We start from the raw sequence: 144,179 nt of genomic DNA, 5'->3' as shown, positions 1-144,179 counted from the left end.
TGCTATAAACTACATTGTATTAAATTTTTCATTGCCATCCTAGCTAATAAACACCCTTTCTTAGCAAGAGAATATCACACAGAGTTCTAGTTTTTCCTTCACTAGTTTGCTTTTGGAAAGGGAGTCTAAATGCCTTTGAGAATTCTGAAAATAAGTCATATTTTAACGAGTCACCACTTTTTTTTTTTTTTTTTTAATTTTGGAGTAACCACTTTTTTTACTTGCTGGCCAGGCTTGGTGGCTGATGCGTATAATACTAGGACTCTGGGAGGCCAAAACAGGAGGATCACTTGAGCTCAAGAGTTTAAGACCAGCATGAGCAAGAGGGAGACCCCATCTCTAAAAATAGCTGGGTGTTGTAGTGGGTGCCAGTAGTCCCAGCTACTCAGGAGACTGAGGCACGAGAATTGCTTAAACCAGAAGTCTGAAGTTGCTGTGAGCTATAAGGCCATGGCACTCTACCAGGGGTGACAAAGTGAGACTCTCTCCCCACCCCCGCAAAAAAGAAAAATTAGCAAAGCATGGGCCCTGGGTGGCACCTGTGGCTCAGTGGATAGGGCGCTAGCCCCATATACCAAGGGAGGCAGGTTCAAACCCAGCCCCAGCCAACCTGCAACAAAAAAATAGCCTGGCTTTGTGGCGGATGCCTGTAGTCCCAGCTGCTCTGGAGGCTGAGGCAAGAGAATCGCCTAAGCCCAGGAGTTGGAAGTTGCTGTGAGCTGTGTGATGCCACAGCACTCTACCAAGAGCGATAAAGTGAGACTCTGTCTCTACAAAAAAAAAAAAAAAAAGAAACTGGCCCTGATGTTACATAGACAATAAATGTGCATTCTTTCTCAAATTGGTCTGTAACCAAATTTTATTTTCAAAGATGACACTAGCCTCTGCCACTCTCTAAGACCTCGGGTTGAGGGTTAGCCCATATTTCCAATAGAAGAACTTTGTATCTGCTTATATAATCTGATCCTTTAATTAAATATTTGATGAACTGACTTGTTTTGATGTCAAAATTGCATCTTTCACCATTATCCTCAGGGTGCATTGACGTAATATTTTAAGTCCATAAATCACCTGAGTATTTTTAAAAAATATTAAACAAATGTTTTATTATAATTACTATGTTGAACCATGGAGGGGGGGCAGTCCAACCCACTGTCTACATCCTGCCGGTTGAGAAGGGATGGAGTTCTACACACTGGGCCAACTCCTCAATCTACTTCGATGGACTCTGGCCTTGGAATCACTAGCAGAAGTATGTCAGCTGCTTTCAACAGCTATAAGTTCAGAATACCAGCATGTCAGACAATATCATGGAAGCTCTTTAGTCCTCTAGAACTTTACAAACCAGAGTAGGGAAACTTGAATTGTATATATAAAAGGTAAATGTCCAGCCTTGTTAGTTAAACATATTTAGAACTCGGCTAGGCTAACCTCTTATCTCCACAGTTCTTAACTGTGTGACTTTGGACAACTTACTTAACCTCTCTGTGCCTCAGATTTTTCATACATATTATAGGAATAATACAAGTACTTAGCCTATTGAGGTAAAGTGAGCTACAGTGCTTATATTGTACCAAGCACATAAAAGGACTCAATAGATATTTATGGTTTTTTTTTTTTTTTTTGGCAATATTTGGCCAAGGCCAGGTTTGAACCCACCACCTCTGGTATATGGGGCTGGTACCCTACTCATTGAGCCACATGTGCCACCCGATACTTACGGTTTTTAATCATTGGTGTTTTGTTGTTGTTAAAGAGTCTCACTCTCTTGCCCTGGGTAGAATGCCCTGGTATCACAGGTCACAGCAACCTCAAACTCTTGGGCTCAAGCCATCCTCTTGCCTCAGGTTACCCAGTAGCTTGGGACTACAAGCACAACTACAATGCCCAAGGAGTTTTTTATTTTTCATAGAGACAGGATTTCACTCTTGCTCAGGCTGGTCTCTAACTCCTGAGCTGAAGTGATCCATCTGCCTGGGCCTCCCAGTGCTAGGATTACAGGTGTGAGCCCCCTCACCTGACTTCTATAAAATTTTTTTTAAGAATTAGGCAGGGTTGGGGCGGCACCTGTGGCTCAAGGAGTAAGGTGCCAGTCCCATATGCCGGAGGTGGCAGGTTCAAACCTAGCCCCGGCCAAAAACCAAAAAAAAAAAAAAGAATTAGGCAGGGCACAGTGGCTCACACCTGTAATCCCAGAACTTGAGAGGCTAAAGTGGGCGGATTACCTGAGCTCACGAGTTCGAGACCAGCCTGAGCCAGAGCAAGACCTCATCTCTAAAAATAGCCGGCATCATGGTCGGCGCCTGTAGTCCCACCTACTTGGGAGGCTGAGGCATGAGAATTGCTTAAACCCAAGAGTTTGAGAAGGCAGTGCCTGTGGCTTAAAGGAGTAGGGCGCTGGCCCCATATGCCGGAGGTGGCAGGTTCAAACCAAGCCCCCGCCAAAACTGCAAAAAAAAAAAAGTTTGAGGTTGCTGTGAGTTGAGACTCTGCTACAGCACTCTACTGAGGGCAGCAAAGTGAGACTCTGTCTCAAAAAAAGAAAAGAAAAAAAAAGAATTAGCCAGGCAGTGTGGTGAATGTCTGTGGTCTCAAGGCACCAGGGATGTTGAGACAGGAGGATCACTTGAGACCAGGAGTTTGAGGTTTCTGTGAGCTATAATGATGCCCACTGCACTCTAGCCAAGACAACAGAGTGAGACGTTGTCTCAGAAAAAAAAGAAAAAGAAAAAGAAAAAAGTTTTGAAGGGAGAGGACGGCGCCTGTGGGTCAGTTGGTAAGGCGCCGGCCCCATATACCGAGGGTGGCAGGTTCAAACCCGGCCCCGGCTGAACTGCAACCAAAAAATAGCTGGGCGTTGTGGCGGGCGCCTGTAGTCCCAGCTACTTGGGAGGCAAGAGAATCGCTTAAGCCCAGGAGTTGGAGGTTGCTGTGAGCTGTGTGATGCCACGGCACTCTACCGAAGGCGACGAAGTGAGACTCTGTCTCTAAAAAAAAAATAAATAAATAAAATAAAATGATCTATAAATTCAGTTTTTGAGTCCAGAGGGCAGCCAGTTAAGAAAACGTTTAGATGTTGGGCTCAAAACATCTTCGGATGACATGAGAGCAGAACGTGGCGATCTTCCTTTCTATAATAGAGTCACGCCCCACTCAAAACTCTTAAGTAGCCGCCTGTTGGCCACCATGTTAAAGCAACCCTCTCAGTCTAGATTTTTAAAAGTGAAATCTATGTCTTTCATAATAAATGGGAGGGGGATAAAAGTTGTTTTTAAAATACATACAGCAGGCTCGGCACCCTTAGCACAGTGGTTACGGTGCCAGCCATACATAACCAGGCTGGCAGGTTTGAACCTGGCCCAGGTCTGCCAAACAACAATGACAAATGCAACAAAAAAAAGCCAGGTGTTGTGGCAGGCATCTGTACCTGTACTCCCAGCTACTTGGAAGGCTGAGGCAAAAGAATCGCTTAAGCCTAAGAGTTTGAGGCTGCTGTGAGCTGTGACGCCACAGCACTCTACTAAGGGTGACATAGTGAGACTCTGTCTCAAAATAAAAAAAAAAAAAAAAAAATCAGGGCGGCGCCTGTGGCTCAGTGAGTAGGGCGCCAGCCCCAGATGCCGAGGGTGGCGGGTTCAAGCCCAGCCCCGGCCAAACTGCAACCAAAAAATAGCCGGGCGTTGTGGCGGGCGCCTGTAGTCCCAGCTACTCGGGAGGCTGAGGCAAGAGAATCGCTTAAGCCCAAGAGTTAGAGGTTGCTGTGAGCCGTGTGACGCCACGGCACTCTACCCGAGGGCGGTACAGTGAGACTCTGTCTCTACAAAAAAAAAAAAATCAGCACTGAGTATGAGTATGAAGCTAGTCAGTCTTTTTTTTTTTTTTTTGTAGAGACAGAGTTTCACTTTATTGCCCTCGGTAGAGTGCCGTGGCATCACAAAGCTCACAGCAACCTCCAACTCCTGGGTTTAGGCAATTCTCCTGCCTCAGCCTCCCGAGTAGCTGGGACTACAGGCGCCCGCCACAACGCCCGGCTATTTTTTGGTTGCAGTTTGGCCAGGGCTGGGTTTGAACCCGCCACTGTCGGCATATGGGGCGGGTGCCCTGCTCACTGAGCCACAGGCGCCGCCCCAGAAGCTAGTCAGTCTTAACAGAATGTGTTGGTTGATATATCTTTTTTTTGAGACAGTCTCATTATGTTGCCCTCAGTAGAGTGCCATGGCGCCACAGCTCACAACAACCTCAAACTCTTGGGCTTCAGCCATTCTCTTGCCTCAGTCTCCCAAGTAGCTGGGAGTACAGGCGCCCACCACAACGCCCGGCTATTTTTTGGTTGTAGTTGTCATTGTTGTTTGGCAGGCCTGGGCCAGGTTCAAACCCACCAGCCCCTGTGTATGTGGCTGAGCCAGAGCTGCTGAGCTATAGGCGCCGAGCTTCAATACTAATTTTGTAGCAGAGAAAGTCTATGCCATTTATTCATTCCTGTTTCAGCCTCTGTCCTTCATTCATTCCACCTGTAGCAGAATTCAAGGGCTCCCTCTTTTTTTTTTTTTTTTTTTGTGGTTTTTGGCTAGGGCTAGGTTTGAACCTGCCACCTCTGGCATATGGGACCGGCGCTCTACTCCTTGAGCCACAGGCGCCACCCTCAAGGGCTCCCTCTTACCTAAAAATGTTAACTCAAACTGCTTAACCTAATGGCCACCCCCAAGAACCTCTCTGCTCTCTCCCCAGTCTCCGTATTCAGCAGCATTCCCATTGCTCTTCCACACAAGCTCCACATCACCAACATGCACCAGCCTCAGCTGCTTAGGACCCATATGACTTCTGCCTGGTGACAGTTCCGCGTCAGCCTTTTCCTTCTTCGGAGGACTCTCATAGAGTGCTTTTTTTTTTGGAGACAGAGTCTCACTGTGTCGCCCTGGGTAGAGTGCTGTGGCATCACACCTCACAGCAACTTCAAGCTCTTGGGCTTAAGCAATCCTCTTGCCTCAGCCTCCAGAGTAGCTGGGAATACGGGCACCCAACACAACACCCAGCTATTTTTTTGTTGTTGTTGCGGTTTTTGGCTGGGGCTGGGTTTGAACCCGCCACCTCCCGCATATGGGGCTGGCACCCTACTCCTTTGAGCCACAGGTGCTGCCCAGCCTGGCTATTTTTTATTAAGAGACAGGGTCTGGCTCTGTGCAAATAGCACAGTGGTTATGGTGCCAGCCACATACACCCAGGCTGGCAGGTTTAAACCTGGCCTGGGGGCGGCGCCTGTGGCTCAGTCGGTAAGGCGCCGGCCCCATATACCCAGGGTGGCGGGTTCAAACCCGGCCCCGGCCAAACTGCAACCAAAAAATAGCCGGGCATTGTGGCGGGCGCCTGTAGTCCCAGCTACTCGGGAGGCTGAGGCAGGAGAATCGCTTAAGCCCAGGAGCTGGAGGTTGCTGTGAGCTGTGTGAGGCCACGGCACTCTACCGAGGGCCATAAAGTGAGACTCTGTCTCTACAAAAAAAAAAAAAAAAAAAAAAAACCTGGCCTGGGCTAGCTAAACAACGACAGCTGCAACAGAAAATAACTGGGCGTTGTGGTGGGCACCTGTAGTCCCAGCTACTTGGGAGGCTAAGGAAAGAGAATCACTTAAGCCCATGAGTTTGAGGTTGCTGAGAGCTGTGACACCACGACACTCTACCCAGGGTGACATAGTGAGACTCTGTCTCAAAATTAAAAAAAGAAAAAAAAAAGACACAGGGTCTCACTCTTGCTCAGGTTGGTGTCAAACTACTGAGCTCAAGCAATCCTCCTGCCTCTGCCTCCCAGAGTGCTGGGATCACAGACATGAGCCACTGTACCCAGCCTTCTCATGGGGTTCTATTGTTCCTTCACTAGAATCTGGGCTGAACCATGACTACTTTGACCAATAAAGTAGGGAAGAAATAATGCGATGCCTGTTTCAGGCCTAACCTTTAATGGAATTGGCAGCATCTACCTTGGTCTTTTATTTATTTATTTTTTTTTTTTGTAGAGACAGAGTCTCACTATACCGCCCTCGGGTAGAGTGCCGTGGCGTCACACGGCTCACAGCAACCTCTAACTCTTGGGCTTACGCGATTCTCTTGCCTCAGCCTCCCGAGCAGCTGTGACTACAGGCGCCCGCCACAATGCCCGGCTATTTTTTGGTTGCAGTTTGGCCGGGGCTGGGTTTGAACCCGCCACCCTCGGCATATGGGGCCGGCGCCCTACTCACTGAGCCACAGGCGCCGCCCTACCTTGGTCTTTTATAATATCAGTTACCGTGTACAAAGTCTGACTTCCCTTCTCAACAGGCCACATGGAGAAGGTCAGAGTCTACATGGAGAAGGAGAGGAGCAATTTTAGAGCAGCTTTCCAGCTGTCCTCACCAAAGTGACAGGTACATGAGTGAAGTTCTCTTAGAATCTCCATCTTGGAACATCCCAGCCTAAATACCACCCAGCTGAGCCAGTCTGAATTCCTGATCCACAAAATTGAGAAACGTAATAGAATGATTGTTGCTTCAAACCACTATAGTTTGAAGTCATTTGCTACATACAAATAGATAATTGGGATACCTATCACTCCAGCCTACCCTATATTCCCCACCATTAATGGCCCTAAGCCTCTTTTTTTTTTTCTTTTGTTTGAGACAGAGTCTTACTATGTCACCCTCGGTAGAGTGCTGTAGCATCACAACTCACAGCAACCTCAAACTCTTGGGCTTAGGCGATTCTCTTGCCTCAGCCTCCCAAGTAGCTGGGACTACAGGTGCCCATCACAACGCCCGGCTTTTTTTTGTTGTAGTTGTCATTGTTGTTTGGCAGGCCTGGGCTGGGTTCAAACCTGCCAGCTCCAGTATATGTGGCTGGTGCCATAGCCACTGAGCTATAGACACCAAGCCAGCTCTCTCTTTTTTTTCTTTTTTTGCAGTTTTTGGCCGGGGCTGTGTTTGAACCCACCACCTCTGGCATATGGGGCTGGTGTCCTACTCCTTTGAGCCACAGGCGCTGCCCCCCCCCTTTTTTTTTTTTTTTGTAGAGACAGAGTCTCACTGTACCGCCCTCGGGTAGAGTGCCGTGGCGTCACACGACTCACAGCAACCTCTAACTCTTGGGCTTAGCGATTCTCTTGCCTCAGCCTCCGGAGCAGCTGGGACTACAGGCGCCCGCCACAACGCCCGGCTATTTTTTTTGTTGTTGTTGCTGTTGCAGTTTGGCCGGGGCTGGGTTTGAACCCGCCACCCTCGGCATATGGGGCCGGCGCCTTATCGACTGAGCCACAGGCGCCGCCCTGCTGCCCCCCTTTTTTTAAAATGGTTTTATTGAAGAATAATTGGCACACTTGGTTCAGTGCCTGTAGCTCAGTTGGTTAGGGCACCAGCCACATGCACTGGGACTAGTGGGTTCAAACACAGCCTGGGCCTGCTAAACAACAATGACAACAGGGCGGCGCCTGTGGCTCAGTGAGTAGGATGACGGCCCCATATACCAAGGAGAGTAGGTTTGAACCCAGTCCTGGCCAAACTGCAACAACAAAAACAAAAACAACAACAACCAATAGCTAGGCATTGTGGCCGACACCTGTAGTCCCAGCTACTCAGGAGGCTGAGGCAAGAGAATCGCCTAAGCCCAAGAGCTGGAGATTGCTGTGAGCTGTGATACCACCGCACCTACCGAGGGTGATAAAGTGAGACTCTGTCTCAAAAAAAAATAAAAATACTTGGTAAACGGTCTGTGAAGCTAGTGAATGATGCCCCATGATTATATCAATGTACACAGCTGTGATTTAATAAAAAAAATAAAAAAATAAAAATAATTAGCTTACAAAAAATTCACTACATAGGCGGTGCCTGTGGCTCAAGGAGTAGGGCAACAGTCCCATATGCCGGAGGTGGTGGGTTCAAACCCAGCCCGGCCAAAAAAAACAAAAAAAACAAACAACAAAAAAAAATTCACTACATAAATTTAAAGTGTATGGGATGGGTATGGTGGCTTATGCCTGTAATCCTAGCTACTGTCACAAAGCCTAGCAAAAATTTTTTTTTTTTGAGACAGTCTGGGGCAGTGCCTGTAGCTCAGTGGGTAGGGCACTGGCCCCATGTACCGAGGGTGGTACCGGTTCAAACCCAGCCACGGCCAAACTGCAACAAAAAATAGCCAGGTGTTGTGGCTGGTGCCTGTAGTGGACGTTGAGGCAAGAGAATTGCCTAAGTCCAAGAGTTGTGATGCCATGGCACTCTACTCATGACAAAGTGAGACTATGTCTCAAAAAAAAGAGAGTCTGACGCTCACTCTGGGTAGATTATTGTGGTATCATCATAACCACGGCAACCTCAAACTCTTGGGCTCAACCAATCTCTAGCCTCAGCCTCCCAACTGGCTGGGACTACAGGTGCCAGCCACAATGCCTGGCTAGTTTTTTCTATTTTAGTAGAAATGGGGATCTCACTCTTGCTTAGGCTGGTCCGGAACTCCTGATCTCAGGCAATCCACCTGACTGGGCCTCAGAGTGCTAGGATTACAGGGGTGATCCACCACACCAGCTGAGCAAATTTCAAGTATACAAAGAGTACAAACTATAGTTGCCATGTTGTACATTCCATCACAAGAATGTATTCATCCTGCATAACTAGCCGGGCGTTGTGGCAGGCGCTTGTAATCCCAGCTACTTGGGAGGCTGAGGCAAGAGAATTGCTTAAGCCCAAGAGTAAGCTTTGACGCCATAGTACTCTACTGAGGGCTACATAGTGAGACTCTGTCTCAAAAAAAAAAAGGGTGGTGCCTGTGGCTCAAAGGGGTAGAGTGCTGGCCCCATATGCCAGAGGTGGTGGGTTCAAACCCAGCCCCGGCCAAAAACTGCCACACACACACACACACACACACACACACACACAAAAAGGCTTGGTACCTGTGGCTCAAACAGCTAAGGCACCAGTCACATACCCCTGAGCTGGCGGTTTCGAATCCAGCCCAGGCCCGCCAAACAGCAATGACAGCTACAACCAAAGAATCGCTGGGTGTTATGGCGGGTGCCTATAGTCTCAGCTACTTGGGAGGCAGAGCAGGAGAATTGCTTGAGCCCAGGAGTTGAAGGTTGCTGTGAGCTTTGATGTTACAGCACTCTACCCAGAGTGAGAGCTTGAGGCTCTGCCTCAAAAAAAAAAAAAAAAAAAATATATATATATATATACACACACATATATATACAGATAGATAGATAGATATAGTATAATAATATAATAGTAACTGCCGAGCATCTCCCCATTTCCCACACACTTAAGCCCCTCACAACTATCATTCTACTTTCTGCTTCTATGAGGTCAAATTTTTTTTATTTTTGCAGTTTTTGGCCGGGACTGGGTTTGAACCCACCACCACCACCTCCGGAATATGGGGCCTGCGCCCTACTCCTTTGAGCCCCAGGCACTGCCCCTTGAGGTCAAATTTTTTTTTTTTTTTGTAGAGACAAAGTGTCACTTTATGGCCCTCAGGTAGAAGAATGCCATGGCATCACACAGCTCACAGCAACCTCCAACTCCTGGGCTTAAGCGATTCTCTTGCCTCAGCCTCCCGAGTAGCTGGGACTACAGGCGCCCGCCACAACGCCCAGCTGTTTTTTTGGTTGCAGTTCGGCCAGGGCCGGGTTTGAACCTGCCACCCTCGGTATATGGGGCCGGCGCCTTACCGACTGAGCCACAGGCACCGCTCAAGCATTTCCTTCATTTTTAAGACTGAATAGGGTGGCGCCTGTGGCTCAAGGAGTAGGGCGTCAGTCCCATATGCTGGAGGTGGCGGGTTCTAAACCTAGCCCCGGCCAAAAACCAAAAAAAAAAAGACTGAACAATATTCCATTGTATGCATATACCACATTTTCTTTCTTTCTTTTTTTGAGACAGAATCTCAGTTTCTCACCCTCAGTAGAGTACTGTGGCATCATAGCTCATAGCAACCTCAAACTCTTTTTTTTGTTTTTTACAGACAGAGTTTCACTTTATGGCCCTTGGTAGAGTGCGGTGGCCTCACACAGCTCACAGCAACGTCCAACTCCCGGGCTTAAGCGATTCTCTTGCCTCAGCCTCCCGAGTAGCTGGGACTACAGGCGCCCGCCATAATACCCGGCTATTTTTTTTTTTTTTGGTTGCAGTTTGGCCGGGGTCGAGTTTGAACCCGCCACCCTCAGTATATGGGGCCGGCGCCTTACCTCAAACTCTTGAGCTGGCAGGGCGAGGTGGCTCATGCCTATAATTCCAACACTTGGGAGACTGAGGCAGATGGATTGCCTGAGCTCACAGGTTCAAGATCAGCCAGAGCCAGAGGGAGACCTCATCTCTAAAAATATCCGGATATTGGGCGGCACCTGTGACTCAGTGGCACCAGCCCCATATACCAAAGGTGATGGGTTTGAACCTGGCCCTGGCCAAAACTGCAACAACAAATAGCCCTGCACTGTGGTGGGCACCTGAAGTCCTGGCTACCCAGGAGGCTGAAGGAAGAGTATTAACTAAGCCCAGGAGTTGGAGGTTGCTGTGAGCTGTGATATCACAGCACTCTACCAAGGGCGATAAAGTAAGACACTGTCTCTAAAAAAAAAAGGGGCGGCGCCTGTGGCTCAGTGAGTAGGGCGCCGGCCCCACATACCAAGGTTGGCAGGTTCGAACCCAGACCCGGACAAACTGCAACAAAAAAATAGCCAGGTGTTGTGGTGGGTGCCTGTAATCCCAGCTACTTCAGGAGGCTGAAGCAAGAGAATCACCTAAGCCCAAGAGCTGGAGGGTGCTGTGAGCTGTGATGCCAGTGCACTCTACCAAAGGGCGACAAAGTTAGACTCTGTCTCTTAAAAAAAAAAGGAAAAAGATGGGAGGCGCCTGTGGCTCAGCGGGTAGGGCGCCGATCCCATATGCCGGAGGTGGCGGGTTCAAACCCAGCCCCGGCCAAATTAAAAAAAAAGGAAAAAGAAAAGAAAAAAAATTCACGTATTGTGGCAGGCACCTGTAGTTCCAACTACTTGGGAGGCTTAGGCAAGAGAATTGCTTGAGCCCAGGAGTTTGAGGTTGCTGTGAGCTGTGATACCACGGCATTCTACCCAGGGCGAGTAAGATTCTGTCTCAGAAAAAAAAAAAAAAAAAAAACTCTTGGGCTCAAGTGATCCTCTTGCCTCAGCCTCTTGAATAACTGAGACTACAGGTGCTCACCACAACCCCTGCCTAGTTTTAGAGACTCACTTTTGCTCCCTTTTGGGCAAGCTGGTCTTGAACTCTTGAGCTCAGACAATTTACGTGACTTGGCTTCCCAGAACACTGAGATAATAATTTTTTTTTTTTTTTTTTGCAGTTTTGGCAGGGGCTGGGTTTGAACCCGCCACCTCCTGGGTTTGAACCCACCACCTCCTGGGTTTGAACCCGCCACCTCTGGCATATGGGGCTGGCACCCTACTCCTTTGAGCCACAGGCGCTGCCCCACCCAGATAATACTTTTAAAGCAATTATCTCAGGGCGGCGCCTGTGGCTCAGTCGGTAAGGCTCTGGCCCCATATACTGAGGGTGGCGGATTCAAACCCGGCCCTGGCCAAACTGCAACCAAAAAATAGCTGGGCGTTGTGGCGGGCGCCTGTAGTCCCAGCTGCTCGGGAGGCTGAGGCAAGAGAATCGCTTAAGCCCAGGAATTGGAGGTTGCTGTGAGCTGTGTGAGGCCACAGCACTCTACTGAGGGCCATAAAGTGAGACTCTGTCTCTACAAAAAAAAAAAAAAAAAGCAATTATCTCAGAGCCTGATATATGGTCAGAGCTCAGAAAATAGTAGTGATTTGTGTTATTACTAATAATACTTTTTTCCTCTGAACATTTTGATTGCATACAATCTGAAATGCCTTTGTCTTTATCTCCATCCATCTAAACTTACCTATCATTAAAAGGCTGGCTCAAAGAGTCCTCTGCTTTTCCCAGAACCATGGGTCAAAAGTTGTGTTTTTTTTTTTCAGAGACAGAGTCTCACCTTTTCGCCCTCAGTAGAGTGCATCACGGCTCACAGCAACCACCAACTCCTGGCTTAGGCAGTTCTCTTGCCTCAGCCTCCCGAGGCGCCCCCCACAACGCCTGGCTATTTTTTGTTGCAGTTTGGCTGGGGCCAGGTTTAAACCCACCACCCTCGGTATATGGGGCTGGTGCTCTACCCACTGAGCCAGAGGAGCCACCCAAAAGTTGCATTCTTTTTCTTTTTTTTTTTTTTTGTGGTTTTTGGCCGGGGCTGGGTTTGAACCTGCCACCTCCGGCATATGGGACCGGCGCCCTACTCCGTGAGCCACAGGCGCCGCCCATATTTTTCTTCTTATTACCTCACAGCTCCATTGCTGCATATTAGCTGTTACTCTGTTCTAAAAGTTGATAATTTGGCCCAGTGCCTATAGCTTAATGGTTAGGGCACCACCAGCCACATACACTGAGGCAATCGGATTTCAACCTGGCCTGAGCCTGCTAAACAACAATGACAACTGCAACAACAACAAAAATAGCTGGGTGTTGTGGTGAGGGCCTGTAGTCCCAGCTACTTGGAAGGCTGAGGCAAACTCTTGCTTAAGCCCAAGAGTTTAAGATTGCTGTGAACTGTGACGCTATGGCATTCTACCAAGGGCGACATAGTGAGACTGTCTCAAAAAAAAAGTAAATTGATAATTTACATGTTAGGAAAGACTCTGTAGTAGTGATCTTTGCCTTTTGGTAGTGCCATCTGGCCCTACACTGGGAAGGCCCACTTGACATGCTATGGTCAGTGGAACAGTCACAGAAATGATGTAGGCAGAAAGAGCATTTGGATTTTGCCCTCCTGTTGTTCTTGAACCTATGTGATCACCGGGGCTCTCTTGCTGGGGATGACAGACACGTGGCCTGTTACCCCATCACACCAGCCAGAGCTGGCCAGCTATGTGCAGGAGGCCCTGTGGGGACAGACAGCCACCAGCCTGCTTGGCAGCTGCCCGGAGAAGAGAAGCGATTTGCCCAGGATAACATAGCAAGGGGATGAGGCAATAGGTGAATCCACTCAAGTAATACTTAGTGAGAACCTGCCATGCAGCAAGCTTCGGGAATGCAGCAGGGAACAAAACAGTCTCTCCCGGGCCACGCCTGTGGCTCAGTGAGCAGGGCGCCGGCCCCATATACCGAGGGTGGCGGATTCAAACCCAGCCCCGGCTAAACTGCAACAAAAATAGCCAGGCGTTGTGGCGGGCGCCTGTAGTCCCAGCTACTCGGGAGGCTGAGGCAGGAGAATCGCCTAAGCCCAGGAGTTGGAGGTTGCTGTGAGCTGTGTGACGCCACGGCACTCTACCGAGGGCCATAAAGTGAAACTCTGTCTTTACAAAAAAAAAAAATCATAATAAAAATAAAAAAACAGTTGCTCCCGGGCGGCACCTGTGGCTCAGTGAGTAGGGCCCTGGCCCCATATGCCGAGGGTGGCGGGTTCAAACCCAGCCCCGGCCAAACTGCAACAAAAAAAATAGCCGGGCGTTGTGGCGGGCGCCTGTAGTCCCAGCTGCTCAGGAGGCTGAGGCAAGAGAATCGCGTAAGCCCAAGAGTTAGAGGTTGCTGTGAGCCGTGTGACACCACGGCACTCTACCCGAGGGCGGTACAGTGAGACTCTGTCTCTACAAAAAAAAAAAAAAAAAAACAGTTGCTCCCTCAAAGAGGGAGACAGAGGATGCACACACTAACGAATGTGGAGCATGTTGGCTTCTCGTGACTAGGGCTGTGAAGCAAAACCATGCTGGGCAAGGGGACGGAGAGTGACAGAGCTGGGGGTGCTGTTGGATGGAGAGATCAAAGACCTGTCTGAGGAAATGACACCTGAGAGAGACCAAAAAGGTGAGAGGACTAGTCAGGTAGATATCTAGGGGTGAGGAAGAGCAGGCAGAGGGAGCCACACATGACCTAGGAATACCACACTCTGGGGGCAAGTGTTGTTGCCATTGAAAGAATGCAGTGGGGCTGCGCCTGTGGCTCAGTCGGTAAGGCGCCAGCCCCATATACCGAGGGTGGCGGGTTCAAACCCGGCCCCGGCCAAACTGCAACCTAAAAATAGCCGGGCGTTGTGGCGGGCACCTGTAGTCCCAGCTACTCGGGAGGCTGAGGCAAGAGAATCGCTTAAGCCCAGGACTTGGAGGTTGCTGTGAGCTGTGTGAGGCCACGGCACTCTACCAAGGGCCATAAAGTAAGACTCTGTCTCTACAAAAAAAAAAAAAAAAAAAAAAATAAAACAGTACAGGGTTAATATCAAGGGAGTCATATGACCTGATTTATGTTTTTTTTTGAGACAGAGTCTTACTTTGTCATCCTCAGTAGAGTGTTGTGACATCACAGCTCACAGCAATCTCCAACTCTTGGGCTTACGTGAGTCTCTTGCCTCAGACTCCTGAGTAGCTGGGACTATAGGTGCCTGCCAAAACCCCCAGATATTTTTTTTTTTGTAGAGACAGAGTCTCACTTTATGGCCCTTGGTAGAGTGCTGTGGCTTCACACAGCTCACAGCAACCTCCAACTCCTGGGCTTAAGCGATTCTCTTGCCTCAGCCTCCCGAGTAGCTGGGACTACAGGCGCCCGCCACAACGCCCGGCTACTTTTTTTGGTTGCAGTTTGGCCGGGGCCGGGTTTGAACCCACCACCCTCAGTATATGGGGCCGGCGCCCCACTGACTGAGCCACAGGCGCCACCCTTTTTTTTTTTTTTTTTTTTTAATAGAGACAGAGTTTCCCTTTGTCGCCCTCGGTAGAGTGCCCTGGTGTCATAGCAACCTCCAACTACTGGGCTTAAGCAATTCTCTTGCCTCAGCCTCCCAAGTAGCTGGGACTACAGGCGGCCGGCTATTTTTTTGTTGCAGTTTGGCTGGGGCTGGGTTTGAACCCGCCACCCTCGGTATATGGGTCAGCGCCCTACCCACTGAGCCATAGGCATGCTTCCTGATTTATGTTTTTTTTTATTTTTTAAGTTTAAAAATTCTTTATTTGAATTTCAGTGAAAGAACAATATTTCATTATAAAGATTTGCTTCAAAGTATGAAATTGTTATTATTTCTTTCTTTTTTTTTTTTGTAGAGACAGAGTGTCACTTTATGGCCCTTGGTAGAGTGCCATGGCATCATACAGCTCACAGCAACCTCCAACTCCTGGGCTTAAGCGATTCTCTTGCCTCAGCCTCCCGAGTAGCTGGGACTACAGGCGCCCGCCACAACGCCCAGCTATTTTTTGGTTGCAGTTCAGCCGGGGTCGGGTTTGAACCCGCCACCCTCGGTATATGGGGCTGGCGCCTTACCGACTGAGCCACAGGCGCCGCCATATTATTTCTTTAGCTACTATAAACCAACATATACCATTCCCTCCCCCACTCCTTATTTGTAACATGTTCTTAAATTAGCATGGCTACAACCTTGGAAAGAAAATCCTGGTCTGATTTATGTTTTATTAATAAAAGGATCACTCTGGTTACTATGTAGAGAGTAGATGGTGAGAGTACTGAGGAGGGAAAGAGTGGAATCACAGAGGTCCACGGATGCTGATTATGGCTTGGACTAGGTTGTTAACCATGAGGTTGTAAATGGTCAAATTCAAGATGCCATTTTTTATGGACTCTAAAATCCTGTTAATTGTAACATAACACTGTGACTGCACACTGAAACATAGCACCAAATTCTTTGACAATCCTTTGGTGGAGAGGGCAGGGATCCATGTGCCTTGCCCTAAAATCTTAGTGGGCTTGTGACTGCTTCAAGTAATAGAGCACAGTGGAAGAGATGCTATGTGATCTCCAAGGCAAACGTCTGCCTTGCTTACTGGGAGCTATGGACTGAATGTTTGTCTCCCCACCCCAGATTCATGTGTTGAAATCCTCACTCCCGCTGGGCCTGGTGGCTCACTCCAGTAATCCTAGCACTCTGGGAGGCTGAGGCGGGTAGATTGCCTGAACTCACAGGTCGGAGAACAGTCTGAGCCAGAGCCAGACCCCCCTCTCTAAGAAATAGCCAGGCATTGTGGGGGTGTCCACAGTCCTAGCTACTTGGGAGGCCGAGGCAAGAGAATCACTTAAGCCCAAGAGTTTGAGGTTGTTGTGAGCGGTGACACCACAGCACTCTACCAAGTCTGACAAAGCAAGACTGTCTCAAAAAAAGAAAGGAAAGAAAAGAAATCCTTGGGTGGTGTGCCTGTGGCTCGAAGTGGTAAGGCGCTGGCCCCATACGCTGGAGGTGATGGGTTCAAACCCAGTCCCGGACAAAAACTGGAAAAAAAAAAAAAAGAAAGAAAAGAAAAGAAATCCTCATCTTCAATATAATGGTATTAGGAGGTGGGGGGTTTGGGTGTTTTTTTTTTTTTTTTAGAGACAGAGTCTCACTTTTTCACCCATGGTAGAGTGCCGCAGCGTCACACAGCTCACAGCAACCTCCAGCTTTTGGGTTTAGGCGATTCTCTTGCCTCAGTCTCCCAAGTAGCTGGGACTACAGGCGCCTGCCACAACACCTGGCTGTTTTTTGTTGCAGTTTGGCCGGGGCTGGGTTTGAACCCACTCTCGGTACATGGGACCAGTGCCCTACTCACTGAGCCACAGGCACCGCCAGTGGTGGGGGGTTGGAAGTGATTAGGTTATAAAGGTGGAGCCCTCATAAATGAAATTCCCGCCTTTACAAAAAAGACTTCAGAGAGATCCCTTACCCGTTCAGTCATGTGAGGTTACAGGGCCTTTTCCCAAATCTACTGGTGTCTTTTTTTTTGTAGAGACAAGAGTCTCACTTTATGGCCCTCGGTAGAGTGCCGTGGCCTCACACAGCTCACAGCAACCTCCAACTCCTGGGCTTAAGCGATTCTCTTGCCTCAGCCTCCCGAGTAGCTGGGACTACAGGCACCCGCCACAATGCCCGGCTATTTTTTGGTTGCAGTTCAGCCGGGGCTGGGCTTGAACCCGCCACCCTCGGTACATGGGGCCGGCGTCTTACGGACTGAGCCACAGGCGCCGCCCTCTACTGGTGTCTTGATATTAGGCTTGTCCATCTCCAGAACTGAGAAATAAATTTCTTTGATTTTCTTTCTTTCTTTTTTTTTTGAGACAGAGGCTCACTCTGATGCCCTAAGCTAGAGTGCCATGGCCTCAACTTAGCTCAAACTCCTGGGCTAAAAGTTACCCTCCTGCCTCAGCCTCCAAGTAGCTGGGACTATAGGACTCACCACCATGTCAGGTTAATTTTTCTACTTTTAGTAGGGACAGGGTTTTTTTTTTTTTTTTGGAGACAGAGTCTCATTTGTTGCCCTGGGTAGAGTGCTGTGGCGTTATAGCTTACAGCCACCTAAAACTCCTGGGCTTAAGCAATTCTCTTGCTTCAGTCTCCCAAGTAGCTGGGACTACAGGCACCTGCCACAATGCCCGTCTATTTTTAGAGATGAAGTCCTGCTCTGGCTCAGGCTGATCTTGAACCTATGAGCTCAGGCAATCCACCCACCTCTGTCTCCCAAGTACTGGGATTACAGGCATGAGCCACTGGGCCCAGCATAGGGACAGGGTCTTGCTCTTGCTCAGGCAGATCTCGAACTCCTGAGCTCAAGGGATCCTCCTGCCTGTGCCTCCCAGAGTGGTTCTAAGGATTATAGGCGTGAGCCACCATGCCTGGCCATAAATTTCTGTAATTTATAAATTGCCTAGTCTATGGTATCTTTTTAGAGCAGCCTAAACAGACTAAGAAACTGGGACTCTGGCCCTCACAACCACAGGCCATCATAATAGAAAGGCCACGTGGAGTCCACATAGATTAGTTCTGAGAACATGATGCCAGGCACAGTGGCTTATGCCTATAATCATAGTGCTCTGGGAGGCCAAGGAAGGTGGATTGCCTGAGTTCAGGAGTTTGAGACCAGTCTGATCAAGAGCAAGATCCTGTTGCTATTAAAGGTAGAAAAACTAGCCAAGCATTGTAATGGGCACCGGTAGTCTCAGCTACTTGGGAGGCTGAGGAAAGAGGATCCCTGAAAGCCAGAAGTTTGAGATTGCTGTGAGCTATAATGCCACAGCAACTCTAGGCAGAGTCTAGACAAACTAGACTAACAAACAAACAAACAAACCCAAAAAGCAAAACCAGAAGAAAAGGACATGTACTGGTGGATGGATAGATAGATAGGACAGATGGCCAGTAAGCCTCTGGCTATTCAAGTCCTCCCAGCCACTCCCAACCAAGGAGCCAGAGGTGAGTGACTCACCTCTGGATAATTCTAGCCTCCCACTCTTTTTTTTTTTTTGAGACAGAGTCCCACTATGTTGCTCTCAGTAGAGTGCTGTGGCGCCATAGCTCACATCAACCTCAAACTTTGGGCTCAAGTGATTTTCTTTCCCTTTTTTTTTTGCATTTTTGGCCTGGGCTGGGTTTGAACCTGCCACCTCTGGCATATGGGGCCCGCGCCCTACTCCTTTGAGCCACAGGTGCTGCCCTCAAGTGATTCTCTTGCCTCAGCCTCCCAAGTAGCTGGGACTACAGGCGCCCACCACAACGCCTGGCTGGTTTTTTTTTTTTTGTTGCAGTTGTCATTGTTATTTAGCAGGCCAGGGCTGGGTTTGAACTACCACCCTCAGTGTATGTGGCCAGTGCAATGCCGACTGAGCTACGGGCGTGGTCAGTAGTCTCCCACTCTTACAGTTGCCCCAGACATTCAGTCTTCTCAGCTGAGCTTCCAGGCATTGTGGAGCTGAGATGAATCATCCCTGCTGTGCCTTGTCTGAATTCCAGGCCCACATCTGTGAGCAGGGTAAAGGGGTGGTTGTCTTATACAGCTCAGCTTTGGAGTGACTTTTTAAACAGTAATAGATAACAAAAGCACAGAGTATTGTTGCCACCACTAAAAAAAACCACTATTAATTAATTTATTTGAGACAGAGTTTTACTATGTTGCCTTTGGTAGAATGCCGTGGTGTCACAGCTCACAGCAACCTCTGACTCTTGGGTTCAAGTGATTCTCTTACCTCAGCCTCCTGAGCAGCTGGGACTACAGGCGCCCACCACAACTCCAGGCTATTTTTTTGTTGCAGTTGTCATTGTTCTTTAGCAGGCCCAGGCGAGGGTTCGAACCCGCCAGCCTCTGTGTATGTGGCTGGCATTGTAACCACTGTGCTATGGGCGCTGAGCCTTTATTTATTTATTTGAGATAGAGTCTCAGTTTGTGGCCCTGGGTAGAGTGCTCACAGGAACCTTAAACTCCTGCGCTTGAGCAATCCTCTTGCCTCAGTCTACTAAGTAACTGGGACTACAGGTGTGTACCACTACACCCAGATAGTTTCTATCTTCCTTCTTTCTTTCTTTTTTTTTTTGAGACAGAGCCTCAAGCTGTCCCCCTGTGTAGAGTGCTGTGGCATCACTGCTCACAGCAACCTCCAACTCCTGGGCTTAAGCGATTCTCTTGCCTCAGCCTCCCGAGTAGCTGGGACTACAGGCGCCCACCACAATGCCCAGCTATTTTTTGGTTGCAGCCATCATTGTTTGGTGGGCCGGGCTGGATTTGAACCCGCCAGCTCAAGTGTATGTGGCTGGTGCCTTAGCCGTTTGAGCCATAGGCACCGAGCCCCTTTTTTCTTTCTTTCTTCTTCTTCTTTTTTTTTTTTTGAGACAGAGTCTTTCAATGTTGTCCTCGGGGTAGAGTGTTGTGGCATCACAGCTCACAGCAACCTTAAACCCTTGGGCTTAAGTGATTCTCTTGCCTCAGCCTCCCAAGTAGCTGGGACTACAGGTGCCTGCCTCAACGCCCAGCTATTTTTCAGTTGTAGTTGTCATTTTTTGGCAGGCCCAAACTGCCAGCTCTGGTGTATGAGGCTGGCGCCCTAGCCGCTGAAGTATAGGAGCTGAGCTTTCTTCTTTCTTTTCTTCCTTTCCTTTCATTCTTTCCTTCCTTCCCTGTCTCACTTTATTGCCCTCACCCTCAGTAGACAGCTGTGGTGTCATAGCTCACAGCAACCTCAAAATCTTGGGCTCAAGTGATCTTGCTTCAGCCTCACAAGTAGCTGGAGCTACAGGTGCCTGCCACAAAGCCTGGCTATTTTTAGAGATGGGTGTTTCACTCTTGCTTGGGCTAGTTTGGAACTCCTGAACTTAAACAATTCACTTGCCTTGGCCTCCCACAGCACTAGGATCGCAGGTGTGAGCCACTGCGCCCGGCCAAAACACTACCAGTATAATCTTTTGCATCATCAATTTTAAAATCATCCCAAATTCAGGCTTGGCATCCTTTGCTCAGTGGTTAGGGCACTGGCCACATACACAGGGGCTGGCAGGTTCCAACCCAGCACGGGCCTGCCAAACCACAGTGACCACTACAACAAAAAAATAGCCAGGCATTGTGGCAGGCTCCTGTAATCCCAGTTTCATGGCAGGCTGAGAGAAGAGAATCACTTAAGCTCAGGAGTTTCAGGTTGCTGTGAGCTATAACATCACAGCACTCTACCGAGGGCAACATAGTGAGGCTCTGTCTCAAAAAAAAATAATAAAAAATATCCCAATTTCAGAAACTGCCAAATGAAAACCTTGCCTTTTCAAATTGATGAAATACATGATTTAAAAGATCTGAAAGTAGAGCCTGGCTCGGTGCCTGTGGCTCAAGCAGCTAAGGCGCCAGCCACATACACCTGAGCTGGCAGGTTCTAATCCAGCCTGGGCCCCGCCAAACAACAATGGCTGCAACCAAAAAATAGTCAGGCGTTGTGGCAGGCACCTGGGAGGCGGAGGCAGGAGAATCACTTGAGCCCAGGAGTTGGAGGTAGCTGTGAGCTGTGATGCCACAGCACTCTACCCCAGGTGACAGCTTGAGGCTCTTGTCTCAATAAATAAATAAAAGTAGAGTCTGAGGCTCGGCGCCCATAGCATAGTGGTTACAGCGCTAGCCACATACACCAAGGGTGGCAGGTTCAAACCCGGCCTTGGCCAGCTAAACAACAATGAAAACTGCAACAAAAAATAGCCAGGCATTGTGGCGGGCACCTGTAGTCCCAGTTACTTGGGAGGCTGAGGCAAAAGAATCACTTAAGCCCAAGAGTTTGAGGTTGTTGTGAGCTATGATGCCACAGCAGTCTACCCAGGGGGACAGCTTCAGACTCTGTCTCAAAAAAGAAAAGAAAAGAAAAGTAGGGCCTGAGATTTGCTGATGGGGTGGATGAAAGAAAGTCAAGAGGTAGGAATTAGGGTGACTCCAAGGTTTTTGTCTGAGGGGATAGATAAATGGTGGTGCCATTTCCTGAATTACACAACCCTGAAGGATCATTTGGGAAAGAAAAGACTGCCCAATTTTTGTGTAGGACAGAAAAAAGCTCCTGACCCGGTTGCTCCTGGGCCCGGTGTGGTCTCAGATTCATTCCTGGCCCCTCTCCTGTGGACCCCAGGGGGCTGATCCTTGGGCGTGTGCACCTTGAGTTTCCAACTCAGTTGGCTTCCGGCTGGGTTTAGCTAATAAGAAGTTGGCACTGAGGGCGGCGCCTGTGGCTCAGTGAGTGGGGCGCCGGCCCCATATACAGAGGGTGGCGGGTTTAAACCCGGCCCCGGCTGAATTGCAACCCAAAAAATAGCTGGGAGTTGTGGCGGGCGCCTGTAGTCCCTGCTACTCGGGAGACTGAGGCAAGAGAATCGCATAAGCCCAAGAGTTAGAGGTTGCTGTGAGCTGTGTGACACCATGGCACTCTACCCGAGGGTGGTACAGTGAGACTCTGTCTCTACAAAAAAAAAAAAAAAAAAAGAGGTTGGCACTGAATGGAGGGTGCGAAGAAGGAAAAAGAAGTTATTTTTTCTCTCTGCAGGGTGGCAGCTTCAGTTTCCAGCAGTGGTTGCATCTCTTCCATGGCTCCAGATCTGTGTGGTTTCAGTTACTAGCAGGTGACCTCAACCCTTGGATTCTGGTAATGTCACCTCCTCTGTTGACTCTCCAGCCTAGGGGTGGAAGTGGTTTCCTGCTCTAGCTGACCTCTGGATTCCATCATCTATCTCACCGAATCTCCCATTAGATTTCCTCTGTTATAAACATATAAAGTCACTTCTGTTTTCCTGGGTTGCCCCTGGCTGCGGGACTGTAGGCTGAAGGCCTATAGGAAAGCGCGCAGGCTCAGGTGAGAGGCAAATACCTTGCACAACCTCACCTTGTGCAGACTTCCAGGCTCCATGGTGTTTACCAGCCCCTCAACCTTGTGATTTGCTCATTCCTGACCTCTGTGGTCATTCTCTCTGTCATACATGGTTTTCACGTATCCTTTGCAATCTCCTTTTACTTTTTTTTTTTTGTGTAGAAACAGAGTCTCACTGTACCGCCCTTGGTAGAGTGCCGTGGCATCACACGGCTCACAGCAACCTCTAACTCTTGGGCTTACGCGATTCTCCTGCCTCAGCCTCCCAAGCAGCTGGGACCACAGGGGCCCACCACAGCGCCCGGCTATTTTTTTGTTGCAGTTTGGCCGGGGCTGGGTTTGAACCCGCCACCCTCGGCATATGGGGCCGGCGCCCCACTCACTGAGCCACAGGCGCCGCCCCTCTTTTTTTTTTTTTTTTTGTAGAGACAGAGTCTCACTTTATCGCCCTCGGTAGAGTGCCATGGCGTCACACAGCTCACAGCAACCTCCAATTCCTGGGCTTAGGTGATTCTCTCCCCTCAGCCTCCCGTTGCAAACTCCTTTTTCAAATCCCAGCTCAGAAAACCTTGTCTCCTCTAAGGCTTTTGGCAATGACTCAGCCTCCTGCCTGATGCTGTCAGAACCCGCTTTGTTCAGCAGGCACTTGCTGGCACAGTGGCTCACATCTGTAATCCTGGCACTCTGGGCGGCTGAGGCAGGAGGATCCCTTGAGTTCAGGAGTTTCAGACCAGCCTGAGCAAAGGGAGACCCATTTCTACTTATTTTGTTATTTATTTATTTATTTATTGAGACTGAGTCTCACTATGTCGCCCTCAGTAAAACGCCGTGGTGTCACAGCTCCTAGCAACCTCAAACTCATGGGCTCACCCCACTTCTTTTTTTTGCAGTTTTTGGCTGGGGCCAGGTTTGATCCCACCTCCCGTATATGCGGCTGGTGCCTACTCCTTTGAGCCACAGGCGTCGCCCAATGTTTTCTTCATCTTTTTTATTTTTTTGCAGTTTTTGGCTGGGGCTGGGTTTGAACCCGCCACCTCCAGCATATGGGGCTGGCACCCTACCCCTTTGAGCCACAGGTGCTGCCCGCCCAATGTCTTCTTAAATTTATTTAACATTGGGGCGGCGCCTGTGGCTCAGTGAGTAAGGCGCCGGCCCCATATGCCGAGGGTGGCGGGTTCCAACCCAGCCCCGGCCAAACGGCAACAAAAAAATAGCCGGGCGTTGTGGAGGGCGCCTGTTGTCCCAGCTACTCGGGAGGCTGAGGCAGGAGAATCGCCTAAGCCCAGGAGTTGGAGATTGCTGTGAGCCGTGTGACGCCACGGCACTCTACCGAGGGCAAAAGTGAAACTCTGTCTCTACAAAAAAAAAAAAAAAAATTATTTAACGTTATGTATTTTTTTTTTTTTTTGGGACAGAGCCTCAAGCTGTCACCCTGGGTAGAGTGCTGTGACATCACAGCTCACAGCAACCTCCAACTCCTGGGGGTAAGCAATTCTCTTGCCTCAGCCTCCCAAGTAGCTGGGACTACACGTGCCCACCACAATGCCCAGCTATTTTTTGGTTGTAGTTGTCATTGTTGTTTGGCAGGCCCAGGCTGGAGTCGAACCTGACAGCTCTGGTGTATATGGCTGGTGCCCTAGCCGTTGAGCTACAGATGCCGAGCCTATATATTTTTTTAATTTAATTTTGAGATGGAGTCTCACTCTGTTGCTCTGGCTAGAGTGCAGAGGTGTCTTCATAGCTCATGGCAACCTCAAACTCTTGGACTTAGGCAATCGTTCTACCTCAGCCTTGTGAGTAGCTGGGACTACAGGCATGTGCCACAATAGCCAGCAATTTTTTTTTTTTTTTTTGTAGAGACAGAGTCTCACTGTACCACCCTCGGTAGAGTGCCGTGGCGTCACACGGCTCACAGCAACCTCCAACTCCTGGGCTTAAGCGATTCTCCTGCCTCAGCCTCCCGAGTAGCTGGGATTACAGGCGCCCACCACAACGCCCGGCTATTTTTTGGTTGCAGTTTGGCCGGGGCCGGGTTTGAACCCATTGAACCCATCACCCTCGGTATATGGGGCCGGCGCCTTATCGACTGAGCCACAGGCACCGCCCCTAGCCAGCAATTTTTTTCTATTTTTGGTAGACATTTTTTGCTCACTTTTGCTCAGGCTGATCTCAAACTCCCGACCTTGAGTGATCCTAGCTGCCTCAGCCTCCCAGATTGCTAGGATTACAGGCATGAGCCACCAAGCCGAGCCTATATTTTTATTTTTGTTTTCTTTGTATTTTGAAATAATTTCAAATGTAGAGAAAAAACCACAATAATAGTACTAAGAACTCCAATGTACCCTTTACTTTATTTATTTATTTATTTTTAGAGACAGAGTCTCACTTTGTCACCAGTGCCGTGGTGTCACAGCTCACAGCAACCTCCAACTTCTGGGCTTAGGTGTTTCTCTTGCCTCAGCCTCCCTAGTAGCTGGGACTACAGGCGCCCACCACAACGCCCGGCTATTTTTTTTTTTGCAGTTTGGCTGGGCTGAGATCCCACCCTTGGTGGTGCCCTACCCACTGAGCAACAGGCACCGCCTGTACCCTTCACTTTAAAACATTAACATTTTGGAAAAAAACATTAACATTTTGCACAATTTGTATTATTTCCTCTTTCCTTCCCCCACATATTTACATATATATTATTATATATACATATATTTACATTACATGTACATGGTATGTATATATTGAGCACATGTATGTGCATCAGTATGTGTATATATTTATACACACACATACATATCATTTCTTTTTTTTTTTTTTAACTTTATTCAAATTAATGTGAGGATACATTATTTAGGTTACATTGTTCTCACTTCCAGGGCAAAATTCCATTTGTAGAAGAGCCCCTCACCTACGGGCATGTTATACACCCTCACAATGTGCACATTAGGTGAGATCCCGCCTCACGCCCTCCCTCCCTCTGTCATATGTCCTGTCCCCTCCCCTCTCCCGCTTCCCTCTACCACACCGAACTGGACTACAGTAGTGTTTTATTGTTCTTAGGAACATGTTATTGTTTATATATTGATTTCATATTAGTAGGGAGTACACCGGATATTTATTTTTCCATTCTTGTGATACTTAACTAAGAAGAATGTATTTCAACTCCATCTAGGTAAATGTAAAGGATCCATCTAAAGTCCATCTTTTTATTTTATTTTATTTATTATTATTTTTTTTTTTGTAGAGATAGAGTCTCACTTTACCGCCCTCAGTAGAGTGCCGTGGCGTCACATGGCTCACAGCAACCTCCAGGTCTTGGGCTTATGTGATTCTCTTGCCTCAGCCTCCCGGGCAGCTGGGACTATAGGCGCCCGCCACAACGCCCGGCTATTTTTTGGTTGCAGTTTGGCTGGAGCTGGGTTTGAACCCGCCACCCTTGGCATATGGGGCCAGCGCCCTACTCACTGAGCCACAGGTGCCGCCTAAAGTCCATCTTTTTAAATGGCTGAATAATATTCCATGGTATACATATACCACAGTTTGTTGATCCATTCACGGATTGATGAGCACTTAGGTTGCTTCCACGACTTGGCAATTATGAATTGAATTGTAATAAACATTATAGTGCAAATGTCTTTGTGGTAACATGATTTATGTTCTTCTGGGTAGATACCTAGAAATGGGATTGCAGGGTCAAATGGAAGGTCTACATTTATTTATTTATTTATTTATTTAGAGACAGAGCCCCAAGCTGTTGACCTGGGTAGAGTGCTGTGGCACCATAGCTCACAGCAACCTCCAACTCCTGGGCAATTCTCCTGCCTCCGCCTCCCAAGTAGCTAGGGTTACAGGCGCCTGCCACAATGTCTGGCTATTTTTTGGTTGCAGCTGTTACTGTTGTTTGGCAGGCCCAGGCTGGATTAGAACCCACCAGCTCAGGTGTATGTGGCTGGTACCTTAGCCACTTGAGCCACAGGCACCAAGCCTGGAAGGTCTACATTTAGATTTTTGAGGATTCTTCCTACTTCTCTTCAAAAGGGCTGTATTAGTTTACAATCCCACCAGCAGGGTAGAAGTGTTCCCTTCTCTCCACCATTTCTTCTTTTTCTTCTTTTTTTTGAGATAGCGACTTACTTTGTGCCCAGTCCAGAGTGCTGTGGCGCCATCATAGCTTACAGCAAATTCAAACTCCTGGGCTCAAGCAATCCTCTTGCTTCAGCTTCCTCAGTAGCTGGGACTATAGGCACCTGCCACCATGGCCACCATGCCATGCTAATTTTTCTATTTTTGTAGAGATGGGATCGTGCTCTTATTCAGGCTGGCATTATTGTTTTTCTAAACCACTTGGGAGATAGGTTGTGGATATGATGTCCCTCTATTCCTAATCACTTCCTAAGAACAGGACCATTATTTCAAATAGCAAAAGCACAGTTATCAAAATCAGGAAATTTTGTGGATACAATACGATTATTTAATCCACAGATCGTATTTATGGTCCATCAGTTGTCCCAATAATGTCCTTTCTGGGTAAATTTGTCTCTCCCTTCCCAGGATTCAATCCAGGATCACAGGCTGCATTCAGTTTCCTTTAATCTGCAACAGTTCCTCAGCTCTCCTTTCTCTTTCAAGACCCTGATATTTTAAAAGCATCCAGGACAGTTGTTTTGTTTCCTAACAGGTCTAAAAATGACCCCCTAAGATTTTACCTCTCACCACGTTTTTCCAAACTCTCTTCTCCTCCAGACTTAGGGGAGGGACTCCTTGTAGGGGCTTGTAAAACCTTAAATAAACTACATGAACAAATTCCACTTTGACCACTATCTTGTTAAAATTCCTTAAAAACATTAACTCATTGGGCCCAAAGTACCTTAACAAAACCCAGGCTGTACTTCTCCTAGTATCCCTTGTTCCTCAAAGGGTTTTATGTGCTGTTTAATGATTTTTCACAAATAGTGTTTCTTGCCCTTAAAGTTAGATTAATTGAATGTTAATTCATCAGGATCACTCTCTAAAAAAGAAACACTGATGATGCGGATCATAGGGCCACTCAACCTAGTTAAGGCCTTTTCCCAGCAGAGTGGGATCCCGAGGGGTAGAAAATGCAGACATACATCACCCCAAACTCAAAATGAGAAAAGCCCTTTTGCCTTCTCAGCAAAGGAGAACTTGGATGATGTAAGAAAGGAAACCTACCGCTTTTGCTTTCTCTGGTTTGATCTAGTCACCCTCTCCAATTTGATTCTCCCACCCTTGTTTTGGGAATCTAAGAACACATCCCTGTGGCCCAAGCTTCCCATCCCCCAGTTAGCTTCCTTTTCTTCCATTTGTTCCTGATTCTTCCAGAATTTCACTCTCATTAAAAAAAATAATAATAACTTGTTTGGCGCGCGTAGCACAATGGTTACACGGAGGCTGGTGGGTTCAAACCTGGCCCAGGCCAGCTAAAATAACAGTGACAACTGCAACAAATAGCCAGGCATTGTGGCGGGTGCCTATAGTCCCAGCTACTTGGGAAGCTGAGGCAAGAGAATTGCTTAATTCCAAGAGTCTGAGGTTGCTGTGAGCTGTGGCGCCACAGCTATATATGTTTAGTATATATAAAATATGGTTTCTTTTTTTTTTTTTTTTTTTGAGACAGAGCCTCAAGCTGTCACCCTAGGTAGAGTGCTATGGCATCACAGCTCACATCAACCTCCAACTCCTGGGCTCAAGCGATTCTTCTGCCTCAGCCTCCCAAGTAGCTGGGACAACAGGCGCCTGCCACAACATCTGCTATTTTATGGTTACAGCCGTCGTTTTTTTTTTTTTGTAGAGACAGAGTCTCACTTTATGGCCCTCGGTAGAGTGCCGTGGCCTCACACAGCTCACAGCACCCTCCAACTCATGGGCTTAAGCGATTCTCTTGTCTCAGCCCCCCGAGTAGCTGGGACTACAGGCGCCCGCCACAATGCCCGGCTATTTTTTTTTTTGTTTTTTTTGCAGTTTGGCCGGGGCTGGGTTTGAACCCGCCACCCTCGGTATATGGGGCTGGCGCCTTACCGACTGAGCCACAGGCGCCGCCCAGCCGTCATTGTTGTTTGGCGGCCCCGGGCTGGATTCGAACCTGCCAGCTCAGGTATATGTGGCTGGCGCCGAAAATGTGGTTTCTTTTTCTTTTTTTTTTTTTTTAGAGACAGTGTCACTCAACCCTTGGTTGAGTGCCGTAGCGTCACAGCTCACAGCAACCTCAAATTCTTGGGCTTAAGGGATTCTCTTGCCTCAGCCTCCCAAGTAGCTGGGATTACAGGTGCCCACCACAACGCCTGGCTATTTTTTTTTTTTTTTTTTGAGACAGAGCCTCAAGCTGTTGCCCTGGGTAGAGTGCTGTGGCGTCACACAGCTCACAGCAACCTCCAACTCCTGGGCTCAAGTGATTCTCTTGCCTCCACCTCCCAACTAGCTGGAACTACCGGCGCCCGCCACGCCTGGCTATTTTCATTTTTTTTGGCCGGGGCTGGGTTTGAACCCGCCACCTTCGGCATATGGGACCGGCGCTCTACCCCTTTGAGCCACAGGCGCCACCCAACGCCTGGCTATTTTCTTTTCCTTTTTTTTTTTTTGGTTGCAGCTGTCATTTTGTTGTTTGGCGGGCCTGGGCTGGATTCGAACCTGCCAGCTCAGGTGTATATGGATGGCGCCTTAGCTGCTTGAGCCATAGGCGCCAAGCTGCCTGGCTATTTTTTTTATTGTGGTTGTCATTGTTGTTTAGCTGGCCCAGGCTGGGTTCAAACCTGCCTACTTTGGTGTATGTGGCCAGCACCATAACCACTGTACTATAAGCACCGAGCCTCTACTGAAAATTTTGTTTTAAGTAGCCAGGAGTTGTGGTGTATGCCTGTAGTCCCAACTACTCAGGAGGCAGGAGGATCTCTCCAAACCAGGAGTGTGAGGTTTCTGTGAGTTATGACTGGTTTCTATTATTATTTTTTTTTTTTGCAGTTTTTGGTTGGGGCCGGCTTTGAACCTAGCACCTCTGGTATATGGGGCCAGCACTCCACTCCTTTGAGCCACAAGCACCACCCTATGTTGTGTCTCTAAATAAATAAATAAATAAAAATGCTGGGCCAGGCTGGGTGGGTCAGGCCTGTAAAACTAGCACTCTGAGAGGCTGAGGCGGGTGGATCACCTAAATTCACAGGTTCGAGACCAGCCTGAGCCAGAGTGTGACACTGTCTCTAAAAATAGCTGCATGTTGTGGCTGTGGCAGGTGCCTATAGTCCCAAGGTACTCGGGAGGGTGAGGCAAGAGAATTGCTTGAGCCCAAGAGTTTGAGGTTGCTGTGAACTGTGATGCCACAGCATTCTACTGAGGGTGACAAAGTGACATTCTGTCTCAAAAAAAAAAAAAAAAGAGCAACACTATAGGCCATTTAATGAGTAACCTTTGCCCGAGGAAGCACTTTTCTGCCCTGCAAGATGAACATTACCGGGCGGCGCCTGTGGCTCAATGAGTAGGGCTCCAGCCCCATATACCGAGGGTGGTGGGTTCAAACCCAGCCCTGGCCAAACTGCAACAAAAAAATAGCCGGGCGTTGTGGCGGGCGCCTGTAGTCCCAGCTACTGGGGAGGCTGAGGCAAGAGAATCACGTAAGCCCAAGAGCTGGAGGTTGCTGTGAGCTGTGTGATGCCACGGCACTCTACTGAGGGCAGTAAAGTGAGACTCTGTCTCTACAAAAAAAAAAAAAAAAAAAAGATGAGCATTACTGTTATTTCACCAAGTAGAAACTGAGGTTCACAGAAACCAAGTAGCATGCACATAGTCACGCAACTAGGAGTGGTAGAGCTGTGATTTTTTTTTTTTTTTTTGAGACAGAGTCTCAAGCTGCTGCCCTGGGTTTAGTGCTGTGGTGTCATAGCTCACAGCAACCTCCAACACTTGGGCTCAAGTGATCCTCTTCCCTCAGCTTTTCTATTTTTAGTAGAGACAGGGGTCTCATTTTTGCTCAGGCTGGTCTTAAATTCATAAGCTCAAGCAATCCACCTGCCTTGGCCTCCCAGAGTGCTAGGATTATAGGCCTGAGCTACTACACCCAGCCCAGAGCTAAGATTTTAATCCAGGAGTGTAATTCTAATGCCTTTTCCATGATTTGATCCTGCTTCCCTTCCAAGACTGTAGGAGGTTACTGGATTCAGATCTTTACATGACATTAATAGTAGCTTTTTCTTTTTTTTTGTTTGGTTTTTGGCCTGGGGTAGGTTTGAACCCGCCACCTCCAGAATATGGGACAGGCGCCCTACTCCTTGAGCCACAGGCACCACCCCTAATAGTAGCTTTTTCTTTCTTTTTTTTTTTTTTTGTAGAGACAGAGTCTCACTTTATGGCCCTTGGTAGAGTGCTGTGGCGTCACACAGCTCACAGCAACCTCCAACTCATGGGCTTAAGCGATTCTCTTGCCTCAGCCTCCCGAGCAGCTGGGACTACAGGCGCCCGCCACAACGCCCAGCTATTTTTTGGTTGCAGTTTGGCCGGGGCCGGGTTTGAACCCGCCACCCTCGGTATATGGGGCCGGCGCCTTACCGACTGAGCCACAGGCGCCGCCCCAATGGTAGCTTTTTCATTTACATTTACTTAATTTATCTAACTTCCACTGATCCATTTTGAGTTTGAGACCAGCCTGGGCAACATAGTGAAAGTCTGTCTCAAAAAAAAAAAAAAAAAAATTTAAGCAGGGCGAGGCAGCCTGAATTTATAGTTCCAGCTTCTTAGAGGTTACGGTGAGCTATGATCTTATGATCTAAGTTTATCATATTCCAGCCTGGGTGACAGAGCAAGACCCTATCTCTAGAAAAATTTCTAAGATAAACAAATAGGCCAGACATGGTCTCAAGCCTGTAATCCTAGCACTGTGGGAGGCTGATATGGGTGGATCCCTTGAACTCAAGGAGTTCAAGACCAACCTGAGCAAGAGTGAGATCCCATCTCTAAAAATAGCCTGGGGTTGTGGCAGGCGCCTGTAGTCCCAGCTACTTGGGAGGCTGAGGCAAGAGAATTGCTTAAGCCCAAAAGTTTGAGGTTGCTGTGAGCTCTGACGCCATAGCACTTTACCTAGGGCAACAGCTTTTTTTCAAAGGCTGCTCCTAGTTAAAATTCAGGTGGAAAAGTCATCCACTGTGCTACGGACTCTGAGTCAAGCCAGCAATAATTTTTTTTGACCATCTGACTCAGCAAAGTAAATAAAAGTATACTTATCACTGTTAAAAAAACAAAATACCTCAGGCTCGGCCTTGTCCTTGGCTTGGCGCCTGTAGCTCAAGTGGCTAAGGTGCCAGCCACATACACCAGAGCTGTAGGGTTTGAATCCAGCCCAGGCCTGCCAAACAATGACAACTATAACCAAAAAAATAGCCAGGCTTTGTGGTGGGTGCTTGTAGTCCCAGCTACTTGGTAGGTTGAGGCATGAGAATCGCTTAAGCCCACGAGTTGGAGGTTGCTGTGAGCTGTGTGGTGCTATAGCACTCCACCCAGGGCAACAGCTTGAGGCTCTGTATCAAAAAAAAAAACAACCCTGTCCTTGACTTTTAGGTGCTTTACATTAATAGTTGTGGAGATAAGACTTGTTTGGAAGGCCGGTGCGGTGGCTCCCGCCTGTAATCCTAGCACTCTGGAAGGCCCAGGCGGGTGGATTGCTTGAGCTCAGGAGTTGGAGACTAGCCTGAGCAAGAGCAAGACCCGGTGTCTAAAAAACGCTGAATGTTGCGGTGGGTTCCTGTAGTCCCAGCTACTCGGGAGGCTGAGGCAAGAGAATTGCTTAAGCCCAGGAGTTGGAGGTTGCTGTGAGCTGTGTGACACCATGGCGGAAAGGAAAGGAAAAGGAAAGGTAAGGGAAAGGAAAGGAAAATAAAATTATTAAATGAAATAACCGAAATGAGATAAAATGAAAACATTAAATAAAAACAAAGTAAATGAAATAAAAATAAATACATGAAATTGATAAAATAGGGCGGCGCCTGTGGCTCAGTGAGTAGGGCGCCGGCCCCATATGCCGAGGGTGGCGGATTCAAACCCAGCCCCGGCCAAACTGCAACCAAAAAATAGCCGGGCGTTGTGGCGGGCGCCTGTAGTCCCAGCTGCTCGGGAGGCTGAGGCAAGAGAATCGCCTAAGCCCAGGAGTTAGAGGTTGCTGTGAGCCGTGTGACGCCACCGCACTCTACCTGAGGGCGGTACAGTGAGACTCTGTCTCTACAAAAAAAAAAAAAAAAGAAATTGATAAAATAAGCACCAATTGATAAAATAAGCACCGTAATCGCCGAAGGAAACTCAGTGTGAACGCATTTGTTGGGCAAGATTCTGTTCTTCCTCTGTGCCCTATAGATTGTTGGCCACAGCTGCAGCTCGCCTGCAGGATCTGTGGGCCGAGAGCGCGGCGCCCCGGTGCCACCGAGTTCCTAGCTTGTCAACGCGGAGCCCTGTGGGGCAGAAGCGCCCTCTGGGCTTGGCAGGCTCCCCGCCTGTCTCCTCGCCGCGCCCATGTGCTGCCGGTAGGTGGCGCTCTAGGTCCCGCGGGCCACTGCAGATGGGAGTCCGCCCGGTCGCTCCCCTGCTCGCAGCGCCTTTGCTGTGGGACTCTGGGCTGCCACACAACCCTTTGGGTTGAGTGTACCTTCGCTAAAGTGTGCACGAATCACCCTTCCCCCCTGCTACCTGCAGACGTCCATTCTGAGGATGAACCACGTAAAGGTTAAGTATCACATCAAACACAGGGAAGTTGTCACAAGAACGTAAATACGAAACTGTGCGGAGAACGGTGCGTCCAACACCTTGGACATTCCTCGACAGAATAGTCTTGTTTCGTATAAAATAATTTAAAGTGTCAACATCTTTAGTAATTGTGGAATAAAAAAGTATTCACCTGCCTGGCACCTCAGGGAAAGGATATTCATTAGAGAGTAGCTACCTGTGGCTTTAGCAAGGATTAAGTGATGGCAGAGGACCTTTGCAGGCGGGCTCCCCAGGAGTCCCAGAAGTCCCCAGCTCTGCCGGCTGGGGGGAGGGGAGGGTTGGGGGTGGGGAAAAGGGAGAAGGGCTGCTCACATGCAAATGCAGCTGTGACAATCGGGCCAGGCGCCTCTGCGCCTTCGGGAAGCCGAGGCTGGAACAAAGCATTAGCATTTTCTACAAGTGAAAGGCCCGCATTCCTGGGCTGGGAGGCCGCGAGGGTGCCGCCCCCCTCTTCCCATTCACACTCCGGACCACACAGGGCGCCTCTCGCGCCAAATGCACCGAGGTTTGTTTCAGCTTTTCTTCTTACCCGGGCGATGCATACGAAATGTAGATATTTCCCTAAACGCCGGCTTTGACATTTAATGCGATCCTAAGTAGTCTGAAATGTGGATGGGATTAGGAGGAGGCTGGGGGCCCACAGGGACACTTGGGCAAATCCCCCTAAATCCTCCAGGGCAATTGTTTGTTACCACACGGATTCCCACTGCCCCAAATGAGGGGGCTAATGAACTTCGTTGCCTCCTCCCGTGGCAGCCCCACTCCCACCCCAGAGTTGCATTTCTGCCGTGTACTTCTCAGGGAGAAAAGACATGAAATTTCTACACGGGTTTGATTACTATAGGCTGGGACAGCTGCCTTGGAAGATCGAGTTTGACCAGTAACTACAACCCACCCATCCCTGGCTACTATTTAACTTCCACTCCACAGGGCTCAGAGGGTCAAGGATGTTGAGGCCCTGTGAACCTTCGGGTTATGTTAACCTTGAAAGCAGCAGACCCTATGAGACTTTACCAGAATAGAAAGCAGACTTTATTGTTCACCTAGAACAATTCGCAAACTATATAATGCATAGCCTGTCTTCAAAGGTACTCACATTCCAGGAGAAAGAAAATAGTTGAGAAAGAATATGTTACGAAAGACACGTGCTTGAAAATCTGCGGAGTTACTATGGGGCTCAACAAGAAAGTTTACCAGCCCAGAGCATGCTCTCAGTAAGCTCTGTGAAATGGAGAGCTGAATGGTCAGAGGAATCTCCCTGGAGGTTAGGGAGGTGAAGAGGTAGAAGGATTTGCTTTGTTTTTTAGACAGAGTCTCCATTCCATACCGGTATGTGTACAGTGCATGGTAGAGGGCTATGGCATTATAGCTCAGCAACCTCAAACTCTTGGGCTTCAGCAATCTTCTTGCCTCAGCCTCCATGAGTAGCTAGGACTACAAGCCCACACCACAACTCCTGGGTAGTTTTTTCTATTTTTAGTAGACATGGGATCTTGCTTTTGCTCAGGCTGATCTCAAACTCCTGAGCTCAAGCAATCCACCAACCTCGGTGGATTCCAGAGTGCTAGGATTACAGGTGTGAGCCATTGTGCCCAGCAGGCAGGGAGAAAACTCTAGGCAGGAGAGAAGCCTGAAATGAAGCCCTGCAGGTGGGAAATGTTGATGCCTTTTGAGAGATGGTAGAAAATCCAGTTTGGGGAACATACGGGGTCTAAGGAAGGGGTTAATAGTAGGTAAGTAGGGAGGGCAGAAGGATACCTTCAGTTATCCCTAAAGGGCAAGAGTCAGAGCTGTGTCTTAGGAAGTTACAGACTGTGTTGAAGAGGAAAGAATGGGAGAAAGAACCTTATTATCATGAGGCGAGGGCCTAGCCTAGCCAGGTTAAGAATGGAATGGAATACAGGACGCCAGCACTGACTGAGCAACTACTATGAACCAGACACTGGACATATGGAAAGTAGAGGTAATTTACCTAAAGGAGCCTCCCACTTCTGGCTGGGTGTAGTGGCTTGTGCATATAATCCTAGCACACTCTGGGAGGCTGAGGTCTCTACTAAAAATAGAAAAACTTAGGCAAGGGGATCACTTGAGCCTAAGAACTTGAGGTTGCTGTGAGCTATAATGCCACAGCACTCAAGTCAGAGAGCTAGAGTGAGACCCTGTCTCAAAAATAAAAAGAGCCTCCCACTTCCCAAGGTAGCACCCCCGTGCTACCTCCATAATAGCAATATACTAAGTCTTTTAGTATTGATAGGATTATATATACTACTTGTATGGTTCGTTAGCAGAAGTGGCTTTAACCAATGAGGGCAGGAAAAACAGGTGGGAAGAAGCCTTCCTGGCTTCAGGAAGGAGTAGGAGCAGTCTTAGAGGTAGTTACATTTAATTTGCTCAGCTTTGCTGCGAGTGGGCAGTGAAGGTTTCTGAAATTGAGGTACTGGAACATTATTAATCTGAAAACAAGGCATTGCATGTAGTTCATCCTGGTTGGGAAAACACTTCACTGGTGTCCCTTTAGGATGTGCAGGACTATTCTAGTATGTGAAGCAGACACTGTTAGTGACTTCTTTCTCAGGCTTCTCTGCAGCTAAGGACGGCTACATGACATGATTTGACAAAGGGATGTAAGCTGAGGTCTGCTGGCAGTTTCTGAGAAAGCTTTGTTCTTCATAGTCTCCTATCAAGATTAGCTGCCTTTGCCCTTTTCTTGCCTTCAATGCAGATGTGAAACTGGAACATTTTGTGACCACAGGGACAAAATCTCAAAATGCTAAGGATAGTGGCATGGAAAAATAGAGCTTAGCTCCCGATGGCATCACTGGATACTACTATACAAAGGCCGGCAGCTGCCTATATAGCCCTGTCTCAAGGAAGAGAAAAACAATCTTTTTTGAATCAAAGATCAATTGTTTGCTACTTCCAGGCCAAATGTATTCTTTTTTTTTTTTTTCGTAGAGACAGAGTCTCACTGTACCACCCTCGGTAGAGTGCCAGGGCGTCACACGGCTCACAGCAACCTCCAGCTCTTGGGCTTACATGATTCTTTTGCCTCAGCCTCCCGAGCAGCTGGGACTACAGGCGCCCGCCACAACGCCCGGCTATTTTTTTGTTGCAGTTTGGCCGAGGCTGGGTTTGAACCCGCCACCCTCAGTATATGGGGCCGGTGCCCTACTCACTGAGCCACAGGAGCCACCCAGCCAAATGTATTCTTACTGAACGTGGGACCTGCCTTACCCTTCTTAGCTTATTCCTGCTTTCCCATCAACAAATCAGCATGCAGAGAAAAGTTCTTATTTCTTTTCTTTTTTTTTTTTTATTAGAGACAGAGTCTCACTTTATCGTCCTTGGTAGAGTGCCGTGGCTCACAGCTCAGAGTAACCTCCAACTCCTGGGCTTAGGCGATTCTCTTGCCTCAGCCTCCTGAGTAGCTGGGACTACAGGCGCAGCTGTTTTTTGTTGCAGTTCAACCAGGGCAGGGTTTGAACCCACCACCCTTGGTATATGGGGCCGGCGTCCTACTCACTGAGCCATAGGCGCCGCCCAAAAGTTCTTATTTCTTAAGATTTCCTTAAATTTTTTTTTTTTTTTTTTTTGGTTTTTGGCCGGGGCTGGGTTTGAACCCACCACCTCCGGCATATGGGACCAGCGCCCTACTCCTTGAGCCACAGGCGCCGCCCCTTATAAATAGATTTTTTCTTTTTGTAGAGACAGAGTCTCACTGTACCGCCCTCGGGTAGAGTGCCGTGGTGTCACACGGCTCACAGCAACCTCTAACTCCTGGGCTTAGGCGATTCTCTTGCCTCAGCCTCCAGAGCAGCTGGGACTACAGGCGCCCGCCACAACGCCTGCCTATTTTTCTGTTGCAGTTTGACCGGGGCTGGGTCCGAACCCGCCACCCTCGGCATATGGGGCCGGTGCCCTACTCACTGAGCCACAGGTGCCGCCCTATTTTTTTTCTTTTTGAGACAGAGTCCTATGTTGTCCTTAGTAGAGTGCCATCATGTCACAGCTCACAGCAACCTCCAACTCTTGGGCTTAAGCGATTCTCTTGCCTCAGCCTCCCAAGTAGCTGGGACTACAGGCACCCACCACAAGTCTGGCTTTTTGTTGCAGTTGTCGTTGTTTAGCATGCCCAGGCTGGGTTTGAACCCGCCTGCCTCGGTGTATGTGGCCAGTGCCCTAACCACTAAGCAGGTATGTTGTTTTCTTTTTTTTTTTTTTTTTGTAGAGACAGAGTCTCACTTTATGGCCCTCGGTAGAGTGCCGTGGCCTCACACAGCTCACAGCAACCTCCAACTCCTGGGCTCAAGCGATTCTCTTGCCTCAGCCTCCCGAGTAGCTGGGACTACAGGCGCCCGCCACAAGGCCTGGCTATTTTTTGGTTGCAGTTTGGCCGGGGCCGGGCTTGAACCCGCGACCCTCGGTATATGGGGCCGGCGCCCTACTGACTGAGCCACAGGCGCCGCCCAGATATGTTGTTTTCAAGTATAATTACAGGCCTTTTCCTACTCCATACTACTTCTGTACTACCAAGATCACGTGAGTTCCTATCAATTTATAAAGTCTGTGAACTTACTCTCCAGAATCTGCCCAGGCTAAACGACTCTGCTACCATCCTGAAGCATTTGAGTGTTGCTCTTGTTTGTCTGGGGCTTGGGAAGGCAGAGGCTGCAGACTTGGATCTAATAATACCAGTGTAGCTTAAGGGTCCTTTCTTATCTCATCTGGAAGGGCTTCAAGAGGCCCAAGGAAGAAGGTAGGCCACATGGAAAGAATCTACTCTAGAAATCATGTGTAGTTACTGGACTCAGTGAAGTTGAGCTAGAAATTCATAAAAAAAAAAAGAATCTACTCTATGTATAAAACAGCAAGAATCTACTCTATGTACAAAACAGCAATGTGGCAACAGAACACTGAAACCCCTTCTCACATCCATCCATGTTCAAGAGGAGGAAGAAATTCTTCCCTTCTCTGAGTCTGTGGGAATGCCTACTTAAATCACAAATACTTAGTTCCAGCATGATTCCTATCTGAATTACTCTGTTGCTGTCAGGAAAACTCAGAATTTTCCTGACAGCAATAGAATAATTCACATAGAGTTGCAGACAAATCATATGATTATCCTAATACTTGCTCCTCTAATTCTGAAACTGAGGAACCATGTAGATTCAGCTAGTGTGTTACACTTCTCTGAGTTTGGTCTCCAAACTAGGGAACTAAAGAGACCAGAATGCAAAGTATACTCCCAAATGGTAAGCTTTGATGGATTTACCAAATGCCATCTTAACTAGGGATCACCCAGTTTTCTTTCTTTTTTTTTTTTGAGACAAGAGTCTCACTATGTTGCCTTCAGTAGAGTGCTGTAGCGTCACAGCTCACAGCATCCTCAAACTCTTAGGCTTAGGCGATTCTCTTGTCTCAGGCTCCCAAGTAGCTGGGACTACAGGCGCCTGCCACAATGCCCGGTTGTTTTTCAGTTGCAGTTGTTGTTGTTTAGCAGGCCCAGGCTGGGCTGGAATCTGCTAGCCTTGGTGTATGTGTCCAGTGCCCTACTCACTGAGCTATGGGTCCCAAGCCATCACCCAGTTTTCTGAAGTAAGTCTTGTGTTACTTTTTTGCTACTTAAAAGTTAACATACATCGGGTGGCGCCTGTGGCTCAGCGGGTAGGGTGCCGGCCCCATATGCCGAGGGTGGCGGGTTCAAACCCAGCCCCGGCCAAACTGCAACAAAAAAATAGCCGGGCGTTGTGGCAGGCGCCTGTAATCCCAGCTACTTGGGAGGCTGAGTTAAGAGAATCGTCTAGGCCCAAGGATTTGGAGGTTGCTGTGAGCTGTATGAGGCCACGGCACTCTGCTGAGGGCGATAAGGTGAGACTCTGTCTCTACAAAAAAAAAAAAAAGTTAACATACATCTACCCTATTGGGAAATTTTGTCAATGTGAATTCCACAACACATACTTGTCTTTTGGGAAGAAGCTTCCAAATTCTTGTTTGCATTTGCAAAGGGGTGAGCAATGAACTTTACACAGCATGCTAACAGATTCTGGAACCAGTGCTTGTGCCTAAGGGTATAGGAGGGTAAAAAAGCAAATGCACTGAACCCTGTTTGTCTGTATTTGTAATTTTTTTTTTTTGGTAGAGATAGAGTCTCACTTTATCGCCCTCCATAGAGTGCAGTAGCGTCACAGCTCATAGCAACCTCCAACTCCTGGGCCCAGGCGATTCTCTTGCCTCAGCTTCCTGAGTAGCTGGGACTATAGATGCCCGCCATAACACCCGACTATTTTTTTGTTGCAGTTTGGCCAGGGCTGGGCTTGAACCCACCACCCTTGGCATACGGGGCTGGCATCCTACCAACTGAGCCACAGACACCACCCTGTATTTGTAATTTTTAAGCAAATGATTCCTAACCTTTAACACTACCATCAGATGAAACTAACATCCACAGCCACCTAATCTTTGATTAACCAAACAAGAACATACTCTCGGGGAAAAGAATCTCTATTCAGTAAATGGTGCTGAGAACTGGATAACCACATGTAAAAGACTGCAACTGGGGCTTGGTGCCTGTAGCTCAGTGAGTAGGGTGCTAGCCACATACACCCAGGCTCGGGGGTTTGAGCCCGGCCTGGGCTTGCTAAACAACAGTGACAACTCCAACCAAAAAACAGCTGGGCGTAGTGGCGGGCAACTGTAGTCCCAGCTACTCAGGAGGCTGAGACAAGAGAATTGCTTAAGAGCTAGAGTTTGACGTTGCTGTGAGCTGTGGTACTACAGCACTCTACTGAGGGCGACATAGTGCGAGTGTCTCAAAAAAAAAAAAAAAAAGACTGAAACTGAACCCACAGCTTTTGCCACTCACTAAAATGGATTCAAGATGGATAAAAGATCTAAATCTAAAGCATGAAACAATAAAAATCCTTAAAGAAAGTGTGGGGAAAACATTTGAAGTTATCAGCTTGGGGAAAGACTTTATGAAGAAGACTTCAGTGGCAATTGCAACAGCAGCAAAAATAAACAAATGGGACTTAATTTTTCTTTTTTTTTGAGACATAGCCTTACTATGTAGCTCTTGGTAGAGTGCTGTTGTGTCACAGCTCACAGCAACCTCAAACTCCTGGGCTCAAACGATTCTCTTGCCTCAGCTTCCCAAGTAGCTGGGACTATAGGCACCTGATACAATGCCCAGCTATTTATTTTTGTTGTTGCAGTTGTCATTGTTGTTTAGCTGGTCCAGGCTGGGTTCAAACCTGCCAGATTTGGTGCATGTGGCTGGCGCCATAACCACTGTGCTGCGGGGCACTGAGCCTAAATGGGACTTAATTAAACTGAATAGTTTCTGTACAGCTAAGGAGACAACAACCAAAGCAAATAGATAATCACCAGAATGGGAAAAGATATTTGCATATTATGAATCAGACAAAAGCTAAGTAGAATCTATAGAGAACTCAAATTAATCAACATAAAAAGAGCCAACAGTCCTTTCGATGGGCAAGAGAGATGAATAGAACCTTCTCTAAAGAAAGACAAATGGCTAACATATGAAAAAATGCTCATTGTCCCTAACTATCAGAGAAATGCAAATCAAAACCACCCTGAGGTATCACCTAACCCCACTAAGAATGGCCTACATCACAAAATCTCAAAGCTGCAGATGCTGGCAACTGCTGAGAGAGAGGAAACACTCTTACCCTGCTGGTGGGACTGCCAACTAATACACATTTTTGGAAGGCAGTATGGAGAATCCTCAAAGAACTCAAACTAGACCTCTCATTTGATCCTGCAATCTCATTACTGGGCATCTACCCAGAAGAAAAAAAATTCTTTTATCACACGGACATTTGCACTAGACTATCACAGTTTAGTTTACAATTGCCAAAATGTGGAAACAACCCAAATGCCCACCAACCCAGGAATGGATTAACAAGCTGTGGTATATGTATAATATGGAAAATCATTCAGCCACTAAAACAGATGGAGACTTTACATCTTTTGTATTAACCTGGATGGAGGTGGAACACATTCTTCTTAGTAGAGCATCACAAGAATGGAGAAGCAAGAATCCAATGTACTCAATTTTTTTTTTTTTTTTTTGAGACAGAGTCTCAAGCTGTTGCCCTGGTGGCATTACAGCTCACAGCAACCTCAAACTCCAGGGCTTATTGAGCGATGTTCTTGCCTCAGCCTCCCAAGTAGCTGGGACTACAGGAGCCTGCCACAATGCCCGGCTATTTTTTTGTTGTAGTTGTCATTGCTGTTTTAGCTGGCCTGGGCTGGTTTCGAACCCACCACCCTCCATGTATGTGGCCAGAACCCTGCTGACTGAGCTATGGGTACTGCCCCAGTGTACTCAATTTTGATATGAGGACAACCGATGATCTAATACAGGGTGGGGGTGGAGGAATGGGAAAGTGGAGAGAGGGAAGGAGGGAGTGGGGTAGGGTGTCAGATCACAGCGTGTGGCACATCTCTTGGGGGTGGAGCACAATTATAAGACGGACTTTGCCTGACAATTGCAATTGGTCTAACCTGGTTCTTTGTACCCTCAGTGAATCCCCAACAATTAAAAAAAAAACAAAACGGGCTCGGCACCTGTGGCTCAAGCAGCTAAGGAGCCAACTACATATACCTGAGCTGGCGGGTTGGGTTTGAATCCAGGCCAGGACACCAAACAACAATGATGGCTGTGGGGGCGGTGCCTGTGGCTCAAAGGGGTAGGGTGCTGGCCTCATATGCCAGAGGTGGCAGGTTCAAACCCAGCCCCAGCCAGAAACTGCAAAAAAAAGAAAAAAAAAAAAAACAATGACAGCTGTAACCAAAAAATAGCTGGGTGTTGTGGCAGGCACCTGTAGTCCCAGCTATTTGGGAGGTGGAGGCAGGAGAATCGCTTGAGCCTAGGAGTTGGAGGTTGCTGTGAGCTGTGATGCCACAGCACTCTACCCAGGGGGACAGCTTGAGGATCTGTCTCAAAAAAAAAAGCAACCAAAATGAATAAAACGACCATATTCAGGCTTGGCAACCATAGCTCAGTGCATAGCAACCAAAAAATAGCCGACGTTGTGGTGGGCAGTACTCCCAGCTACTTGGGAGGCTGACACAAGAGAATCACTGAAGCCCAAAAGTTTGAGGTTGCTGTGAGCTGTGACTCCAAGGCACTCTATTGAAGGTAACATAATGAGACTGTCTCTTACAAAAAAAAAAAAAAAAAGACCATATTCAAAAACTAAAAATAGGGTGGCGCCTGTGGCTCAGCGGAGTAGGGTGCCAGTCCCATATGCTGGAGGTGGCAGGTTCAAACCCAGCCCCAGCCAAAAACAAAAAAAGAAAAACTAAAAATAATTGTGTGTGGGGAGGGGTATATTAAGTGAATCTACATATGAACAAAGAGATTAAGGTATCTCTAGTAAAAAAAAAAACTTAATAAATCTCATGTGCTAAAATACTGTTGTAATAAAAGACTGTATAGACTTCTGATAAGATCGTGTTTTAATTGCCTATGACATACATCACAGAATGGCTCAAAATTAATAGGCAAAAAATTAAAACAGCTGAAAATGAGTTTGTGAATCCTTAATTTTAAGTAAGCTTCTGGCAAAAATGTTGGGTAGAATTGTCTTGACATTGTGTCTTCAAAAATAACAACCTTCACTGTCTGTTTTTTATTCATTTGGCTATGATACAATTAAAAAGGCAGTAAATACTGCCCTGGGTCTCAGGTAACAGTTTTCCAAAAGTGTAATATCACTTTCTCTGTACAGTGGTAAAAGCTGGCATTTGGATGGGCTGGATTGGGTGGACGGGCTGAAATACTGGCTTCTTTCTCACATCTGTATGTGTTTTCACTGCAGGGAGCAGCTGATTCCTCTTGATGATCTGTAAGGCCAGCTGGGTATTACCTATAAAAACACTTCTCATTAACAACAAAGCACACACCACCACCACACACAAAGCAAGCCATCAGAATTCTGCAAGGGAGGTAAAACATGATCTAGAAGAGCTGTGGTCCACAGCCTTGGCTATCTATTATATACCAGTGCTTCTCAACCTTCCTAATGCTGTGGCTCTTTAGTACAGTTCCTGTGGGTCACGACCCACAGGTTGAGAACTGCTGCTATATACTGTAATCACATAATGCCTCCAGCCCATTCTCCAAAATTCTGATTTAAGTGATGTAGGGTGTGGCCAGGGCAATGGGATTTTTATTTTTTATTATTTTTTTTTTTTGTAGAGACAGAGTCTCACTGTATTGCCCTCGGGTAGAGTGCCATGGCGTCACACGGCTCACAGCAACCTCTAACTCTTGGGCTTACGCGATTCTCTTGCCTCAGCCTCCCGAGCAGCTGGGCCTACAGGCGCGCGCCACAATGCCCGGCTGGCAATGGGATTTTTAAAAGCTTCTCAGTGATTGATTCTAAGGTACAGCCCAGGTCGAGAGCTTGTTACAAGTGGGCTGTAAAGAAGAGATCTAAGACCATTCACTAACGCATATCATGTCTTTAAGGAAGCCAGGCACTGAAAACCATTTCTTTAGCTAGAAAAAAAGAGGAGCCTTGTAAGGGTTCCCATGATCAACAAGGAGGTATAACTTAGATTTCCCTCTTTCTGTGAAAGAGATGGGGTCTTCCTCTGCTGCCCAGGCTAGAGGCCAGTGGCCATTCACAGGCACCGTGATAGCATACTACAGCCTTAAACTCCTGGGTTCAAGTGACCTCCCACCTCAGCCTCCTAAGTAACTGGGACTGCAGGTATGTGCCACTGTATCCAGATGTGACTGAAAACTCATTTAATATTTCTGTCCCTTCTAATTTATCTCATTTACATCTCTTTTTCTACTTCATGCCATCTCATATTAAAAAGCTCATAAGTGGGCGGCGCCTGTGGCTCAAGGAGTAGGGCGCCGGTCCCATGTGCCAGAGGTGGCGGGTTCAAACCCAGCCCCGGTCAAAAACCACCAAAAAAAAAAAAAAAGCTCATAAGCCTTTTAAGCTACATACTGGAGATCATATATGCTCTAGAGGCCAAGACCTGGATTTATATTTAAATACATAATTCTTGGCAAGAACTAGTTTATTGTTTGTTTGTTTGTTTTTTTTTTGTAGAGACAGAGTCTCACTGTACCGCCCTTGGGTAGAGTGCTGGGGTGTCACACGGCTCACAGCAACCTCTAACTCTTCGGCTTACGTGATTCTCTTGCCTCAGCCTCCCGAGCAGCTGGGACTACAGGCGCCCGCCACAACGCCCGGCTATTTTTTGGTTGCAGTTTGGCTGGGGCTGGGTTTGAACCCGCCACCCTTGGCATATGGGGCCGGCGCCCTACTCACTGAGCCACAGGCACCGCCAGAACTAGCTTATTGTAAAAGTCATTAATAACATCTGTGTTCAAAATACTATGGTATATGACTCAAAGTAATAGGAATTCTGACTCATGTTCTCAATTAGAGTCATTTAGCTGGCTAAGAAAAAGATTAGTAAGGATTGATTATAATTGTTAGAAGGTATGATTCTACATTTTCACAGATAAGAGGAAATATGCTTAATTTACAAAGAGGTATTGGTAGGCTACCAAAAACTCTCTAACTACATTTTGGTATAAAATAATTTGATGGGTAAATTCGTGGAAAGCAAAGTTTTGACTTTTAAGAGAGAACAGAGAATCAAAAATCTTGGGTTCTTTGAGGGATAGAAATCTAACTAGAAACAATTACTCACCGTTCTGCAGCTCAAGGTAGACTGCAAGCAAGATGGCTTCAGGGGGTACCTCTTTAGGATGGATCATTGAAGCCGCCTTTGCTCAAAACAGAAAGACAGCCATGAAAAGCCAGCAGCTTAAGATATAATTCCAAGTACATCTGCCAACCAAGGGCAAGGCAGTAAACTTATCCAAGCTGATTCCCACATGACTTCCAGGGCTCACCTACTGTTCTGCTAAGATGTCCCTCAGCTGCCTTTGTCTTAAATCCTACCAGTTAAGCTAGACATAATTTGTTTGTTTTTAGGTAGGGTTACCCTAAGTTGCTCAGGCCAGCCTTAAACTTCTGAGCTTAAGCAATCCTCCTTCAGGCTCCCAAGTACCTGGACTACAAGTACACATAATTGCCCCTGGCTGTGACATGTAGTTTACAGTTAACTGACTCAACATTTTCCCTAGCCTAATCCATAACAAGTTCTTTTTTTTTTTTTTGTAGAGACAGAGTCTCACTTTATGGCCCTCAGTAGAGTGCCGTGGCCTCACACAGCTCACAGCAACCTCCAACTCCTGGGCTTAAGTAATTCTCTTGCTTCAGCCTCCCGAGCAGCTGGGACTACAGGTGCCCGCCACAACGCCCGGCTATTTTTTGGTTGCAGTTTGGCGGGGGCCGGGTTTGAACCCGCCACCCTCGGTATATGGGGCCGGCGCCTTACCGACTGAGCCACAGGCGCCACCCCATAACAAGTTCTTAATAGGAAGACCTCATGCCTATAATCATAACACTTTTTTCACAGCTCACAGCAACCTCAAACTCTTGGGATTAAGTGATTCTCTTGCCTCAGCCTCCCAAGTAGCTGGGACTACAAGCGCCAACCACAATGCTCGGCTGTTTTTGGTAGCAGGTATCATTGTTGTTTAGCAGGCCTGTGCCAGGTTCTAACCTGCCAGTCCTGGTATATGTGGCCGGCGCCCTAACCACTGGACTATGGGCACTGAGCCGTAATCCTAACACTTTGGGAGACTCAGGTGGTGGACTGCTTGAGCTTAGGAGTTCAGGACTAGCCTGAGCTGAGCAAGAGTGAGACTCTGTACTAGACATAGAAAAACTAGCTGGGCGTTGGGCTGGGTGCCTATAGTTCCAGCTGCTTGGGAGCCTGAGGCAAGAGGATCGCTTGAGCTCAGGAGTTTTAGGTTACTGTGAGCTATGATGATGCCACAGCACTCTCTACCCATGGGGACAAAGTAAGACACTGTTTCAAAAAATAAGAAAAGTTCTTAATAGGGAAAAGATTTTCTTCCTTCTTGGTTTTTACGTGCTTGGGTGATCAGACACCCCTAATTCTCCATGTTAGTCATCTGTCCAGCTCTTCACACAGATACAGTTGCATTAACATCAATATTTGCATGCTCAATTGTTGTTCTAAGTAATATCTAAGTATTTCTTTTTCTTTTTTTTTGAGACAGAGCCTCAAGTTGTTGCCCTGGGTAGAGTGCTGTAGCATCACAGCTCACAGCAACCTCCAACTCCTGGGCTCAAGGGATTCTCCTGCCTCCGCCTCCCAGGTAGCTGGGACTACAGGCACCCAAAACGCCTGGCTATGCCACAGACACCAAGCTGTATATCTCAGTATTGTAGGCTGAAAGTTGCCAATGTCAGGAATAAGAATTAAACTTAAATGGTAATACAGAAAAATTGTACCACTTCGCAGGTCTGATGTCCCTATTTTATTTTTGAGACTGAGTCTCACTCTGTTGCCCCAGGGTAGAGTCCCTGTGGCTTCAGCCTCCTTCATAGCAACCTCAAACTCCTGGGTTAGAGCCATCCTTCCTGCCTCCGCTTCCAGAGTAGCTGGGACTACAGGTACCTGCCACAACATCCAGATAATTTTTCCATTTTTAGTAGAGCCAGGGTCTTGCTCCTGCTCAGAATGGTCTCAAAGAGAGCCTCCTGCCTTAGCCTCCCAGAGTCCTAGGATTATAAGCATGAGTCACTAGGCCCGGCCTGATGTCCCTATTCTGAAGGACTAAAACATAATACAGTTTAGTCAAATAAAACCATTTATTAGTTTAGGCAAAATGTTGCCCTTAAATCTGAGTAAGAACCATAGCACCAGCCAGTAAGTTTCTCTCTGATCCAGTCCTGAGGAAAGGAAGCCTGGCTTGCTGTGGTGAAAGGTGCTGAAATGATAGGTTTACTTCCTCGGTGTGGGCCTCTTTGGGTGCAGCCTTTTCCTCATCTTACTATCAACTAGTACTTCCCCTTCTAGTTTCAGCTGCTTATTACTTCCACATTGTTTTACTTTCCCCTTAATCTAATCAGAAAATGTACTTCTACAAATACTCACTGACCAGAGGTGGGTGAGGAGATAAGACAGGGACTTCCCCTGATGATAAATAAGCATGCAAATAACTAAGAGCCAAACCACTTTACCTAAATTGCCACATACTCTGGCATTACCTAAATGCTGGGAAGGAGGCCAGTAAATGTGCTGTGAATATGGAGAAAAACAAAGAAGTTTCTTTTCTTTTTGAGACAGAGTCTCAAGCTGTTGCCCTGGGTAGTGTGCCATGGCTCATAACTCACAACGACCTCCAACTCTTGGGCTCAAATGATCCTCTTGCCTCAGTTTTTTTCTATTTTTATTAGATACAGGGTCTCGCTTTTGCTCAGGCTGGTCTCTAACCCGTCAGCTCAACCTATCCACCTTCCTCGGCCTCCTAGAGTGTTAGGATTACAGGCATGAGCCACAGTTTTTCTTTTCTTTTTTTTTTTTTTTTTGAGACAGAGTCTCAAGCTGTCGCCCTGGGTAGAGTGCTGTAGCATCACCGCTCACAGCAACCTCCAACTCCTGGGCTTAAGCAATTCTCTTGCCTCAGCCTCCCAAGTAGCTGGGACTACAGGTGCCCGCCACAATGCTCGGCTATTTTTTTTTGGTTGCAGCTGTCATTGTTGTTTGGCGGGCCCAGGCTGGATTTGAACCCGCCAGCTCAGGTGTATGTGGCTGGTGTCTTAGCCACTTGAGCCACAGGCACGAGGCAAATTTTTGTTGTTGTTGTTTGGCTGGGGCTGGGTTTGAACCCGCCACCCTCGGTATATGGGGCCGGTGCCCTACCCACTGAGCCACAGGCACCACTCTTTTTTTTTTTTAATTAAAGTAAGATAAATCAAAGTTTCTTTCAAATAAAGAGCTTTGGGGTAAGGGAGGCCTCACTTTGTGTTTGCAGGGTAGATATTTGATAGGCAGAAATGGGGAGAAATGAGATGGAAGGCTGAAGCTTGGATATGGAAGATGTCTGTAGGACCAGAAACTTGAATTAGGTTGCAAGCAGCACAAGGAGAAATCCCAGACTACTGGAGAGTCTCACACAGAGGAGACTTATTTTTCTCCTTACATCACTAAAGTATGACAACTCATTTTAAAAAATTAGAATTTATACCTTTAGGCCTAGCTTTATAAGCAAGCCATATAGGTAAGATCACCTTTACATCATTTTATTTTCCTGGATAGCAAACACAGGTCACTTATTGTTCTTTGCATTGACCACAGTCTGCAGCTTTCTCTAAAATGTAAGATTTCAAGGCAACAACTTTATGAGACTTAATGGCATTTGCTTATAGGCTGTTCAGAATGGCTATGAGGTGGGCAGGCAACCTTGGAAACTCAGAGCCCTTTCTAACTCTTCACATCATTGTTCTGCCTTCCCAGGCAGGGTGGGCCTCCCAATTAACAAAGGTCCAGCCATTGGATTAACCTAAAAACCAAGGGACCAAAACAAAACCTCTTCAGACCCCGAACCAGGCCTGACCCCATCTGTCTCTCCCAGCATGGCAGCAGCCATGGCCACCTGCTGTACGAGAACCTGAGCTGGACTGTACACTGTAACATTAGATCAAAAGCCCTGTTTGCTGCAGTGATTGTGGTCTAGGGGCCTGTGAGAGGGGCTGTTGAATTCGGTGGCCTTTCACTGAGAACAGTGAAACATTTTAGCTCTTCACCAGTTTTACTCATGCACTCAATTCCTAGTTAGTATCAAACACGTTACTCCGGATAGTGTATATCTTAATTTTTCTGATTTTGGATCAGAAATGCTGACCAGATGACATTAAATTAAGTATTACTTGTAGCTAATTTCCACATGGTAAGCCATCAATCATCTTTTCTAAGTACAACAAGATTGCCTACGTAGACAGGAAGTTTTTGGAAGCAATCTTATTTCCAGAGAATAGGTGTAATTTCTTTTTTTTTTGTAGAGACAGAGTCTCACTTTATGGCCCTCGGTAGAGAGCCGTGGCCTCACACAGCTCACAGCAACCTCCAACTCCTGGGCTTAAGCGATTCTCTTGCCTCAGCCTCCCGAGTAGCTGGGACTACAGGCGCCCGCCACAACACCCGGCTATTTTTTGGTTGCAGTTTGGCCGGGGCCGGGTTTGAACCCGCCACCCTCGGTACACGGGGCCGGCGCCTTACTGACTGAGCCACAGGCGCCGCCCTGTAATTTCTATTTTACTCTGCCAAGCATGTGGGATGTGAGTTCTCATGTGTGCTGATGAACTGACACAAACTTTCTGTATTAGAAGTTTTAAAATTCTGCATACTTTGTGACTTTGTAATCATCCTTTTAGGAAGGCGTAGGGTTTATGGAAATAGGATTATAGCCTGTCCACTTATTTACAGTCTTACTGCCATGGCTCAGCAGAGAAGTACTCAACAGAGGTCCGCTGAGTCAATGTCCTTTTGAAGAATTATCCCTTTCTAATTCTGTGAAATCCCTCTGGGCTGCCAATGGCAGTACTAGCTCCCTACTATACGTATGGTTCCAGGCCCACAAGTGATCCAGGGATGGATAACCTAAAGACGTCCAATCGGAATCTTCCTTGAGCAGTAGAATTCAGAGGTTTATTTTTAGTTGTATGTATATTGCAGTAGCTTTCTTTAGTGTGCATGGAGTTTCTCCGATACTGGCCTTCTGAACCCTGAATTTCTGAAAGATATGTAAGTCTTTCTGAAAGGTGTATTTATAATTTTTTTTTGAGACAGGGTCTTGCTCTGTTGCCTAGCTGGAGTGTGGTGGTATCATCATACTTCACAGCAATTGTGGGCTCAAGTGATCCTCCTGCCTTAGCCTTCGGAGTAGCTGGGATTATAGGTGTGCATCACTGTATCTGGCTAATTCTTTCTGTTTTTGATAGAGATGGGGTTTTGCTCTTGCTCAGGCTGGTCTCTACCTCCTGAGTGATCCTCCTGTCTTGACCTCCCAGAGTGCCAAGATTACATGTGTGAGCTACCGTGTCTAGCCATAATTAACTTTTTGATTATAGATTTACATAAGTCAAAATTAAATGTTTACCTTTTTTCTTTTTTTTGCAGTTTTTGGCTGGGACTGGGCCTGAACCTACCACCTCCAGTATATGGGGCTGTGCCCTACTCCTTTGAGCCATAGGCACCGCCCAAAATTAAAAAGCCTAAGAGTATACAGCAAAATGTCTCCCAGTCAAATGTTCCAGCCACATGATTTCACCCTGTCACCCTAACAACTAATGTTAGCAGTTTTTGGGGTGTCCTTTCAGAGATCTTTTATGCATATACAGGAGTATATAAAAACTATTTTTTTTTTTGAGACAGAGTCTCACTATGTTGCTCTTGGTAGAGTGCTGGGGCATCACAGCTCACAGCAACCTCAAACTCTTGGGCTTCAGTGATTCTCTTAGCTCAGCATCCCAAATAGCTGGGACTACGGGTGCCCACCACAACACCTGGCTATTTTTTGTTGTTGTTGTTGATGCAGTTGTCATTGTTGTTTAGCAGGCCCAGGCCCGGTTCAAACCCACCAGCTCGGGTGTATATGGCCGGTGCCCTACCTACTGAGCTATGGGTGCCACCCTATACCAAAACTTTCTATTTTTATTTTTTAGAGACATGGTCTCAGTTTGTCACCCAGGCTGAAGTGCAGAGGTGTGATCACAGTTCACTACTGCCTCCAACTTCTGGGCTCAAGTGATCCTCCTGCATCAGCCTCCCAAGGTTGTGGGATTAAGAAATGGCTTTACACCTTGCTCTCTTCACTTAGACATATGTTCACTTTGATACATATAGTTTACAGCTGCACTGTGTATAACTATATGAATGAACAATTATTTATTTAAGTGGTCTCTTAGATGGCTTTCAATCTTTGCAATTTTTTTTTTTTTGGAGATAGAGTCTCTCTCTGTGCCCTCAGTAGAGTGTCATGGTGTCATAGCTCCTAGCAACCTCAAACTCTTGGGCTAAAGAGATGCTCTTGACTTAGCTTCCTGAGTAGCTGAAATTACAGGTGTCAGACACAACACTTGGGTACTTTAAAAAAAAAATTTTTTTTATTTTTTTTGAGACAGTGTCTCACTGTATCGCCCTTGGTAGAGTGCCATGGCATCACAGCTCACAGCAACCTCAGACTCTTGGGCTTAAGCGATTCTCTAGCCTCAGCCTCCCAAGCAGCGGGGACTACAAGCGCTCACCACAACGCTTTGGTTATTTTTTGTTGCAGTTGTCATTGTTGGTTTGAACCCTGAAGCTGGCCCAGGCTGGCCCAGGCTGGGTTTGAACCCACTAACTTTGGTGTATGTTGGCTGATGCCATAACCACTGTGCTACGGGCACCGAGACAGAGTCTTATTATGTTGCCCTTGGTAGAGTGCTGTGGCGTCACAGCTCACAGCAACCTCAAACTCTTGGGCATAAGCGATTCTCTTGCCTCAGCCTCCCAAGCAGCTGGGATTACAGGCACCAGCCACAACGCCTGGCTATTTTTTTGTTGTTGTCATTGTTGCTTAGCAGGCCCAGGCCGGGTTCCAACCGTCCAGCCCAGGTGTATGTGGTTGGCGCCCTAACTATTAAGCTACAGGCGCCGAGTTAACACTTGGGTAGTTTTTACTATTTGTCATAGAGATGGGGGGTCTTACTTTTTGCTAAGGTTGGTCTCGAACTCCTGAGCTCAGGGGATCCACCCGCCTCTGCCTCCCAGAGGATTATAGGCATGAGCCACTGCACCTGGTCAATCTTTTGGAATTTTAATTATTAAAATCATTAGGAAACCATCCTATTCTTGGGTTGCACTAATGTTCAAGGAATGTGTAGTGAGGGCAGAACTGCTAATGCTTGCAGAACATGCTTGTGTCAAACAGAGCTTTGCTTTACTTTGGTGCGATTTGGGGGGACAAAAATCATTAAGATAGGGCGGCGTCTGTGGCTCCGTGAGCAGGACGCCGGCCCCATATACCGAGGGTGGCGGGTTCAAACCCAGCCCCGGCCAAACTGCAACAGAAAAATAGCCGGGCACTGTGGCGGGCGCCTGTAGTCCCAGCTGCTCGGGAGGCTGAGGCAAGAGAATCGCGTAAGCCCAAGAGTTAGAGGTTGCTGTGAGCTGTGTGACGCCACGGCACTCTACCCGAGGGCGGTACAGTGAGACTCTGTCTCTACAAAAAAAAAACAAAAAAAAAAAAACAAAAATCATTAAGATAAACTCCAAGGGCTGGGCTCAGAGGCTCATACCTTTAATCCTAGCACTCTGGGAGGTCGAGGTGGGTAGACTGCCTGAGCTCAGGAGTTGGAAGACCACCTTAAGTAAGAGTGAGACTCCGTCTCTAAAAACTAGCCGGGCATGGTAGCCTACGCCTGTAGTCCTGGCTACTCAGGAGGTTAAGAGTATTGCTTGAGCTCAAGAGTTTGAAGTTGCTGTGAGTTATGATGCCATGGCACTGTATGGAGGGCAACAAAGTGAGACTGTCTCAAAAACCAAACAAACAGAAAAAGGGCTGGGCACAGCGGCTCATGCCTGTAATCCTAGCACTCTGGGAGGCTGAGGCAGGATTGCTTAAGCTCATGAATTTGAGACCAGCCTGAGTAAGAAGACGACCCCGTCTCTACTAAAAATGAAAAAACTGAGGCAAAAAGATACCTTGAGCCTAAGAGTTCATGGTTGCTGTAAGCTATGATGTCATGGCATTCTATCCAGGGCAACAGAGTGAGACTGTCTCTAAAAAAACAACAACAAAAAAATCCCCAAAATTCTTCACTAAGTATTAGGTCCATTTGAAATGCTGATCAGTTGCTACCCTTGCAGAAAAGCTTTTTAAACCCAGAAAAGTAATTTTTCAACTGTTTAACAAACTGACTAGATGCCTCAAACAAAATAACAAAAATAACCTCAAACTCTTTTCTGGCTGTGGGGGTTTGGCACCTCTGACTGTAGACTCACCTGGTGGAGACACTTTCGGGCTTTGTCATACTCGCTTCGGAGGCAGTAAGCACTGCCAAGGTTGAACAGCATCACGGTCCTGGCAGAGTTGACAGAACTAGGGTAGCACTGAGGGGCTCGCTTCCCAGCTGGGGAAAAAAGAATATAGATCCCGGTGAAGAGGCTGTGCCAAGGGCAAGGGAGAAGCCCAAACTACCGCCTTCGAGGAGCCACTCAGAACAAAGCATAGCAACATTTGTCAGACAAATGAAGGACACAAGATTTAGAGTCTAAAATTTTGGGATGCAGGCCAGACTACTTAAGTATTTACAAAACTTCTAACTTACAGGATTCCATTGCTTCATTTTCACCTTTGTCTGATCCTACAAAAAACATAAAAATGAATTTGAGGGGCAGGACAACAAAGGCTATTTTCTAAAAACTTAACTTTCCTTATAAAATGGAAATATAATAAATACAAGGCAACCTGTCACAATATTCACTTTTCACATAGTGGAGTTTCTATTAAAAGACATCAGATTGCAACCACCCACCACCACCTTAATCGGAAAGCTAATCTCAAATAAAGTGAATGCCACATTAATTACACTTCCTCAAAAATGTAGCCATGATTTAAAACTAACTTTTGAATGCAATATTTTTACTTTCCCTTGGAAATGTTAAGCACTGCAAAGAAAAAAATATAGTATTAGAATCAACATAAATGTCTGCCAGCCTATCAACCTTTTAATAGTGAGAATTTAGACCATGTGATAACCAATTCTGAGGTCTACTTAGTAAATAATTACTATAAAGTTAACTACAGCCAAAAATGCAGAAAGCTGACCTAAAACTTCCTTTTCTTTACAACCATGCCCTTAAATTTCCACACATCCTGAATTACAACTGGAAGGAAGTGAAAATGGTGACTAGTTCTGATCAAATGTGTCCTCATTAACCTTGGTCCTGCTCATTTGAAGAAATCCCTAAGGAGACATCAGTGACATTCTCCGGGTTCAAGTGAGTAATAGCATCGGATATTCTGTCGAGAGAGATGAGTGCTTCTGCAGCATATAAATGGCCCAAAAACCTAAAATAAAAAAACAGATTTCCAAATTGAAAAGTAGGTCATCACAAAAATACCCAATGTATTGGGTATAAAATTGGTTATAATACATTGGGTATAAATCTCTTATATTTCAGGTTCTTTAATTGAAATCTAAGATTATTTAGGTAAAATGATCAATTAAGGGTCACTTAAATTTTATCTCTCTAAAATATCTTAAAATACATATCATAAGGTGGTGCCTGTGACTTAAAGGAGTAGGGTGCCGGCCCCATATGCCGGAGGTGGCAGGTTCAAACCCAGCCTTGGCCAAAAACTGCAAAAAAAAATCATAATTTTTATATAGGTTAAGTAGAACAAAGTATACATATCAGGGTGACATAGTGAGACTCTGTCTCCAAAACAAAACAAAACACGAAATGAGTTAAAAGCGGCAAATTCATGCTGTTCTATTTCATTAGAAAATAATATTAACACAAACAGGTAATAAATCATTTTTAAACTAAGAGAGAGATCCTAGAATGAGTGCCCATGAGAATATGACTGCTCTAGTCTTTGCTGCTATAGGAGTCTATATGAAGCATGGGCATGGTGGCTCACGCCTGTAATCCAAGCACTCTAGGAGGCCGAGGAGGGTAGATTGCTTAAGCTCAAAGGTTTGAGACCAGCCTGAGCAAGACTAAGACCAGTCTCTAAATATAGCCGGGCAATGTGGCAGGCACTTGTAGTCCTTGCTACTGGAGAAGCTGAGACAAGACTGACTGAGCCTGAGAATTTGAGGTTGCTGTGAGCTATGATGGCATGACAATCTACCCAGGGTGAAAAAGTGAGACTCTGTCTCAAACAAAACAATACACCAGTCCACTAGATTTAGGCTGGATCAACCTCACTTCTATTCTAAAGGTTTCCTGCTTTTCACACCATTCTGTTTTATTTCCACTGATGCTACAACAGATGCATATTCTCCTGCTTCTTCCAGTCTTACTTCCAGCCATCTTCTCCATGATCACCTCACTGATTTTTCTAAATTAAAGCAGCCTTAGATATATCCCTGCTCAAAAAGAAATAAAAATATATATATATACACACACACACATATATATATTTTTGGAGACAGAGTCCCAAGCTGTCATCCTGGGTAGAATGCTGTGGTTATAGCTCATAGCCACCTCCAACTCTTGTGCTCAAGGGATCCTCTTGCCTCAGCTGTTTCTGTTTTTTAGAGACGGGAGTCTCACTTCTTGCTCAGGCTGGTCTCGAACTGGTGAGCTCAAGCAATTCACCCACTTCAGCTTCCCAGAGTGTAGGATTACAGCTGTGAGCAACTGTACCTGGTCCCTGATAATTTTTTTTGTATATTGTATTTTTATATATTTTATTTTATATTTGTATTTATATATATATATATTTTTTGAGACTGAGCCTCAAGCTGTCACCCTGAGTAGAATGCAGTGGCATCACATCTCATGGCAACCTCAAACTCCTAGGCTTAAGCAATTCTCTTGCCTCAGCCTCCCAAGTAGCTGAGACTACAGGCACCCACCACAATGCCCAGCCATTTTTTGGTTGTAGTTGTTATTGCTGTTTGGCAGGCCCAGGCTGGATTCGAACTCGCCAGCTCTGGTATGTGTGGCCTTAGCCGCTTGAACTGCAGGCACTGAGCCTCAAAATCTTTTTTTTTAACTTTTTATTGTTGGGGATTCATTGAGGGTACAATAAGCCAGGTTACACTGATTGCATTTGTAGGTAAAGTCCCTCTTGCAATCATGTCTTGCCCCCAGAAGGTGTGAGTCTCAAAATCTTAATGATATTTTCCAGGTGAGGAAAAAACAAACAAAGCTAAACTTTTATAGTTTCAAAGGTCTCCATAATTTGGCCTCACTTAAAACCATATCCATCCAATATTTTCACTCCCCTAAGCCACTGCTTCCCTGTAGTTCTGCCTCCTAGGCCTCAAAGTCTGGCCTAATCACAAGTCAGTATCTAACCCCACCTTTTAAAGGGTCTGCTCAGGTCTCATCTCATCAGCTAGCCTGCCTCAACAGTCTGTCCACATGGATCTTGAGTTATCAAATCTCAGGCTTGTTTCAGTTTGACCATTTCCTGGGATTCTCTCTCTGCTTTTTTTTTTGTTTTTGATACAGGGTTTCACCCTGTAACCTAGACTGGAGTATAGTGGTATGATCACAGTTCACTGCAACCTCTAACTCCTGGGCTCAAGTGTCTTCCTCTTCATTCTGCTGCGTGGGTGGCTAGGACCACACATACATGCCACTGTGCCTGGCTAATTTTTATTTTGCTTTATTTTTTTTTTGAGACAGAGTCTCATTCTGCCACTCTTAGCACCAGAGAACCATGGTATCATTTGTCATAGCAACCTTTGAACTCCTGGGCTCAACTGATCCTCTTGCCTCAGCCTCCTGAGTAGCTGGGACTATAGGCACCTATAACAATGGCTGGCAATTTTTTTTTTTTTTTTAAGAGATGAGGTCTCACTCTTGGTCAGGCTGGTCTCCTGAGCTCAAGTGATTCACCTGCCCAAGCCTCCCAGAGTGCTAGAATTACAGGTGTGAGCCATTGCACCTGGCCATGGCTTTTTTTTTTTTTTTGAGACAGAGTCTGTGTCACCCTGGGTATAGTGCTATGGCATCACAGCTCACAGCAACCTCAAACTCTCGGGCTTAGGTGATTCTCTTGCCTCAGCCTCCTAAGAAGCTGGGACTACAGGTGCCCGCCACAACGCCCAGCTATTTTTTGGTTGTAATTGTCACTGCTGTTTGGCAGGCCCAGGCTGGATTCAAATCCTCCAGCCCTTAGACAATGAGCTACAGGAGCCAAGCCTACCGTGACTAATTTTTTTAAACATTATTTGTAGAGATGAGGTCTCGCCATTTGCCCAAGTTGGCCTAGAACTCCAGGCCTCAAACATTCTCCCATCCTTTTTATCTCTTTATTAAGCACTTTCTTTTTTTTTACTTTTTTTTTTTTTTGTAGAGACAAGAGTCTCACTTTATCACCCTCGGTAGAGTGCCATGGCATCACACAGCTCACAGCAACCTCCAGCTCCTGAGCTTAAGCGATTCTCTTGCCTCAGCCTCCCGAGTAGCTGGGACTACAGGCACCTGCCACAACGCCCAGCTATTTTTTGGTTTGCAGTTCAGTCGGGGCCGGGCTTGAACCCGCCACCCTCGGTATATGGGGCCGGCGCCCTACTGACTGAGCCACAGGTGCCTCCCTATTAAGCAATTTCTTTCTTCTAACTAGTGGGAGCAGCTGCAATGACCTTTTATTTCGCCACCAAATACCCTAACAGAAATGATATTAAAAAAAAATCAGTAACTTCAAATAAATTTTGAAATAAAATATTTCTTAAAGACCAGGCACAGTGGCTCACGCCTGTAATACTAGTACTCTGGAAGGCCAAGGCTGGTGGATTGCCCGAGCTCACAGGTTTGAGACCAGCCTGAGCCAGAACCAGACCTTGTCTCTAAAAATAGCCAGGTATTGTGGTGGGTGCCTGTAGTCCCAGCTACTTGGGAAGCTGAACCAAGAGGTTGAGACCAAGAGTGTGGGGTAGCTGTAACCTATGATGTCACAGTAATCTACCAAGGGAGACAAAGTAAGACTCTGTCTCAAAAAAAAAAAAAAAAAAAGAAAACAAAAAAAAAGGCTGGGCATGGTCCTCACGCCTGTAGTCCCAGCACTGTGGGAGGCCGAGGCAGGTGGATTGCCTGAGCTCGGAGTTTCGAGACCAGTATGAGCAGGAATGAGTGAGCCAGAGTGAAACCCGCCCAAAAAGTCGGGCGTTGTGGTGGGTGTCTGTAATCCCAGATACTTGGGAGTCAAAGGGAAAGAGAATCACTAAAGGAAGAAAAGAAAAAAAAAAAGAAAATAAGAAAAAAAAGAAACTTTAAACGAAGAATGAACAAGCCAGCTGAAATTGAAAGCAAAAAAAAAAAAAAAAAAAAAAATAATAATAGTAAATAAAAAATCTTTTTTCCCTCCAGTTTTTGGCTGGGGCTGGGTTTGAACCTGCCACCTCTGGCATATGGGGCTGGTGCCCTACTCCCTTGAGAAAAAAAAAATTCTTTTTTTTTTTTTTTTTGTAGAGACAGAGTCTCACTTTATGGCCCTGGGTAGAGTGCCGTGGCCCTCACACAGCTCACAGCAACCTCCAACTCCTGGGCTTAGGCAATTCTCTTGCCTCAGCCTCCCGAGTAGCTGGGACTACAGGCGCCCACCACAACGCCCGGCTATTTTTTTGGGTGCAGTTTGGCCGGGTTTGAACCCGCCACCCTCGGTATATGGGGCAGGCGCCTTACCGCCTGAGCCACAGGCGCCGCCCGAAAAAAAAAAAATTCTTAAGAATTCATTAATGCAGTATCTGTAAGCCACTAATCATTATAAAACAAACACACAAGCACACCTTGAAAGAGGTACTTTAATTTGCTTTCTGCAAAACTGATTAAAAAATAATTTTTAATTCTTTTGTAGTTTGTGGGTGTGATAATTGGGTTTTCACACTCCTGTGTGAGATGTGCCTCCCTTAAACATTGTTATGATATTGGCACATTACCTGACATGAACAAAAATTTTTTAATAACCTGGGCAGCGCCTGTGGCACAAAGGAGTGGGGCACCAGCCCCATATGCCAGAGGTGGTGGGTTCAAGCCCAGCCCCAGCCAAAAACTGCAAAAAACCCCCCCAAACCAAAAATTTTTTAATAACCAAAAGAAATGCCTCTATGATACAGAAAGCCTAGAAATCCTTGACTGGGTGCATAAAAAGTAACAAGCTGTGGGGCGAAAGCTGCCTCCGGCATTCAAGGACAGTCAAATGCAGAAAGGCAAACTTACTGGGAAGACAGACTAGTGATGGTGTTAATTAATTAAGAAGCCAGGGCCAGGTGAGGTGGCTCACACATGTAATCCCAGCACCCTGAGAGGCTGAGGCTGTTAGATTGCCTGAGCTCATAGGTTCAAGACCAGCCTGAGCTATAGCGAGACCCCATCTTTAAAAATAGTCGGGTATTATGGCGGTGGCTCTACATGGTGGCTCACACCTGTAATCCTAGAACTCTGGGAGCCCTAGTCGAGTGGATTGCCTGAACTCAGGAGTTTGACACCTGTCTGTGCAAGAGTGAGACTAAAAATAGAAAAAACTGGGCAGCACCTGTGGCTCAGTCGGTAAGGCGCCGGCCCCATATACCGAGGATGGCGGGTTCAAACCAGCCCTGGCTGAACTGCAACCAAAAAATAGCTGGGCATTGTGGCGGGTGCCTGTAGCCCCAGCTACTTGGGAGGCTGAGGCAAGAGAATCACTTAAGCCCAGGAGCTGGAGGTTGCTGTGAGCTGTGTGATGCCACGGCACTCTACCCAGGGCCATAAAGTGAGACTCTGTCTCTACAAAAAAAAAAAAAAAAAAAAGAAAAAACTGGCCAGGTGTCATGGCGGAGGCCTGTAGTCCCAGATGTGTGGGAGGCAAAGCCAAGAGGATTGCTTGAGCTCAATAATTTGGGGTTGCTGTGAGGTATAATGACATCATGGCATTCCACCCAGGATGACAGAGTGAGATCCTTTCTCAAAAAAAAAAAAAAAAAAAAAAAAAATTAAAAAAACAATGTTTAAGATAGAATAATAGATTAGTTAAGAGAATTAAAAAAGAAAATTTTGGCTTGGCGCCTGAAGCACAATGGATACAGAGCTGGCCACATGCACTGAGGCTGGCAGGTTCGAAACTGGCCTGGGCCAGCTAAACAACAATAACATTACACCTGCGGTGCATCTTACAGGGTATATGTGAATCTTACTAATGTGGAATGTAAAGGTCTTAGCAAAATAACTAAGAAAATGCCAGGAAAGCTATGTTAACTAGTGTGAGGAAAATGTGTCAAACGGTCTATGAACCAAGTGTATGGTGCCCCATGATCATACTAATGTACACAGCTATGATTTAATAAAAAAATTAATTAAAAAAATAAACAACAATAACAAATGCAACAAAAAAATAGCCAGGCGTTGTGGTGGGCGCCTGTAGTCTCAGCTACCTGAGAGGCTGAGGCAAGAGAATTGCTTAAGCACAAGAGTTTGCAGTTGCTGTGAGCTGTGACACCACAGCACTCTATCCAGGGTGACAGCCTGAGACTCTGCCTCACAAAAAAAGAAAACAAACCTCCCAAAGAAATGTCAAGTGAAGAATCTTCTTTGAATTACTTGAGAATAATGATCACAATGTCAACCAAAGGATTTTAGAAGCAGCTAAAATTTTGTTTCTTTAAAAAATTAAGAAAAGCCAGGCACAGTGGCTTATAATCTTAGTACTCTGGGAGGCTGAGGCGGGTGGAATGCCTGAGCTCAGGAGTTCGAGAGCAGTCCAAGCAAGAGTGAGACCCTAAAAAAATGAAAAACTAAGGCAAGAGGATTGCTTGAGCCCAAGAGTTTGAGGTTGCTATGAGCTCTGATGCCACAGCACTCTACCAAGGGTGACTCTGTCTCAAAAATAAATAAGGATGGTGCCTGTGGCTCAGTGGATACGGTGCCGGCCACATACATGGGTGGGTTCGAACCCGGCTCGGGCCAGCTAAAACAACAATGACAACTGCAACAACAAAAAAAAAATAGCCAGGCATTGTGGCAGGCACCTATAGTCCCAGCTACTTGGGTGACTGAAGCAAAAGAATCTCTTAAGCCCAAGAGTTTTAGGTTGCTGTGAGCTATGATGCCATAGCACTCTACCCAGGGTGATAGCCTGAGACTGTCTCAAAAATAAAAATAAAAATAAATAAAATAAATAAAAAATTAAGAAAAAGTGCACCACTTTCAAATAGCCATACATACTGCAATCTGAATACAAGCAATAACCTTCCTTTCCTGACTCTGGTTTTTTATGGAGTAGGGCAATGGTAAGAAGGTATGGCACTTTACAGGCAATCCAAAATTGCCTTGAACTGAAACTCAGAATCCCCCCTATAGACTTGGATATTTGACAAAGTTCTCTTGCAGAAGAGCAGGAACTCTGTTATATTTGAAATGTGATGAGGTCTTACATAATTTTTTTTTTTTTTTGAGAGTCTCACTCTGTTGCCCCCGGCTGGAGTGCTGTAGCATCATGGTTCACAGTAAATCTCAAACTCTTGGGCTACAGCAATACTCTTGCCTCACCCTCCTGAGCAGCTGGGACTACAGGCACCTGCCACAATACCCCACTAATTATTTTATTTTTAGTAGAAATTGGGTCTCATTGTTGCTCAGGTTGGTCTCAAACTCCTGAGCTCAGGTAATCTACCCACCTCAGCCTCCCAAAGTTCTAGCATTACAGGCCCAAACCACCTCACCTGGCCTGGATGATTTCTTTTTTATTTTTATTTTTGTAGAGACAGAGTCTCACCTTATCGCCCTTGGTAGAGTGCCATGGCGTCACACAGCTCACAGCAACCTCCAACTCCAGGGTCCCCAGGCGATTCTCCTGCCTCAGCCTCCTGAGTAGCTGGGACCACAGGCACCCGCCAAAACGCCCAGCTATTTTTTTTGTTGCAGTTTGACTGGGGCCGGGTTTGAACCCGCCACACTCGGTATATGGGTCCGGTGCTCTACCTGCTGAGCCACAGGTGCTGCCCTGGATGATTTCTTAATTACTTTTTAAATATGAGGTATACATGGGGAACACTGCCCTTAAAAAGCCTTAATCAATGTTAATTTTAGACGCTTATATAAACTCACCAGTTTTTTTTTTTTGAGACAGAGTCTCACTCTGCCACCTTTTGAATGGTAGAGTGCCATGGCATCAGAGCTCACAGCAACCTCAATCTCTTAGGTGCAAGCAATTCTCTTGTCTCAGACTCCTGAGTAGCTGGGACTACAGCCACCCACCACAACACCCAGCTATTTTTTAGAGATGGGGTCTCGCTCTTGCTTAGGCTGATCTGGAACCTGTAAGCTTAGGCAATCCACCCACCTCAGTTTCTCAAAGTGCTAGAATTATAAGTGTGAGACATCATGGCTGACTCACCAGTTTGTTTTTTTTTAAGGCAAAAAAATGTCAAATATGAATTATTTGTCAGAATGAGACCTTGAAATTCTAAGTGTTGCACATTGTAAATAAAGACCACTATAAAGCAAAAGAGGAAACGGTTACATTTTACAGAGTTTATAAGTATATGCTTACAGGATGAATGAATAAACAACTGTCCTAGTGTTATGTCGAATACTCATGGCTTTGGATAAAATTTTCAGGATCAGCATACACAAAGATTCAAAAATACTGTATTTTACTCAATTGTGAAAAAAGGAAAGATGATGTGCTGTGGAAAATTTTAGCACAATACCAACAATACCAATATGAGATAGTTTAAATAAAACCATCTCATGAAATGGTTAAGAAAAAATTTTTTAAAAAATGCTTATTTATTTATTTTTAGAGACAGAGTCTCACTTTGTCACCCTCGGTAGAATGCTGTGCTCATAGCATTCTTCAGCTCTTGGGCTTAGGCAATTCTCTTGCCTTAGCCTCCCAAGTAGCTGGGACTATAGGAGTCTACCACAACACCTGGCTACTTTTTGGTTGCAGTTGTTTGGCTGGCCTGGGCCAGGTTCGAATCTGCCACCTTCACTGTATGTGGCTGGCGCCATAACCACTGTGCTACGAGCACTGAGCCCACTAAGGAAATTTCTGGGCACCGTGGCTCAAGCCTATAATCCTAGCACTCTAGAAAGCCAAGGTGGGTAGTTTACTTGAGCTCTGGAGTTTGACACCAGCCTTAGTAAGAGTGAGACCCTGTCTCTAGTGAAAACAGAAAAACTAGACAGGCACTATAGCAAGCGCCTGTAGTCCCAGCTACTCAGCAGACTGAGCCAAGAGGATCCCTTGAACTCAAGAGCTTGTGATTGCTGTGAAGTATGATACCATAGCACTCTACCCTGGGTGACTGAGTGAAGACTCTGTTTAAGAACAAAATAGAGGGCGGTGCCTGTGGCTCAAAGGAGTAGGGCACTGGTCCCATATACTGGAGGTGGTGGGTTCAAACCCAGCCCTGACCAAAAACTGCAAAAAAAAAAAGACAGTTTTTTAAATTGCTTTCCCCACCAATTATATTCCACTGGAGGAATAAAAAGAAACATACATACTACAGATGAATTGGAAACCTCAAAACAAACCAGGGATACATAGGACAAGTCACACTTACTTAAGAGATCCTGATAGCTTCGGCTGCTGGAGAAGTTTATCTGCATGGTTCAAAGCCATAAGGTTATCACCCAAAGCCAGAGCCACATAAGCACTGCAAGCAAGGATGGAGCACCTAGAACATAAAAGGGAAGGAACAGAAAACCTCGTTGATGATGGTTATATCTGCTAAATAGGAAGGAATGACCTTCGTAGTTATAGTTGTGACAATCTGGACTGCAGGAAAGAAGAGAGGAAGCCATGGTACTAATTAAGAATAAGAACATAGGCTTGGTGCCAGTGGCTAAAGCGGCTAGGGCGCCAGCCACATACACCTGAGCTGGGGTATTTGAATCCAGCCTGGGCCTGCCAAATAACAATGACGGCTGCAACCAAAAAATAGCCAGGTGTTTTGGCAGGCACCTGTAGTCCCAGCTACTTGGGAGGCGGAGGCAAGAGAATAGCTTGAGCCCAGGAGTGGGAGGTTGCTGTGAGCTATGATACCACAGCACCCTACTCAGGTCGACAACAGCTTGAGGCTCTGTCTCAAAAAAAAGAACACATAAAAATCATTCTGAAGCATAGGTTAGCTATTTACCTAAATAATCTTTGGTTTCCAGTTAACAGTTAACTGACTCATACCCCCAGTGAAATAACCAAATGAAGTTACAATATATTTAGCCTGCAAAAAAATAATATTGGAGTTAATAGTTTAATGAGAACTTACTCTGTAGAACATTTCTTTTTCTCTTTTTTTGTTGCCCTCAGTAGAGTGCTGTGCTGTCATAGCTCACAGCAACCTCTAGCTCTTGGGCTTAGATGATTCTCTTGCCTCAGCCTCCCGAGTAGCTGGGACTATAGGCACTCACCACAAGGCCCAGCTATTTTTTTGTTGCAGTTTGGCCGGGGCTGAGTTCGAACCTGCCACCCTTGGTATATGGGGCTGGCGCCCTACTTACTGAGCCACAGGAGCTGCCCAGAACATTTCTTTTAATATTCTTTTTTAAAAAAATTTTTGGAGAAAGAGTTTCACTCTCTTGTCCTGCATAGAGTGCTGTAGCATCATGGCTCATAGAAACCTCAAACTCTTGGCCTCAAGCAATCCTCTTGCCTCAGTTTTTCATTTTTACTAGAGATGGGGGTCTCACTCTTGATCAGGTTGGTCTGGTACTCATGAGCTTAAGCAATCCTCCTGCCTCAGCCTCCCAGAGTGCTAGGATTACAGGTGTGAGCTACCACACCTGGCCTCTTTTACCATTCCAGAAATAAAGTGTTAGAAGCAGATTTTATTCTCTCTATACATTTGTGATTTTACTAATTAACTTACTAAAGAATCCATTTAGCTTAGCTTACTGTAAAGTTTTCTTGTTTGAGCCAGTTAATTCAATAGTTCTTATTAATAGTATCAAGAAGAGGTAAAAAATTTGTTTACATAGTTACTCTTATTTTAAATGAATATTGAAGAGAAAATTAAGTTAAACATATGTGAAGATAAAATTTAAGTTACATTGATTTTGCTAAGTTAGATTTGAAACCTAAATTTCTATTTGGTTTTCTACTTAATGGCCAAGCTCATTTAAACAGGTCTAACAAAGACTTGATGCTAATAGATCATTTGAATGTTAAACAACTGCTCCATAAAGCAATCTTAAAATAAATGCTTATCAAATAGAAATGAAGTCTGAATGACTGACCACAAATGACCTGACTCAAGATACAGGGTTTTGAGTTACGTTTACAAATTACAAAACACATTTATTTCATTAAGGGCATTCAGGTTGTGATTTTAGTCTAAGGAAAAGTGTAAAGCGCATCATATCACAACAGAGTTTTCTTTCTTTTTTAGCTTTTTCTGAGACAGTCTTACTCTGCTGCCCCAGGCTAGAGCACTGTGGGTCAGCCTAACTCACACAACCTCAAACTCCTGGGCCCAAGAGATTCTCTTGCTTCAGTCTCCTGAGTAGCTGGGTGCTACAGGTGCCTGCCACAACACCTGCTAATTTTTCTATTCTTTTAGTAGTGACAGGGTCTCCCTCTTGCTCAGACTGGTCTAGAACTCCTGAGCTCAAGGGATCCTCCTGCCTTGGCCTCCCAGAGTGCTAGGATTACAAGTGTGAGCCACTGTGCCTGTCCTTATGATAGAGTTTTCCTTTTTTTTTTTTTTGAGACAGTCTTACTTTGTCACCCTTGGTAGAGTGCCGTGGCATCATAGCACGCAGCAACCTCAAACTCTTGGGCTCAAGCAATCCTCTTGCCTCAGCCTTCGGAGTAGTTGGAACTATGAGCTACAGGTGCCCAGCCCCCTAGCTGGCTATTTTTAGAGACCAGGTCCAGCTCTTGCTCAGGGTCATCTCAAACTCTTGAGCTCAGGCAATCCACCTGCCTCAGCCTCCCGGAGTGCTAGAATTGTAGGTGTGACCCACCACAGAGTTTTCTAATGCTGTGAAATCCTGACTAGAAATGGCCCTTCTCATAAAAAGCACAGCTGGGCAAATTCAGACGTATTCTGCTGTTTCCTCTTTAATTGCTCACTCTTGGTTGCTAGAATCTTAGACCTTAATTCCAAACAATCCAGAAAAGGAGACTGGTCCTGGAAAAGGCACAAGAAAATTAAAGTTCATGGGGTCTTAGAGTACTATGGTAGGGCTGAAATAGTGTCTAAGGCAGTTTGTTCAGTCTTTCTAATGGAAAGATTGAAATCTAGGCCAGGTGCAATGGCTCACAGGAAAGAAGAGAGGAAGCCATGGCACTAACTAAGAATTAGAACGTATAAAATCATTCTGAAGGCCCGGCTTAGGCAGGCTTGCTGGGAAAATTACCTAGTCTAGTGTCAATATCCCTAGGTCTCCAGTGCTGGCTTCAGTGGCAAGGCTGCCCTGGTGGCCAAAGTCCCCGGGGAAGCCCTGTCCCTTATGGAACACTCAAGAAACCAGAGGATGTGGCGGGAGCCTGTAATCTCAGCAACTTGGGAGGCTGAGGCAAGAGAATCACTTAAGCCCAAGAGTTTGAGTTTGCTGTGAGCTGTGACACCATGGCATTCTACCAAGGGTGACACAGTGAGACTGCCTCAAAAAAAGAAAAGAAAAAGAAACCAGAGGATACAGGAGGCACTGGCTAGTTATCTCTCATCTTCAGAGGCACATAAGGGTTAAGTATGTGTGGCAAGATTAGGTGACTTAATCTTTTCTTTTGGCTTATTTATAGATTTTTTTTTTTGGTTTTTGGCCGGGGCTAGGTTTGAACCCGCCACCTCCGGCATATGGGACCGGCGCCCTACTCCTTGAGCCACAGGCGCCGCCTATAGTTTTTATTTTAAAATGGAGATGAACATGCATTCACTTAAGTATACTGGATGCCTACTGCATGTTAGGTATATACTGCTTATGAAGAAGAAAAGAGACTTTTAAAGGTCTAGTCTCCACAGGCTCAAGAAGATCCAGCTCAGGGGGGCCTATATAAATGACAGTGACAAAATTTAATATCCATTTTCTTTTTTCGAGACAGACTCTGTAGCCCTGGGTAGAGTGCCATGGCATCATAGTTCACAGCAACCTCAAACTCTTGGGCTCAGAAGATCCTCTTCTCAGCCTCTCAAGTAGCTGGGACTACAGGTGCCCGCCACAACACCCTGCTAATTCTTTACTATTTTTAGTAGTGATGGGGTCTTGCTCTTGCTCAGGCTGCTCTTAAACTCATTGAACTCATGGGATCCACCGGCTTCCCAGAACGCTGGAATTATAGGCACGAACCACTGCGTCCAGCCTTAATACTCGTTTTCATTTGTAACTTTGCCAATGGTTAGGGTAAAACATAAGCTCCTTAAAAGTGGAAGCATGTATCATTTGTTGCTTATGCAAAGATGAGAGCAATTTCTCATCATCTGTAGTAGGTGCTTAATAGGTGCTTGCTAAAGAAGACAGCTTTCGCCAGGTGTCAAGCCTCACACCTGTAATCTGAGCACTCTGGGAGGCCAAGGCAGGTGGATTGCCTGAGTGCACGGATTCCAGACCACCCTGAGCCAGAGAGAGATCCCATCTCTAAAAATAGGCAGGTGTCGTGGCAGGTGCCTGTAGTCCCAGCCACTTGGGAGGCTGAGGCAAGAGAATCACTAAAGCCCAAGAGTTTGAGTTTGCTGTGAGCTATGACGCCACAGCACTCAACTGAGAGTGAAAAATGAGACTGTCTACCCCAGCCAAAAAAGAAAAGACAGCTTTTAACATTTTAAATTTGCTTCTCCAAGCAGCCAGATTCCCACATTTCTTGTTGGTAGGTCATTCTGCTGATGAAGCTGACTCTCTTTTGGCTCCCACATACAGGGGTCTCGTACGAAGTCCTAGAGTTTAGGACAAGCCCCACCTCAGGCAGGCTTGCTGGGAAATGCCTGCCCTGGCCTCTCCTGACAGTAGGTGGGCTATTACTGCTCCAGCTCTCTGTCAAGCCCACTTTGGGTCCAGAAATCAGTCATGTAAGATCTGCAGCAGGATTTTGTTTCCCAGGAAGCCCAAACTATAATTATGTACAAGAATATAAAAATTTGCTTTATTCAACTTTTACCTTTTACTATAAGATACACATTAAATCACCATAGGGTAAAAGATTCTAACAATAAAATAATCATTCTATTAAAAAATAAACATGTGAATACAAAACTTTGGGGTTGTCATTCTGATCAAGGTCGATCAAGATTAAGCAAGTTTCATTGCCTCAAACTCAAGCCAACATTTATGCGCCCCTTCTCTTCGAGCCTTACAATTCACCCCAACTCACCTCTCATCACCCTCGCACTCATCCTCCTTTTCCTCTTAGAAAACAATACTGCACTTGGCATAATTTCTGGAGAAGGCTAACCCTAGAAACACACACAATTCTATCTCACTAAGCCCCTGGAGAATACACTTTACTGTTCACAGTTACTGCTTAAAATACCCCCGCCCCCTCCCTGCCACCTCCTCGAGTCACTGTCCAATCTGCTTTACCAACCCCTCAGTGGATCTGACAGTTCATCAGACTGGAAGAGCTATACCTCAAGGGAAGAGACACTGGCTTCTCCCCCCTGTGGAGGGTCTGACAAAACCCCACACTCCCCTTCACATGCTGCAGGAGCTAGCTCTAGAATGGCTTCAGAATGCCAAGTGTTGGAAAAAGAGAGAAGGAAAACAAAAAGGAGGAGGGAGGAAGAATGGAAGGAAGGAAGGAAATAAAGGAGAAAAACTTTCTTCTTAAAGCAGGAAACAACAAACTATACAAGACTGGGCACGGAAATCTGTCAAGCCACATATTCTGTGAGTTAAATTAATCGAAAAGTATCTGAAATACTTTAGCCCTTGTTAAAAGAGGGGATAAATTCAGTCATCCACCATTTGTCAAAGAAAATAAATTTACAATCTCACAGTGAAAGTTGTTGGAAAAATTGGCTAACCCTCCTCAATAATGTAATTTCTCAAACTGAATATGATACTAGATTTAAAAATTTCAAACAAAAAAAACAAACCCCAAGCCAATGCAATTATCTATGATAATCCAAAAAATATTAAACTTGTCAACTTTTACCTCTTAAGAGAAGTTTAACAGTTCAATTAATTTTTCACTTTGTTTTCTGTAAACATTTTGCTATTTATAATAGTTCTGTGCAAAAACAATCTTATTGACAAACATATCCTAAATCCAACAAAAACAGAAGTTTGGCACAAAGCAGTTAAAGAAGTTTTATTTTATTGTTATTATTTTTTTGTAGAGACAGAGTCTCATTTTATCGCCCTCAGTAGAGTGCAGTTACGTCACAGCTCACAGCAATCTCCAACTCATGGGCTTAGGCAATTCTCTTGCCTCAGCCTCCCTAGTAGCTGGGACTACAGGTGCCCACCACAATGCCCAGCTATTTTTTTGTTGCTGTTCAGCTGAGGCTAGGTTTGAACCCACCACCCTCAGTATATGGGGCTGCACCCTACTTACTGAGCCACAGGTGCCGCCTTATTTTTTTGAGACGGAGTCTCAAGCTGTCACCCTGGGTAGAGTGCCGTGGCCTCATAGGCCACAGCAACCTCAAACTCTTGGGTGTAAGTGATTCTCTTGCTTCAGGCTCCCAAGTAGCTGGGACTGCAGGCGCCTGCCACAACGCCCGGCTATTGTTTTTGGTTGCAGTTGTTATTGTTACTTAGCAGACCTGGGCCAGGTTCGAATGCGCCACCCTACGTGTATGTGGCCAGGGTCCTTGCCGAAAGAGCTACCGGCGCTGCCAGCTAAAGTAGTTTTATCTTCACCAAATCTAGCAACCCAAAAAGCCCAGTCCTACCCCAGGGAGCAAATAAAATGTATAAAGTCATAGAGACTTAGCATTTTATACAATTGCAGACCTTAAGATTACCCAATCCAACTGCTTTATTTGACAGAAGAAAGAGGAAAGCAAGGTCCACAGGGGTTAAATGATTTGTCTAAGGTCAGCAGTGGCTCTGTGGGGTTTCCACAGAGTGGCAGACCAGTGATGAATTGTTTTAACCCTGGCTTGTGATCAATCTGATCACCAGTTCATCTAAACGAGATCCTTGGAGGCAGATGTGAATCATGCCAAGGTGAACACAGACTGACAGTGTGACATGTCACATGGGTAGGTCCTTCTATTGTAGTTTTTTTAGATGAAGTTATAGTAGGACTACACTCAGCCATAAGAGTGAAATGGGGCTGGGTCTTTTGCAAAAGCAATGTAAGATTCAAAAGATTATTAACCATAATCCTGTTTTAGGTACATATATCTGCGGCTAATGTCAACACTGGGCTCAGCGCAAAAGAAATATGATTCTTTAAGCCCACTAAAACTGTCTATAATATTTATGTTATCAACCATTTGTTTGATTCATCTTTTTTTATAAACACTGGACCATAGGAGGTCCCTTTTAACTAAATGGAAAATAATTCACTAAGTGTCACATTAGAGTCTAAAAGAACTAATTAAGATTTTAAAATTTATACTCATGGAAATAACTGGGCTTAATTAAATTTGGTTCAAACATTTCCTCTTATCCATTTTGGGGCCTCCCATAAAAAAAGGCAAATTAAATTAAAATTTTATTTTCAATCCTTTGATTTTATTTTCTGGTACAGATAAATTTCCAATGTTGGCCCCAACATTATTTCCTATCCTTTTCTAGTTCTGTTATACTCTTTCCGAATTCTAGAGCAGCTTTCATTTTATTTATGTATTTTATTTTATTTTTTTGAGACAAAGTCTCACTTGGTCAGCCTGGGTAAAGCGCCATGGTGTCTTAGCTCATAGCAACCTCAAACTCTTGGGTTCAAGTGATCCTCTTGTCTCAGCTTCCCAAGTAACGGGATTATAGGTGCCAACTACAAGGCTTGGCTATTTTTTAGAGACGGTGTATCGTTCTGGCTCAGACTGATCTTGAACCCGTGAGCTCAGGCAATCCACCTGCCTTGGTCTCCCAAGTGCTGGGATTATAGGCATGAACTACCACACCCAACCCCTCCATTTTAATTTTATAAAAGTTTGGCAATGTCACAATCTCACACTGAATAAAAAACTCTGGCTAGTTTTTCTATTTTTAGTAGAGACAGGGTCTTATTCTTGCTCAGGCTGGTCTCAAACTCCTTAGCTCAAGCAATCTACCTGCCTCGGCCTCCCAGAGGGCTAGGATTACAGGCCTGTGTGCCAACTTGCTTACTCTTAAAATCATTTTTAAAAGTAATGTTGTACCATCAAGACTGGTTTCAAAAAGGATTTAAAATAATGACCAAAATAATTCTAAATTTAGTGAATAAGTTTATAGACTTAAGGAAGTCAGCTAACTCCAAGCAGTATTAAAAATAAAAAATCACAATCTGACTCATAATAGTTTAACTGTTGAAAAACAGAGAAAAGTCTGTCTTAAGAGAGAGGTAAATGGCATCTTTTACCAGGGGTCCTCAAACTACAGCCTGCGGGCCATATGTGGCAGTGTGATTGTATTTGTTTTTTTACTTCAAAATAAGATATGTGCAGTGTGCATAGGAATTTGTTCATAGTGTTTTTTTTTAAACTATAGTCTGGCCCTCCAATGGTCTGAGGGACAGTGAACTGGCCCCCTGTTTAAAAAGTTTGAGGACCCCTGTTTACACAATGATCAAGAACTTCTCCTCAGAAAAAACAGAGGCTAAAGCATAGGGCAGTGACATCTTAAGAGAACTTAATTGAAAGAAAAAATAATTAATACTGTGGGAGGCTGAGGTGGGTGGATTGCCTGAGCTCAGAAGTTTAAGAGCAGCTTGAGGAAGAGCCAGACCCTGTCTCTAAAAATAGCCCAGCGTCTGGCTCAGTGTCCATACCCCAGTGAATAGGCGCCAACCACATACACCAAGGCTGGCAGGTTTGAACCTGGCCTGGGCCTGCTAAACAACAATGATAACTATAATCAAAAAATAGCTGGGGGCTCGGCACCTGTGGCTCAAGTGGCTAAGGCGCCAGCCACATATACCTGAGCTGGTGGGTTTGAATCCAGCCCGGGCCCACCAAACAACAATGACGGCTGCAACCAAAAAATAGCTGGGTGTTGTGGCGGGTGCCTATAGTCCCTGTTGAGGCAAGAGAATTGCTTGAGCCCATGAGTTTGAGGTTGCTGTGAGCTGTGATGCCACAACACTCTACCAAGGGTGGCATAGTGAGACTATCTCAAAAAACAACAAAAAAATAGCCTAGCACTGTGCTGTGACGCCACAGCACTCTACTGAGGGTGACATAGTGAGACTCTGTCTCCAAAATAAAACAAAATAAATAAATAAAACCTACCAACCCACAATATTCTATCAATATTTAGTAAAAATATTCTCTTAATACACAGTGGGGGAGTAGAGGAATGAGGGAGCGGGAAGAGGAGGGAGAGGGTTGGGGGGTTCAAGGTGTACGGCACACTTCTTGGGGACAGGACACAATTATAAAAGAGAGTTTACCTAACAAAGGCAATCAGTGTAACCTAAGTTCTTAGCACCCTCAATAAATCCCAAACAATTAAAAAAAAAAAACTTCTCTGAAGAATGAAGATCTAGAAGGCAATTTTAGATTAACCAAACAAACATAAAACAAACTAAGGAAACTGAGAGATGTATGACAAAAAATGCTAAAGGTAGTCAGGCTGAAGAGAAACGATCCCTTATGGAATCCAGAATATCCAAAACTGGTAATTATTTGACTAAACATAAAAGACTACCTTTTTCCTTTTAAATTCTTTAATTTTCACATGACTGTTCAAATTAGAAATAAAAGGGCTTATTATGTGCATAGAGACAAATATATAAGAAAATAATGCAAAGGATAAGAGGCAGTGGAGAAAAGAGCCTGTATAGGTGGAAAGTTCTTAACTTTTACCTGAAGCCATATAATACTAATTCTATATAGTCTATATAGATAAAAAGTTAAGAATGTCTTTTTTTGTTTTTCTGGAGAAACTCTGTCACCTAGGCTAGAGTGCAGTGCATCATCATAGCTCAGTGCAACCTCCAACTCTCAAACTCCTGAAGTCAAGTGATCCTTAGTTCTCAGCCTCCCAGGTAGCTGGGACTACAGCTAAGGATGCACTATATATTATAATCCCTAGAGTAAATACTAAAATATAATGCTAAAAGGTACAATTAAAAAGCCAAGAGATAAATAAAAATCATACCATTTTTTTTTGAGAAAGTCTCAAGCTGTCGCCCTTGGTAGAATGCTGTGGCGTCACAGCTCACAGCAACCTCAAACTCTTGGGCTTAAGCAATTCTCTTGCCTCAGCCTCCCAAGTAGCTGGGACTACAGGTGCCCTCCACAACGCCGACTACTGTTCTGTTGCAGTTATTGTTTTAGCTGGCCTGGGCCAGGTTTGAACCTGCCAGGCTTGGTGTATGTGGCCGGTGCCCTACCCAAAGAGCTATGGGTGCCGCCCTAAAAATCATATTCTAGGGCGGCGCCTGTGGTTAAGTGAGTAGGGCACCGGCCCCATATGCCGAGGGTGGCGGGTACAAACCCAGCCCCGGCCAAACTGCAACAACAACAACAACAAAAAAATAGCCAGGCGCTGTGGCGGGCGCCTGTGGTCCCAGCTGCTCGGGAGGCTGAGGCAAGAGAATCGCGTAAGCCCAAGAGTTAGAGGTTGCTGTGAGCCGTGTGACGCCACGGCACTCTACCCGAGGGCGGTACAGTGAGACTATGTCTCTACAAAAAAAAAAATCAGTGGCGGGCGCCTGTAGTCCCAGCTACTCGGGAGGCTGAGGCAAGAGAATCGCATAAGCCCAAGAGTTAGAGGTTGCTGTGAGCCGTGTGACACCACGGCACTCTACCCGAGGGCGGTACAGTGAGACTCTGTCTCTACAAAAAAAAAAAAAATCATATTCTAAAAAATATTTAATCAGGCTGTGTGCCTGTAGCTCAGCGGCGAGGGCGCCAGCCACATACACCAGAGCTGGCAGGTTTGAATCCAGCCCGAGCCTGCCAAACAACAATGACAACTACAACCAAAAATAAAAATAGCTGGCTGTTGTGGGCACTTGTAGTCCCAAGAGTTTGAGGTTGTTGACGCCACGGCACTCTACCCAGGGTGACAGCTTGCCACTCTATCTCCAAAAAAAAAAAAAAAACAAAACAAAACAAAAAACATATATATATATTTAATCAACCTAACAAAAGAGAAGGAATAACGACAAATTAGAAAACAAAATAGTACATGGGGCAGTACCTGTGGCTTAGTGGGTAGGGTGCCGGCCCCATATACCAAGGATGGCGGGTTCAAACCTGGCCCTGGCTAAACTGCAACAAAAAATAGCCAGGTATCGTGGTGGGTGCCTGTAGTCCCAGCTACTTGGGAGGCTGAGGCAAGAGAATCGCCTAAACCAAGGACTTGGAGGTTGCTGTTAGCTGTGACACTATAGCGCTCTACCAAGGTCAATACAGTGAAACTCTCTGTCTCTAAAAAAAAAAAAAAAAAAAAAAAAAGAAAAGAAAAAAATAGTACAAATAGCAGAACTAAATCCAGGCAAATCAATAATTGCATTAACTATGAACAGTATAAATAGTACAGGTTCAGCACCCATAGCACAGTGGTTACCACGACAGCCACATATATCAAGGCTGGTGGGTTTGAACCAGGCCCGGGCCAGCTAAACAGTAACAACTGCAACAAAAAATAGCCAGGCTTTGTGGCGGGGCACCTGTAGCCTCAGCTACTTAGGAGGCTGAGGCAAGAGAATCCCTTAAGTCCAGGAGTTTGAGATAGCTGTGAGCTGTGACGCCAGAGAACTCTAACGAGGGCAACATAGTGAGACTCTAAACACACACACACACACACCCACCCCCACCCACCCAGTCCAATTAAAAGGGAGAGAATAAGCTGAGTGCAGTGGCATATGCCTTGTGTCCTAGCTCCTTGGGAGGCTAAGGTGGTAAGGCAGGAGGATCATTTGAGCCCAGGAATTATTCAAGGCCACCTTGGACAACACAATGAGACCCATCATTAAAAAAAAAAGGGGCAGGCTTGGCACCTGTAGTGTAGCTCAGTGGCTACTGTGCCAGCCATATACACTGGGGCTGGCAGGTTCCAACTCAGCCTGGGTCTGCCAAACAACAATGACAACTATAACAACAACAACAAAAATAGCTGGGCATTGTGGTGGGTGCCTGTAGTCCCAGCTACTTGGGAGGCTGAGGCAAGAGAATCGCGTAAGCCCAAGAGTTTGAGGTTGCTGTGAGCTATGAAACCAAGGCACTCTACCGAGACTCTGTCTCAAAAAAAAAGAGAAAGGGGCAGCGCCTGTGGCTCAGTCGGTAGGGCGCCGGCCCCATATACCGAGGGTGGTGGGTTCAAACCCGGCCCCGGCCAAACTGCAACCAAAAAATAGCCGGGCATTGTGGCGGGCGCCTGTAGTCCCAGCTACTCGGGAGGCTGAGGCAAGAGAATCCCTTAAGCCCAGGAGTTGGAGATTGCTGTGAGCTGTGTGAGGCCACGGCACTCTACCGAGGGCCATAAAGTGAGACTTTGTCTCTACAAAAAAAAAAAAAGAAAGAAAGAAATGTGTTTCAATATATAAACAAGTAGGTTGGAAGTAAATGGATGCAAAAAGATGTGCTGTGCATATGGGAAGCAAAAAAGGATTCAGTGGCTTATACTATGTACCTGTTCATTTGGCTATTCATTTGTATCCTTTAATAAAAGAAACTGGTAAACATAAAGTGTTTCCCTGAGTTCTATGAGCCATTCTAGCAAATTATCAAACTTGAGAAGGTTAGTGGCAACCCTTGCTATATATAGCCAGTTAGTGAGTACAGGAGGCTCAGACTTGCCACCTCGAATGGGAACAATTTTATAGAATTGTGGCCTTAACTTGTGGGATCTGAAGGTAACTCCAGGTCTAGTGTCAACATTTAATTAAATTATAGGACAATCAGGTGGTATCTACAGAGTTGGTAAATTGGTTCATACAGGAAAAAACTCAATCACTGGATGTCAGAAGTGTTCTCTGTGAGTTTGTAAGGGAACTGTTTTCTTTAGACAGTGTATGCCTAATAATAGGACTTTCAAAATATATGAAGGAAAAGTGGGCACAGTTTAAAAGGGAAGAATAGATTACGCTACCATAAGAGAGAACTATTTTAACAACCCCACAATAATTGATGGGTACGATTAACAAAAAATTAGTACAGAAGATCTGAACAATACAGGACTATTGGCTAAATTAGTATTTATAGAATATATAAGAGATATATATCCTCAACAACTGCTGGATATATATTCTTCTCAACAGTATACAGCTCTTTCATTGAGATAAATCATATGTGGGCCGTAAACTGGTTTCAATAAAGTTAAAAGAATTAAAATCATACAAAGTATGTTCTCTCATCTCACTGGAATAAAACTAGAAATCAATGAGATATCTCAGAGATAATATTAGGAAATTAAGCAGAATGTTTCTAAATGATCTACATCACAAAAGAAATCACAAGAGAAATTAGATAATTAAAATGAAATGATAATAAAAAAACACATCAAGGGTGGCGCCCGTGGCTCAGTCGGTAAGGCGCTGGCCCCATATACTGAGGGTGGCGGGTTCAAACCCGGCCCCGGCCAAACTGCAACCAAAAAATAGCCAGGCGTTGTGGTGGGTGCCTGTAGTCCCAGCTACTCGGGAGGCTGAGGCAAGAGAATGGCTTAAGTCCAGGAGTTGGAGGTTGCTGTGAGCTGTGTGAGGCCACGGCTCTCTACCGAGGGCCATAAAGTAAGACTCTGTCTCTACAAAAAAAAAAAAAAAAAAAAAAAAACACATCAAAATTTATTTGAATCAAAATTGAAAACATTTAGCTTGAAGAAATTCCTGTGCTAACAGAATGAAAAGATAAGCTACAGATTGGGAGAAAATATTAGTATGCCACACATATGATAAAGGACTAGTATCCAAAGAACTCTCAAAAATACTTCTAAATAAAGTGTAATTAAAAAAAAATTATGGCGCCTGTGGCTCAAAGGAGTAGGGCACCGGCCCCATACATTGGAGGTGGTGGGTTCAAACCCAGCCCTGGCCAAAAACTGCAAAAAAAAAAAACAAAACACCCTGCCAAACAAAGTAACAAATGAAGCAAAACAAATTATTAGCTAGGCAGGACAGTGCATGCTTGTAGTCCCAGATACTTGGAAGAGGATTGCGTAAGCCTAGGAATTTAGGAATTTAAGGTTGCAGTGAGCTATGATGATGCCTGGACTCTGACCCTGTCTCAACACCCCCCCCCCCCAAACCAATAAAACAAAAAACCAAATTAATGTGTGGAATTAAATTATAGCTGAGCTTAAGGAGAACTGTATAGTTTAAAAAAAAGCTTACATTAGAAAATAAGAAAAGAATGGGCGGCGCCTGTGGCTCAGTGAGTAGGGCGCCGGCCCCATATACCGAGGGTGGTGGGTTCAAACCCTGCCCCGGCCAAACTGCAACAAAAAAATAGCCGGGCGTTGTGGCGGGCGCCTATAGTCCCAGCTGCTTGGGAGGCTGAGGCAAGAGAATCGCATAAGCCCAAGAGTTAGAGGTTGCTGTGAGCCGTGTAACGCCACGGCACTCTACCCGAGGGCGGTACAGTGAGACTCTGTCTCTACAAAATAAAAAAAATAAAAAGAAAATAAGAAAAGAATAAAAAAGCAGTGTCTAATCTTTTTATTCTTTTTCTGCTTCATCTGAGTAGAACAATTGATGTCTTAGGCCACACACTAAATACATAAACACTAACAAAAGTTGATTAGCAAAAAAAAAAAAAGTAAGGGTCCATGCATACTTTTCATGATATCTAATGACACAGGTAAAACCAGTCCTCATATTGGATACCTCTGGTCAAAATAAACAAATAACATAAGAAGCTAAAAAGAGATCAAAACAAGAGTCAGTAGAAGAGAAAATGAAGTTAAGAGCAGAAATCAATGAAATAGAAAACAGACAACAAAGGAAGAGAATGACATAAAAGTTTGTTCTTTGAAAACATCCATCCAGGCTGGGGGTGGGGGCACTCTGGGAGGCTGAGGGAGGATTCCTTGAGCTTAGGAGTTTAAGACCACCCTCAGCAAGAATAAGACCCTGTTTCTACAATACTAAAAACAGAAAAAATTAGCCAGGAGTTGTGGTGGATGACTGTAGTCCCAGCTGCTTGGGAGGCTTGTGCCCAGGAGTTTGAGGTTACTGTTGAGCTATGATGATGCCAGGGCACAGTAGGCGGGGTAACAGAGTGAGACTCTGTCACAAAAAAAGAAAAAAGAATCATTTAATAATTCCTCTGGTTAGGTCAGGGGAAAGAAGAAAAAGAAAGGAGAAACCCCCTTCGAATTATTGATATCATTAGCCTGGCTCATGCCTATAATCCTAGCTCTGGGAGGCCAAGGTGAGTGGACTGGTTGAGTTCAGGAGTTCAAGATTAGCCTGAGCAAGAACGAGACTCCAATGCTATGGCACTCTACCAAGGGCGACAAAGTGAGACTCAAAAAAATAAAAAGATTAAATAAATAAAAATAACAATATCATAAATGAAAATGGAGATATAGCTGTAGATCCTACAGACATTAAAAAGGTGAGTGGGGCAGCGCCTGTGGCTCAGTCAGTAAGGCGCCGGCCCCATATACTGAGGGTGGCGGGTTCACGCCCGGCCCCGGCCAAACTGCAACCAAAAAAAAATAGCCGGGCGTTGTGGCGGGCGCCTGTAGTCCCAGCTGCTCGGGAGGCTGAGGCAAGAGAATCGCTTAAGTCCAGGAGTTGGAGGTTGCTGTGAGCTGTGTGAGGCCACGGCACTCTACCGAGGGCAGTAAAGTGAGACTACCGAGGGCAGTAAAGTGAGACTCTGTCTCTACAAAAAAAAAATAAATAAATAAATAAATAAAAAGGTGAGTGATTGCCTGGTGGTATAGCCTGTATCCCCAGCTACTCAGGAGGATGAGCTAGAAGGATCATGGGAGACTAGGAGTATAAAAAATAAACAAAAGAAGAGAATATTTATGGGAACATAACCATGTTATAGCATAAATATGACAACATATAAAAAGGAAAATTCCTTGGCTCAGCACCTGTAGCTCAGTGAACAGGGCGCTGGCCACATACACCAAAGCTGGTGGGTTCGAGCCCAGCCTGGGCCTGCTAAACAACAATGACAACTGCAACCAAAAAATAGCCAGGCATTGTGGGCACCTGTAGTCCCAGCTACTCGGGAGGCTGAGGCAAGAGAATCATTTCAGCCCAAAAGTTTGAGGTTGCTGTGAGCTGTGAAGCCAGAGCACTCTACCGAGGGCGACATAATGAGACTTTGTCTCAAAAAAAAAAAAAGAAAGAAAAAGAAAAAGGAAAATTCTTTAAAAAATATAACTTACTCAAACTAACACAGATGAAATACAAAATCTTCACAATATTCTATTGGACAATTTGAATTCATTTATCAAAAATTTTCCCACACAGAAAGCCAGATGGTTTCTTTGGTGAATTCTACCAAACATTATCTTGGGTAAGACCTAACTTACACAAACTCTTCAGAAACCAGAGGGGGAAGAAATACTATTTAGCTCACTTACATGGTTAACCTGGAACTACAACCTGATAAAGACATTTCAAGGAAAAAAAAAAGTATGAACCCACCTTCCTTATAAATATAAAAGCAACTATTCCTAACAAAATATTAACAAACTGAATCTGATAATTTATAAAAAGTACTACAGGCTCGCTGTTCGTAGCTCAGTGGTTAGGGCACCAGCCACATACAGGGCTGGTGGGTTTAAACCTGGCCTGGGCCTGCTAAACAATGATGACAACAACAACAACAAAGGTAATATATTCTCTTCAGTAGGATTTACCACAAGAAAGGTTGGTTTAACAATTGACATTTAATCAATGTAACTCATTAACAGTATGAAGAGAAAGATTTAAAAAAATGATATGCTCATTTCAACAGATGCAATGCTAATTCTGTTTTGATACTCACTTTAAATTTTCTAATTCTTGTTTTCTCAATGGAGAAGAAGGTGGAGCTGGAATGAATTTATCTCCATCATGGCTTTTACTGCTAGAATAGAGACAGAACTTTAATTATGAACAGCAACAAATAAACAGTTAAATGAAAAATTTTGTTCCCTCTCCCCAATCCCATGCATTCTTTCTGACAAAAGTGTAAGAGCCAGAATAAAAATGCTTAGCAATTTGGTAACACTAACATGTTACAGCTATACTGTATATTATTTTCTTTTCCCCAGTATTCTACATGAAAACAATGTCTTTATATAAAGGAAACCACCCCAATATTTTCACACATTTCTTATTCTTCTATTTCCTTTTTTTTAAACTAGAGATGGAGGCCTCATTATGTTGCCTGGGCTAAAAGGCAGTAGTTATTCACAGGTGCAATCATGGCATACTACATCCTAAAACTCCTGGGCTCAAAAGTGATCCTCCTACCTCAGATCCTGAGTAGCCTAGACTACAGGTGCATGTTACCTCACCTTGCTCTTTTGATTGCTTTTATTTTATTTTACTTATTCACTTTATAAAAAGGTTCTTTTTTCTTTTTAAATTTTTTGAGACAAAGTCTTACTCCGTTGCCCAGGCTAGAGTGTTGTGGCATGGGCTTAGCTTACAGCAACTTCAACCTCCTGGATTCCAGTGATCCTCCTGCCTCACCCTCCCAAGTAACTGGGACTACAGGTGCCTGCCACAATGCCCAGCTAATTTTTCTATTTTTTTTTTTTTGCCGGGGCTGGGTTTGAACCTGCCACCTCCGGCATATGGGACCAGCGCCCTACTCCTTGAGCCACAGGCGCCACCCATCTATTTTTTTTTTTGAGACAGAGTTTTACTTTGTCGCCCTCAGTAGAGTGCCGTGGCTTCACAGCTCATAGCAACCTCTAGTGCTTGAGCTTAGCCGATTCTCTTGCCTCAGTCTCCTGAGTAGCTGGGACTACAGGCACCTGCCACAAAGCCTGGCTATTTTTTGTTGCAGTTTGGCTGGGACCGGGTTTGAACCCGCCACCCTCAGTATATGGGGCCGGCGCCCCACTCACTGAGCCACAGGCGCCACCCTAATTTTGCTATTTTTGATAGCGACGAAGTCTCACTCTTTTTCAGGGTGGTCCTGAATGCCTGACTTCAAGTGATCCTTGTGCCTTGGCCTTCCAAAGTGTTAAAATTTATAGGCACGAGGTACTGTGCCTGGCCTTCTGATTGCTTTTAATCAACTGCAGTAAAACATAACTTGTTAACAGGGAAAAAGAAAAAAACTCAAAATTCCGCAATTTTGTTTCAAATTTTCCACAGTAAACATGTATTTCTATTATAATTGAGGAAAAAAATGCTGGGATGGGAGATATGAGCTTAAATGTGCCATGTGTGAAAAGCAGAATTTCCTATAATGATGTTTGTTAGCACTAGATAAGCTCTCCTGGTTTCTATAGATTTGTATAATTTTTAATTTATATCAGAAAACTAGCAATATAAAGAAATATTTTGGAGATTAGTGGCTACAGTATGCTGACAGAAAAGGCAAAGGATAATTAGAAAAGAGAAGTTTTAGGATTTAAGTATTTTAATAAATGTAAAAAAAAAATCTGTCTCTGTTAATAACAGGACTTTTTACAAAGTTTTTTGTTGTTACTTTTTTTGAGACAGTCTCATTTTGTTGCCCTTGGTAGAGTGCTGTGGCATCATAGCACACAGCAACCTCCAACTCTAGGGCTCAAGTGATTCTCTTCCCTCAGGTGCCTGCCACAACATCCAGCTATTTTTATTTTTTAGAGATAGGGGTCTCACTCTTGCTCAGGCTGGTCTCAAAGCTGTAAGCTCAGGACAACTCACCTGCTTCGGCCTCCCAGAGTGTTAGGATTATAGGCATGAGCCACCCTGCCCTGCCTGCAAAGTCTTTTATCCTTCCTGTCAATAAAAAGTTACTTTCCATTTTTCTTGATCTTTTTTTTGGAGACAGTTTCACTTTTGAACTTGGTAGAGTGCCATGGCAATCATTATAGCTCACGGCAAACTCTTGGGCTCAAGAGATCTTCTTAGCTCAGCCTCCCAAGAAGCTGGGACTATAGGCGTGTACCACAATTGCTGGCTAGTTTTTTTCTTTCTTTCTATTTTTAGTAGAGATGGGGTCTTACTCTTGCTCAGGCTTATCTTGAACTCCTGAACTCAAGCAGTCCTTCTCCCTCGGCCTCCTAGAATGCTAGGATTATAGATGTGAGCCACTACGCCTGGCCACATTTTTCTCTTTCAAGGATCTCTCTTCACTTAGTCTTTACCTTATTTCTCATTCTCAGAAATACTCAGAAACATAAACACTTTCCTTTCTTATTATCAAAACAAGAGAATCGTGTGGCGCCTGTGGCTCAGTGAGCAGGGCGCCAGCCCCATATACCAAGGGTGGAGGGTTCAAACCCAGCCCTGGCGGAACTGCAACAAAAAAATAGCCGGGCGTTGTGGCGGGCGCCTGTAGTCCCAGCTGCTCAGGAGGCTGAGGCAGGAGAATCGCGGAAGCCCAAGAGCTGGAGGTTGCTGTGAGTCCTGTGACGTCATGGCACTCTACCAAGGGCGGTAAAGTGAGACTCTGTCTCTACAAAAAAACAAACAAAAAAACCCACAAGAGAATCTTGGAAATTTGGGTTGAAGATTTTAGGCATGTATTTAAAGGATAAAGAGGCTTAATAAAGAAGTCCTGAAATGATTTTGCCAAGAAAGGTCACAAGGATTGGAATACCTGCAAGTTTCATTGCTTTCGCTGCTTTCTGTGTTCCCACCTAATTGATTATTATTTTTAGACCCATTTTCCTGCTTTGGATCTTGCTGTTCTTCAGGCAGCAGCAACAAGGCATTTCTGAGACAAATGGCTGCAAACTCCATACTGGCTACAGGAATGGCTGAAGATTGTCCATCGCTTAAAAGAACAAAACCAAATTAACTAAGTAGATAAAAATAGATAAAATTTTTCTATTATCAGGAATAAAATCATTTCAATGTAAATTAAAACTCTGCTTTCTGATAGGTAGAAATTTTAAGATAAGCAGTTATAAAGGGATGCTAAAAAACTCAAATCCTATATATAGGTGGTAAATAGTAAAAATAATGGGTTGCAAGTATGTACATTACATAAACAATAGATGCAATAGATGTGTCTCTATGAATGAGACCTAGGATGTAAGACAACTGTAAGTGTATCTGCGATGTCAATGTTAATGTAATAGAAATTGCAGGCAGGGAAGGTTTTAATGAAGGCAGGATAGGTAGAGTAAGAATAGGAAGGAAGGGAAGAAAACAGATTTTCACATTTGAGCCTAGCTTTGGTTGATCTGTGCTTTCAAAGATGCCTTTATACATTTTGAAACAGCAGTATTACCTTTTGTCTTATAATTTTTACTGATATTTTATATAACTTTCTGTTGGCTTACTATACCAAACTGAATCATCTTTATTAGGGAAAAATACAATTTGAAAAGAAGTTAACAACTTTGAAATTGTAAGAAATATTGTACATCAGATACTATTTAAGCTTTGGAAAAGCTTTTTACACAGCAGAGAACAATTTTCTTCTCTGACCAAAAAAGAAAAGGCAGCTGATTCTTTGCAAAGTATTCTAGTTTAGAAATAACAGCAACTCCAAATTAGGCTTTTTTTTTTTAAGACAGAGTCTCATTATGTCACCTTTGGTAGAGTGCCGTGACATCATAGCTCACAGCAACCTCAAACTCTTGGGCTTAAGCAATTCTCTTGCCTCAGCCTCCCAAGTAGCTGGGACTATAGGCACCTGCCACAATGTCCGGCTATCTTTTTGCTGTAGTTATCATCGTTGTTCAGCAGGCCCAGGCCAGGTTCGAACCCACCAGCCCTGGTGCATGTGGCTGGTGCCCTAACCACTGAGCAACGGGAACTGAGCCAAATTGGGATTTTTATATTAACACAAGGATATTCTTATTTAAAAGTTGTTCAAGTGAAACTTTAGTTATTTTATGTATTAACACATTTTCTTCTTCTAATATTAAGAATTAGCTTTAAAGTATTTTCATTCCTAGGGATCATGAGAAAATACCTAAATGAAAAGCGCCAATGATAAAAAGGAGATGTCAAGACGCCCTCTTCTGGACATTCTGAATAATGGCACAGAAGAGACGGGTTTCTTAGGCTGTCAATAATTTTGGCACCCATGGATGTAAATAAACCAAAATCCAAAATGTCAGATAACATTCACTATGGATCTAGGTATGGGGGTCTGTTTGCTGAAGTAGCAATAAAACCTAGTTACAAAGTAGTTCCTCCTATGCAATGATAAAATCCTAAGCATACTTTTATACTTAAGTAACATTATGTGAAATAGTATTAAATATAAACACATTTTCTCTTTGCAAAATACTTACTTATAAACAGTGTTCTGTATGGACTGTGAAGCCAGAACTATTTTACGGTGATAGCCTTGACCAACAATAGACTGTACAATTCCTTTTTTGCTTGGAAGACCTTTAGTTTCTTGTTCAGATGTCTACAAAATACAAATGACTCTCAATAAATCAAAGGGAATTGTGAGATACGACTGAATACCTTTCACAATTGCTCTAAACTTAAATTTCATAAGATCCATCAAGGTGGATTTTTTTTTTTTTTTTGGTGATAAAGGAAACATTTGATATCGCAGGAAAAGGTACATGAAGCTAAAAATCTGTGGTATGTGCTGTATTTTGTTTATATGTCAGTTAAGGTAGTTACTTTTGGGCTTAAGCAATTCTCCTGCCTGAACCTTGCAAGTAGCTGAGACTACAGGTGCTTGCCACAGCACCCAGCTATTTTAAGAGACAAGGTCTCACACTGGCTCAGGCTGGTCTCAAACTCCTGAGCTCAAGCAATCCACCTGCCTTGGCCTCCCAAAATGCTAGGATTACAGGTGTGAGCCACCGCTCCTGGCCTGATAGTTAAAGTAATTCTTAGACAAAAAATCTATTTCAGTTATGATCTAATAAATTACTCAGAATGATTTAGAACATTTTACACCTTCAGTACCATGCTGTATATTATAGCAGGGTAAGGAATATAAGAGAACTAAAAATACAGTGGAGAAGAAAAGGGAAGGAAGCAACTACATTTTCTAAAACACAGGTATTTTCTTTCCTTTTATTGCCTAAGCTAGAGTGCAAGTGGTTCTTACAGGCATGATCACAGTGCACTGTAGCCTCTAACTTCTGGCCCAGTCTACCCCCACTTTACTCCCCACCCCAGCTTCCTGAGTGGTTTGGTCTATAGGTATCCATCACCACGTCTGCTTGATCTTGCCTTTCTTAAATCAAAGTACTAATCTAAATTGTCAACAATATATCAGTCTAACAAGCTCTCTATGTTAAAATTTACATGGACACAACTCTTGCATTCTATAAAACTGAAATTCCCACTAAACATTAAATTGAAAAGTAGTAAAAGCTACTTATACATACAGAATTTTAGAATATTTATTTATTAAAATATATTATCTCGGGCGGCACCTATAGCTCAGTGAGTAGGGCGCCGGCCCCATATGCCAAGGGTGGCAGGTTCAAACCCAGCCCCGGCCAAACTGCAACAAAAAATAGCCAGGCGTTGTGGCGGGCACCTGTAGTCCCAGCTGCTCGGGAGGCTGAGGCAAGAGAATCGCGTAAGCCCAAGAGTTAGAGGTTGCTGTGAGCCGTGTGATGCCACAGCACTCTACCCGAGGGCGGTACAGTGAGACTCTGTCTCTACAAAAAAAAAAAAAAAAAATATATATATATATATATATTATTATCTCATTATCCAGTTCAATAGTACCAATTTCATTTACCTTCCCTCTTTACTCTGAGTCTCTAATTTACCTGCAGGTAAAATCCCTATTGGTCAACTTATAATGATACTGGAATTCTCATATACTGGAACAAATGAAAAGCCAATCAAAATGAAGTCGCAAAACCAAACTCTGCCCTGCAAAAAGCCTTTTCTCTAAATACTAATGTTTCCATATTGTCACGTATTGCTCTTCCTTGATTAACATTATAGTTGCACTTCAATATATGACTTTCAATAAAACAAGAATTCACAGGGGCAGCGCGTGTGGCTCAAGGAGTAGGGCATCAGCCCCATATACCGGAGGTGGCGGGTTCAAACCTGACCCCAGCCAAAAAATGCCACCAAAAAAAAAAAAAAAAAAAAGAAGGAAAGAATTCACTGGGCACCCATAGTACCAGCAACTTGGGAGGCTAAGGTGAGAGGATCAAAAAATAAATAGATTTTCTAAAAAGGGGTATAGGCTCAGTGCCTATGCTCAGTGGTTAGGGCACTGGCCACATACACTGAGGCAGGCAGGTTCAAACCCGGCCCGGACCTGCTAAAAAACAATGACAACTGCAACAACAACAACAAAAAAAGCCAGGCGTTGTGGCAGGAGCCTGTAATCCCAGCTACTTGGGAGGCTGAAGCAAGAGAATTGCTTAAGCCCAAGAGTTTGAGGTTGCTCTGAGCTGTGATACCACAGCACTCTACCGAGGGTGACATAGCAACATTCTATTTCAAAAAAATAAATAAATAAAGGTACAGTTGGTGATGGAGATCCCAATTACCCTGATTTGATTATATGAATGTTTCAATTATCACATGTACCCTGAAAATATACACACCTAATGTGTATCAATAAACAAATTTAAAAGTTAAAACAAGGATTTACCTGTCTATTCATTTTTAAAAGAATGTATCATACAATGCTAAAAAATATAATAAAACTGCTCTAATTAGAACTAATTGTGTATAGGAGGCAACCAATTAATATTAAAACATTAAAAAAAGGCTCGGTGCCTGTGGCTCAAACGGCTACAGCGCCAGCCACATACATCTGAGCTGCCAGGTTTGAATCCAGCATGGGCTCGCCAAACAACAATGACAACTACAACCAAAAAATAGCCGGGCGTTGTGGCAGGCACTTGTAGTCCCAGCTACTTGGGAGGCTGAGGCAAGAGCATCGCTTAAGCCCGGGAGTTGGAGGTTGCTGCAAGCTGGGATGCCACAGCACTTTACCCAGGGTGACAGCTTGAGGCTCTGTCTAAAAAAAAAAAAAAAAAAAAAAAAATTTTAAAAAGTATATAGTCTGAACTGTTACTGAAAGGACTTCTATCTGACATCTTTTCCTACTGGTAGTGACAAATTTACATGGCCATCCATATTTTCTTCCTTGATCTCTAAGGTCATAAAAACTGATGAAAACAAATTGGCCAGGGATGGTATGGAACTGAAAACTCACGATAAACTCTATCTTCAATCACCAACAGCCAGAACATGTGCCAGATCAGTTTTACTTAAAAGGATCATACATAATTAAAATATTGGATCTATCATTTTGTTTAGCAAGAGCTTTTTTCTGTCTTTCTTTTTTTTTTTTGTAGAGACAGAGTCTCACTGTACCACCCTCGGGTAGAGTGCCATGGCGTCACACGGCTCACAACAACCTCTAACTCTTGGCCTTACGCGATTCTCTTGCCTCAGCCTCCCAAGCAGCTGGGACTACAGGCGCCCGCCACAGTGCCCGGCTATTTTTTTGTTGCAGTTTGCCAGGGCTGGTTTTGAACCCGCCACCCTCGGCATATGGGGCCGGCGCCCTACTCACTGAGCCACAGGTGCCGCCCAGCAAGAGCTTTTTTCATATATTATACTTTCCAGGTAACAACATGCATCAGAAAAACAGGACAAAATGACCTCCTTAGCATCACCACCTTTATAACTAAGCATTTTTTAAATTCAAAATGCATTTATTTATGAAAGTACAAACTTCTCTGTTCAGCATCTCTACTGTGCAACCTAAATAAATTTTACAGAATTTTATCTGGAGCTTATAATTACTCCTATTGGGATTTGTTTTCTGCTTTTGTCAAATGTTTTGAGGTTGTTTTTGCTGTCTTTTGGGCTACCTAAAGTTTTAAAAATGTAATTAATTTATTCATATTTTTAGAGATGAGGTTTCATTCTGTTACCCAGGCTGGAGTGCAGTGGTGCAATCATAGCTCACTACAGCCTCAAATGCCTGCGCTAAAGTGATTTTCCTGCTTCAGCAGGAAAAAAAGATCGTGCTATCATGTTTAGCTAATTTTCCCTAATTTTTGTAGTAGTTTTGCTATGTTGTCCAGGCTGGTCTTGAATTCCCAGCCTCAAGCAATCCTCCTGTCTTGGCATGCCAAGTGCTGGGATTACAGGCATAAACCATCACACCTAGCTACAAATAGTTTTTTCTTTTTTTTAGACAGTCTCATTTTGTTGCCCTCAGTAGAGTACTGTGGCATCACCCAGCAACCTCAAACTCTTGGGCTTAAGTAATTCTCTTGCCTCAGCCTCCCAAGTAGCTGGGACTACAGGTGCCCACCACAATGCCTAGCTATTTTTTATTTTTCTTTTTTAGATAGAGTCTCAAGCTGTTGCTCTGGGTAGAGTGCCATGGTGTCATAGCTCACAGCAACCTCCAACTCTTGGGCTCAAGCGATTCTCTTGCCTCAATTTCTCTATTTTTAGTAGAGACAGGGTCTTGCTTTTGCTTAATCTGGTCTCGAACTCATGAGCTCAAGCAATCCTCCCACCTTGGCCTCACTCTGGTTCAGGCTGGTCTCAAACCTGTGAGCTCAAAGCAATCCACCTGCCTCGACCTTACCTTTAAGTCTTTTTTTTTAAGAGACAGAGTCTGACTTTATCACCGTTGGTAGAGTGATGTGGTGTCACAGCTCACCGCAACCTCCAAGTACTGGGTTTAGGCAATTCTCTTGCCTCAGCCTCCCGAGTAGCTGGGACTATAAGCGCCTACCACAACACCTGGCTATTTCTTTGTTGCAGTTTGGCTGGGGCTGGGTCTGAATCCACCACCCTCAGTATATGGGGCCAGCACCCCACTCACTGAGCCACAGGCGCCACCCCCTTCAAGTCTTTTATAAATGGGGGGAAAAGTAAAGAGACAGATCATTATATATGGCATTTTCCCTATTCCACCAATTACGGCAATCAAAGTCACACTTACTATTTTAAAACAATTATAAATTTAGAACTTTCTAGAAAATATGGGGAGGAGAGGAGATTTTGTAAGCCCAATGACATCCATAGAACAAAGACAATCCTAAAAGTACTATTTCTTTTCTTTTCTTTTTTTTTTTTGAGACAGAGCCTCAAGCTGTCGCCCTGGGTAGAGTGCTATGGTATCACAGCTCATAGCAACCTCCAACTCCTGGGCTCAAGTGATTCTCCTGCCTCCGCCTCCCAAGTAGCTGGGACTACAGGCACCTGCCACAATGCCTGGCTTTGTTTTTTGGTTGCGGCCATCATTGTTTGTCAGGTTGGGGCTGGATTCGAACCTGCCAGCTCAGGTGCATGTGGCTGGCACCTTAGCGACTTGAGCCATAGGCACTGAGCCTAAAAGTACTATTTTTTTTTTTTATATGATACTTCTCAATTTTTATTTATTTATTTATTTTTTTGATCTTTAATTTTTTTTTTTTTTTTTATTGTTGGGGATTCATTGAGGGTACAATAAGCCAGGTTACACTGATTGTAATTGTTAGGTAAAGTCCTTCTTGCAATCATGTCTTGCCCCCATAAAGTGTGACACACACCAAGGCCCCACCCCCCTAAAAGTACTATTTCTAAAAGTAAGTAATTTAAAAATATTAAACTTCACTAAATTTCCATAACTCCCTGGTTTCTAGTAATTGTTACAAAAGAAAGGTTCTCAACATTTAAATTCAGGTATCGATTACAGAGAATAGGCTATTTCTAGACATCCTTTTATTTTTAAAAAGTATAAATTCTGCTTAGAATTATTTATCAGTTAACAATTATCCAGTAAGAGGCTGGTCATGGTGGATCACACTTGTAATCCTACAACTTTGGGAGTCTGGGGCAAGGGGATTGTTTGAGGCCAGGAGTTCAAGAGCAGCCTGAGCAAGAGTGAGATACCTCATCTTCACACAATATAGAGAAATTAGCTCAAAATAGAGAAATTAGCTCAGCATGATGGAGTGTGCCTATAGTCCCAGCTACTCAGGAGGCTGAGGCAGGAGGATCACTTGAGCCCAGGAGTTGGAGGCTGTAATGAGCTATGATGATGCCACTGCACTCTAGCCCGGATAACAAGAGGAAGAGTCAGTCTCAAAACAAAAAAAAACAACAAAATTTATCCAGTAAGAAAGTTGCCTTTTAAAAGCAAAGCACGATTAAATAAATTATTTAAGCCTTTTAAAGATACCATTCATTTCTTCCTCCAAGGTATACTCAAAAGTATATACTATTACTCTGTTTTCTATAAAAACTGCCAGCTAAATACACTTAACCTCCTTAGCTGTTCAGTAGGAGAGCCCTAACATCCTATATTACCTGTGGCAGGCATGCCAGATGAAACCTCAGGATGCCATACCTCTCAGTCTCCACACACTCAAAAAGCACAGCCAGGAGGGGGTGGGAGGGAGTGGCAGTGGTAAACAGAGGATATAGGCATAGTTTTGGTAATTCAGATATAAACTATCTTTCTTCTACCTCCCACTCTCCCAATTTGAGATTCAAAAGGCTTCCACCAACTGCCCTTTGGAGATAATCTAACTATGGAAGTGGCAGTGGTAAACAGAGGATATAGGCATAGTTTTGGTAATTCAGATATAAACTATCTTTCTTCTACCTCCCACTCTCCCAATTTGAGATTCAAAAGGCTTCCACCAACTGCCCTTTGGAGATAATCTAACTATGGAAGTCCATGTAAGCTGGCCTGTTCTCATAGCCACCACGGATAACTGGGTATCAGAGATAAACAGCCTAGCATTCCACAAATTCTGCATAATTTATTAAAACCGAAAGTAACACCCTCCAGAAATAGAAGGAAATGCAGTTTAAACCAGTGTTCTTGCCATACTGTATCAGTCCTCTAATCACCTGGTATACATACTCCATTCTAATGCCAGCAGATGGTATGGGCCCTGCCCCAGCTATCAGGAGACCACTGTTCCAACAGATGGGGCCTTCTCATTGACTTCCAGTCTTTTTTTTTTTTTTTTGAGACAAAGTCTCAAGCTGTTGCCCTGGGTAGAATGCCATGGTGTCATAGCTCACAGCAACCTCCAACTCTTGGGCTTAAGTGATTCTATTGCCTCAGTTTTTCTATTTTTAGTAGAGCAGGATCTAGCTTTTGCTCCGGCTGGTCTCAAATTCCTGAGCTCAAGCAATCCACCTGCTTTGGCCTCCCAGAGTGCTAAAGTTACAGGTGTTAGCCACCATGCCCGGCCGACTTCAACTCTTCTAATGTTGCCGTACTTACCAAGAATCAGAACATTAATAAATCTTTTTTTTTTTTTTTTTTGAGACGAAGAGCCTCATTTAATCCTTGGTTGAGTGCTATTATAGCTCACAGCAACCTCAAACTCTTGGGCTCAAGTGATTCTCTTGCCTCAGCCTCCCAAGTAGATGGGACTACAGGCATCCACCACAATGCCCAGCTATCTGAAGAGATGGGGGGCTTGGGGGACCATCTCACTCTAGCTCAGGCTGGTCTCAAACTTGTGAGCTCAAGCAATCTGTCCACCTTGGCATCCCAGAGTGCTAGGATTACAGGCATGAGCCACACACTTGGCCCTACAAATGATTTTTGGAGCCTTTTTTTTTTTGAGACAGTCTCAAGCTGTTGCCCTGGGTAGAGTGCTATGGCATTACAGCTCACAGCAACCTCAAACTCTTAGGCCTGAGTGATTCTCTTGCTTCAGCCTCCCAAGCAGCTGGACTACCAGCAATTTTTTCTTTCTTTTTTTTTTTTTTTTTTTGTAGAGACAGAGTCTCACTGTACCGCCCTTGGGTAGAGTACCGTGGTGTCACACGGCTCACAGCAACCTCTAACTCTTGGGCTTACGCGATTCTCTTGCCTCAGCCTCCCAAGCAGCTGGGACTACAGGCGCCCGCCACAACGCCCGGCTATTTTTTTTTTTTGTTGCAGTTTGGCCGGGGCTGGGTTTGAACCCACCACCCTCGGCATATGGGGCCGGTGCCCTACTCACTGAGCCACAGGAGCCACCCACCAGCAATTTTTTTCATTGCAGTTGTCATTGTTGTTTTAGCTGGCTTGGGCCGGGTTTAAACCCACCAGCCTTTGATGTATGTGGCCCATGCCCTACCCACTGAGCTATGGGCATAAATTTTTTTTCTAAATGGTTACAAAACAGAAGATTATATATCTACTGAGAGTTAAAAAGGGAATGATGTCCTGTATGTTCCCAAATATTTTTTGCTTTTCACATAATGATAAGTGTGTGGGTATGGGGGAGACAGACTATACAAATATAAGCAAGCAGCACTCACCCCCTTATTGGCTGCAATGCAGCATTCAGCCAGCCTTAGCCAAAGGCGAGGATTTGCATGATAAACCTGAACAGCTTCAATCAGACACTCAAAGGCAGCAAGAGGCCTTCCAATATGAAGAAGCTGAATTCCACAGTTATATAGCAACTCGTATCTCTTATTGGTTAGTAATGTGCACATGGGTCTTCCTGAAAATTTTCTGCCTAATGATAAAAATCAGGTGAGAATAATTAGATTTAAAGCAATGGTTAACATTCAAAACATTTATTCGACTAAGTACTTAAATACTACCATGTTTATACCAATTACCCTGATTTGAAGTTGTAATACCTCTCACCAGTGGTGGTCACCATCCTCAACCCCACAAATATTCTCCAGAGTCATCTCAGTTGTATATGCTGGCAGGGCCAGAGATGTCTCTTCTCATTTGCCAGCTCCTCAGGCAACAATGTTCCAGGAAGGCAAAGATAAGAGATAGGACCCACTCTCACTCCTTTGAACCTTAAACCACTTTTCCACATTTTTAGAGTCTGTAAGAAGTTTCCACTTCTTAAAATTTTCAGCTTGGTTAACCATTTTATTGTCATGTATTATCACTTATTCAATGTTTGACAATCCATAATGAAATAAAAGACCACAGGTGATTTAGAATACAATTTTCATCAATTAAAGTAGGTTTTAATTATTTTAAAAAGCTAAACAATTCTTTTTTTTTTTTTTAGACAGTATCAAGTTATCATCCTGGGGACAGTGCTGTGGTGTCATAGCTGACAGCAACCTCAAACTTGGGCTCTAGTGATCCTCTTGCCTCAGTTTTTCTATTTTTAGTAGAGACAGGGTCTCACTTTTGCTCAGGCTGGTCTTGAACTGGTGAGCTCAAGCAATCCACCTGCCTCTGCCTCCCAGAGTGCTAGGATTACAGGTGTGAACCACCACGCCTAAGCTACAATTCTTGATGTTAAGCATTTCAGGTCAAGCATCTATATCATATGAATATTGAAGGATAAACTTCAGGAATTTGTAGCAATATCTACTAAAAAATCTTAAAGCCAAACTTGTTGAGCAGGATTAGTGTTAAATGTATGTAGATCTACATGGTATGTATTTAAGTCATTCTTTTCTCAAACAGTAAAATACAAACTGTCCCCCAGCACTGGAATTACCTGGATCAGTGCTACCTGCACTGAGCTGAGCACAGACATTGTCATTCTCCTGCAGAGCCTTTTTAAAGTAGAAAATTCCCAAATTGTGCTTGCTCATGGCAAAATGGATACAACCAAGATTATTCCAGAACATGCATCTCAAACATTCACCTAAGGAAAACACAAGTAAATCTGTTTGCCAAAAAATTTTACTGCTGATGTTCCCCATTTAATGAGACTTAATTTAGTATGAATCAATTGCTTACCATTCCATTTAGTCTCCAAAGAACAATTCAAAGGGCTTTTGAAATTTAGGAAACATCTGAAGGAGTTTTAAACTTCTTTTAAAAATTTCTTTTGTTGGCTTGGCACCCGTAGCACAGTGGTTACAGTGCTGGCCACATACACTGAGGCTGGCAGGTTTGAACTGTGCCTGGGCCAGCCAAACAACGACAAGTCAACAAAAAAATAGCTGGGCGTTGTGGCGGGTGCCTGTAGTCCCAGCTACTTGGGAGGCTGAGGCAGGAGAATCATTTAAGCCTAAGCGTTTGAGGTTACTGTGAGTTGTGACGCCACAGCACTTACTGAGGGCAATGTAGTGAGACTCTGTTTAAAAAAAACAAACCAAAAAAGTTTTATTAAAGGTGATAAGATTATTTTTAAAACCCAACTCTGTAAATTTTGTTAGCCTGATTTTTGTTGTTGTTTTGAAGCAGAGCTTTGCTTTGTTGCCCAGGTTAGAGTGCAGTAGTGTAATCACAGCTCACTGTAACTACTAACTCCTAAGTTCAAGTGATTCTCCTACCTAAGCTTCCCAGGTAGGCCAAGTGCCACCACCTGATTTTTAATAATTGTAGACAAATGATACAAAAACACAGAAGAAAAAAATATTAGTAATATGATATTGCACATAAAATCTTGCCTTTGTTTGTTAAAACAGTCTCTACTTTTTTTTTTTAAAGAGACAGAGTCTCACCATGTTACCCTTGGTAGAGTTCCATGACATCACAGCTCACAGCAACGTCCAACTCCTGGGCCCAGGCGATTCTCTTGCCTCAGCCTCCCGAGTAGACAGGACTACAGACACCCACCACAAGGCCTGGCTATTTTTATTTTTTGTTGCGGTTTGGCCTGGGTTGGGCCTGAACCCACTACCCTTGGTATATGGGGCTAGCACCCTACTCACTGAGCCACAGGTGCCGCCCCACTTTTTTTTTTTTTTTTGAGACAAAATCTCAACTCTGTCACTCTGGATAGAGTGCCATGGGGTCATAGCTCACAGTAACTTCAAACTCTTGGGGCTGAAGATAACCCCTTGCCTCAGCCTCCCGACTAGCTGGGACTACTGGCACCCACCACAAGGACTGGCTAGTTTTTCTATTTTTAGTAGAGACGGAATCTCCCTCTTCCTCAGACTAGTCTCAATCTCCTGAGCTCAAACAATCCACCTGCCTCAGCCACTAAGAGTGCTAGGATTACAGGTGTGAGCCACCGCACCTGTGTCTACTGTTACTTTAACTCACACTTCATTTATTTTTTTGAGACAGTCTCACTTTGTCACCCTCAGAAGAGTGCCATGGCATCACAGCTCACAGCAACTTCAAACTCTTGGGCTTAAGCAATTCTCTTGCCTCAGCCTGCTAAGCAGCTGGGACTACAGGTGCCTGCATAGCGCCCGGCTATTTTTAGGGACGAGGTCTCACTCTGGCTCAGGCTGGTCTCGAACTTGTGAGCTCAGGCAATCCACCAGCCTAGGTCTCCCAGAGTGGCTTACAGGATTACAGGAGTGAGCCACCGCGCCCAGCCTCTCAAACTTCTTTAAATAGCACTGTGGCCATGTACCTTTTCATGTTTGTTGAGCACTTGTATTTCTTAGTCTGTATGTTGCCTCTCCCTGTCTCTCCCCCGTTTTTAATATGGTTACAGATATTTTTCCTATTGATTACCAGTTGGTTTATATGTTACTGAAACCGCCTGTCACATCTGTTTTAAATATTCCTGCCCACCTCTGTCAGTCATATGCTTTGTGACTTGGTCCAGTATGGGTGTGTGTTGATGTTTCTAATCATAAAAATTTAACTTTTTTTTTTTTTTGTAGAGACAGAGTCTCACTTTACTGCCCTCAGTAGAGTGCTGTGGCATCACACAGCTCACAGCAACCTCCAGCTCTCGGGTTTACGCGATTCTCTTGCCTCAGCCTCCCGAGTAGCTGGGAACTTTAACATTTTTATGTGGTGACATTTAGTTATCTTTTCTAAACTCTATGGTACTTGGATTCTGAATAATGTTTAATTAAGCCTTCTTCACCACAAAATTAAAATATTCATCCAAGTTTTGTTTTGTTGCTTATTTTTAACATTTTAATCCTTCATATTTCTCTGGATTATTCTGGTATAATGAAGGTAATTCAAACTTTAGTTTCCTTTTTCTTTTTTTTTTTTTTTTGTAGAGACAGAGTCTCACTTTACCACCCTTGGTAGAGTGCCATGATGTCACAGGACTCACAGCAACCTCCAGCTCTTGGGCTTTCACGATTCTCCTGCCTGAGCCTCCCGAGCAGCTGGGGCTACAGGCGCCCGCCACACGCCCAGCTATTTTTTGGTTGCAGTTCAGCCGGGGCTGGGTTTGAACCTGCCACCCTTGGTATATGGGGCCGGTGCCCTACTCACTGAGCCACAGGCGCCACCCAGTTTTCTTTTTCTAAATGGCTACCCAAACACTACAGTCCATATATTTTTCCTCAAGGATATAATGACAAAATAATCAGGATATTTATTGGTTAGTACTAAAAACTAATGTCTTCTGATATTTTATATATGTGTGTGTGTGTATTTGTTGTTGTTTTTGTTTTTTTGGAGACAGGATTTCATTCTGTCACCCCTAACCAGAATATAGTGGTGTCATCACTGCTCACTCCAACCTCAGATTTCTGGGCTCAACTGGTCCTCCTGCCTCAGCCTCCTGAGTGGACTGGGATTACAGGCATGCAACACCATACCCAGCTAATTTTTTTTTTTTCTTTTGGTGGAGACAGGTCTTATATTTGTTTAGGCTGGCCTGTCTTGACTCCTGACCTCAACTGATCTTCCTCCCTCAGCTTCCCAGAGTGCCAGGATTACAGGTATAAGCCACCATGCCTGGCCTGTCTTCTAATATTCTGTATTTTTAAATTAGGCAATGACAAATTTTTTTTTTTGAGACAGAGTCTCACTCAGTTGCCCTGGGGTTGAGTGCCCTGGCATTACAGTTCACAGCAACTGCAAATTCTTGGCCTCAAGCCATCCTCTTGCCTCAGCCTCTGGAGTAGCTGGCACTACAGGTACCTGCCACAACATCCAGCTAATTTTTTTAGAGATGGGGGTCTTACTTTTGTTCAGGCTGGTCTTGAACTGCTGAGCTCAAGCAATCCACCCGCCTCAGCCTCTCAGAGTGCTAGGATTACAGGCGTGAGCCAACATGCCCCCCCTAGCAATGACATTTAAAAAAGAGAAAAACTAGGCTTCAAACGAGATAGTGGGTCAGCGCCTGTGGCTCAAGTGGCTAAGGCACCAGCCACATACACCTGAGCTGGCAGGTTCAAATCCAGCCTGGGCCCGCCAAACAACGAGGGCTGCAACCAAAAAATAGTTGGGCGTTGTGGCGGGTGCCTGTAGTCCCAGCTACTTGGGAGGTAGAGGCAGGAGGATCGCTTAAGCCCAGGAGTTGGAGGTTGCTGTGAGGTGTGATGCCACGGCACTCTACTAAGGGCGACAGCTTGAGGCTCTGTCTCAAAAAAAAAAAAAAATATATATATATAGTAGGAAGCACACTAAAATGTTTTAAGGAGGTTGCTTCTGTGTAGGGGTATTGTAGGACGATTTATGAAGAATTCTATTTTCCAAATTTTCTCTAGTAGGCATATATTATTGGCAGCAAAAAATAAAGTTTATATTAGAAGCAAATTAACAGTTTTCAAAATTGTAACTATGAAAAATATCAATACATAAAATATAAAATTATATCAAAATCTTTCCCATTAGATTATAACTGTTGGACTAGCCAACTATAATACCCTGTTCTTGATTTAATTTTAAAGACTGACCTGAAATCTCTGTCAAGACAAAGCTAAGCAAAATTTTCTCAAAGCACATTATCTTTTTAGTTTGAGAGATCCTTTCATGTTGAATGTTAGTGGGCCTCTAAGGGGAAACTTGATACTGAAAACATAAAAAATTAAAATTTAGTAGAATTAGAAAATGGGTACTTAGAACAAAAAGAATACCCAGAAGAGAATCATAATGGAACAAACTGTCTTTTTCTACCCCCATTACTCCAGTGAACTGAAAGGGCACATGGGGGAAGGTTTAAGTATATTTGCATGTGTACTCTGTGTATGAATCAAACAGAATACAAAACAAACATTTTAAATATTTTACCCTCATTTCTTGAATAACTGATTTTCTTTTTCCCTCTCCATAAAATAGTGATGACATAAACCTAAATGACAGCCACAATGTTTATCTTTCATTTTGCCCTTAATATCAAGGGATTCATAAGACTTTCTAAACAGAAGCAATAATAGCTAACAATAATTATCTTCCTAATTTTATAGAACTATTTTGATATACTTAATGACTGAAGAAACCATATTATTCACTGTTTTTATCAGAGAAAAGAGAAAAAGTAAAAACATTATCCCATTTCCTTAAAAGGTCTCACTTTATCCAAGAACTTTATCCTTCAACATAAATTCTAACCTGGAATTAAAAAACAAAATGTAAGAGGGCGGCGCCTGTGGCTCAAGGAGTAGGGCGCTGGTCCCATATGCTGGAGGTGGCGGGTTCAAACCCAGCCCTGGCCAAAAACCACACAAAAAAAACCCCACAAAAAACAAAATGTAAGAAACAGCAAGTGAATTTAAAGAAAAAGTGAAAGGAAGAAGTAATGAGACTGTTTCTAAAGTGAAAACAAGTCATAAACGAAAATTCCAAGAATTTTCTATAGAAATATTGAAACATATTCATTGAAAAACTAGCATAAATCACTGTAAAGAGCAGGTTAGGGAAAAAAACACCAAGCAAAAAGAGGTAAAATAATCAGGGAAAAATCTCCAGTAAAATTTGACAATTTTTTTTTTTTACCTGTTTGCATGAATCCTGGATGCTCAGCAATGTTTGAACTATTTAAAAGCTTCACAGCTTTTCGATAATTGCCCCTTAAGTACTCAAAATTGCTCTTAAGAAACAGAGAGGGTGCAGACTGTAAAGAAAATATAAAAGTTACTTATAATTTGTTTTCAGGTGGTTAATGCAGGATGTTAATTATACTGTTGCACTGGTATGTGTTTAAGGGTGTAAATGAATCAATTATGTCATGGTCACAAAAAACCATACATAGTCTCCAAATTTTTCACTGCTCTTGGAATCTAAAAATTGAATAAAGTGCCTTGCAAAAAGAAATATGAAATATTATAGGTCTGCCTAAAAAATATACTGGGGGTACTAAAAAAAGTATACACATTTAAAGAGATCTTGTTGGTAGTAAAATTGATCATTCCCCAAAAGCATATGAATTGCAGGGAAGATGTACGTGCATAGCATGTCTAGGTACACTTGACCAGTAAAGGTACCTTCACTTCAACTTTGAAAAGTAATACATAGAGAACATCTGTTAAAATGTATATACATATTTTTTGGTATGCTGTTTGTGTTTGAGTGTGTGTATGCATACAGTCCATAGGCTCACACCAGTAATCCTCCACTCTGGGAGGCCAAGGTGGAAGGATCACTTGAGGTCTGGAGTTTGAGACCAGCTGAGCAATAGCAAGCCTCCTCTCTACTAAAATTAGAAAAAATTAGCTGGGCATGTTGGCACATGCCTACAGTCTCAGCTATTTGGGATGCTGAGGCAGATCGATCGCTTGAGCCTAGGAATTCAAGGTTGTGGTGAGCTATGATCACACCACTATCCTCTAGCCAGGACGACAGTGCATGATTCTGTCTCAGAAAATGAATAAATGCATCCATGAATGAATGAAATACATTCTTACAGTCTGGATTATCAAATGACTACCGTCATCTATTACACTACTAAAGTCAAGTCAACTTGACAACGCAAATTAGGTCCTTATTTTTAATGGTTATTAGGCTGGTGATCTTCCTTTTCAGGAGAAAATTGTACTTTTCATTAGAGCCCAAAGATAATCACATATTTTCTTTTTTTGTTTAGCAGGCCTGGGCCAGGTTCAGACCCACTAGCTCCAGAGCATGTGGCCGGCGCCCTAACCACTGAGCTATGAGTGACCAGCCCAAATATTTTTCTAAATAGGAAAAATAAAAATAAAAGAATTCTTCTATGAATAGAAGAATTTTCCAATAGAATGCCTTATTTGAGACAATTAATTTTGTTCTTTAGATCATGTTTTGGATTGTAGATCATCTTTCTTTTTTTTTTTTTTGTAGAGACAGAGTCTCACTGTACCGCGGCATCACACGGCTCACAGCAACCTCTTAACTCTTGGGCTTACGCGATTCTCTTGCCTCAGCCTCCCGAGCAGCTGGGACTACAGGCGCCCGCCACAACGCCTGGCTATTTTTTGGTTGCAGTTTGGCCGGGGCTGGGTTTGAACCCGCCACCCTCGGCATATGGGGCTGGCGCCCTACTCACTGAGCCACAGGCGCCGCCCATGTAGATCATCTTTTACTTCCCCTAAGAATATTCTTGGTGGAGGGGCCTCAGAATAGCAGTACCTATTTTGAGTGCAAAAGCATACAGAGATACGGAGACTAAGCATCTATCCAGGAGGACACGTAGAATGTTTGTCTCATTATTAATCCACTTTAGCGTATCAACAAGATTTCCTTCTAAATCCTAGTTCATCCTTTACTCTGCCCAGAGTTCTACCCAGAGTTCTGGTCACTAAGGAAATAAGGGCTTTCAAGGCTTATTTTCAGTGGCATCATTTCCTTCTAAAGTTTTTCCTGATTCAGGTATGAGTATTACATTGAATTATAATTATTTTCATTTCTTTCTTCTTTGACTATGGCCTCCTTTAAGTCAAGGATTATGTTTTTTATGAGATAAAAGGTCTGATAATGACTGGCTAGCTAGTTTGGCCTTTCCCTTTTAGCCTCAAACTTAGGCTACAGTTCTCAAAAATCAAGAGGGTACTAACTCAATGGCTAATCTGAATCCTGCCTGAGACTTCTAACATTTATTTTCTCATGATTTTATATTTCTAAATATACAGTTCATCTAAAGCATCAAGACTGTTTACAATTCTATTTCTTCCCTATATCATTTTAAAATTTATCAATGGAGGATTAGGGTGGAGGGAATAGAAGGAGAAATTATATCTAAAATATTCTAGGACTAGACAAACCGAAGGTATTATCAAGCCAATAGTCATTTTTTGCGGGGGAACGGGAGGGAGACAGAGTCTCACTTTCTTGCCCTTGGTAGCATGCTATGGCGTCATAGCTCACGGTAACCTCAAACTCTTGGGCTCAAGCGATCCTCTTGCCTCAGCCTCCCAAGTAGCTGGGACTACAGGCACTTACCACAATGCCTTGCTCTTTTTAGAGACAGCGGTCTTGCTCTGGCTCATGCTGGTCTCAAACTTGTGAGCTCAGGCAATCCACCTGCCTCGGCCTCTCACAGTGTTAGGATTACAGGCATGAGCCACCATGCCCAGCATGAAGAGTCATTTAGAAGTGGCAGGTTTTGGCTACAATTTGTTAAATCTTTATTTTATTTAATTTTATTTATTTATTTTGAGATAGAGTCTCACTTTGTCACACTTGGTAGAATATCGTGGGGTCATAGCTCAGAGCAACCTCTAACTTTGGCTCAGGCGATCCTCTTGCCTCAACCTCCCCAGTAGCTGGGACTACGGGCTGCTGCACAGCTATTTTTCTTGCTGTCTTTTTTTTTTTTCTCCCTTTTTCAGAGACAGGGTCTCACTCTTGTTCAGGATGGTTTCAAACTCTTGAGCTGAAGCAATCCGCCTGCCTTCACCTCTCAGAGTGCTGAGATTACAGGCATTGAGCCACTGTGCCCAGCCCAAGCAAGTATAATACCAAAAACTTATAAAATAACCTAAATGTCTAATTTGGCAAAATGTTTAAGTGAGTTGTGATAAACCACTCACAGAAAACTAGATTTTGAAATGGTGATTTTAAAGGCTACATAAAAAGGGAAAATTGTTTGTAATTTTAAGTAAAAAAAATATATTAAACTCCAGGCATAGTATGATCTGTACTTCCCAATTCTATAATATCAACATTCCCTATCTAGTAGTATGTATAATCAACTAAGATAAATTATTTAAAACTGACAAATACCCATAGTCTAAGTAAGAAAGTCATAAGTTGAAAAACGAGAAAAAGTCTGGAAGAAACTCACATTTCCAGCTGTGTTCATGACTGACTTGATCTCCCTTTTGCATGCTTTCAGGGATTTCATTTGGATATAAGCTCGCACTTTATACTGGCAAAGAAAAAGTGTTAAAATGTAAGAACTAGGATAGATTTACATATCCTGAAGTTTTACTTACTCATAAGGAATGTTTAACTCCATCTATTTACAACACAAATTGCACTGGTTACTTGCCAAAGCAAGTTTAAAATTATCTGAAATATTCTATTTATCTTGGTATATACTTCAAAAAACTAAAAACATGGCAGAATAAAACTTATAAATTTGAAGCAAAAAATCCTATCAATCGACATCTGCACATGATTACCTAATAATGATTTTTAAAATTTCACAAACTGATTTTATCATCTAATACATTCCTAAGCCATTTCCCCCAACCTTTTATAGAGTAATTTAAAGTAATTTATTTATTTATTTATTTTTTTTGTAGAGACAGAGTCTCACTTTATGGCCCTCGGTAGAGTTCTGTGACCTCACACAGCTCACAGCAACCTCCAGCTCCTGGGCTTAAGCGATTCTCTTGCCTCAGCCTCCCGAGTAGCTGGGACTACAGGCGCCCACCACAACGCCCGGCTATTTTTTTTTGGTTGCAGTTTGGCTGGGGCCGGGTTTGAACCCGCCACCCTCTGGTATATGGGGCCGGCGCCTTACCAACTGAGCCACAGGCGCCGCCCTTATTTACTGCTTTCAAAGACACTGCTTCATTATTCATAACCCAAAGTAAATAAATATGATATATCATCTTCCTTCAAAATTTACACTACCTGATGTATCTTTGATTTTGCAGCTTCTGTTAAAACTCCACTTTCAGCTTTATGATTAGATCCATCTTTGTTGGAGTTATTACCAGTCTGTAGGGTGATAAAACAAAGTTTATGAAAATTAAATATTTTTTAGCATAATTTAATCAGAGATTTCCAATTGAGCTAATCTAAATCAGCCAGGGAACATTTTCAAAATGAAGAATCCCAGGTCTTGCTACCAGAAATTAAGGTTTAGTTAGTCTAAGTGGGTGATGGGAAACTCTACTTATGAGAAGCTCACAGCTGAGCATAACAATGGCTTGTTTTCTTTTTTTTTTTTTTGAGACAGAGCCTCAAGCTGTCACCTTGGGTAGAGTGCAGTGGCATCATCACAGCTTACAGCAATCTCCAATTCTTGGGCTTAAGTGATTCTCTTGCCTCAGCCTCCCAAGTAGCTGGGACTACAGGCGCCTGCCACAACGCCCAGCTATTTTTTTGTTGTTGTTGCTGCAGTTGTCATTGTTGTTTAGCTGGCCTGGGCTGGGCTCAAACCCACCAGCCTCGGTATATGTGACTGGTGCCATAACCACTGTGCAATGGGCATCAAGCCAACAATGGGCTTGTTTAAAAAGCATGGATATTTAGTTGGGCAAATAGTACTTTCTTCTCAAAACAACAACAACAACAACAAAAACTAACTAAATAAAAGCTCTTTAACTAGTTATTTACCATCTTTCAAGGCCCAAATCAAACTTCTAAATTCCTCTAAAACATTCCCTAATCTCCTTCTTCCCTATCCATGAACAGATGTTTCTCAGTCCACCTATTCCCAGAGCTGAGATCTCTGAAAGCAAAAAGTTCCAACAGTTTCATTTTTGTCACATCAGGAGCTAGCAGACTACTTTAGAACCTGGCAAAGCGCACAAGCATCTACTGAACTAAATCACATTTCGTCAAATATTACAAGTACTGAATACAAAGGAAATACTTTACTACCTAACATATAGAAACAATGGTAAGGCTATTCAACTGAAATCCTTTATATGTAGATTCTTAAGTTGAAAGAAGTAGTGCTAGATGTTTATTTTATTTTATTATTTATTTTTTGGCCAGGGCTGGGTTTGAACCCGCCACCTTCAGTATCTGGAGCCGGTGACTTACTCCTTTCAGCCACAGGCACCACCCGATGTTTATTTTATTTTTAAACCTGAAGAACTTATACCTTATACAGACAGAAAGGAATGAGCAATATGTTTCTTGCAAACACTCCCTTTCGTTCTTTTTTTTGAGACAGAGTCTCACTCTGTTGCTCAGGCTAGAGTGCTATGGCATCAACCTAGCTCACAGAAACTTCAAACTCTTAGGTTCAAGAGATCCTCCTGCCTCAGCCTCTTGAGTAGCTGGGACTATAGGTGCCTAGCACAACGCCCAGTTAATTTTTCTATTTTTAGCAGAGAATGGAGTCTCCCTCTTGCTCAGTTTGGTCTCAAACTCCTGAGCTCAAGGGATCCTCCCACCTTGGCCTCCCAGAGTACTAGAGTTACAGGTGTGAGCCATTGTGCCCAGCCTAAACACGTCTTTTTTAACAAAGGGGTAAGAACAGGAAAAAACAGGGTTATCCTTTGATAACCAGAAGCAAAAGAAAAACCATGAGACCAGGATGTTTTCTTACTGTTCTTATCAAACATTGTAAAGTTTAATCTTATAAATATACACTCTTTTTGAATAACTTTAATGATAAAATTGTCCCTAATGTAAGCTACACTATTTACCCAGATTATGGATTCCAATTGTCTCCATTCTAATCTTTTATATTTTATAAAAATAGTATCTCAGCCATGAAAAGATGCTCAATGCAAATCAAAACTACAACAAAACATCATTTCATACTCAGTAAGATGGCTAATTTTTTTTTTTTTGAGACAGAGTCTCACTATATCCCCTCAGTAGAGTGCCATGGCATCATAGCTCACAGCAACCTCCAACTCTTGGGCTTAAGCAATACTCTTGCCTCAGCCTCCCGAGGAGCTGGGACCATAGGCACCTGCCACAATGCCCGACTATTTTTAGGTTATAATTGTCATTGTTGTTGGGCAGGCCCAGGTTGGGTTTGAACCTGCCAGCTCCAGTGTATGTGGCTGGCGCCCTAGCCACTGAGCTACAGGTGCCAAGCAGCTAAATTATTTAAAAAAAAAAATATATATATATATATCTTTTATTATTTATTTATTTATTGAGACACAGTCTCACTTTGTTGTTCTTGGTAGAGTGCCGTGGCATCATAGCTCACAGCAACCTCAAACTCTTGGGCTTTAAGCGATTCTCTTGCTCAGCCTCTCAAGTAGCTAGGACCACAGGTGCCCGCCACAACACTTGGGTATTTTTTTTGTTGTTGCAGTTGTCATAATTGTTTTAGCTGGTTCAGTTTGGGTTTGAACCCGCCAGCCTCGGTGTGTATGTGACCAGAGTCCTACCCACTGAGCTATGGGCACTGCCTTAAAAGTTTTTTTAAAGACAGACAATCACAAGTGTTGATGAGAATGTGAAGAAATTATAATCTTGCTGGTGGGAAATGTAAAATAGTGCAGTCTCTTTGGAAAAGTTTGGAAATTCCTTCTAAGGTTAAAAATAGTTATCATTTGATCCAGTGATTCTGTTCCTGTATGTTATATCCAAGAGAATGGAAAAAAATATGCCCATAAAAAAATCTGTACGTGACTGTTCATAGCAGCACTGTTTGCCAAAAAGTGAGAAATGACCCAAATGGCCATTAATAATAAATTTAAAAATGTGACATATCCATATAATGAATCAAATATTTGGCCACAAAAAGGGATGAAGTACATAAAAAAGGAGTAAGTACATGCTGAAACATGAATGAACCTTACAAGCATTAAACTAAGTGAAAGAAGCCAGTCACAAAAGGCCAAATATATGATTCCATTTATATGAAATAACATAACAGAAAAATCCAGACAGAAAGTAGATTAGTGGCTGCCATGGGGCAAAGGAAGTGGAAAAGGGAGAGCAGCTGCTAATGGGTTTTTTTGAAGGTGATAAAAATGTTCTGGAGGCCAGGCGCAGTGGCTCATGCCTATAATCCTAGTATTCTGGGAGACTGAAGTGGGTGGATTGCTTGAGCTCATGAGTTCGAGACTAGCCTGAGCAAAAGTGAGACCCCTGTCTCTACTAAAAATAGAAAAACTGAGGCAAGAGGATTGCTTCAGCCATACTTGAAGATTGCTGTGAGTCATGACGCCACAGCAGTCTACTCAGGGCGACAGCTTGAGACTCTGTCTCGAACCTGTGAGCCCGGGCAATCCACCTGTCTCGGCCTCCCAGAGTGCTAGGATTATAGGCGTGAGCCACCATGCCCGGCCTGAGACTCTGTCTCAAAAAAAAAAAAGTTCTGGAATTAGATAATGGCGAGGGTTGTACAATTCTCTAAGTATACTAAAAAACAATGAACTTTATACTTTAAACTAGTAAAGTTTATGATATTTAAATTCTATCTTAATAAAGCTATTAAAATATTTCATAACCACAAATATAAATCATACTTTAAATGTCAGCCTGATCATCTCTGATACTCACCTCATTCTTTCCATTTTTGTTATTGTTACCCTGTGAAATCATTTTTTCTAGGACAGCAAGAAGATGCAAAGCTTTCTCAGCTTGGTAGGTTAATATATATAGGTCTACAAGCAAAAAACATACCGCTTGGGCAAATTTTTCTTCTGGGAGAAAAAAAAAAAAACACAGGAAAAGAAAAGTCACAATCCAAAAGTGAAGCAAACATCTCAGTCCCCTTTCTCAGACCACCAACCCAAAAGGGATGCAAAGCTTTAAAGAACAGCCTAGCCTTTAATCAAATGAATGTGTATCACCCAGAGCCATGAATAGAAGCAACTCGCAATACAAACACTGTCATTCTATTAGGCATCATGAGGCCTCTCATTTCAGAGATTCTAGTGACTGAATTTTCTTTGGCAAAATACTTACTGAACACTAGCACATATAATGAGGAATATTACTTTAGGTGGAAGAAAATCAGAATTTCAGTATAGATTGAGTCTGGCAATCTGAAACCCAAAATTCAAAATGGTCCAAAATCTGGCTGATAATAACAGCTCATACCTGTAATCCTAGCACTCTGGGAGGCTGAGGTGGGAGAATCCCTTGAGCTCAAGAGTTAAGAGACCAACCTGAGCAAGAGTGGGATCCTACCCCTCCCATGGTGGGCACCTGTAGTCCCAATTACTCAGGAGGCTGAGGCAAGAGGATCACTTGAGCCCAAGAGTTTGAGGTTGCTGTGAGCTATGATGATGCCACGGCACTCTACCCAGGGTAACAGAATGAGACTATGTCTCAAAAAAAAAAAAAAAAAGAGCAAAAAAATTGAAAAATTAGCTGGGCATCCCAGCTACTCAGGAGGCTGAGGGAAAAGGACTGCTTGAACCTAGGAGTTCTAGGTTGCTGTGAGCTCAGCTGATGCCACGGCTAGAAAACAGTGAGACTCTGTCTCAAACAACAACAAAAATCCCAAACATTTTAAGCATCAACATGGCACTCAAAGAAAATGCTCATTGGAGCATTTTGGATTTCCAATTTTCAGATAAGGGATGGTGAACCAGTGAATATAATGCAAATATTCCAAAACCTCAAAAAATCCCAAATTCAAAACACTTCTCATAGCAAGCATTTTTATCTACTCTGCCACTAACTAGATGTGTGCTCTTTGTTCATCATTTAACTTTTCAGACCTTAGCTGGCTGACTTGTAAAATGGAAAGAGTACATTGATTATCAAACGACAAAGGGGTGGGTCAGGGATCTTTTGAGGTTCTTTTTAACTCTAAAGTGTTGTAACACTCTATGAAATAGATTTCTTTTCTAGGTCACAGAAATGTAAAAAAGCAACAATCTGATTACAGAAACTAAAGAAGAAAGGTATGGACTAGAGTATATCAGAAACTTGAGACTCCCATGAGGAAAATATAAACAGAAAGCCTTTGAAAGGCCCAACAAAGAGAGGAAAGGTCACTTGGTATGACATAAAACTATCTTTCTTTCCTTTCAAAAAGGAGGAGGAGGCTGGGCACAGTGGCTCACGCCTGTAATCCTAGCACTTTGGGAGGCCCAGGCAGGTGGATTGCCTGAACTCACAGGTTCAAGACCAGCCTGAGCAAGTGTGACACCCTGTTTCTAAAAAGAAAATAGCCAGGCATTGTGGCAGGTGCCTGAGGCAAGAGAATTGCTTGAGCCCAAGAGTTTGAGGTTGCTGTGAGCTATGACCCTATGGCATTCTACCAAGGGCAACAAAGTGAGACTCTCTCAAAAAAAAAAAAAAAAAGAGGAGGAAAAGCATAAAGGAAAAGTAAGGAGTAAAAGACAGCCGCAATAATCAAGAATAGGAAATTAAAAAAGCCCTTAAAGAGGCTCAGTGCCCGTAGCTCAGTTGTTACAGTGCAGGCCACATACACAGGGGTGGCTGGCTCAAACCTGGCCTGGGCCTGCTAAACAACAATGACAACTACAACAAAAGAAATAGCCAGGCATTCTGGCCACTACAGGTGGGTGCCTGTAGTCCCAGCTACTTGGGAGGATGAGGCAAGAGAATTGCTTAAGCTCAAGTGTTTCAGGTTGCTATGAGCTATGACACAGCACTCTACCAAGGGCAGTATAATGAAACTGTCTCCAAAAAAAAAAAAAAAGAAAGAAAAAAAAGCCCTTAAAGAGTAGAATCCATTTAAACTAAAATGAACGTGGTTAACATACAAATGTCATACATCTCCAAGGGCTTCTTATTACATCTAAGACAGCAAGGCTTTCCCTAAGCTACAATGCTTTACTGGTTCCATCTCTGGTTACTTCTGTATGTTTCTGACTATCCTCCCTACACAATGGCCTCTCTGCTATTCCTCTTACTAAACACTGCCACTTACCTCAGGTCCTTTACATATACCATTACCTCTGGCAGGAGTATTTTCCTCCTAAAGAGTCCCAAAGCTCTCTGCTTTCTTTAGTCTCTTTTCAAATACCATCTCATCTAAGACCTTGCTAGAGATTACCTTGATTACCTTATTTAAAACTTTACTTTAGGGCGGCGCCTGTGGCTCAGTCGGTAAGGCGCCGGCCCCATATACCGAGGGTGGCGGGTTCAAACCCGGCCCCGGCTGAACTGCAACCAAAAAATAGCTGGGCGTTGTGTCAGGCACCTGTAGTCCCAGCTACTCGGGAGGCTGAGGCAAGAGAATCGCTTAAGCCCAGGAGTTGGAGGTTGCTGTGAGCTGTGTGATGCCACGGCACTCTACCGAGGGCCATAAATTAAGACTCTGTATCTACAAAAAAACAAAAACAAAACAAAAAAAACTTTAGTCTGGGTAGTGGCTCACATCTGTAATCCTAGTGATCTGGAAAGCCAAGAGAGGTGGATTGCTTGAGCTCAGGAGTTCGAGACCAGCCTGAGCTAGAGTGAGACCCTGTCGCCTCTACTAAAATTAGAAAAAACTAGCTGGGCATGGTGATGCATGGCTATAGTCCCAACTACTCAGGAGGCTGAGGCAAAAGGATCTCTTAAGCCCAAGAGTCTGAGATTGCTGTGAGCTATGATTGACACCATGGATGCCATGATGCCATGACACTCCATCCAGAGTGACAGAGTGAGACCCTGTCTCAAAAACAAATAAATAAAACTTTACTAGAGACACAGTGATTTTCAACTGGTGTGCCAAGAAAATTTTTAAAGAACATTAAATTATTATTATTATTTTGAGACAGAGTCTTAAGCTGTCGCCCTGGGTAAAGTGCCATGGCATCACAGCTCACAGCAACCTCAGACTCTTAGGCTTAAGTGATTCTCTTGCCTCAGCCTTCCAAGTAGGTAGAACTATAGGCTCGGTGCTTGTAGCTCAGTGGGTAGGACGCCAGCCACATACACTGAAGCTGGGGGTTTGAATCCAGCCTGGGTCTGCCAAACTGGGACTACAAGCACCCACCACAATGCCCAGCTATTTTTTTTTTTTGGTTGTTGCTGCAGTTGTCATTGTTTTAGCTGGCTCGGGCCGGGTTTGAACCTGCCAGCCTTGGTGTGTGTGGCCGGTGGCCTAACTACTGAACTACGGGCACTGAGCCAAGATATTCTGTTTTTCAGTCCTTTTTTTTTTTTTAGAGACAGAGTCTTATTTTATTGCCTTAAGTAGAGTGTTGTGGCGTCACAGCTCACAGCAACCTCCAACTCCTGGGCTTAGATGATTCTCTTACCTCAGCCTCCCAAGTAGCTGGGACTACAGGCACCTGCCACAACGCCTGGCTATTTTTTTGTTGCAGTTTGGCCGTGGTCGGGTTTGAACCTGCCACCCTCGGTATATGGAGCTGGTGCCCTACCCACCGAACCACAGGCACCACCCTTTGGTCCCTTTTTTGGATCAACATAATTTCAGTGTGCCACAGAAGTTCATAGGCTCAGGTGTACTGAGCAATAAAAATGGTTGAAAAACACTTGACTAGAGCATTCAACAACCTCAAAATATATGGTAAGCTCTCCATATTCATGGGTTCTACATCTGTGAATTCAACCAACCATCGATTGATAATACAAAAAAAAAAAAAAAAAAGATGGTTGTATCTGTACAGAACATGTATACTTTTTTCTTATAGTCTCTAAGAAAACAGTAAAACTATTTACAGAGCATTTACATTGAATTAGGTATTATAAGTAATCTACAGATGATTTAAAATATATGAGAGGATGCGTGTTGGTTATACGCAAATACTATGCCATTTTATATAAGGGGATTTGAACATCAGTGGATTCTGGTATCTGTGAGGTATCCTAGAACCAATCCCCCAAGAACACTGAGGGACAACTGTGTATCTATTGTGTTGCTTTTTCTCTCATTAGAATATAAGCTTAAGGAAGGTAAAGCATTTTTCAATCTTGTTCACTGCATCATCTCCACCTCAGAACTTTATCTAGCCCAAAGGCTCAATAAGTATGTTGTATGAAGAATCTGAGTACTGCAAAAGACAAAAAAAACCCCGAGTACTAATGATTCTTTTTTCTTTTTTTTTGCAGTTTTTGGCCAGGGCTGGGCTTGAACCCGCCACCTCCGGCATATGGAGCTGGTGCCCTACTCCTCTGAGCCACGGGCGCCGCCCGTACTAATGATTCTTACTTTGACATTCCAGAAAAGGCAAAACCATAGAGAGAGTAAAAAGATCAATGATTGCAGGGAGAGGTGGAATGAAAAGGAAGAACACAAAGAATTTTTAGGGCAGTGAAAATACGCCGTATGATACTCTAGCGCAGGGGTCCTCAAACTTTTTAAACAGGAGGCCAGTTCACTGTCCCTCAGACCGTTGGAGGGCCAGACTATAGCTTAAAAAAAAACAAACAAAAAAAACTATGAACAAATTCCTATGCACACTGCACATATCTTATTTTGAAGTAAAAAAACAAAATGGGAACAAATACAATCACACCGTCTCATGTGGCCCGTGGTCCGCAGTTTGAGGACCCCTGCGTGGATACATTTGTCCAAACCCACAGAATGTACAAAACCAAAATGAAACCTAATGTAAACTATGGACTTTGTGTGATTATGATATCAGTGTAGGTACACAAATTATAAAAAATGTACCATTCTGTTGGGTGGTATTGATAATGGGAGAGAGTATGGATATGAAGGGTCCAAGGGCACATGAGAATTTTCTATTACCTTCCTCTTGATGTTGCTGTAAACCACTCTAAAAAATAAAATCTTCAAAACAATAACAAAAAAAGACTCTCAATAGTAAAAGGTGAAAAAAAATTTTTTCAAAGAAAAATGGATATAAATATTGGCTAGTTGATTGCTATATTCTGTTCAGCCATAGTGCACATAAATAGGATTTCATGAACTGTTGTAAGAATTCTAAAAAGCATCAAAACAGGAGATTTATAAACATGTGCCCTTCTAGAAGTATATTCTGATTTCTAGCTACACAAAAGGAAGGAACTGATCAATAGCTACATAGCCCCTTGCAACTGATGTCTCTCCTGTCCAGTCTGTTCAGCTACCAAGCCCTCAAGCACTTCCACACGGCTCCCTGAAGCCCCAGTAACCAGCTGCTCAACCAGCTGTCAGCAAAGGGGAACCCGTCTGACTCTCCTCAAAGCACCACACAGAGCCATCACACCCTACCAGTTGTGATCACATCAGCAATCAGGTGTTTATAATTAGGAAATTCCTTTAGTGTTTTGAATTTAAAATAAAATAACCAAGGACAAAAGACAAAAATGGGACTCATAAATGAAATCTGCCTACTTGTGAGCTAGAAATCAATAGCCCTTTCTAACAACTGTTTCCTGGGCCTAGCTTTCCTTTTGCTGCTCTTTTTTCCTTTGCCCTTATCTTTCTCACTACTCCTACTTGAGCTAGTAAGCTAGGTACAGTAACAAAAAAGCTAACACAGTTCATTCCATTCTACCTACTTCATGATTACCTTCAAAAATTTCAGTTAGGCAGTAAGCAAAACTGAAATACTACACTGTCCCCTAATATTCTGAAATGCTCCTTCTTTAATGTACTGAAGGAAGAAAGGATCAGGCAAATAAGATAGTCTAACAATTTCCAACAGTATTTCTAATAGTTATCTTCGAAAGGGATCCTAAAAGAAAACCTGGATTGTATCTCTAACTTTCCTTTCTTTTTTTTTTTTTTTTTTGAGACAGAGTCTCACTATGTTGCTGTGGCATCACAGCACTTGGACTTTAAGCAATTCTCTTGCCTAAGCCTTCCAAGTAGGTGGGACTACAGGTGCCTGCCACAACACCCAGCTACATTTTGTTGCAGTTGTTTAGCTAGCTCGGGCCCAGATTCAAACCGGCCACCTTTGGTGTATGTGGCTAGTGCCGTAACCACTGTGCGGGAGCTGAATCTATATCTTTAACTTTTTTAACCAGTAAGAAAAGCTGACCCAGCTTTCCTTTGCTTCTTTAAATAGTGACGTGTAATTCTCTGATTGGTTATCTAGGTAAACGTACCAGAAAACTTTGCAAGTATGAAAAGATAGGGAAACTTCTGACTTGACAGACAACATACCAAAAGGTTCTATGAATTGATAAAGTTTTTCACCAATTGATATCGCTTCTGTATACTGACGCAGATGATAGAGGATGACCGCTTGGTTATAATACAACATGCTGTTTTCAACATCATCTAATCCATCCATTTCTTCAACAGCCGAATGGACCTATAAAGCAATCAACAGAGATTGTACTCTAAAAATATTAAGGAAATAAAGCGTGAAAGTGAAAGAATTTATTTAAGTTAACAGAAACACAGGCCAACATTCTTTTTTGTCTTTTTTTAAAAATTGACACAGAGTCTCACTTTGTTACCCTCAGTCATAGATCACAACAACCTCCAACTCTTGGGCTCAAGTGATTCTCTTGCCTCAGCCTTCCTAGTAGTTGGGATCACAGGCACCTGCCACAATTATTTATTTATTTATTTATTTAGTTAGTTAGTTAGTTAAGCAGGCCCTGGGCGGGGTTCGAACCCACCAGTCCTGAAGCATGTGGCTGGCACCCTAACCACTGAGCAATGGGTGCCCAGCCAAGGCAACATCCTTATTCTCAATTTTTCCAACAGTACTTCTAGATTTTCAATTACTCTCACATACTAAAAATTATTTCATTTGTCTGTTTCATACATAATAAAATTCCGCTTTTTACTTTCATTTTTTTTTTTCTGGACAGAGTCTCACTCTATTGCGTAGGCTAGAGTGCCATGGGATCAGCCTAGCACACAGCAACCTCAAACTCTAGGGCTCAAGGGATTCTCTTGCCTTAGTTTCCTGAGTAGCTGGACTACAGGCGCTGCCACAATGTCTAGCTATTTTTCGAGATGAGGTCTCACTCTGGCTCCAGCTGGTCTCAAACCTGTGAACTCAGGCAATCCACCTACCTATGCCTCTCAAGTGTTGGGATTATAGGCGTGAGCCATCGTGCCTGGCCTTCAGTTTTTATTTTCATTTTAAATTTTTACTTACTTATGTATTTATTTTTTTGAGACAGGGTCTTGCTCTATTGCCCAGGATGAAGTGCAGTGATGTAATCATAGTTCAATAGTTCACTGCAACTTAAAACTCCTGAGAACAAGTAATCCTCTTGCCTCAGCCTTCCTGAGGAGCTTGGCCTACAGGTATGTGCCACCACACTCAGCTAAGTTTTCTACTTTTTGTAGAGACAAAGTCTCACTATGTTGCCCAGCCTGGTCTTGAACTCCTGGCCTCAAGGGATCCAACTACCTCAGCCTCCCAAAGTGGTAGGATTACAGGTATGAGCTACCACACCTGGCCAAGTAAAACATTTTGTTGGGATTTGGATTTTATTAAGTACTCAGCAGAAGGCAAGGCGATTCTCTTCTTAGCCATGATGAAAATATTTTCCCTGTTTTAACTGCCAGCATATTTTCTAAATGTGATTCCCACCTCCTCTGTTTTTTTTTTTTTTTTGAGACAGAGTTTCATTATGTCACCCTTGGTAGAGTGCCATGGCGTCACAGCTCACAGCCACCTCTAACTTCTGGGCTTAAGCGATTCTCTTGCTTCAACCTCCCAAGTAGCTGGGACCACAGGTGCCCACCACAACGTCTGGCTATTTTTTTTTTTTGTTATTGTTGTCATTGTTGTTTAGCAGGCCTGGCCGGGTTCGAGTCCACCAGCCCCAGTACACATGGCTGGCGCCCTAACCATTGAGTACAAGCACCAAGCCAGGATTCCCACTTTGCTAATTTCATGAGTGACAAGGGGCAACATGGGGAGTGGGAAAAACTCAGAATGACCTTTCCTACAAACATGTTACACAGTATGCATAGTTTGACTCCACTTTGTAAAAATAAAAGTAATACTTAATCATTAACAATAGTTAACTACTTACCATATGTTGGGTTTACCATGTTAAATCCTTACCATACTTCTAGGACATAGATAACTTCATTTCCATTTTATAGATGAGGAAACCAGGATAGAAAAACTTAATTACCTTGTCAAGACCATATGCCTAAGAAGTGTATTTTCAGGTTTTGTTCCATAATAAAAAAGAATTGATTTTTTTAAAGTAACGAACAATAAAAATATACTGTATCACACATGTTGGTTACAATAGGCTTTTTTTTTTGGAGACAGAGCCTCAAGCTGTCACCCTGGGTAGAGTGCCATGGCATGACAGCTCACGGCAACCTCCAACGCCTGGGTTTAAGGATTCTCTTGCTTTAGCCTTCCAAGTAGCTGGGCACCAAAGGTGCCCGCCACAACACCCGGCTATTTTTTTTTTTTTTTGGTTGTAGTTGTCATTGTTGTTTGGCTGGCCTGGGCTGGATTCGAACCCGCCAGCTCTGGTGTATGTGGCTGGTGCCTTAGCCACTTGAGCTATAAGCGCCAAGCCTACAATGGGTTTTGGTAGAACCCTAACATCTATAACTGATACCAAAAGGAAAAAAAAATCATGACATGCTATATTTTAAAGCTAATTGTATCTGTAAGTTAAAACTGTATAAATCCTTTGGTAAGCTGCAGCAACAGGCTTTGTTTTTCAGAAGTCTGTTTTTTATTAACTGATGGAAACCTTTAAATATCCCTTATTAATTTATTTCTTTATTTAGACAGTCTCACTGCCACACTGGGTTGACTGGCGTCATAGTTCACAGCAACCTCAAACTCTTGTGGCTCAAGTGATCCCCTTGCCTCAGTCTTCTGAGTAGTTGGCACTATAGGTGCCTGTTTAAACAGCTGGCTAGTTTTAGTACTTTCAGTAGAGATGGTGTCTCACTCTTGTTCATGCTAGTCTGAACTCCTGAGCTCAGGCAATTCACCTGCATGGGCCTTCCAAAGTGCTAGGATCATGGGCGTGAGCCACTGCACCTGGCCTAAATATCCCTTTTAAAGAAAGAACAAATGATGAAAATAAAAGGAAATAGAAATTATCTTAAATTATTTGTGCCATTCTGATCTTACACTTTATTTCCTTTTTAAATTTCAAAATATTAAGGTGTTGATAAACTTTTTTATTATATAGACAACTTTTGTAATGCTTGCGTTAGGGCTACAAGTACACCCATCACCCCAGCAATAGCCTTTTAACTTTTTTTTTTTTTTTACTTGTTTGAAACTAGCCCACACGACCTATAACACATGACAATGATGTGAGGCCAGCTTCAGTATTACTTTTCTTCCTTTTACAACCACCAAGACCAGCGTTCAGATCTGATGGGAAAGGGAATCGGGAGAGTAGCCTTTTAACTTTTAATCAAGTTTTATAACCATTCCACAATTCCATGTAACCCATGAAACTGAAGTCTTCCTATATTAAAACTAAACTCTCTTTTTCCTAATTTTTTCTGAGAAAGAGTCTCACTTCGTCACCTTGGTAGAGTGCTGTGGCATCATAGCTCACAGCAACCTCCAACTCTTGGGCTCAAGTGATCCTCTTGCCTCAGTCCCCCAAGTAACTGTGACTATAGGTATCCGCTACAACCTCTGGCTATTTTTAGAGATGGGGTCTCGCCCTTGCTCAGGCTGGTCTCGCACTCTTGAGCTCAGGCAATTCACCCACCTCAGCCTCCCAGAATGCTAGGATTATGGGCATGGGCCACTATGCCCAGCCAGAACTAAACTTCCTTTTTTTTTTTGGACAGAGTCTCACTTTGTTGCCCTCAATAGAGTGCTGTAACGTCATAGCTCACAGCAACCTCAAACTCCTAGGCTCAAGTGATTCTCTTTCCTTAGTCTCTTGAATAGCTGGGACTACAGGCGCCTGCCACTATGTCCAGCTATTTTTTAGAGATGAGGTCTCACTCTTGCTCAGGATGGTCTCGAACTTGTGAGCTCGAGCAATCCACCTGCCTCCACCTCCCAGAGTGCTAGGATTACAGATGTGAGCCACCACGCCTGGCCTAAACATTTTTCATCATTACAAAGATTGCAATGAAGTATTATAAAATGTTAAGTAATTAATTATAAGACTGACGTTTCCCTAAGTCCTGCAGTAGAACTTTGAACTTGTCAACCTTGTTTGGCTAATGCCAAGGAAACTCAAGGTTCATGACACAAAACAATGGACTTTGACAAACTTCAGTCACCCATGTGGTGAAGTTTGACAAGAGGGTTCAAATGTTATAAAGTGGTCCTAGCTGACCAACATGTGCATCTTGATGAGTTTGGGAACTCTTTCCAATCTTCACTTATCAAATTACTATCTTCAAATGATTAAAAACAATCTCTTTAAACAGAGAAATTGCAATATCCAAAGAAAAGAGACTCTTTTTTAGTTAGTTATATAATGGGAAGAGACTGAGTGAACAAAAGGTTAATTTTTAGCCAGAAAGGAAGCTTTTAGGTAAACTAAGGAGTTTTAAGTTCAGCAATGGCTGAACTTACCACATGAATGAACAACTCTGTTATATTTCTATGATTCACCAAAATAGTTTAGTAGCTCTAGCCAGAATAAAAACTATTCATCAAATGAGATAAAACATTAAAAAAGTAGAATAGGTTGAAAAGGTGTGTAATGGTGCCCATGATGTAACTGTGGCAGGAAGTGTGATTTAAAGAAGCCAGGAGCTTCTAGTATAGCAGTTCTCAACCTGTGGGTCGCAACCCACAGGAACTATATTAAAGGGTCATGGCATTAGGAAGGTTGAGAATCACTGTTCTAGGAAGTGTACAAACACTTCTAGGAAACTCAAGAGTTAGAAGGCACTGAACAAACTTATTAAGAATTAAAGCTGGTGAAAAGATTTTAGAAAGCCATTTTATTGGCCTAACAGGAAGTATGCAGGAACCCCTTATTCAAAAAAAAGTTAAGGCAGGAGGATTGCTTGAGCTCAGGAGTTCCAGAACAGCGGGAGTAAAGTGAGAGCCCATGTCTACTAAAAATAGAAAAATGTGGCATGTGTCTATATTCCTAGGTACTCGGGAGGCTGAGGCAGGAAGATTGCTTGAGCCCAAGAGCTTGAAGTAGCTGCGAGCTAGGCTGAGGCCACAGCACTCGAGCCTGGGCAACAGAGAAGGGCTCTGTCAAAAAAAAAAAAAAAAAAAAGAAAGAAAGAAAAAGAAAAAAAGAGAAAGAAAAAAGTACCTATCTCAAGAGGTGAATGTGCGGACTATATAAGGCATAAAGCATTTAGTGTGGAATCTGGCATCAATAAATGTTGGTCATTATTTTCATTTTTTGCTGAAGAATTTTAAGAGTTTTAAAATTGTCTTAAACCTATACAGAATTACGAAGAGCCTGAAGGGATCACTTATTTCTAACTACCCCAAGTTTTAAGGTGAGCTGTATGGTATAGCAGTACTCACGACTGCAGGGCAGGGCGTATAAAGGAGTCTGATGACTCCCTATACCATGAAGCAGTAATTTAAATGTACAGTCTGTACAGCAGCGGCGCTCAACCTGTGGATTGCGACCCACAGGAACTGTCTCAAATAGCCGTGGCATTAGGAAGGTTGAGAACCACTGCTCTAGAATCAAACAGAGGTGGGTTTAGATAGCTTACTATGTAAAAGCTTTGAGTCTTTACACAGCTATCTGTGCCTCAGCTTTCCCACCTGTAAAAGGAGAAAAATTACAGTAGCTACTTCATAGGGCCATCTAGATGAAAAAATGAGATGTATACAAGGTTACTGGCAGAGCCCTGTCACATAGTTAGTGAGCACCTACTATCTACTAGGTGATCCGATAAAGACTATCACTGCTGGCAGCAAGAAATGTTACTGTTATGACCAGACCAATGACCAATTCAAACCCCAAACTAGATGCAATCAGAATATCTATTTAATTAATCATCTCCTAATCTAAAATGCTAAAGACATTATTAATAATGGTATTTTTGCAGTTATAAACAAGATATATCTCAGTAACCAAGTTTTTTCACATAGTCTTACTTTAATTCTTTCTCAAAACTCCAAAGCTCATTCAAATTTTGTATATTAGTCTATTATGTTCAAGTTAATTAAAACAATTAAAAACACATACAACATACCTTTCATTTCCTGGAATAATAATTTTATAAAAATAAAATACAAACAAATGTTTCACATAATATAAAATTATACCAATATCCCATAAGAAATAACATTTATTTTCTTAACTATTTGTATTTCACAAATTAAAGAACAGAATAATATTTTTATAGTTAAATTCATTTGCATATCACCTGATTCTTCAGCTGGTTAAGTGTTTGTCTCAAATTGTCTGTTGCTGTTTGGTTACTTTTAAAAAACTCAGCTACTGCTGTATTCAAAATTATTTTATAATCATCTTTGTTTATATCTTGTAGACAGGCAAGGTGTTGTAGACAGGCATCATAATTTCCAGACTAAAAAAAAAATAAAAACAAAACCCACACACACAAAAAATTACACCAGCTTTAAGAATAATACATCATTTCAAATATAATTCACTTATCTTTATTCTAAAAATTCTTTTTTTTTAGAGACAGAGTCTCACTTTGTTGCCCTTGGTAGAGTGCCGTGACATCACAGCTCACAGCAACCTCCAGCTCTTGGGTTTACGCGATTCTCTTAACTCAGCCTTCCGAGTAGCTGGGACTACAGGCACCCACCACAACGTCCAGCTATTTTTTTGCTGCAGTTTAGCTGGAGCCAAGTTCAAACCTGCCACCCTTGGTATATGGAGTGAGCGCCCTACTCACTGAGCCAAAGGCACTGCCGTATTCTAAAAATTCTTGAAGAGAAATATAATTCTTTTTTTTTTTTTTTTTTTTGAGACAGAGCCTCAAGCTGTCACCCTGGGTAGAGTGCTGTGGCATCACAGCTCACAGCAACCTCCAACTCCTGGGCTCAAGTGATTCTCCTGCCTCCACCTCCCAAGTAGCTGGGACTACAGGTGCCTGCCACAATGCCCTGGCTATTTTTTGGTTGTAGCCGTTGTTGTTTGGCAGGCCCGGGCTGGATTCGAACCCGCCAGCTTAGGTGTATGTGGCTGGCGCCCTAGCCGCTTGAGCCACAGGCACCGAGCCAATAGTTCTCTTAATATCCTAATAAAATCACTAGATAAAGCAATATTCATGTCATTTATTTCCTAAGGCTCAAACTTTGACCCTGACACACGTAAGATACATTCATATATAAATATAATAGATATATTGGTATACATGTATATTACTAGCTGAGTATAAATATAGTAGAATCTCTCTGTGTAAGATGATCACTCAAGGGACTGTAATAAACTGGTCACTATATGTAAGTGGTCAACATAAGGAACTAGGCCTTCTGTACTGACAATACATATCTAGTTTATGAAAATTAGGTCAACTAAAGGAGATGGTCAATGTTGGGAGGTGACCAACTATGGAGGTTCTACTATAGTTGAAACTAGCCAAGAAAAGTCATATAATCACTGGAAGTTTTAATTTCTATTAGGTTATTAAGTAGGAAATGTCTGATTTCTTTATTAAGTTTGACAGTTGCTATCTCTGACATTCCACTTTGACACTTTTTTTTTTTTTATTGTGAAGTACATCCTCATTCTTTCATTTTTTTTTTAGAGACAGAGTCTTACTTTATCACCCTTGGTAGAGTGCTGTGGCGTCACCCAGCTCACAGCAACCTCCAACTCCTGGGCTTAGGTGATTCTCTTGTCTCAGCCTCCCGAGTAGCTATGACCACAACATCCTGCTATTTTTTTGTTGTAGTTTGGCCGAGGCCGTGTTTGAACCTGCCACCCTCGGTATATGGGGCCGGTGCCCTACTCACTGAGCCACAGGCACCGCCCCATCCTCATCCTTTCAAACGTGTTTTGGTTTGTAATTATCTTTCAAATTTTTTTATAGAGCAATTTTTGTGAAACCATGGATAAGTCAAAAATTCATGTCATTTCTGAACAGGAGTTGCATCATGGAACCAATGCAGCAGAGACAACTCAAAATATCAACAAAGTGTTTGGGAAGGATGTGGAATGCATAGTATGTGGATGGTTTCAGAAGTTCCCTTCTGGTGATTTTAATCTTGAAAATGAACCACGTGGGCAACCTAAAACCAAGATGGATAATGATGGCTGAAAGCCATAGTGGAAGTGAACCCATCTCAAACTACCCATGAATTAACTGCAAGAGTTGACATTACTATTGCAACAATGTTGGACAATTTGAAAGAAATCAGCAAGGTAAAGAAGCTAGATAAATGGGTTCCTGATAAATTAAATGAGTGTCAGAAGAGAAATCATCTCAAAGCTTGCCTTTCTTTGCTGTCATGATATAAAGGCAAACCATTTCTACACCGTATTTTTGTTTTTCTTTCAAGAGTCTCACTTGTCACCCTCGGTCATAGTTCACAGCAACCTCCAACTCTTTTTTTTTTAACAGTCCAACTCTTGGGTTCAAGCCATTCTCTTGCTTCAGCCTCCCAAGCAGCTGGGACTACAAGTACCTGCCACAACGCCCAGCTATTTTTTGAGACAGAGTCTCGCTTTTGTTCTGGTTGGTCTCAAACCTGTGAGCTCAGGGCAATCCACCCTCCTCAGCCTCTCAGAGTGCTAAGATTACTGGTGTGAGCCACCGTGCCGGGCCTTCTACACATATGGTTATGTGTGATGAAAAATGGATTCTTTCTGACGGTTCCAAGCTTTCAGCACAATGGCTGGATAAAGATGAAATGCTGAAATAGCCCAGAACAAATATTCATCAAAAAATAGCTAATAGTGTCTGTTTGGTGGTCCAGTGCTAGTATTATCCACCACAGTTTTATGAAACTTGGTTAGTCGATTACATTAGACATCTACTGCAATCAATTAGATGAAAGGAAGAGGATGCTTGCAATTAAGCAGCCAAGACTGGCCAATCCTTTTGCAAGACAATGCTGTTGCACAAACAACACTTCCAGCTACAGAAGTTGAACTTGGAAACTCTGTCACTACCATATTCACTGGGGCTTGCACAAATTGACTACCACTTCTTCCAGGTTTTGGGCCACTTCTTTTTTTTTTTTTGTAGAGACAGAGTTTCACTTTATGGCCCTAGGTAGAGTGCCATGGCATCACATAGCTCACAGGAACCTCCAACTCCTGGGCTTAAGCGATTCTCTTGCCTCAGCCTCCCAAGTAGCTGGGACTACAGGTACCCGCCACAACACCTGGCTATTTTTTTGTTGCAGTTCATCTGGGGCCGGGTTTGAACCCGCCACCCTTGGTATGTGGGGCTGGCACCTTACTGACTGAGCCACAGGTGCCGCCCTGGACCACTTCTTATAAGGAAAAATATTCAATTCTCAACAAGCTTTGGAAAATGCCTTTAGTGATGTCATCACCACTCATTCTTCAGGCTTCTTGGCGGCTGGCACACACAAGGTAATGTTAAGATGGCAAAACTATGTTGATAGCTTAGGTGCATACTTTAACTGTATTGCTTCTTGTTTGAAACATAATAAACTAAAATTTTGATTTAAAATTGGACATTTCAGACTTAATGACCTAATAGTAAGTATACTTTGAATACTCAAGTATCAAGTTCTTCTGCTTACATATACATAATCTGATGATCATTATTATTATTTTATTTTTAGAGACAGTTTTTGCTATGTTGCCCAGGCAGGAGTAAAGTGGCTATTTACCGCAGTAATCTTAGCACACTGCACTTTTCCCACCTCAGCCCCTTGAGTAGCTGGGTCTACAGGTGCATGCCACCACACTTGGCTTTTGATAACCAAATTGATTTTCTCTCATACCATGTAATGTCAGAAAGTTAAAATTCTGATCATAAATTTTTGAGGTTCAATTTTAAAGTACATTAAAAAAAAGAATTAAACACAGTAGTGAAATGAAAAGGCTGACCCACATACTTATAAATGTAAATTTAAAAGACTTAAAAACAACAGTATGTGAGTTAAAACACATTTATGAAAACACGAACACTTATAGCACAAATTACTACTATTCTTTCATCACATTTAGTTACACTCTAAGACATTTTTATTTTAAAATTAAACCTACTTCTTTCTAAACTTAACTCTTGAATGAATAATTACAGAATAAAAATTATAAATTTTAAAAATTCACTGTGAAAGTATTTACACCTGGCAGAATCCTATAACTTAAACAGATTAACAGAAGTCAATTCTTACTGTGAAAGCTTGGAGAGCACTGGTGGATAACTCCTTCTCTTGATCAGTGATCCCAGAGGACTGACCCGTGCCTTCATGTTTTTCTGCTCCCTGATCTGCAAACACACACATAAGTTTTACAGTTCTTTAGAAATATAATTGTACAGCAGTCTTCTCTTATCCATGGTTTCAGTTACCTGAGGTCAACCATGGTCTGAAAATACCAAACGGAAAATTTCAGAAATTAACAACTCTAAAATTTTAAATTGTACATCATTCCAAATAGCATGATAAAATCTCATGCCATCCCAGAACCATCCCTTTGTCCAGCATTCCATACTGAGTATAATACCCACCCATTAGTTATTTAATAACCATCCTGATTATCAGATGGACAGATAACAAAGATGAGTACAGTACAATAAGATATTCTGGGAAAGAGGGACCATATATATATAATATGTATTATGTATAATATATATGTATACATATATATCATGCATGTATATAATATATAGTAGTATATTTAGTATAGGCCTTATACTATTTTTTTATTATATACATATATATGTGCTAAAACATATTATAAACATTAAAAAACATATATTAACATTAAAAAATATATATATGTACTAAAACATATTATAAACATTAAAAAACATAGTACAAGACCTCTGTAGTCCCAGCTGCTCAGGAGGCTGAGGCAAGAGAATCGCGTAAGCCCAAGAGTTAGAGGTTGCTGTGAGCCGTGTGACGCCACAGCACTCTACCTGAGGGCGGTACAGTGAGACTCTGTCTCTACAAAAAAAAAAAAACACAAAAAAAACACAGTATAAGACCTATACTCCTAGCTACTCTAAAGGCTGACCTCAGCGGGAGAATCACTTGAGACCAGGAGTTAAGAGACCAGCCTGGGCAATATAGGGAGACCCTATCTCCACAAAATAATAATAAAAAAATATTAGCTGGGTGTGGTGATATGTTCCTATGCTCCCTACTACTAGGGAGGCTGAGGTGAGATTGCTCGAGCTGAGGAATCTGAGGCTGTAGTGAGGTATGATATGCTGTTGTACTCCAGCCTAGGCAAGAGAGCAAGGTTCAGTACTACTTGTGGTTTCAAGCATCCTCTGGGGTCCTGGAACATATTCCCTGAGGATAAAGGGGGACTCCTGTACTGTGAATTTGTCTCCAGTTTTTTCAGTTATCTTCTTCCTAATAAAGTTGCCAAAATTAGAGGTCTCTCAACAGCTAATCAGTGTCCTAAGTGAGTAAGAAGCCACTCTTCTGAAAACCTGAAAAGTCTCCCTTGGTCTTGGTGAAACACAATGAAAACCTGCTCACTTAAATAAAGACTACAAGCTCTATAATCAGGATATGTAAGCTGAGAACGTTATGCTCTTTTAAAAACATGCAGACTCTTACATATTCAAGAAAATATTCCAGGTCCTGGGGACACAAGGAGACTATAAAAATACCTACAACATCTTCAAGAGATTTATTTAATAATCTAGTTGAAAGGCTTGGTGCCTGTAGCTCACTGGTTAGGGTGCCTGCCACATACACTAGGGCTGGCGGGTTCAAACCGGGCCCAGGCCTGGTAAACAATGACAACTACAACAAAAAAACAGCCAGGCGTTGTGGCAGAAGCCTGTAGTCCCAGCTACTTGGGAGGTGGAGGCAAGAGAATCACGCTTAAGCCCAAGATTTTGAGGTTGCTGTAAGCTGTGATGCCACAGCACTTTACCATGGGCGATGTAGTGAGACTCTGTCTCAAAAAAAAAAAAGAAAAAAAAATCTAGTTGGAAAATAATAACATTTAAAAATTATAAAACTACATTAAGAGTTCAGTTCTGGATTCTTTTTTTTTTTTTTTTTTTGTAGAGACAGAGTTTCACTTTACCGCCTTCGGTAGAGTGCCGTGGCGTCACACCGCTCACAGCAACCTCCAACTCCTGGGCTTCGGCGATTCTCCTGCCTCAGCCTCCCGAGTAGCTGGGACTACAGGCGCCCGCTACAACGCCCGGCTATTTTTTTGTTGCAGTTTGGCCGGGGCTGGGTTTGAACCCGCCACCCTCAGCATATGGGGCCGGCGCCCTGTTCACTGAGCCACAGGCGCCGCCCCAGTTCTGGATTCTTAATTTGAGGCTAATGAAAATCAGGAAAAAAGCAAAGAGTTCACTTAATTTCCAAGCAAAGAATGTTTTCATAGCCTTAGAAAGCCAGAAGTCAACGATTAACACATTTAAAAAGCTTCCTTAACATGATTATGATTAATAATCTGTTTAGCTGGGAAAAACCAATTAAATAGTAAATTTAATTTAGTATTTTAAACATTAGATTCTGATTTTTTTCTTTTAAAGACAAAGTCCTCCTCTGTCACCCAGGCTAGAGAGCGTAGTGGCTCAATTATAGCTTACTGTAATCTCAAACTCCTGGGCTCAACGGATTTCCCATCTTATCTCCCTGAGAAGCTAGGATTATAGGCACTTACCACTATGCACAGCTAAGTTTTTTATTTTTATAGTTGGTAAAGACAGGGTATGTCGCCAGGCTGGTATCAAACTCCTGGGCTCATCTCCTCCGCCTCACAGAGCACTAAGATTATAGGTGTTTTGTTTTGTTTTGTTTCGTTTATTTGAAAACAGAATTCCAAAATAAAGGTAAAATTTCAAATGAACCAAATCTAAAAAAACTCTAAACAAAAGCATGTAAGGACAACACTTTTAAGGGTGCTGACAAATGCTTCTGTAATAAAATTGACTAAGGAAGAGTCATCATCACTCCCAAAGTTTCTGAGCACAACACAGTAAAATTATATCACTTCTTGTTCACAATGGATCTTTCTAGACTAAGCTTAGTCTATATAATTTGTGGTGGATGATTTCTGGCAGGGAGAGGTTTACAGGAATATTTTGTCCACTTTCTTCTCCTTGGGATCTGGAATCTTGATGCAAGATGAGTCAAAGGAAGCTAATTCATTAAATCATATTCTTTGAGGACAGAAGAATGATGCTCATTTAGTTCTCACGAACTTCAAACTTCATCTGTAAATTACACATTCATACCCATAAAACATAATTAGAACAATGTAAAACCATAGTTTATATTTCTGCACAAAGATTAGACACAATTTTTAATTTTTTAGAAAAAAGGAGGCAATAACATAAATTATAAAAGTCAAATTAATAATAAATACTTCTAGTTAACCACATCTGCAGAGCTGTTAAACACTTGTCTAATACATCAAGGGACCGTAAAAAAGAGTTAAGCTCTTTAAAACTGTTTTGAAACAGGTTTTAAAATCTTTTAGCCCTTTTCACATTTATCCAATTCTGTAATAATAACAAAGACTTAGGGAATAGGAATGGCAGGTAGCAAAGAAAGCCAAGGTCCTCGAGAAGACATAGCTAGCTAGCTATAATGCCATGGGTTATTTTAACTTCATCTTTAACCTCGAAATTTAAGGTACCTACACCAAGACATTTCTTGCTTTTCCCTAAGGTGCTGATCTCAACAGACAAGTTGTACTTAAGTCTTTTAGAAGCTGTTTTCTTCTAAGATTTAAAAACATTTTTCCCACTTAAAAAACTTTCTTTTGACTTCTGAAACAACCTTCCAATCTACTTTTCTATTATTTTTTGAATCTTTTTCTCCCCACTCAGTCCTCCTCCCCAAATTTTCAATTTTGAAAATCATACCTACAGAAAAGCTAAAAGGATATACAATGAAGACCCCTATTTTCTTCACCTAAGACAGTTTATTTACATTAAACCTTTTACTTGGAAATCACTGCTTCATATGCAATTCAAGGACATAATACACAGAGATCCCTTTGTGTATTATGAATACAGTGAATTCTTTATTCACTTTCCCCCAATGATAACATCTTCCAAAACTATAGCACAATATCACACTCAGGATATTGACAATGATTGATATACTTAAGATCAAAACAAGGATCCTTCCTGTTGTACTTTTATAGCCATACACACTTAATTCTTAATTCCCAGTCTCAATCCCTAGCAACCACTAATTTGCTCTCCATGTCAGTAACTGTCATTTTACAGAAATAAAGAGATTTATTTCTTACAGATGTTATATAAATGGAGATTCACCATTTTTTTAACATTTTGCCACATTTGCTTTATCACTTACCATTTATAATATACTTTACACACACACACACACACACACACATATAAAGCTGTGCCCACGTGGTGGAAAGTGCCTATAATCCTAGCTTCAGTATATATACATATATATATAGTCAGTATATATATAGCTAGCTTCTACACACACACATATATATATAGTTTATATATATGCAGATGGAATGATTTGAAATTAACATTAATGGCACTTAACCCCTAAATATTTCAGCACACCTCTACTAAGATTAAGGATTCTGATCACACTAAGAATGTTAGCCACAATTCAATAATAATCAGTTCACTTTCAAATTTCCCTAATTGTTCTAAGAAATATCTTAAAGCTTTATCTTTCTTTCTCAGTCCAGGAACCAATCAAGCCTCAAACATTTCCCTTTGATTATGTAGCTTTATTCTATGTAATAATAATTATAAAGACTTCTGAATAGGAATGACAGGTGGGAAAGAATGTCACAGTTCAACTTTTTTACAGAACACCTCATCTCTTTTTGTTTACCTAGTCACTTTAAAAAAACATTTTTTTAAAAAGAATCTAAGCCAGTTACTTTGTAGACTATCACATATTCTGGATTTATTGGATTGTTTCCTCAACATTACACTCAGTTTAAAATTTCCAGTAAGAATACTACATAGGTGATATGAATAGTAGTCGTTTTTAATGTTTTGTTTTTTTTTTCTTTTGGCCGGGGCTGGGTTTGAACCTGCCACCTCCGGCATATGGGACTGGCGCCCTACTCCTTGAGCCACAGGCACCGCCCAGTCGTTTTTAATGTTAATGTTTTCTGTTAAAAAATTGCCATTTTAAAAATGTATTTATTGATTGGTTGGTTGATTGATTGAGACAAAGTCTCACTCTGTTGCTAAGGCTAGAGTGTTGTGGTCTCCCTCTAGCTCACGGCAACCTCAAATCTCTGGGTTCAAACAATCCTCCTGCCTCAACCATTTGAGTAGTTAGAACTATAGGCACTCACCATAACGCCAAGCTCATTTCTCTATTTTTAGTAGACAGGGTCTCTGTCTTGCTCAGGCTGATCTTGAACTCCTCAGTTTAAGGGTTTTTTTTTTTGTTTGTTTGTTTTGTTTTTTTTAAGAGTCAGAGTCCCACTTTATCAACCTTGGTAGAGCGCCGTGTCATCACAGCTCATAGCAACCTCCAACTCCTGGGCTTAGGTGATTCCCTTGCCTCAGCCTCCCAAGTAGCTGGGACCACAGGTACCCACCACAACGCCTGGTTATTTTTTTGTTGCAGTTTGCCCAGTGGGTTCAACCTACCACCCTTGGTATATAGGGCCAGCGCCCTACCCAAGTGAGCCACAGGTGTCACCCGAGCTTAAGGTCTTAACTCCTTAAACTTAAGCTCCAGCCTTCACCTTCCAGAACGCTAGGATTATAGGAGTGAGTCCCTGTGCCTTGTCCTAAAAGTGTTTTTTATATTTTAGTATTTCCCAAAGAACACTGTTTCTTGGTTCAACTTACCAGCAACATTTCGATGCGTTCATTAATGGAAATATCAATAAAAGGAATGTAACCATGAGATGTCATGGGCTACAAACACTGGAATGTGAGGGTAATGTCACTGTATATAATCTTAATGAACTTCTAAGTCTCATGATATTTGAATTTCTTACTTATACAGGGATTTTTTTTTTTTTGTATAGAATTGTTGCTAAAATTCTAAGCTAAAATTCAAAGCTCTCTAAAGCTTGATCCTATCTGTAAAATGGGTATAAGATAACCATTTTTAGAATTACTGGGAGGCTTAATAAGAAAGTAATTGGTGGTAATGCCTATAGCTCAGTGGGTAGGGCACCAGCCACATACACCCAGGCTAGTGGGTTCAAACCCAGCCTGGGCCAGCTAAACAACAATGACAACTGCAACAAAAAAATAGCCAGGCATTATAGAGGGCACCTGTAATACCAGCTACTTGGGAGGCTGAGACAAGAGAATCACTTAAGGACAAGAGTTTGAGGTTGCTGCGAGCTGTGATGCCATAGCACTCTACTGAGGGCAACATAGTAAGACTGTCTCAAAAAAAAAAAAAAAAAAGTAATTGGCATGTATCTGGTAGAATAAGCCCCCAATGTATGGCATGGTAGTGTAGATTCTATCATTTTCAACTTACAGATAGGAGGCAAGTGGAGACAATACTTGGAAATGAAGTAAGACTAAAACCCTACTGCCACTTCTAAAACTAAATAGATGGGCTGGGCGCGGTGGCTCATGCCTGTAATCATAGCACTCTGGGAGGCCAAAACACGTGGACTGCCTGAGCTCACAGTTTGAGACCAGCCTGAGCCAGAGTGAGACCCATCTCTAAAAAGAGCCAGGCACTGTGGCAGGCCCCTATTGTCCCAGCTATTTGGGAAGTTGAGAGGAGAGAATCACTTGAGCGCAAGAGTTTGAGGCTGCTGTGAGCTGTGACTACACAGCACTCTATTGGGGGCAACAAAGTAAGACTCTGTCTCAAAAAAATAAAAGAAATAAAAAGAGTTAAATATATGATACAGAAGTGGAACTGGGGCAAATCTCAGCTTTCCTATTTAGTAAACTGAGAATCTGTATTACATGCCTTTTAGGTTCCCCTCCAACTCAAATTCAGTAACCCCAAATTAGCTTCTATAAAGAAAATGATATGTTTCTTCCTAAAGCAGCATTCATATTCAACTAAGGTGGCAATGGAAGATGAATCTCTATGTGAAGAGAAACAGTAGGCCACCTTCATCTCAAGCTTACCACTCTCAAGAATGCTGACAACCGGGCGGCGCCTGTGGCTCAGTGAGTAGAGTGCCGGCCCCATATACCTAGGGTAGCGGTTTCAAACCCGCCCCAGCCAAACTGCAACAAAAAAATAGCTGGGTGTTGTGTCAGGCACCTGTAGTCCCAGCTACTTGGGAGGCTGAAGCAAGAGAATCGCCTAACCCCAGGACTTGGAGGTTGCTGTGAGCTGTGTAACGCTACGGCACTCTACCAAGGGCGATAACATGAGACTCTGCCTCCACCAAAAAAAAAAAAAAAAAAAAAAAGAATGCTGACAACCACTACCATAACCATCACCACAAATACCCCAGAAAATACTCTTTACTCTTGGCCCTTTAGACACATGTAAGCCTTGCTTGTTTTTTTTCTTTTTTTTGGAGACAGAGTCTTACTATGTCGCCCTCAGTAGAGTGCTGTGGCATCACAGCTCACAGCAATCTCAAACTCTTGGGCTTAAGCAATTCTCTTGCCTCAGCCCCCCAAGTAACTGGGACTACAGGCGCCCACCATAAGGCCTGGATATTTTTTTGTTGTAGTTGTCATTGTTGTCTGGCTAGCCCGGGCTGGGTTCAAACCTGCCAGCCTCAATGCACGTGGCTGGCGCCGTAACCACTGTGCTATGGGTGCCAAGCCACTTGTCTGTTATTTTTAACTGTGATACTTTGGCTTGCATACAATAAATTCAAACCATTAATTCAATTAATAAATAGTCAAGGGCCATTATGGGTCAAACACTGTTCTAGGTGCTAGGGATACAAACGGGAAGCATACAAAGAAAGTTCTGGCATTAATGAAACTCAGTGACTCCTCAAGGAGATAGGATGAAAATACAGTTGCCCCTGAACACTTGAGGGTTGGGGCATTTGACACCCTGGGCAAGAAAAATACAGGTGTAACTTTTAAATTCCCCCAAACTAGCTACCAGTGGTGGCTCATGCCTATAGTCCCAGTACTTTGGGAGTCTGGGCAGGATGACTGCTTGAAGACTAGGAGTTTGACACCAGCCTGAGCAACACAGCAAAATCCATCTCTACAAAAAAATAAATCTCCCAAAACTTTAGTAATAGCTTATTGTTGACCAGAAGCCTGATAACATAGTCAATTAACACATATTTTGTTTATGTTATATACTGTAGTATTATTACAATAAAGTAAGCTAGAGAAAATATTAAGAGAATCATAAGGAAGAAAAATATATTTACTGTTCATTGAAGCAGTCTTCATCCCGATCATCTTCATATTGAATAGGCTGAGAAGGAGGAAGAGGAAAGGCTTGTCTTGCTGCCTCAGGGGTGGCAGAGGAGGAAGGCATCTCGTTATAACTCATTGTCTGGCACTGGTTCAGAAGTACTCATTTCCATCAAGTCATCTGTTAATTTCTCTGGTGTAATGTCTATTAGCTCCTGAATTTCTTCAAGATCCGTATCTTGAACTCTTTAACCTCCACCTTTTTTGCTATATCCACCATCTTTTTCTTTTCTTTGAGACAGAGCCTCAAACTGCTGCCCTGGGTAGAGTGCTGTGGTATCACAGCTCACAGCAACCTTTAAGTCCTGGGCTTAAGCAATTCTCTTGACTCAGCCTCCCAAGTAGCTGGGACCACAGGCACCCACCACAAAGCCCAGCTATTTTTTGAGCGTAGTCATTCTTGTTTGGCAGGCCTGGGCTGGATTCGAACTCTCCAGCTCTGGTGTATGTAGCTGGTGCCCTAGCTGCTTGAGCTACATGTGCCGAGCTCCACCATCTTTTTCATGATTGCCTCAATTGTTATAAATTGTGTAAAGTCACATATAACATCTGGACTTTTTCTCCAGTAGGAATTTATTGTTTCAGGCTTAAGGTTTTCACAGGTTCTTCTATAACAACAATGGCATCCTGGAGTGATCCTTCCAGACTTTCATGACGTTCTATCAGGGTTCTCCTCTATAACATTAAAAATCCTTTCCATATAGTACCATGTGAAATAAGAAGATCTCAGGTCCTTATGTGCCTTATCTATTAAAGATTTTGTGTTCGGGAGCTAGTAGACCACTTTGAAGCCATTGGTGTTGAACTCATTGGGTTCTTGGTGACCATTGTCTAATATCAAAAGCACTTCAAAAGGCAGTCCTTTACTGACAAGGTCCTTCTTGACTTCAGAAACAAAGCATCAATGGAAACCATCCAGAAAAATGATTTTTGTTGACCAGGCATTTTGCTATATAATCAAAAGACTGCCAGCTGGTGTTTTATCTTTTCCTTTCAAGGCTCCACTGGGAGATTAGCAGCTTTACAGATAAGGAAGCCCAGTTCATAAACCAACCACATCTGCACAAACAGCTGAGCTAGCCTATCCCTTCCTGCCTTAAATCCTAGTGCTTGCTTGTCTTACTTACTAAAAGGTCTTTTGTGGCATTTTCCCTCCAGAATAGAGCACTTTCCTCTGCCTTTAATAACCGTTCAGGCAGATATACTTTCTCGTTAGTGATTTTCTTAATGGTGGTTAGGAACTCATCTGCTGTTTCTTGGTCAGCAGAAACTCCTTCTGTTATCTTGACATTTTAAAAGCCAAACACCTTTCTAAAATTATCAAACCATCCTTTGCTGGCATTAATTTCTTCAGCTTTAGATTCTTCACTTTCCTTTTGCTTTTGTTCATTTGTAATAAAATGACTTCACTTTTTATTGAATTGTATTAGAATGTATAGGTATGCTTTTCTTATAGCACTCCTGCACCCACATAAAAGCTGCATTTTCAATATGAGATAAAAAGGTTATTTCACAAAAATTACAAGGTCTTTGTTTGTGCCTGCTGGTATCGCTGAGGCTTCATGAAGTTCTTTTTCTTTTTTTTACAATGGTTCTAACACTGGATTCATTTAAATGAAGGGCAACCACAGCTGCAAACCTCAATCTACGGTATAGTACATATTAAGCAATCCAATTTTTTTCTTGTGATGTCATGACTCTTCTCTGATTCTTGGGAGCACTTCCAGCATTACTGGTGGTACTTCGTATGGGCCTCAATGTATATTAAGATTTATGGCATTGCACTAAACATAATGAAAAATAAGCAAGGACCAAGAGTTTTTTTTTTTTTTTTACTAGAATATATAATACAATTTACTGGAGAGATGAACTGCTCATTAGGAGATGACTGGTATTTTAAAGGTAGGTATGAAATTATTAAAGTATGTACTATAGTTAATTTTACACAATTATGATTAAATACTACATCTTTACATTTGCTTACATTTCTCTCAACTGGGAGTGGTGCCATGTATGGTCTGCATAAGTTTTGATGAATTTAACTTTTTATAAAAGATCTACATATATTTTATGGTAGCAAATAATAAAACAGACTAGCATATACAGGTAATTTTATGTATTCATGACACACCTCACTTTTTCTTTTTTTTTTTTTTTGCTATTTCTAGTTTATACAGTTCATCTGTTTTGTTTATTTTAAGAGTAGAGGTCTTAGGCGGTGCTTGTGGCTCAGTGAGTAGGGCGCCTCCATATACTGAGGGTGGTGGGTTCAAACCCGGCTCCGGCCAAACTGCAACAACAACAACAAAAAAATAGCAAGGCGTTGTGGCAGGCGCCTGTAGTCCCAGCTATGCGGGAGGTTGAGGCAAGAGAATCGCCTAAGCCCAGGAGCTGGAGGTTACTGTGAGCTGTGACGCCATGGCACTGTACCGAAGGCAACAAAGTGAGACTCTGTCTCAAAAAAAAAAAAAAACAGTAGAGGTCTCTTGAACTTCTGGCCCCAAGCAATCCTCCTAACTCAGCCTCCCACATAGCTGGGACTACAGACACCCACCACAGTGCCCAGCTAATTTTACTATTTTTAGTAGGGACGAGGTCTTGCTCTTGCTCAGACTGGCCTTGAACTCCTGACCGCAGACCTCCTGACTCACCTTCTGAGTAGCTGGGAGTTTAGGCACCTGACATAACACTAGCTGCTTTAATTTCAGATTTCATATAACTTTATTATGGAACAGCTCCTTAAATCACTTTTGTGCTTAAACAAACTTATCTAAGATTTACTTAAGAACTTATCTGCCCTATGACAAAGGCATTCTGGTATTGGAGCTTATTGAACATGTTACTTTTCATAATTAAAGCTGGCAGACAAATCAGTATTTCATTTCCACTTTAGCATAAAGAATTGAGTCCTAATAAGGAGGAAGACAAACTAATAGTTTAATGAAGGTTAGTGGCCTCATGGCACAATGGTAGCATTATGTATATATTATATGGTAGCATGTCTAACTCCAGAAAGGTTATAGAGTCAAATAGCTTTTTCTTTAGAAAGTCAGTAGCAATGGGTTTCACTGCAAGACTACCAACTGTTTACACAATACAGTTATTCTGTAAAACTTTCAGGTGTATGAAATCAGTAATATAGTCATTTACTTTTAAATGTGTAAAGACTGGATTCCTGATTTTAGCACTGCAGAAAGCAAGGTATAAGTTTAGATTCATACAGAATTGTTTTCTCTAAAATATACTTTTCCAGATTAGATGACATTCTTTTTTTTTTTAGAGACAGAGTCTCACTTTATGGCCCTCGGTAGAGTGCCGTGGCATCACACAGCTCACAGCAACCACCAACTCCTGGGCTTAAGTGATTCTCTTGCCTCAGCCTCCCAAGTAGCTGGGACCACAGGCACCCGCCACAAAGCCCGGCTATTTTTTGGTTGCAGTTCAGCCGGGGCCGGGTTTGAACCCGCCACCCTCGGTATATGGGGCCGGCACCTTACCGACTGAGCCACAGGCGCCGCCCTAGATGACATTCTTTGATGGGACTTTGGAGCCCTCTTATCAAAGTGACTTAGGAATAAGGAAATTTGTTTCCTTATTCCCAACAAGTCACCTAGGCATTGAGGATTTTAAGCTTCTATTCTCCACTAAAAGCAAAGTAGTTCACTAGGCACTGCTGTTTTGGAAATGTAAAAGTCTTCTAAAATTCTCCAGGAAAAGGAGAGAAGCTAACTTTAAAATAAATAAGCTGGACTCTGAGGCTGACAAGAGACTTCGAAATTCCCATTATATATTTCAGAGAACAGCATTCAATAAATAACTTTAAATATGTTCACCAACCATTATTTTATCTATCATCTTTTACTTCAGCATAAAATTTTTCCTTTTTCAAAAAATACACTTCAATTAGATTTCTATTTTTATTTTCCTTGTTATATGTTTGTACACTTTTCTTTTTTTTTGCAGTTTTTGGCCGGGGGTGGGTTTGAACCTGCCACCTCCGGCATAGGGGGCCGGCACCCGACTCCTTTGAGCCACAGGCGCCGCCCTGTCTGTACACTTTTCTAATCATGTTTTAATGTCTTTAAAACATTCATTATTTGTAACTACTGACTTCTTACCAGACAGAGTCCGCATATAATTCCACAACGTGTCTTTATTTGCCCAAAAGTAGTCTCCATTGCCAACTGAAAGAGTGTATGACCGTTCATCCATAAGCCCGACTTTCCTTCTACTATGTCCTAATGAACATGGCTGACCTTCTAGGCGTACAGAGCTCTTTGACCTACAAACATTGATACTCTTTAAGCCAAGAGACTTCATTTCTTATCAAACAATTGCCTTTAGGTTTAAACTAAGTAGAAAAGAAATGCACCACTTTTTCAAAACTGAAAAAAGTCAGTTAACTGAAAGCACAGACGCCTTCCAATATAGAATGTTAACAATTCAAATATGATTGGAGGATGACTACAAGCTATGCCTGTCAAAACTTAGCTCCAATAATGTTCAAGATTTTTCCACAGAAAAGAAAAATGTTAAAAGGCTTAAGGAGGCTCGGCACCTGTAGCTCAGCAGCTAGGGCGCCAGCCACATGCACTGGGGCTGGTGGGCTTGAACCAGAGCAGGCCTGCCAAACAACAACGACAGCTACAACCAAAAAATAGCCAGGCATTGTGGCAGAAGCCTGTAGTCCAGCAACTTGAGAGACTGAGGCAAGAGAATCGCCTAAGCCCAAGAGTTGGAGGTTGTTGTGAGCTATGATGCCAAAGCACTCTACCGAGGGCAACATAATAAGACACTGTCTCAAAAAAAAAAAAAAAAAAAAAAGGCCTAAGTAAATCAACTGCTGTGGTCACAAAATAATGATGGTGCCTTTGTGAAAGAATGTTTGAAAAAACAAGGATATCATTTCAAAGAAAAATAATCCAGACTCACTAAAGTCACCATATACAGGTGAGGTTAACACACCTCACACATAGTTTCTATCACCTGAACAAATATACCTGACTTATCAAACTTACATATAAATGGCTGATTTCCACACAGCTCAAAAGAAATAACAAGTGACCCGATGGACCTATCTTCTACCAAGAAGTACTCTTTCATGTTCCCTCCATTTTAGGCTGAACATGAGGAACTGGAGAAATGGGAGAGCACAGATCCAGGGGTCCTCAAACTGCGGCCCGCGGGCCACATGAGGCGGTGTGATTGTATTTGTTCCTGTTTTGTTTTTTTACTTCAAAATAAGATATGTGCAGTGTGCATAGGAATTTGTTCATAGTTTTTTTTTTTTTAAATTATAGTTCGGCTCTCCAATAGTCTGAGGGACAGTGAACTGGCCCCCTGTTTAAAAAGTTTGAGGACCCCTGGAAAAAGCCATTCCAAACTCAGCTAAGTCAATGCGAGTTTCTGCAGGCACAGAAAAAGTCTACAAAAACATCAAACTTGGTACTAGTAACTTGGAGAAAGAAACCAGCTGGGGTGATAGAAAACTTATACTTTTAATTGTATATACTTAATAATAAAACATATGGCTGTTTAAAATAACAAAAACAATCTTGGTTTAAAATTGTCCCATGGGCTTGGTGGCCATAGCACAGTGGTTATGGCGCCTGCCAGATACACTGAGGCTGGCGGGTTTGAACCCAGCCCAGACCTGCTAAACAACAATGACAACTGCAACAAAAAATAGCTGGGCATTATGGTGGGTGCCTGTAGTCCCAGCTACTTGGGAGACCGAGACAAGAGAATTGCTTAAGTCCAAGAGTTGAAGGTTGCTATGAGCTGTGATGTCACAGCACTCTACCAAGGGCAACATAGTGTGACTGTCTCAAATAAATAAATAAACAAACAAAGCAAATAAATAAAACAGTCCCATGTATTTGTTCTTCCTATAGTTCTCGTGATCATCTGGGTTAAAATTTTAAAACCATCTTTAAGTACCCTTTGATACTCATCTGGCCCTATCCTCCCTCCTTTTGTAATGTAATCAATCTTTTTCTATTAACGCTACCACTACTATCCTCATAGTCCAATTCTCAGAGAATTTCAAATCTAGGATTTTGTGACCAAACTCCAGCCATAACCATCAAAAAGGTCAAAAGCTCATCCTAAAACACTGGTATTTCCTTAGTTAAAATATTACTGTTTCACAGTGCTTTTCTATGTTATATAGGAATACAAACCTTGTGAATCTTCTACAGCCCCTTTCAAGCCTTGTTTTTGGTTGGTGTCCCTTTACTGTAGGACACCTCTCTCTTTAGGATTTAGTTGAAATAGGATTCAGTGTGTAGGATCTACTGGCAGATCCACTACTGGGAAGACATTCAACCCAGAAGCACAGGTAAATTAGCTCCCCATGGGATGAGTCTTAACAATGGGAAATAGGAAATGGGACAAAGCTGGACAGGTGAATCATCCCTGCTTTCTCTTTCCTATGCTACTATGGAGTTTCTCTCTCAAACCCTTCCAGCTTTTCCTACTTTCCCACTCACCCCATCCCCTCCTCTGCAAATGCAAAGACACACATACAGACACAAAACAAAAAACAAAAAACCCTTCCAGAAAAATCCCACATGTAAGTGACCTGCTATGTCTCTTCACAGCTCAAAATCAAGCAGAAGCCAAGGATGTAAATTATTGCATCTTTCTTTGCCTTCCTTCCATCTCTCCCTCATTTTAATTGAAAAGTTATTCCCTTAATTGGGTTCTGCTTCCTGGAGGATGTCAACTAAAACATTCACCTTACCTCAACTGAGCTTCACAAGCTATAATCCTGCAAGGTAAATAAATTAGAGAGCTATTAGGATTCCCATTTTAGGCCAGATGAGGTGGCTCATGCCTGTAATCCTAGCACTCGAAGGCAAAGCAGGTGGATCTCCTGAGAGTTAGATTAGGAGTTAGAACCAGTGTGAGCAAGAACAAGACCCCATCTCTACTAAAAATAGAAAAACTGGCCCGGTGTGATGGCAGTGGGTACCTGTAGTACCAGCTACTGGGGAGGCTGAGGCAGAGGATCTTTTGAAGCCAAGAAAAGTTTGAGGTTGCTGGAAGCTATGAAGACATGGCACTCTACCCAGGGTTACAGAGTGAAACTCTCTCTCAAATAAAAAAGGACTCCCATTTTCTAAATTGAAAAAACTGAGGGTCAATGTTTCTTTCCCAAGAAGCACGGCTTTCTGCTTACCTATACTATACCCTGTCACCAAAGTCTGCCACTTTTTGTTTCTAAACATTTCTTTCTTTCTTTCTTTTTTTGTCACCTTGGGAGGAGTGCAATGGCATCATTGCTCATAGCAACCTCAAACTATTGGGCTCAGGCTATCCTTTTACCTCAGCCTCCCAGGTAGCCGGGACTTGGTGCCAGCCACAATGCCCAGCTAATTTTTCTACTTTTAGTAGGGAAAGGATCTTGCTCTTACTCAGTCAGGCTGGTCTCAAACTCTTGAGCTCAAGTAATCCACAGCTCTCGGTCTCCTGAAGTGCTAGGATTACAGGGGTAAGCCACCATGCTTGGCCAGTTCCTAAACATTTCTCACATCTGCCTCTCTTCTCCATCCTACCACTACCCTAAAGTAGTATTAGCCAGCACTTTTCAAAAATCAGGGCCTAAGATTATCTCATTTGAATCCATACCAGACCTCTGAGATAGATCCTATTCTCATTCTACACACATCAGGAAAGCTGATGCTTAAAAAAAGCCTTCCTAAAATTTGCCCAAGGTCACACAAATATCAAGTGGCACAGTTCGGATGAAGCCAGGCTAATTGCAAACCCGTATTTCTAATTCTTCATTATATCTCACCTGGCTCAGTTAAAACATAAACCAGGGCTGGGCACATGACTCACATCTGTAATCCTACCACTTTGGGAGACTGAGGTGAAAGGATCCCTTGAGGCTGGAAGTTTGAAACGAGCCTAAGCAACTTAGTGAGACCTATCTCTATTAAGTTAAAAAGAAAAAAAGGACAGTTGGGTGGTGCCTGTGGCTCAGTGAGTAGGGCGCCGGCCCCATATGCCGAGGGTGGTGGGTTCAAACCCAGCCCCGGCCAAACTGCAACAAAAAAATAGCCGGGTGTTGTGGCGGGCGCCTGTAGTCCCAGCTACTTGGGAGGCTGAGGCAGGAGAATCGCGTAAGCCCAAGAGTTAGAGGTTGCTGTGAGCCGTGTGACGTCATGGCACTGTACCCGAGGACGGTACAGTGAGACTCTGTCTCTACAAAAAAAAAAAAAGAAGAAAAAAGGACAGCGCCTGTGGCTCAAAGGAGTAGGGCACTGGAAGGAGTAGGGCACTGGCCCCATATGCCAGCCCCAGCCAAAAACAGCAAAAAAAAAAAAAAAAAAAAAAATTAGCTGGGCATGGTACTGCACATCTGTAGTCTCAGCTATCTGGGAGGCTGAGGTGGGAGGACTGCTTGAGTCCAGGAGTTCCAGGCTGAGTAAACAATGATACCACTGCACTCTGATCTGGGCAACAGGGTGAGACCCTGTCTCCAACAAATACATAAAAAAACCCACCCTTGCTTTCAGTTGTCCTCTTACTCATTTTTCCTTTCTTTAAAGTATTGATCATACTTTTAAATTACATTTATTTGTTATTTTGCTGATATGTTTATCTGTCTTTTATACTACACAGTAAGTTCTGTAAAGATAGAGATTTATCTGATTCCCTGCCCAGTGCCTAAAACAGTGCCCAGCAAAGCCAGCCACTGGCGAATATTTACTGAATAAATTAATATCACAACATTCACAGGTCTGAGGTGGTAGCTGGGCTTCCAGTTTTTTTTTTTTTTAAAGACAAGAGTCTCACTCTTGCTATAGCTACAGTGCAGGTGGGTCACCACAGCTCACAGCAATCTCAAACTGCTAGGCTCAAGTGATTCTCCTGTCTCAGCCTCCTGAGTAGCTGAGACTACAGCTGCACACAACTATTTTTTGTAGAGACAGAGTCTTGCTCTTGCTCGGGCTGGTCTTAAATTTCTGGCCTTAACCAATTCTCCTACCTTGGCATCCCAAAGTGCTAGGACTATAGGTGAGAGCATAGTGCCTGCCCTGAGCTTCCAGTCTTGCTTCTTTTAAATTCATCCTCTACTACAGTGAACATCTTAGAAATAAGAAGAGCTGCAGTGAGGAGAATGGACTGGATTCAAGAGACAAAGGTCAGAAGCCCACTTAATGTGAAATAAATCATATTAAGAGACAAAGGTCAAGGCCTGTGTAGTGGCTTGCACCTGTAATTCTAGCTACTCAGGAGGCTGAGGCTAGAGGATCACCTGAGGCCAAGAGGTTTAGATCAGCCTGGGCAACATATCAAGACCCAAACTCTAAAAAAATAAAAATAAAAAAATTAGCCAGGCATAAGCCAGGCAGAGTGGCATGTACCTGTAGTCCCAGCTACTCAGGAGGCCAAAGTAGAAGGATGAACCCAGGAGTTCAAGGCCGTAGTGAGTTATAACCATGCCACTGCACACCAGCCTGGAGCAACAGAGATCCCATCTCTAAAAATAAACAAACAAACAAAAACTAATAATTAAAAAAAGAGAGACAAAGGCCAGAAAACCAGCAGCTGAAACAGAGATGGAGGGAAGCAGAGAGATTCACGAGAGCCACACTAAGATTGATAAAACTCAACCTTATATCTAGTTTCCTATGACTTGGCTTATAAACTTAAATCTATCAAAGAAACAGTCTCCTAATTGCTCTGGACCTTATCAATTATACATATTAATACATAGCTGTTACCAAAGAGGAATTCAATTATGATAGGTCTGCCTCCTTCAACAGACTTCAGAGCAGGTCCTCAAAGACAGGGAGCGTGTCATGCCCATTTCTTCAATCTAAGGCCGTGATTGCACTCAGCCTTTGTGAAATGAGTACATGAACAAGTAGAGAAAAGGCCTTATGACTAAGGTAGGACTTGAAAACTGGATAGATGTTAGGTCTAAAAACATGATTCCAGGCAAGTACAATTTGTATGAGCAGGTCAGAACTGTAAAAATAGGGAAGAAAGGCACTGTCCTAAATTAAGAAGATGTCCCTCTGTCCAGCCTTGGACAGGCCATGCTTGTCCCCTGCCAGTATCCACCTCATCCCACTCCACTGCTTATGGCTTATCCTTCACTTCATTCAGATCTCTGCTTCAATATCACCTCAACAGAGGCATTTCCTGACCAATCTATTTAAAATCTACAGCACACTCTATTACCCACCCCTTTCTAACCCTTTGCTGTTTTTCTTCTTAGATTATTGAATGATTGTATTCCTCTGTACCTGCATTAGGATTGACTCACTTTAATTTCCAAATAAAGTTCATCTGTCATGCGACCCTTAAGGGTCCTTCTTGTCTTTGGAATCTGGATAAAATGTTGGGTCCAAGGCCAGGACCATGTGCTGTTGTCTGTCCCCAAGCTCCTAGAAACACAGGGCTTGTAGCCTTTGTGAGCTTTATGGGTGATAGAAGGGGGGTTCTCTACCCAGCTTCCTCCTGGGGAGGAGAAGAAAAGCCTGAATATGCCTGAGACCCCCTAGCTCTGGTCACCTAGGGTGTCTGCCTCCCCAGCCCACCCCTGGGGTTCCATAAGGGCCCAGGGATCTGGCATGCTGACCGGTTGGGGCCATGTACTGGCTCCCCTACTTAGATTCACAGAGTGGTGGGCTGAGGGGCAGGGTTTGTTGAAGCCCAGAGAGGGCAAGGCTGGGCCTCCATCACCCTGCAAGTTGAGGACGGAGGACTCTTAGCCTTGGGTTCTGGGCAGGGACATTTTATTTATTGCTGAATCGGCCTCTGTCCTCATGGAATTTAATTTCTCAATTTATCCACATGCAACACCATCATTTTTATTCCTTACTCATGAGTGGATCCTGGTCCTAAGCAAACCGAACCACAGGGCCAAAAGTCCCCAGGGACTCACATGATATACTTGATGGGTTTCTTCCAAAACCTCAGAACTCTATCTAGCAGGGTCAGTATAGAGCAGAGACTGATAATGGCCACCACCACCTTAATCACAGCAGCTAATATACTCCGCCATCTCCTCCTCCCAGTAGCCCATGAAGCAGCTCTTTTCATTTTATACCCATTCTGCAGATGAGGAAACTAGGGTGCAGAGAAGCACAGAAGCATAGCTGCTGAGCTAGTATGTTGTAGAACTGCGGTTTGAACCCAGTCAGCCTGTACTCTGTTGTCTATTTAAAACAATTTATTTTTTAATTGTGGTGAAATGCACATATGATTTACCATCCTAACCATTTTTAAATGCACTGAACCTCTTAAAACTACTGACACTATGATTTAATAATAAATAAACACACACACACAAAAAAGTTCATCTGTCAGTCTTTGAGATCAGAATCTATTAAAATCTACAGCATATTGAGATTTTTTTAAAGATTAAATTCACTGAAAACGTCTAAGTCTTGTTACATAAGTTCCTTCCACTAAAACCTGCATGTGGCCAGGCACAGTGGTTTCATGCCTGTAATCTCAGCACTTTTTGAGTGAGGAGGGAGGATCACTGAGGCTAGGAGTTCAAGACCAGCTTGGGCAGTATAGCAAGCTCTCCATCCCCACAAAAGAAAAATTAGCGGGCGTGGTGGTGCACATCTGTAGTTGCAGCTACTCAAAAGGTTGTTCTCAAGCTTGAACTCAAGAGGAGTTCAAGGCTACAGTGAACTGTGATTGTGCCACTGCATTCCAGCCTGAGAAACAGAGCAAGACTGTCTCTAAAAAACCCCCCAAATCCAGATGCCACAGAGAATATTAATTTCTTTTTAGTAAACATACACTAGAACTTCTCAGACGTGAGTAGGAAAGAATTTTATATTCCTTAATGGTGAAATTCCTTAATGGTGAAATGGCAATCACCAATAAAGAAAAACATAGCTAATCTTGAGGGACTAGAGGAAAATGGGTACCAAACTCAAGATATTAGACAGCACACACTACAGACGAAGCAATTTTAAGCCTATTTCAATAAGTAGTTTTCACAAAGTCAATTCCATAAAACGTCGATGACCAGAAGCAGCCTCAAGTGGCCGAAACAGCCCAGATGATTCCCAGCCTGTGTGCGCTCTGGGTTGACCTTCTCTTGGTCTCCCTTTTCCACTGAGTAGTTGAAAAGTCTGTGAAGCGGCAAAATGAATTGAAGCTCTTTACGCAGAAGTTATTATGAAGAGCAGGGCAAAGGTGGTCAGTAGCGGCTTCATGCTACACTTGAGTAAAAAAGTACCAGACCTGGCCCCAAAGACTCATGTTAGCAGCAGCCGAGGCAGAGGATGGGGGAGAGAAATGCAAGCCCAAATTACAGTCCCCCTCGAGTCCCCATTCCCTAGTTCCCACCGCCTCCGCGCGCCGCGTCCTCTAGTCCGCGCGCGTCCCGCTGCCTCATCGGTCAGGGAGCTGGGCTCCTCACCTGCAGGCTTGTCTGCAGCCATCTTTCCGCCTCGGTTCGGGTTCTTCCCCGCAGGTGGCGTGGCCCCGACTCCCGCCGCCGGGAAGGCCGCTGTCCTAGACCTTGAAGAACAACTCTGTGCCCACCCAGCTCTGGGCGCCTGGGTTCCGGCCTGGGGAGTGGGCAGATGGCGGGCTGAGGAAGTGACGAGAGCTAGTTCGCGTAGTCTAGCAACAGCAACAGCAATAGCGCCTCCACCCAAGCAGCACCACAGCCTCCCCCAATACACAGCTTCCGCCCCGCGGCTTCCCGATACTCAGTACTTCCGGGGGCCCCGGCCCGTCACGCTTGCAACGCCGGCGTGGGAATGGTGGCTGGCCCCGCCCCACGCCGGCGCCCCTCTACGCCCCGCCCCCCGACGGAAATGCTCTAGTTTGAACTTCTGAGTGTGTGCGGGTTAGATACGTAGAGTCTTACGCACCTGTGCTTTGCATATTCTGTTTAAAATACCAAAATATCAGCGCACTTGTCTCTCCTTTTTTTACGTAAAATTGCAGTATCACACCTGGCATTTATGTGCTAAGAACTGAGCCTGGCATTTGGCCTGTTCTAGCTGTGATTTCTCACAATCTTGTGAGGGAGGCTTTGTTGAGGTTTCTGTTCTGTAGATTTGCAGATAAGTTGCAAAGATAGCACATAAAATTCTTGTATACTCCTCATCTAGTCTCTCGTGTTGGAACATCTTATAAATTACTATGTTACCTTGGTCACATCTAAGAAAAAAGTTTGATGAGTGCAGTATTATTAACTAAACTCCACACTTATTCAGATTTACTAGTTTTCTGTCAATGTCATTCTTCTGTTCCAGGATCCCGTCCAGGATACCACATTGCATTGCATTTATTCGTCGTGTTTTCTTAGGCTACCAAAAGTAGAGTTATAACCATGCCACCAAAAGTAGCCTAAGAAACTACTATGGAGAAACTAGGATAGTTTCTATGTAACTACTATGATTGTTTCTCAGATTTTCCTTGTTTCTGATGGCCTTGACAGTTTTGAAGAGTGCTGCTCAGATTTTTTGAAGAATGTACCTCAATTTGGGTTGTCCCATGTTTTCCTCACGATTAGACTGGGGCTATTGGTTTTTAAGAGAAAGAGTGCAGAAGTGACTGGCCATTCTCCTTATATCAAATCAAGAGTACATGCTATCAAAATGACATCTTATGACTGCTGATGTTAATATTGATTACCTCTTTCAGGTAGCAGTTTGCAGGCTTTCTCCATTGTTGAAGTTTACTGTTGTAGGCCAGGTGGAGTGGCTCAGGCCTGTAATCTTAGCACCCTGGGAAGTCAAGAACTGTGGATTGCTTGAGCTCAGATGTTGGAGGCCAACCCGAGTAAGAGTGAAACCCTGTTCTAGGCGTGCCTGTA

General features: G+C 43.5%; 1 protein-coding gene and 3 non-coding genes across 9 annotated transcripts; 2 read left to right on the top strand and 2 right to left on the bottom strand.

The window, feature by feature from the left end:
- Positions 1 to 42,328: 42,328 nt before the first annotated feature.
- On the bottom strand, positions 42,329 to 143,112 carry CNOT10 (CCR4-NOT transcription complex subunit 10). Of its 6 annotated transcripts, XM_053599640.1 has the most exons (20): positions 142,770 to 143,039; positions 139,741 to 139,856; positions 122,208 to 122,302; positions 118,286 to 118,447; positions 112,169 to 112,319; positions 105,679 to 105,821; positions 102,106 to 102,192; positions 101,309 to 101,392; positions 98,047 to 98,164; positions 92,948 to 93,097; positions 91,785 to 91,987; positions 83,846 to 83,967; positions 82,195 to 82,371; positions 79,435 to 79,515; positions 63,010 to 63,123; positions 53,722 to 53,852; positions 53,110 to 53,145; positions 52,784 to 52,911; positions 44,570 to 44,645; positions 42,329 to 42,756 (listed from the first exon to the last, which is right to left on the bottom strand). In XM_053599640.1, the coding sequence occupies exons 5-20, from the start codon at positions 112,296 to 112,298 to the stop codon at positions 42,602 to 42,604; spliced, it is 1,935 nt and encodes a 644-aa protein (XP_053455615.1). In that variant the 5' UTR covers positions 112,299 to 112,319; positions 118,286 to 118,447; positions 122,208 to 122,302; positions 139,741 to 139,856; positions 142,770 to 143,039; the 3' UTR covers positions 42,329 to 42,601. The 6 variants fall into 6 exon arrangements, with proteins under 6 accessions (XP_053455615.1, XP_053455613.1, XP_053455616.1 ...); XM_053599638.1 differs by lacking the exon at positions 139,741 to 139,856 and having other exon boundaries at positions 142,770 to 143,112; XM_053599641.1 differs by lacking the exons at positions 139,741 to 139,856; positions 142,770 to 143,039 and adding an exon at positions 134,482 to 134,698.
- Positions 51,620 to 51,744, top strand: LOC128593062 (U4atac minor spliceosomal RNA). The gene has a single exon (XR_008382239.1). It is a non-coding gene; the product is annotated as a U4atac minor spliceosomal RNA (small nuclear RNA).
- On the top strand, positions 58,311 to 58,410 carry LOC128593076 (small nucleolar RNA U13). The gene has a single exon (XR_008382251.1). It is a non-coding gene; the product is annotated as a small nucleolar RNA U13 (small nucleolar RNA).
- Positions 115,228 to 115,360, bottom strand: LOC128593029 (small nucleolar RNA SNORA61). Its single transcript, XR_008382214.1, has one exon. It is a non-coding gene; the product is annotated as a small nucleolar RNA SNORA61 (small nucleolar RNA).
- Positions 143,113 to 144,179: the final 1,067 nt, after the last annotated feature.

Source organism: Nycticebus coucang, chromosome 8 (genome assembly GCF_027406575.1).
Source record: "Nycticebus coucang isolate mNycCou1 chromosome 8, mNycCou1.pri, whole genome shotgun sequence".
NCBI lineage: Eukaryota > Metazoa > Chordata > Mammalia > Primates > Lorisidae > Nycticebus > Nycticebus coucang.
This window is presented reverse-complemented; position numbering and strand designations above follow the sequence as displayed.

Bases quoted from the DNA above. Each gene is read 5' to 3' on its own strand.
- CNOT10 (XM_053599641.1), bottom strand. From the start codon at position 134,683: ATGAAGTCTCTTGGCTTAAAGAGTATCAATGTTTGTAGGTCAAAGAGC. The intron at 102,193-105,678 runs GTGAGTATCAGA...ATCACCCTACAG, and splicing joins ACAAAAATGGAAAGAATGAG to ACTGGTAATAACTCCAACAA. The intron at 52,912-53,109 runs GTAAGTTAGAAG...TTTTTTCCCCAG, and splicing joins AAATGAAGCAATGGAATCCT to CTGGGAAGCGAGCCCCTCAG.